General features: G+C 41.2%; 1 protein-coding gene across 2 annotated transcripts; it reads left to right on the forward strand.

Annotated features, from left to right (window-relative positions):
• Positions 1 to 17109: 17109 nt before the first annotated feature.
• Positions 17110 to 114877, forward strand: LOC133658771 (NT-3 growth factor receptor-like). Of its 2 annotated transcripts, XM_062061152.1 has the most exons (18): positions 17110 to 17172; positions 17272 to 17436; positions 25670 to 25744; positions 40158 to 40229; positions 43442 to 43513; positions 45470 to 45624; positions 50212 to 50354; positions 50958 to 51102; positions 57213 to 57325; positions 59305 to 59488; positions 69850 to 69896; positions 83147 to 83246; positions 86336 to 86509; positions 89322 to 89452; positions 92317 to 92489; positions 104267 to 104510; positions 106562 to 106720; positions 113999 to 114877. In XM_062061152.1, the coding sequence occupies exons 2-18, from the start codon at positions 17330 to 17332 to the stop codon at positions 114182 to 114184; spliced, it is 2280 nt and encodes a 759-aa protein (XP_061917136.1). In that variant the 5' UTR covers positions 17110 to 17172; positions 17272 to 17329; the 3' UTR covers positions 114185 to 114877. The 2 variants fall into 2 exon arrangements, with proteins under 2 accessions (XP_061917136.1, XP_061917134.1); XM_062061150.1 differs by having other exon boundaries at positions 17120 to 17436.
• The last annotated feature ends 3845 nt before the right edge of the window (positions 114878 to 118722 follow it).

Raw genomic sequence — 118722 nt, forward strand, 5'->3', positions numbered from 1 at the left:
TGACAGTTGACAGGTAGAAAACAAAAATGCTAAACTGACAGTTGACAGGTAGAAAACAAAGATGCTAAACCGACAGTTGACAGGTAGAAAACAAAGATGCTAAACCGACAGTTGACAGGTAGAAAACAAAGATGCTAAACCGACAGTTGACAGGTAGAAAACAAAAATGCTAAACCGACAGTTGACAGGTAGAAAACAAAAATGCTAAACCGACAGATGACAAGTAGAAAACAAAGATGCTAAACCGACAGTTGACAGGTAGAAAACAAAAATGCTAAACCGACAGATGACAAGTAGAAAACAAAGATGCTAAACCGACAGTTGACAGGTAGAACACAAAGATGCTAAACTGACAGTTGACAGGTAGAAAACAAAGATGCTAAACTGACAGTTGACAGGTAGAAAACAAAGATGCTAAACTGACAGTTGACAGGTAGAAAACAAAGATGCTAAACTGACAGTTGACAGGTAGAACACAAAGATGCTAAACTGACAGTTGACAGGTAGAACACAAAGATGCTAAACTGACAGTTGACAGGTAGAACACAAAAATGCTAAACTGACAGTTGACAGGTAGAACACAAAGATGCTAAACTGACAGTTGACAGGTAGAACACAAAGATGCTAAACTGACAGTTGACAGGTAGAAAACAAAGATGCTAAACTGACAGTTGCCAGGTAGAAAACAAAGATGCTAAACTGACAGTTGACAGGTAGAAAACAAAAATGCTAAACTGACAGTTGACAGGTAGAACACAAAGATGCTAAACTGACAGTTGACAGGTAGAAAACAAAAATGCTAAACTGACAGTTGACAAGTAGAAAACAAAGATGCTAAACCGACAGTTGACAAGTAGAACACAAAGATGCTAAACCGACAGTTGACAGGTAGAAAACAAAAATGCTAAACAGACAGTTGACAGGTAGAAAAAAAAAATGCTAAACTGACAGTTGACAGGTAGAACACAAAGATGCTAAACTGACAGTTGACAGGTAGAAAACAAAGATGCTAAACTGACAGTTGACAGGTAGAACACAAAGATGCTAAACTGACAGTTGACAGGTAGAAAACAAAGATGCTAAACTGACAGTTGACAGGTAGAAAACAAAAATGCTAAACTGACAGTTGACAAGTAGAAAACAAAGATGCTAAACCGACAGTTGACAGGTAGAAAACAAAAATGCTAAACCGACAGATGACAAGTAGAAAACAAAGATGCTAAACCGACAGTTGACAGGTAGAACACAAAGATGCTAAACTGACAGTTGACAGGTAGAAAACAAAGATGCTAAACTGACAGTTGACAGGTAGAAAACAAAGATGCTAAACTGACAGTTGACAGGTAGAAAACAAAGATGCTAAACTGACAGTTGACAGGTAGAACACAAAGATGCTAAACTGACAGTTGACAGGTAGAACACAAAGATGCTAAACTGACAGTTGACAGGTAGAACACAAAAATGCTAAACTGACAGTTGACAGGTAGAAAACAAAGATGCTAAACTGACAGTTGACAGGTAGAACACAAAGATGCTAAACTGACGATAGACAGGTAGAAAACAAAGATGCTAAACTGACAGTTGCCAGGTAGAAAACAAAGATGCTAAACTGACAGTTGACAGGTAGAAAACAAAAATGCTAAACTGACAGTTGACAGGTAGAACACAAAGATGCTAAACTGACAGTTGACAGGTAGAAAACAAAAATGCTAAACTGACAGTTGACAAGTAGAAAACAAAGATGCTAAACCGACAGTTGACAAGTAGAACACAAAGATGCTAAACCGACAGTTGACAGGTAGAAAACAAAAATGCTAAACCGACAGATGACAAGTAGAAAACAAAGATGCTAAACCGACAGTTGACAGGTAGAAAACAAAGATGCTAAACTGACAGTTGACAGGTAGAAAACAAAAATGCTAAACTGACAGTTGACAGGTAGAACACAAAGATGCTAAACTGACAGTTGACAGGTAGAAAACAAAGATGCTAAACTGACAGTTGACAGGTAGAAAACAAAAATGCTAAACTGACAGTTGACAGGTAGAAAACAAAGATGCTAAACTGACAGTTGACAGGTAGAAAACAAAAATGCTAAACTGACAGTTGACAGGTAGAACACAAAGATGCTAAACTGACAGTTGACAGGTAGAAAACAAAGATGCTAAACTGACAGTTGACAAGTAGAAAACAAAGATGCTAAACTGACAGTTGACAGGTAGAAAACAAAGATGCTAAACTGACAGTTGACAGGTGGAAAATAAAGATGCTTAACTGACAGTTGACAGGTAGAAAACAAAGATGCTAAACTGACAGTTGACAGGTAGAAAACAAAAATGCTAAACTGACAGTTGACAGGTAGAACACAAAGATGCTAAACTGACAGTTGACAGGTAGAACACAAAGATGCTAAACTGACAGTTGACAGGTAGAAAACAAAGATGCTAAACTGACAGTTGACAGGTAGAACACAAAGATGCTAAACTGACAGTTGACAGGTACAAAACAAAGATGCTAAACTGACAGTTGACAGGTAGAAAACAAAGATGCTAAACTGACAGTTGACAGGTAGAAAACAAAGATGCTAAACTGACAGTTGACAGGTAGAAAACAAAGATGCTAAACTAACAGTTGACAGGTAGAACACAAAGATGCTAAACTGACAGTTGACAGGTAGAAAACAAAGATGCTAAACTGACAGTTGACAGGTAGAAAACAAAGATGCTAAACTGACAGTTGACAGGTAGAAAACAAAGATGCTAAACTGACAGTTGACAGGTAGAACACAAAGATGCTAAACTGACAGTTGACAGGTAGAAAACAAAGATGGTGTTCAGCGTTTTCCTGCTCAAATGAGCGGACTGTTGAAAATAGGAATCAGGGGATTACTTTTCACAAGTAAGATTTAACATTAATGTACTATTGGTTGTATTTTGTGAAAAGAATATTAGCACAGAGTTGAGAAGGAGCAAAGATCTTCAATAGTTCTGAAATCGTAGCCGCTAGCAAACAAGAGTATGACCATAATAGAATTGCTTGTCAATGAAATGAATTACATTTAAAAATGTCATACTTGAATAACATAAAGTTGAAATAAATGATGAAGATAAAGATTGTAAAATCCAACAGGGATAAAAGTTAGGACCACAGTCCAGATTGTGTAGGGGGGGTAATATATAATAAGACAATACTTTCTTAACAGTCTAATTGTAACCAGGAATAAGTCTTCAAGTAACAATATTCAACATTGTTGGGTAAGACAGAATTTGGTTTTATTCTGAATCCAGTGAAACAGATTGGTGGTTTTAGCTGATATAAAGACTTTCAGGTGTTTATATTTGTTTATGTTGAAGTATTTGGCAGACGCTTTTATCCAAAGCGACATACATACAAAATACATATAAAACAATCACTGTAAAGGTTATCATTTAAGGGAAGAATGTAATACAAAATATCAATACAAAGTGTGAAGACAGAATAAACTGCTGCTGCAACAACAGAGATACAGTCTATAAGATATATAGATATCTAATGTATTCATACATAGTTTATGTAGCATGTAAATATAACCTAATCATATTGTTTCTTCAACTTAAAAAAAGATGACCGTTTTTTCCCCCTTCTCTGGTATTATATTCCCAGTTTTGATCTGGGACGTCTGGTCACTTATAGCATATAAGAATATTCTATTACTGTTATGCAAACTATGAATAATAAAACATGTGTCCTTTAACCTAGCTACACGTATGACAAAAAAAAGCGCGTGAAAATCGGTGGTATTCAGTGAGGTAAGATGAATTAAATGCACTGACAGCCAGATGAATTGCACTGAGTGGAGCGGATCACCACTCCAAGATGGCGGCCCCGCGTCTCGTCAGCGCCAGTAGGCAGTAGCGCTCCATGCTGCGTCTACTTATAAGATGTCTATGGTGCTGTGTGTGTGTGTGTGTGTGTGTGTGTGTGTGTGTGTGCGTTCGTGCGTGTGGGTGTGTGTGTGTGCGTGTGTGTGCGTGTGTGTGTGTGTGGGTGTGTGTCAAATAAAGTGGAGTCAAGCGTGTCCTGCCTTTGTGCTACTTTTGCAAGGAAGACAACAAAACTATCTTTGAAACAACTCACCTGTTTAAAGGCCTACTGAAATGATTTTTTAAAATTTAAACGGGGATAGCAGATCCATTCTATGTGTCATACTTGATCATTTCGCGATATTGCCATATTTTTGCTGAAAGGATTTAGTAGAGAACATCGACGATAGAGTTTTGGTCGCTGATAAAAAAAAGCCTTGCCTGTACCGGAAGTAGCGTGACGTCACAGGTTGAAGGGCTCCTCACATTTCCCCATTGTTTACACCAGCAGCGAGAGCGATTCGGACCGAGAAAGCGACGATTACCCCATTAATTTGAGCCAGGATGAAAGATTCGTGGATAAGGAACGTGAGAGTGAAGGACTAGAGTGCAGTGCAGGACGTATCTTTTTTCGCTCTGACCGTAACTTAGGTACAAGCTGGCTCATTGGATTCCACACTTTCTCCTTTTTCTATTGTGGATCACGGATTTGTATTTTAAACCACCTCGGATACTATATCCTCTTGAAAATGAGAGTCGAGAACGCGAAATGGACATTCACAGGGACTTTTATCTCCACGACAATACATCGGCGAAGCACTTTAGCTACGGAGCTAACGTGATAGCATCGGGCTTAGCTGCAGATAGAAACAAAAGAAATAAACCCCTGACTGGAAGGATAGACAGAAAATCAACAATACTATTAAACCATGGACATGTAACTACACGGTTAATGCTTTCCAGCCTGGCGAAGCCTAGCAATGCTGTTGCTAACGACGCCATTGAAGCAAACTTAGCAACGACCCCTCACAGAGCTATGCTAAAAACATTAGCTATCCACCTACGCCAGCCAGCCCTCATCTGCTCATCACCACCCGTGCTCACCTGCGTTCCAGCGATCGACGGAGCGACGAAGGACTTCACCCGATCATCGATGCGGTCGGCGGCTAGCGTCGGATAGCGCGTCTGCTATCCAAGTCAAAGTCCTCCTGGTTGTGTTGCTGCAGCCAGCCGCTAATACACCGATCCCACCTACAGCTTTCTTCTTTGCAGTCTTCATTGTTCATTAAACAAATTGCAAAAGATTCACCAACACAGATGTCCAGAATACTGTGGAATTTTGAGATGAAAACAGAGCTTTTTGTATTGGATCCAATGGGGTCCGAATACTTCCGTTTCAACCATTGACGTCACGCGCATACGTCATCATACATAGACGTTTTCAACCGGAAGTTTTGCGGGAAATTTAAAATTGCACTTTATAAGTTAACCCGGCCGTATTGGCATGTGTTGCAATGTTAAGATTTCATCATTGATATATAAACTATCAGACTGCGTGGTCGGTAGTAGTGGCTTTCAGTAGGCCTTTAATGCCAAAATTGTTCTTTCATTGCAATAAGAAACATATGTTTAATGTACCGTAAGATTTTTTATAAAAAATAAATCCATTATGCCATTTTTTTGTATCAAAGTATCAAAATACATTTTGGTACTGAAACCGGTACCAAAATGTTGGTATCGGGACAGCCCTAGTTCTCGGTACGGAAGTGCACCCCTAAAACTACAACATGACTGATGGGGCAGGGATGCGGTCGCAGAGGACGAGGCGTGGAGGAGGGATTTGGTACGTGAATTAGACCGCCCACAAAATGGCCATTTTTTAATAGACAGTGGCTTAAAGATGGTCCGCAGAACAAAAGGTATGCAACATTTGGACCAAAGCATCACCTTCACAGGTTATGTAGACCACAAGGAAGTGTTTTAAATGTAGATTAACATTCACAACATGACCCTTTTAATTCATCAACGCTTAATATTTCAGGTCACAGCAGACACTGGAGGCTACCCCAGATGACTCAGGCGACAGCAGACACTGGAGACTACCCCAGATGACTCAGGTCACAGCAGACACTGGAGGCTACCCCAGATGACTCAGGTCACAGCAGACACTGGAGACTACACCAGATGACTCAGGTCACAGCAGACACTGGAGGCTACCCCAGATGACTCAGGTGACAGCAGACACTGGAGGCTACCCCAGATGACTCAGATCACAGCAGACACTGGAGACTACCCCAGATGACAGCAGACACTGGAGACTACCCCAGATGACTCAGGTGACAGCAGACACTGGAGACTACCCCAGATGACAGCAGACACTGGAGACTACCCCAGATGACTCAGGTGACAGCAGACACTGGAGACTACCCCAGATGACAGCAGACACTGGAGACTACCCCAGATGACTCAGTTCACAGCAGACACTGGAGACTACCCCAGATGACTCAGGTCACAGTAGACACTGGAGACTACCCCAGATGACAGCAGACACTGGAGACTACTCCAGATGACTCAGGTCACAGCAGACACTGGAGACTACCCCAGATGACAGCAGACACTGGAGACTACCCCAGATGACTCAGTTCACAGCAGACACAGGAGACTACCCCAGATGACTCAGGTCACAGTAGACACTGGAGACTACCCCAGATGACAGCAGACACTGGAGACTACCCCAGATGACTCAGATGACAGCAGACACTGGAGGCTACCCCAGATGACTCAGGCGACAGCAGACACTGGAGACTACCCCAGATGACTCAGGTCACAGCAGACACTGGAGGCTACCCCAGATGACTCAGGTCACAGCAGACACTGGAGACTACCCCAGATGACTCAGGTGACAGCAGACACTGGAGACTACACCAGATGACTCAGGTCACAGCAGACACTGGAGGCTACCCCAGATGACTCAGGTGACAGCAGACACTGGAGGCTACCCCAGATGACTCAGATCACAGCAGACACTGGAGACTACCCCAGATGACAGCAGACACTGGAGACAACCCCAGATGACTCAGGTGACAGCAGACACTGGAGACTACCCCAGATGACAGCAGACACTGGAGACTACCCCAGATGACTCAGTTCACAGCAGACACTGGAGACTACCCCAGATGACTCAGGTCACAGTAGACACTGGAGACTACCCCAGATGACAGCAGACACTGGAGACTACCCCAGATGACTCAGGTCACAGCAGACACTGGAGACTACCCCAGATGACTCAGGTCACAGTAGACACTGGAGACTACCCCAGATGACAGCAGACACTGGAGACTACCCCAGATGACTCAGGTGACAGCAGACACTGGAGGCTACCCCAGATGACAGCAGACACTGGAGACTACCCCAGATGACTCAGGTGACAGCAGACACTGGAGACTACCCCAGATGACTCAGGTCACAGCAGACACTGGAGACTACCGCAGATGACAGCAGACACTGGAGACTACCCCAGATGACTCAGGTGACAGCAGACACTGGAGGCTACCCCAGATGACAGCAGACACTGGAGACTACCCCAGATGACTCAGGTGACCGCAGACACTGGAGACTACCCCAGATGACTCAGGTCACAGCAGACACTGGAGACTACCCCAGATGACTCAGGTCACAGCAGACACTGGAGACTACCCCATGACAGCAGACACTGGAGACTACCCCAGATGACTCAGGTCAAAGCAGACACTGGAGACTACCCCAGATGACTCAGGTGACAGCAGACACTGGAGACTACCCCAGATGACTCAGGTGACAGCAGACACTGGAGACTACCCCAGATGACTCAGGTGACAGCAGACACTGGAGACTACCCCAGATGACTCAGGTGACAGCAGACACTGGAGACTACCCCAGATGACAGCAGACACTGGAGACTACCCCAGATGACTCAGGTGACAGCAGACACTGGAGACTACCCCAGATGACAGCAGACACTGGAGACTACCCCAGATGACTCAGTTCACAGCAGACACTGGAGACTACCCCAGATGACTCAGGTCACAGTAGACACTGGAAACTACCCCAGATGACAGCAGACACTGGAGACTACCCCAGATGACTCAGGTCACAGCAGACACTGGAGACTACCCCAGATGACAGCAGACACTGGAGACTACCCCAGATGACTCAGTTCACAGCAGACACTGGAGACTACCCCAGATGACTCAGGTCACAGTAGACACTGGAGACTACCCCATCTGACAGCAGACACTGGAGACTACCCCAGATGACTCAGGTGACAGCAGACACTGGAGGCTACCCCAGATGACAGCAGACACTGGAGACTACCCCAGATGACTCAGGTGACAGCAGACACTGGATACTACCCCAGATGACTCAGGTCACAGCAGACACTGGAGACTACCCCAGATGACAGCAGACACTGGAGACTACCCCAGATGACTCAGGTGACAGCAGACACTGGAGACTACCCCAGATGACAGCAGACACTGGAGACTACCCCAGATGACTCAGGCAACAGCAGACACTGGAGACTACCCCAGATGACTCAGGTCACAGCAGACACTGGAGACTACCCCAGATGACTCAGGTGACAGCAGACACTGGAGACTACCCCAGATGACTCAGGTCACAGCAGACACTGGAGACTACCCCATGACAGCAGACACTGGAGACTACCCCAGATGGCTCAGGTCACAGCAGACACTGGAGACTACCCCAGATGACTCAGGTGACAGCAGACACTGGAGACTACCCCAGATGACTCAGGTGACAGCAGACACTGGAGACTACCCCAGATGACTCAGGTGACAGCAGACACTGGAGACTACCCCAGATGACTCAGGTGACAGCAGACACTGGAGACTACCCCAGATGACAGCAGACACTGGAGACTACCCCAGATGACTCAGGCAACAGCAGACACTGGAGACTACCCCAGATGACTCAGGTGACAGCAGACACTGGAGACTACCCCAGATGACTCAGGTGACAGCAGACACTGGAGACTACCCCAGATGACTCAGGTGACAGCAGACACCGGAGACTACCCCAGATGACTCAGGTGACAGCAGACACCGGAGACTACCCCAGATGACAACAACCTGATCTAGTCTGTATTTCAGCCTGCATACAAAAGATTTGAGTTGTCGTCTCATAAATTCTCTATTTAGTATAAAAGCATGAAGCTATTATTATTGTCTTTATATGCAATAATGTAACCACAACATTATGACTGCATCATAACACATTAGCTGTGGTCTGGGATTGAAAGGTGTGGTGCGACTTAGAGTCTTACATGGTGGCTGGGCAATGTTGTGGTGTGGAAAACCTGTCAAGAATTTGCTTTACAGCTTCTTGTTTGTGTGCGTGTGTGTGTGTGTGTGTGTGTGTGTGTGTGTGTGTGTGTGTGTGTGTGTGTGTGTGTGTGCGTGTGTGCGTGTGTGTGTGTGTGTGTGTGTGTGTGTGTGTGTGTGTGTGTGTGTGTGTGTGTGCGTGTGTGTGTGAGAGAGCAAGAGGAAGGGGTTGTTAAGGGTCGATGAGTAACTTAGGCTTTTGTGGCTAAGGGACATTAGTAAATTGGGGAAGCATTAGGGAAGAGCTACAATTGAAAGGGGGTTTAAAAGAATAATGGGTCTGTGGTGTGCTTCCATTAACATGCTTGAATGATGACAAATACATTATAATGATGCCTTGAAAATGTGTAAATGTCCGCCTGATGATATTTTCGTATCGGTGAACTTAGACGCAAATGCTGACATTCTAATGTTTTGAAGTGCCGATGTTACTAGTTTACTGTATTTTCCGGACCATAGGGCGCACAGGATTATAAGGCGCAGTGCCGATAAGCGAGTCTATTCAGGTTTATTTTCATACAAAAGGCGCACCAGATTGATATGATTTTTATTCTACATCTAAATCACTTCCTTGTGGTCTACATAACATGTAATGGTGGTTCTTTGCTGAAAATGTTGCACAGATGATGGTTTACACATCATCTTCAAGTCGCTTTCTGACAGTCGCTTCAGGATGCAGCGTTTTGTGGGCGTGTCTTATTCACGTGCCTCCACTTGGACAGCGTCTTCTCCCCGTCATCTTTGTTGTAGCGTAGGGATGATGTTTGATAAGAAATTATCGAGTTCGAGCCTATTATCGAATCCTCTTATCGAACCGATTCCTTATCGATTCTCTTATGGAGTCCAGATAGGTTGTTGTATATGGAAAAAAACACACAATATTCGGTTTAACAAATCACTTCACATTCTCTACTGCTCGCTACTATAGTATTACCATATCTGAGTTATTGTGCAGAAATGTAGGGCAATAACTACAAATGTGCGCTACATTCGTTAACTAGGCTGACCATACGTCCTCTTTTCCCCGGACATGTCCTCTTTTGCGGGGGTGTCCGGGGTGTCCGGGCGGGGTTTCTTAAATGCCTCAAATGTCCGGCTATTTGAATTAGGGTTGGGTGTATTTTCAATGTACGTCCAGGGTTAAGTTAAGAAGGGGTTAAAAAAAACAACTGAAGGTGCGCGCACGTAGCAACATTGGTGAGGGAGGGGCAGAAACACAGAGCGAGAGAGCTAGTGAGTGGAGAGAGACATGAGAACAAGAAATGCCGAAATGTTAATGCAACTTCACGGATGATTTGCGGGAAAAGTATTTGTGTTTTGGTCCTGGCCGTGACACATGGAAAGCAGAATGCACTGTGTGCAAAGCAGGAACATATGTATCTGTGGCAAATAAAGATGTACAAGCCCATATCCACACTACAAAGCACAAAACAGCTGTGCAGGGCGAGAGCTCGTCTGCTGTTTTTTGTTTAAATGTAATTAACTTGTTTTGAGGCATTATTTATGTTTACATTATATGCAAGAGGTTATTTTGAATATTTCTACCTCTGCACTTTTTTTTCCAAAACTGTGAATGTTACAGAATATAAGTGTGACTTATTTTGTTATACTGTCAAGCAGTGTTGGCGTTAACACACTTTTTGTGTCTTTTAAACACATTGAAATCAGAAAGGATGCAGATTATACATTTTTTTAAATTTTTTTTTACCATTTGCGGCCCACAGCTAATGTTTTAAAAGCCCACGGCACATTGTAAAAATACTATTAAAATAAACAAAAACATAACAAAAGTGAAATAAAAAAGCTTAAAGGTGAAATGTAATTTAGAAAAAGTTGCAATGTTGACTAATAAAACAAAGCTGTTTTTTTTTTTTCAAACTGTCATTGCTCAAAACATAATATTGAATCAAAATCAATATTATTATGAATTATTGACCTATCAAAGGTTCCGATTACTTCACATCAAATATTCCACTTTGAAAAATATTTTTGGTGGAAGATTTTGCATATTTTGTGTGTTTGCCATAAAAAACAAAGTTTTATTTGACAAAAAAGGGCAGAAAACAAAGAAACAAAAAAAAAACAACCTAAAAAAAACAAACATTTTGAAATGAGGAATAGATGTGAAGTTGATGTAGACTCCAGAGATTTAAGCGTTAAATATAAAATGTATGTATGCCCTGGCACACCATTATCATTATTTCATGACCCAAGCAAAACACTTTTTTTACACTTTTATACTGAAATAAATACACCTACAACTTATTCAATAAAAACATAGAAAAAACTACCAGCAGCGGTAAAGTTTAGATCCATGAAGGAAAGAAGAATGTGAATGAATGTTTATAACTGAATACATTTACATATGTATACACATTTGTTTTCTTTTGTATTATCTTTTTTAATGAATTAAGTAACATTTATGACAACCTTTTTCCAAAACACAATATAGAATGTGAGATATAACAGGATAATGCATACATTTATCATTTGTTTTCAAAACGCTTACAAAAAAGTGGGACCCCAAAAATTTACTGTGGGACCCCTTGATGGGGTCCCTGGGACCCCATTTTGAAAATTCCTAGCGCCAACACTGCTGTCAACAGAGGAGAAAAAATGCTTTATTTAAAAAAATATATTATTTATAAAGCAAGTTGGAGTATCATTGGCAAATTTTCCCCTAGTCCCGGCCTTGGCACGCATATATGTGTCCTCTTTTTGCCATTTCACAATATGCTCAGCCTACGTTAACCGTGTTACAAAAAAGATCAATTAGACTGATACATAATGTTGGATATAGAGAACATACAAACACTTTATTTATTGAGTCAAAAATATTAAAGTTCGATGATTTGGTAAAATTGCAAACAGCTAAAATGATGTTGAATTAAATGATGGAATGGATGAAGTAAAGAAGTTAAACATTGTACTGATATGATCCACTTTAAGAGGTTGTTCAAATGAATAGTGCTTACAAAGTACAAAGAAGGAGAATTATGAGAAATACTTTCAACCTTATTGAAAATAAGATATTCTTCATCTCAGTATATTAATAATGACTGAATTAATTAATTACATATTAAAAAACTGTTGTATATACTAATTCGCAGATATTTTATTATAAAAAGTTCAGTAAATGATGTATATATTTGTCGGATCACGTTTTGTTTAGTTATGTTCTGTTAGTTTTGGACTTCCTTCGTTGTTTTGTGCACTTCGGGGGTTTGTTTTAGTCACCATGGTTACTTATGATTTTCACCTGCCTTGCACGCGCACCTGTTGCTCATCAGAGACTCTATTTAAGCCTGCCTTTCTGATCACTCGTCGTGGCTTCTTTGTTTGCTCCACGCAACAAGTTACGTTGGCATTCTGGTTTTGGAGCTCACGATTCCTGTGCTAAAGTTACCTTAGCTTCTAGTATTCCCGTGCTAAGTAAGTTTTTGCTTTAGCTTCTCGTGCGAACGGCACGCTTTCCTTTTGTTTCGTTCCTGTCTGTTGTAATGAGTATGATTTATGAGAAATAAATCATCTCCTACCTGCACGCTTTGGTCCGGAGCCATCAGTTTTGTGTCCCGGGAGAAGGAACGCTGCACCCCACCGTGACAAATTTCTTGTGATGTCCTACAGGGCATTTCTTGTCGGGACGGGATTCGTTCCCAGGGATTTAAATAAAGAACCAACTCTTTTTCTTTACTATAGTGGTCTCGATAACGGGTACCGGTTCTCAAAAAGGGATTCGAGTCCAAGGACTCGGTTCTTTTCTTATCGAACAACCGGGAAAACCGGGTTCGAGCATCATCCCTAGTGGTGTAGCGTGCAAGGACGGGGAGTAGAAGAAGTGTCAAAAGATGGCGCTAACTGTTTTAATGACATTCACACTTTACTTCAATCAATAACGGAGCAGCATCTTTTCATCCGGAAACAACAACAAGCTCGGAAATGTGTCCCGTGAAAAATCGTCCTAATAACTAAAGTTCCTTGGGTGAATAATGTCAACTCACTACACCAGTAGTTTTTAGTGCTTTCATAACGAGTTGACTGACAGATATAGGTAAGAACTTTACACTACTTTATATTAGAAATGACAACAGTGGAGGATGAATGTCACACAACAAGAAGATAGAGAAAAAGAAGAAGCTTATCCACTAAGGTGTCTTCACAGACTACAATGGTGGACGCGCGCACATTTTCAGGACTTATGCAGATCCCAAATACACATCAGCAGGTACCAGAAGGTAAGAAAAGTTGGTTTTGCATAATATTGCGAAACAAAACGCCAGATAATATGTCTGCTAATAGGTGCCATTTTGCGGTCCTTATACACACACCATACTAATACTCGTATGTTGAAGAGTACGTCTGACTACTGTAGCCGTAACGCGCCGACAATCCATTAGCGCCGTGTGTAATGTTCTATATGCTCAATGGAACATTTCAAGTTTTGGTGTTTACTGCGTCATATTGCAGTCTACACCTATTTGTTATGTGTGACTGCCAACTACTGGCTACACTTATTATTGCACCATGTCCCAAATAAAACAGCTTCGAGGTTGGTAAGCACAACCAGAATTATGCCGTACTTTAGGCGCACCAGGTTATAAGGCACACTGTCGATTTTTGAGAAAATGAAAGGATTTTGTTTACACCAGCAGCGAGAGCGATTCGGACTGAGAAAGCGACGATTACCCCATTAATTTGAGCGAGGATGAAAGATTTGTGGATGAGGAACGTGAGAGTGAAGGACTAGAGTGCAGTGCAGGACGTATCTTTTTTTGCTCTGACCATAACTTAGGTACAAGGGCTCATTGGATTCCGCACTTTCTCCTTTTTCTATTGTGGATCACGGATTTGTATTTTAAACCACCTTGGATACTATATCCTCTTGAAAATGAGAGTCGAGGACGCGAAATGGACATTCACAGTGACTTTTATCTCCACGACAATACATCGGCGAAGCTCTTTAGCTACGGAGCTAACGTGATAGCATTGGGCTTGAATGCAGATAGAAACAAAAGAAATAAACCCCTGACTGGAAGGATAGACAGAAGATCAACAATACTATTAAACCATGGACCTGTAACTACACGGTTAATGCTTTCCAGCCTGGCGAAGCTTAACAATGCTGTTGCTAACGACGCCATCGAAGCTAACTTTGCAACAGGATTTCACAGAGCTATGCTAAAAACATTAGCTCTCCACCTACGCCAGCCCTCATCTGCTCATCAACACCCGTGCTCACCTGCGTTCCAGCGATCGACGGAGCGACGAAGGACTTCATCCAATCATAGATGCGGTCGGCGGCCCGGAGACGGAGGAAGTCAAGGTGAGGTCGGCGGCTAGCGTCGGATAGCACGTCTGCAATCCATCTCAAAGTCCTCCTGGTTGTGTTGCTGCAGCCAGCCGCTAATACACCGATCCCACCTACAGCTTTCTTCTTTGCAGTCTTCATTGTTCATTAAACAAATTGCAAAAGATTCACCAACACAGATGTCCAGAATACTGTGGAATTTTGCGATGAAAACCGAGCATCACAACAAAATTAGGCATAATAATGTGTTAATTCCACCACTGTATATATCGGTATCGCTTGATATCGGAATCGGTAATTAAGAGTTGGACAATATCGGAATATCGGATATCGGCAAAAAAGCCATTATCGGACATCTCTAGTATATTTTTTTATAACATGTTCTGGTTGATAGTACTCATGTAAATAATCAGCACCCATGGCAACCAAGAAAACACAACTACAGGAGTCTTTAACTAAACAAAACATGATCCGGGTGACGGATCATGACAACGCAATTACAAAATGTTTAGCAGGCTGAATGATATGCAGATATATGAATACCATCAACTTGTATATCAGAAGCATTTATACATGTAGAAATATCACAGATTACATAACCAAACATATTTGACAAACCACGATTGTAACAATCCACATGTTGTGTTATTAATGCGTGAAACTGGTATCTAAACACGGAAGTGCAGCTCCTCTCCTCTGAATGCAAGTGCTCCTACAGCAGAAATGTAAATTCTGTCGGGAATACTCCCAACACACGACAGGTCATTTTTATTGTCATTAAAAGCGTGTTTATGTTCATTTTGTGTTGTGCTGTTTAAAAAAAAAAGCATAATGTTTAATAAATATGTTAATTAAAGGCCTACTGAAAGCCACTACTACCGACCACGCAGTCTGATAGTTTATATATCAATGATGAAATATTAACATTGCAACACATGCCAATACGGCCGGGTTAACTTATAAAGTGCAATTTTAAATTTCCCGCTAAACTTCCGGTTGAAAACGTCTATGTATGATGACGTATGCGCGTGACGTCAATGATTGAAACGGAAGTATTCGGACACATTGAATCCAATACAAACAGCTCTGTTTTCATCTCAAAATTCCACAGTATTCTGGACATCTGTGTTGGTGAATCTTTTGCAATTTGTTTAATGAACAATGGAGACTGCAAAGAAGAAAGTTGCAGGTGGGATCGGTGTATTAGCGGCTGGCTGCAGCAACACAACCAGTAGGACTTTGACTTGGATAGCAGACGCGCTATCCGATGCTAGCCGCCGACCGCATCTATGATCGGGTGAAGTCCTTCGTTGCTCCGTCGATCGCTGGAACGCAGGTGAGCACGGGTGTTGATGAGCAGATGAGGGCTGGCTGGCGTAGGTGGATAGCTAAAGGTTTTAGCATAGCTCTGTGAGGTCCCGTTGCTAAGTTAGCTTCAATGGCGTCGTTAGCAACAGCATTGTTAAGCTTCGCCAGGCTGGAAAGCATTAACCGTGTAGTTACATGTCCATGGTTTAATAGTATTGTTGATTTTCTGTCTATCCTTCCAGTCAGGGGTTTATTTCTTTTGTTTCTATCTGCAGTTAAGCCCGATGCTATCACGTTAGCTCCGTAGCTAAAGTGCTTCGCCGATGTATTGTCGTGGAGATAAAAGTCACTGTGAATGTCCATTTCGCGTTCTCGACTCTCATTTTCAAGAGGATATAGTATCTGAGGTGGTTTAAAATACAAATTTGTGATCCACAATAGAAAAAGGAGAGTGTGGAATCCAATGAGACAGCTTGTACCTAAGTTACGGTCAGAGCGAAAAAAGATGCGTCCTGCACTGCACTCTAGTCCTTCACTATCACGTTGCTCATCCACAAATCTTTCATCCTGGCTCAAATTAATGGGGTAATCATTGCTTTCTCGGTCCGAATCGCTCTCGCTGCTGGTGTAAACAATGGGGAAATGTGAGGAGCCTTTCAACCTGTGACGTCACGCTACTTCCGGTACAGGCAAGGCTTTTTTTTATCAGCGACCAAAAGTTGCGAACTTTATCGTCGATGTTCTCTACTAAATCCTTTCAGCAAAAATATGGCAATATCGCGAAATGATCAAGTATGACACATAGAATGGATCTGCTATCCCCGTTTAAATAAAAAAATGTCATTTCAGTAGGCCTTTAAAGCCAACTAACTGTCCAGTCATAGTTTTAAAAACTTGAAAAAGATCTAACTTCCACTTATCACTGATTTTGAGTTAACTATGAACAAAATGATGTAATTCTTAGATCAGGCCTACATTGCATATATATATATAGTATGTGTTGTCTGTGATTCTGACTTACAATGTCATTTAGGAAATAGAGTGGGATGCATTTCAGCCCAGCAATTGTTAATAAATATTGATCAATAGTAAATTGTGATAAAGATCTGACTACATGCCCCTGATACAGCATTTTTTTAAATTGAGTTTTCATTTTCCTCTGAGAGAGAGAGGGAGAGAGGGAGAGAGAGAGAGAGGGAGGGAGAGGGAGAGAGAGAGAGAGCCTGATAAGTAAGGACACTGGTCAGACTCTTATTCAATCAAGCGGGCGTGGATGTACACTGACAAGTCACTGAAGTTTTGTTTTCATCAAAGAGGACGAATCTTTAAACATGTGTGGATTTGGAGATTTCTTATCATTCCATGTCTGTCTCTTACAAAACATTTGGAGGCTTTTCTTTGTGCTGAGCGTCTTATTTCCCCACAACCACAGCTCATTATTGGAATGTTCACCCACCTGCGTCTGCTCACCCAACGACATCTACTGCAATATGGCAGAAAACGCCGGCGTTTCCACCCTCTGGTCCTTCCGGGGCACTGAGAGCTTTGAGAACGACACTGAGAGCCTACAAAAGCTATTCCAGAACATCACTTCCATGTAAGTCACATGTGATTTTCATCCTATTTCTCACTAATTGTTCATTCCTTTGGGTGTGACATAAACAACATTTGGCCTTTGGTGTAAGTTATTTAAAGGGCTCATTTTTTATATTCAAAGGGGACTTATTGTGCAGGACAAACTTGTTGTACTTTTGTGTATTTGGGATCCGCATAAATCCCGAAAACTGTAAATCAAACCATGGCGAGATATTTATAAAACAATCTTATATGTAGACAAAAATCATAGTATGACCCATTTAAAAGACTTACGTGCGGTTTACATGTGTTTTTGGTCAAAATGTTGCATTAATGATGTTTTACAGACCATCTTCAAGCCACTTTCTGACGGTCTCTTCAGGGTGCGCCGTTTGGTGGGCAGTTAGTTTATGTGCCTCCACTACGACTGCGTCTTTTACCCATCATCCATGTTGTAGTTTTTAGCATTTCCATATGGTGTCTAATGACAGATATACTGTATTTTTCGGACTATTAGGCACACTTAAAATCCTTTCATTTTCTCAAAACTCGACAGTGGACCTTATAACCTAATGTACGGAATTACAAACCCCGTTTCCATATGAGTTGGGAAATTGTGTTAGATATAAACGGAATACAATGATTTGCAAATCATTTTCAACCCATATTCAGTTGAATGCACTACAAAGACAACATATTTGATGTTCAAACTCATAAACTTTATTTTTTTTTTTGCAAATAATAATTAACTTAGAATTTCATGGCTGAAACATGTGCCAAAGTAGTTGGGAAAGGGCATGTTCACCACTGTGTTACATGGCCTTTCCTTTTAACAACACTCAGTAAACATTTGGGAACTGAGGAGACACATTTTTGAAGCTTCTCAGGTGGAATTCTTTCCCATTCTTGCGTGATGTGCAGCTTAAGTTGTTCAACAGTCCGGGGGTCTCCCTTGTGCTATTTCAGGCTTCATAATGCGCCACACATTTTCAATGAGAGACAGGTCTGGACTACAGGCAGGCCAGTCTAGTACCCGCACTCTTTTACTATGAAGCCACGTTGATGTAACACGTGGCTTGGCATTGTCTTGCTGAAATAAGCAGGGGCGTCCATGATAACGTTGCTTGGATGGCAACATATCTTGCTCCAAAACCTGTATGTACCTTTCAGCATTAATGGCACCTTCACAGATGTGTAAGTTACCCATGTCTTGGGCACTAATACACCCCCATACCATCACACATGCTGGCTTTTACACTTTGCGCCTATAACAATCCGGATGGTTCTTTTCCTCTTTGGTCCGGAGGACATGACATCCACAGTTTCCAAAATCAATTTGAAATGTGGACTCATCAGACCACAGAACACTTTTCCACTTTGTATCAGTCCATCTTAGATGAGCTCAGGCCCAGTGAAGCGACGGCGTTTCTGGGTGTTGTTGATAAACGGTTTTCGCTTTGCATAGGAGAGTTTTAACTTGCACTTACAGATGTAGCGACCAACTGTAGTTACTGACAGTGGGTTTCTGAAGTGTTCCTGAGCCCATGTGGTGATATCCTTTACACACTGATGTTGCTTGTTGATGCAGTACAGCCTGAGGGATCGAAGGTCACGGGCTTAGCTGCTTACGTGCAGTGATTTCTCCAGATTCTCTGAACCTTTTGATGATATTACGGAGCGTAGATGGTGAAATCTCTAAATTCCTTGCAATAGCTGGTTGAGAAAGGTTTTTCTTAAACTGTTCAACAATTTGCTCATGCATTTGTTGACAAAGTGGTGACCCTCGCCCCATCCTTGTTTGTGAATGACTGAGCATTTCATGGAATCTACTTTTATACCCAATCATGGCACCCACCTGTTCCCAATTAGCCTGCACACCTGTGGGATGTTCCAAATAAGTGTTTGATGAGCATTCCTCAACTTTATCAGTATTTATTGCCACCTTTCCCAACTTCTTTGTCACGTGTTGCTGGCATCAAATTCTAAAGTTAATGATTTTTATTTGCTTTTTAGCCTTTATTTAACCAGGTAAAAATCCCATTGAGATCAAAGATCTCTTTTCCAAGGGAGACCTGGCCAAGAGGGCAGCAGCAAGGTTACATTAAAAACAGTAAACAACACATAAAACATCAAATGTACAACATTAAAACTTGCTGACATGACACATGTGCATACAGACAAGGTAGACTGCAGTCCTTTCACAGAAGCTTTAAACTCATTCAACGTAACAAGGGTTTGAAGTTGAATATTCCATTGCAGGTTATTCCAAGCCTTCGCTGCTGAAAACCTAAATGCTTTCTTGCCCAGTTCAGTTCTTACTTTGGGGACGACAAATTGCAGAACATTCATTGAACGAAGATTGTGACTCCCTTGTTTCTTTGTTAAAAGACAAGACAGATAGGATGGAGTGATACCCAGAATGGTTTTGTAGATGAAAACATACCAATGATTGAGGCCTCGAGCACATAAAGATAGACTTGATATTTGTCGGATATCTGCAATAAATACAAAAATAAGAATGTGCGCTAGCATATTAGCTAGTGTTATGGGTCCCAAGTGATATTTATATTGTGGACGCAGGCGGGCCGGATCCGGCTTGCGGGCCATAGTTTGGGAACCACTGCTTTAAACAATATGCTACTAAACTCAGGGCATTCAATTGATCTCAATTGGACTGTTTAGTTTGTCTTACCCAAGTAGGCCTCATCAGTTTGTGCTCATAGACTTAGATTGGTCAGTTTTAGTCTAACGGTTGGTGCCAAACCCCAAATATTTATACTGTAAAACCAGGAGGGTGTGCATGGGCAAGGATGGTTATTTCCTATCGAAGTGAGAAAAACAACTGTTTTGATGCAAATGAGCAATTTTAACTATCAAAGTCAACGACAGTCATCAAAGTGTAATATCCCCTGGTTAGCATTGAGGTATGGTGTGGCAGAACGATCATTGTGGATCGACTACTACCAGTCCAAAATAGTCGGAATCACCCATGTAAGCATTCCATTCAGTTGTGAATAAATGGCACAAATGGCATACTGGTCACCCTCTCTGACCAGAAACTTTCTAACTCCTGTGATTTGTTGGAGGCTAAATTGCAGAGTCTCTTAGGAAGGGTTGAAAGGACAGTGTTGTATGTGGGACACAGGAGGTGCCGCAGACAGGGTATGAGGGGTCGTTTGGGACATTAGTCAGAATTACCCCTTACATACACTACTGAAATGCTCTCACATAAAAAACTGAAAAAATATTCTCTCACACAAACTACTGAAATCCTCTCACACACACTACTGAAATGTTTTTCTCTCATACACACTACTGAAATCCTCTCACACACTACTCAGATGTTTTTCTCTCTCACAAACACTGCTGAAATCCTTTCATACACACAACTGAAAAATCAATCAATCAATGTTTATTTATATAGCCCTAAATCACAAGTGTCTCAAAGGGCTGTACAAGCCACAACGACATCCTCGGTACAGAGCCCACATACGGGCAAGGAAAAACTCACCCCAGTGGGACGTCGGTGAATGACTATGAGAAACCTTGGAGAGGACCGCATATGTGTGAAAAACATTCACACATACTCCTGAAATGTTTTTTTCTCTCATACACACATACTACTGAGTTTGTTTTCAGTAGTGTGTGTGAAAGGATGTCAATAGTGTGTGTAAAAAGATTTCAGTAGTGTGATGAGAGGAAAAAAATTAAATAGTGTGCATGAAAGGTTTTCAGTAGTGTGTATGAAAGAAAAAAAAATCAGTAGTGTATATGAAAGGTTTTCAGGAGTGTGTATGAAAGGATTTTAGTAGTGTGTGTGTGTGTGTCTGAAAGGTTTTCAGTAGTGTGAATGAAAGGGGTTCAGTAGTGTGTGTGAAGGAATTTCAGTAGTGTGACTGAGAGAATTTCAGTCATGTGAGAGAGGATTTCAGTTGTGTATGTAAGAGGTAATTCTGAATATCGTCCCTAACGGCCCCTCATAGTTTGCCGTGACATCTCAAACAAAGGACTTTTCACAAAAAGTTATCAAGTCGACATTTCACTCTGTCACAAAGCTCATCAAACTTGTTATAAAAATATTCTGTTTCATGACAGTAAACATTTTTGTGATTTTCACAGTTAACCAAACTGCAAAGGAGGAACATGTTAATACGGGAATGATGCACAAAAGCTGTCCTTTTCTTCTTCCGACATCCGTCTGGCGAGAAAACGGAAGTGCCCCTCAATCATAGTAGTCCGACACTATAGATTCGCCCTCCTGTTTCCCAGTATTATCATCTTGTCTCACAACAAAGTTTTGAATGTACCACACAAGCACATAATATCACATACAGTACTGTGTAGTAACGCTGAAATATGCAGCATCATTTCCTAATTGACTATTGTTAATGGCTCATTAACACTCACCTTTCTCACAAACGCAGACAGACTGTAAAGGACAATAAACCCCAATTGTTGCAAAACATTCAACAGGTGTGGATTGCTGCCAGGTTCTGCGGTGGTTGGGGCCATGACGAATAGCACGTTGTAGCTAGATATGCTAAAAGTATATAGCTGCTGCTAGCTGATTCGTTGAGAAGTGAGGGAAAGGTTGGCGTATGCAAACATCCATAAAGTAGCTAGCTAGCGAGCATCACCATTAAAGGCCTACTGAAATGAGATTTTCTCATTTAAACGGGGATAGCAGATCCATTCTATGTGTCATACTTGATCATTTCGCGATATTGCCATATTTTTGCTGAAAGGATTTAGTAGAGAACATCGACGATAAAGTTCTCAACTTTTGGTCGCTGATAAAAAAAAGCCTTGCCTGTACCGGAAGTAGCGTGACGTCACAGGTTGTGGAGCGCCTCACATCTGCACATTGTTTACAATCATTCCCACCAACAGCGAGAGCGATTCGGACCGAGAAAGCGACAATTACCCCATTAATTTGAGCGAGGATGAAAGATTTGTGGATGAGGAAAGTGAGCATGAAGGATTAGAGTGCAGTGCAGGACGCCAGGATGTATCTTTTTTTCGCTCTGACCGTAACTTAGGTACAAGCTGGCTCATTGGATTCCACACTTTCTCCTTTTTCTATTGTGGATCACGGATTTGTATTTTAAACCACCTCGGATACTACGGTATATCATACTTGCCAACCCTCCCGTTTTTAGCGGGTGAATCCCGATATTCAGCGCCTCTCCCGACAACCTCCCGGCAGAGATTTTCTCCCGACAAACTCCCGGTATTTAGCCGGAGCTGGAGGCCAGGTCCCCTCCAGCTCAATGCGGACCTGAGACTGAGTGGGGGACAGCCTGTTCTCACGTCCGCTTTCCACAAAATAAACAGCTTGCCTGCCCAAAGACGTCATAACATCTAGGGCTTTTATAGAGTGCACAACTGCGCACACAACAAGGAGACGAAGCAGAAGAACGAGGAAATTACAGACATGGCGGCCGAAATGATATACTCATCATGAACGGAGAAGTTAAACAGGACAATACTGCCATCTAATGGATAGCCACTGAATTTTTCTATGTAAATAAAATAAAAATAAAAATGTATATATATAGCTAGAATTCACTGAAAGTCGAGTATTTCATATATATATATATATATATATATATATATATATATATATATATATATATATATATACATATATATATATATATATATATATATATATATATATATATATATATATATATATATATATATATATATATATATATATATATATATATATATATATATATGAAATACTCGAGTTGGTGAATTCTAGCTGTAAATAACCACGCCCTCCGCCCCCCCACCTCCCGATATTGGAGGTCTCAAGGTTGGCAAGTATGCGGTATATCCTCTTGAAAATGAGAGTCGAGAACGCGAAATGGACATTCACAGTGACTTTTATCTCCACGACAATACATCGGCGAAACACTTTAGCTACGGAGCTAACGTGATAGCATTGTGCTTAACTGCGGATAGAAACAGAAGAAACATGCCCCTGACTGGAAGGATAGACAGAAGATTAACAATACTACTATTACTTCAACTATCAGGAGACACTGAACTAAACCCAGGACCTGTAACCACACGGTTAATGCTGTGCCGTCTGGCGAAGCCTAGCAATGCTGTTGCTAACGACGCCATTGAAGCTAACTTAGCTACGGGACCTCGACAGAGCTATGCTAAAAACATTAGCTCTCCACCTACGCCAGCTAGCCCTCATCTGCTCATCAACACCCGTGCTCACCTGCGTTCCAGCGATCGACGGCGCGACGAAGGACTTCACCCGAACATCAGTGCGGTCGGCGGCTAGCGTCGGATAGCGCGTCTGCTATCCAAGTCAAAGTCCTCCTGGTTGTGTTGCTGCAGCCAGCCGCTAATACACCGATCCCACCTACAGCTTTCTTCTTTGCAGTCTCCATTGTTCATTAAACAAATTGCAAAAGATTCACCAACACAGATGTACAGAATACTGTGGAATTTTGAGATGAAAACAGACGACTTAAGCTGGCCACCGTGCTATTCCAGAATGTCTGCTTCAACCCGTGACGTCACGCGCACGTCATCATACCGAGACGTTTTCAGCCGGATATTTCCCGGGAAATTTAAAATTGCACTTTATAAGTTAACCCGGCCGTATTGGCATGTGTTGCAATGTTAAGATTTCATCATTGATATATAAACTATCAGACTGCGTGGTCGGTAGTAGTGGCTTTCAGTAGGCCTTTAGTGGGTCATTAACACTCACCTTTCTCACAAACGCAGACAGTCTGTAAAGGACAATAAACCCCAATTGTTGCAAAACATTCAACAGGTGTGGATTGCTGCCAGGTTCTGCGGTGGTTGGGGCCATGACGAATAGCACGTTGTAGCTAGATATGCTAAAAGTATATAGCTGCTGCTAGCTGATTCACTGACAAGTGAGGGAAAGGTTGGCGTATGCAAACGTCCATATAGTAGCTAGCTAGCGAGCATCACCATTAAATGCTGTTTGGAGGGCACGGTCGTCAAAAACGCGTTGGTATTGAAAGTGGGGTGTGTCGGTAAAAAGAAAACAAACATTAAAATGAAAACACAAAACAATTCATATAGTGCAGGGGTGTCCAAAGTGCGGCCTGAGGGCCATTTGCGGCCCGCAGCTAATTGTTTAGCGGCCCGCCACACATTCTGGAAATGCTATTGCAAAAATTAAAAATAAACATTAAAAAAAAATGTAATGAGGTGAAATTTAAAGAGGAAAAGTTGCAATGTTGACACAAAGCTGCCACACAGGCTGTTTGTTTGTCTTTTGTCTTTCTTTATTTTGCTTTTTTTGCCATTGCTCAAAAAATATATATAAATTCAATGTTATAATCAATTATTGACCTATCCAAGGCTCCAATTACTTCAAATATTTCGCTTTAAAATGTTTTATGTGAAAAATATTGCATATATTGTGTGGTTGCCATATAAAACAACAGGACAGATATATCTGAAGTTGATCTCGTAATTTAAGTGTTGAAAGTAAAACAAATATATGATAAAAATGTATCACTACATGACTAGGGGACCTTTTGGATCCCAAATATATTTAACAACATTTTATTTATCTTTTCACTGTGATTGATCAAAAATAACAGTGAATTAAAATCAATGGTGTCCTGCATTATTGATCTTTTTAGAGTTTCAATTACTTCACATCAAACATTGCTTTCTCAATGTTTTGGACGGTGGGGAAAATACTGCATATTTCAGTTTTACTATAAAAAACAAAGTTGTCTTTGACAGAAAAGGCATAAAACCTTTTTTTTTAACGTTAAATCAACCTGAAGTTGATATAGAGATTTACTGTAAGCGTTTAAACAAAAAAAATAAAATAATAATTTGGCTTATTTTTAACATTTTAATGACTGAGACCCTTTATATTTATATATTTTGTATGATTATACGATATTTTGTATGATATATATGATTTGAAAATGAAAAATACCAAAATGGCCCCCGCATGCTTTAATTTTTTTCGTGTGCGGCCCTCAATGGAAAAAGTTTGGACACCCCTGATATAGAGCAAGTTTTGAAATTTGTGGTCGCTGCACAGAGTAAAAAAAAAGTAACATTTGGGGATGCAAAATCAGCGGCTGCTAGTGACAAACATAAAACATCCATTTGTGTGGCTGCTATCGGCAAGTGGCCGCCATAGAAAGGTGTACTCTGTGATGTTGTGAAGTAAATATACTCTCTGACAATGAATTCATGATGACGTTTTGTGTGCTTCTTTTCAGACATTTTGAGAACTGGACTGGTGCTCGGACATTAGAGGATGTTCACATGGAGCTGTTCACTGGCTTGCAGAGGCTGTATGTCTAAACCTTTCTTTGTCACCTGTTTCATGTTACCCTACACTTGCGTTACCCTCATGTATGTCTCTCCAATTAATACCCAAAATTTAGCTTCTCAGGCTATTGAATCGATCGCAACTGAACTGTTTAATCAGTTCATGCTCACAGAATAGCTACGTAAGGCAGGGATGTCAAGCGGGTTTTCATTGAGGGCCACATGGCAGTTATATAAGGCTGCCATCAGAGGGCCGCTTGTAACAGTGCATAATTAATGCATTTGCCTCTGGATTTCATTATTAATTATATAAATTGTTTTAAGTCAGGGGTGTCCAAAGTGCGGCCCGCAGCTAATTGTTTACCGGCCCGCCACACATTCTGCAAAAATTGCAAAATTGATAGTATTGAAAAAATTAAAAAAAACATTTAAAAAAGTGGAATGAGGTGAAATATAACGAGACAAAGTTGCAATGTTGACACAAAGCTGCCATGCAGGCTGTTTTTTTATTATTTTGTCTTTCTTTCTTTTTATTTTTTTTTGCCATTGCTCCAAAAAAAAAAAAAGACAAAAAAATCTATGTTATAATGCAGGGGTCACCAACGCAGTGCCCGCGGGCACCAGGTAGCCCGTAAGGACCAGATGAGTAGCCCGCTGGCCTGTTCTAAAAATAGCTCAAATAGCAGCACTTACCAGTGAGCAGCCTCTATTTTTTAAATTTTATTTAATTACTAGCAAGCTGGTCTCGCTTTGCTCGACATTTTTAATTCTAAGAGAGACAAAACTCAAATAGAATTTGAAAATCCAAGAAAATATTTTAAAGACTTGGTCTTCACTTGTTTAAATAAATTCATTATTTTTTTTACTTTGCTTCTTATAACTTTCAGAAAGACAATTTTAGAGAAAAAATACAACCTTAAAAATGATTTTAGGATTTTTAAACACATATACCTTTTTACCTTTTAAATTCCTTCCTCTTCTTTCCTGACAATTTAAATCAATGTTCAAGTAAAAAAACATTTTTTTATTGTAAAGAATAATAAATACATTTTAATTTAATTTTTCATTTTAGCTTCTGTTTTTTTGACGAATAATATTTGTGAAATATTTCTTCAAACTTATTATGATTAAAATTCAAAAAATGTATTGTGGCAAATCTAGAAAATCTGTAGAATCAAATTTAAATCTTATTTCAAAGTCTTTTGAATTTCTTTTAAAATTTTTGTTCTGGAAAATCTAGAAGAAATAATGATTTGTCTTTGTTAGAAATATAGCTTTGTCCAATTTGTTATATATTCTAACAAAGTGCAAATTGGATTTTAACCTATTTAAAACATGTCATCAAAATTCTAAAATTAATCTTAATCAGGAAAAATTACTAATGATGTTCCATAAATTATTTTTTTAATTTTTTCCAAAAAGATTCGAATTAGCTAATTTTTTTCTTCTTTTTTTCGGTTGAATTTTGAATTTTAAAGAGTCGAAATTGAAGATAAACTATGTTTCAAAATTTTATTGTCATTTTTTTCGTGTTTTCTCCTCTTTTAAACCGTTCAATTAAGTGTAAATATCATTAATTATTAATAATAACATAGAGTTAAAGGTAAATTGAGCAAATTGGCTATTTCTGGCAATTTATTTAAGTGTGTATCAAACTGGTAGCCCTTTGCATTAATCAGTACCCAAGAAGTAGCTCTTGGTTTCAAGAAGGTTGGTGACCCCTGTTATAATGAATTATTGACCTATTCATGGCTCCAATTACTTCAAAAATTTCACTTTAAAATGTTTTATGTGGAAAAAATATTGCATATATTGTGTGGTTGCCATATAAAAACATCAACGTTTTCTTGGACAAAAGAGCATAAAAACAAACAAAATAATAGTTCATAGGTAAAATCGACTGATATATCTGAAGTTGATCTCGTAACTTAAGTGTTGAAAGTAAAAAAAAAAACGAATACAAATTTATCACTTTATGAGTGGGGCACATTTTGGATCCCAAATATATTTAGTGAGATTTTATTAATATTTTCACTGATTTCTCAAAAATATTAAAGAATGAAAATCAATGGTGTCCTGCATTATTGATCTTTTAGAGCTCTAATGACTAATAATAAATACTGCATATTTCCACTTTTGCTATAAAAAACAAAGTTGTCTTTGACAGAAAAGGCATAAAACCTTTTTTCTTTTTTTACTTTTTATCAACCTGAAGTTGATATAGAGATTTACTGCAAGCGCTAAATAAATAAAAAAATAAAATAATTTGACTTATTTTTAACGTTTTAATGACTGAGACTCTTTATGGTACCCAGGAGCCCTAAAGGTTAAAAAAAAAAATCCATATATTTTGTTATGGTTTGAAAATGAAAAATATCAAAATGGCCCCCGCATGCTTAAATTTTTCCGTGTGCGGCCCTCAGTGGAAAAAGTTTGGACACCCCTGTTTTAAGTAGACTGTCGATTTTACAGTAAAAACTTTACATTTACAAAATTTTACTATAAAATATAGTATAGTATATATTTTTACAGTAAATGGAAAAACAGTACCACTATTTTTTTGGGGGGAGGGGCGTTACGAAAAAACCTGGCAGCTTCAGTGCCAGAATTTTGGTGTTAAATTGACATTGTTTTTTTACAACATTATATTGTTAATTGAAAAACAGTACAAGTTTTTTTTTATTCTGGCAACTTAGCTGCTAGTTTTTCTACCGTAAAAACAAATGTACCGTCTTTCCATTTACAGTAATACACAGTTAAAAACAGCAACCGTAGATTTTACAGTCAAAAACTGGCAGTTTAATCAACATAATTTTTACGCAAAAAAATTGTAGTTTTTTTTAATTTACAGTAATATGCTGTAAAGAACACCGTACGATGTATTGTAATTTTTATTCATTTCATGGGTAGTTTGCTGTAAAGTTAAGTATTTTAATTTATCGTTATTAAGACAGAAAGTATGATAATATACTGTAATATTTGTTGCAATATTGGAAACTATTGAAGTTTAACAATATCAAGAAGTTCATATATTTTTTTCTGTCAAAATAAAACAAATCTGTTACATTTAGTGAGAAAATATTAAGTATTTTATTAACACATATAATTCCCAGGTGTTTGCGGGCCAGAAGTGGCCCCCAGGCCTTGAGTTTGACACCTGTGACGTAGGGACAAGAAAGAGCAGAGCCCCCTCAAATAAATGTATTTCCCTCTCAAATCAAAATGTGTTAAGTCGAGAAAGTACATTTTAATATGCCCACAAAACGTATATATTACAAACCCCGTTTCAATATGAGTTGGGAAATTGTGTTAGATGTAAATATAAACGGAATACAATGATTTGCAAATCATTTTCAACCCATATTCAGTTGAATATGCTACAAAGACAACATATTTGATGTTCAAACTGATAAACTTTTTTTTTTTTTTTTTTGCAAATAATAATTAACTTTAGAATTTGATGCCAGCAACACATGATAAAGAAGTTGGGAAAGGTGGCAATAAATACTGATAAAGTTGAGGAATGCTCATCAAACACTTATTTGGAACATCCCAGAGGTGAACAGGCAAATTGGGAACAGGTGGGTGCCATGATTGGGTATAAAAGTAGATTCCATGAAATGCTCAGTCATTCACAAACAAGGATGGGGCGAGGGTCACCACTTTGTCAACAAATGCGTGAGCAAATTGTTGAACAGTTTAAGAAAAACCTTTCTCAACCAGCTATTGCAAGGAATTTAGGGATTTCACCATCTACGCTCCGTAATATCATCAAAGGGTTCAGAGAATCTGGAGAAATCACTGCACGTAAGCAGCTAAGCCCGTGACCTTCGATCCCTCAGGCTGTACTGCATCAACAAGCGACATCAGTGTGTAAAGGATATCACCACATGGCTCAGGAACACTTCAGAAACCCACTGTCAGTAACTACAGTTGGTCGCTACATCTGTAAGTGCAAGTTAAAACTCTCCTATGCAAAGCGAAAACCGTTTATCAACAACACCCAGAAACGCCGTCGGCTTTGCTGGGCCTGAGCTCTTCTAAGACGGACTGATACAAAGTGGAAAAGTGTTCTGTGGTCTGACGAGTCCACATTTCAAATTGTTTTTGGAAACTGTGGACGTCGTGTCCTCCGGACCAAAGAGGAAAAGAACCATCCGGATTGTTATAGGCGCAAAGTGTAAAAGCCAGCATGTGTGATGGTATGGGGGTGTATTAGTGCCCAAGACATGGGTAACTTACACATCTGTGAAGGCGCCATTAATGTTGAAAGGTACATACAGGTTTTGGAGCAACATATGTTGCCATCCAAGCAACGTTACCATGGACGCCCCTGCTTATTTCAGCAAGACAATGCCAAGCCACGTGTTACATCAACGTGGCTTCATAGTAAAAGAGTGCGGGTACTAGACTGGCCTGCCTGTAGTCCAGACCTGTCTCCCATTGAAAGTGTGTGGCGCATTATGAAGCCTAAAATAGCACAAGGGAGACCTCCGGACTGTTGAACAACTTAAGCTGTACATCAAGCAAGAATGGGAAAGAATTCCACCTGAGAAGCTTCAAAAATGTGTCTCCTCAGTTCCCAAACCTTTACTGAGTGTTGTTAAAAGGAAAGGCCATGTAACACAGTGGTGAACATGCCCTTTCCCAACTACTTTGGCACGTGTTGCAGCCATGAAATTCTAAGTTAATTATTATTTGCAACAAAAAAAAAAAGTTTATGAGTTTGAACATTAAATATGTTGTCTTTGTAGTGCATTCAATTGAATATGGGTTGAAAATGATTTGTAAATCATTGTATTCCGTTTATATTTACATCTAACACAATTTCCCAACTCATATGGAAACGGGGTTTGTACAAGCTGACAACATTATCTGATATAAGAGACTAAAAGTTGTCAGAAACAACATCCAATCATATTTATCATCGTCATTCAAATGGGTGGGACTTGTTCAGAATATATCCAATCACAATTCTCTATTATTTAAAGGGTGGGAGTTAGTGACGAAGGTGGGCCAATCAGATGCTTTTCTTTCTGGAAAGAGGAAGTTCAAGTTGAATGTCTCACTGGCAGCGCCAAAACTACAAGGTGTGGATTTAAGGTGTTTTATATGGCGTCACATTAGTACCAAAAATCCAAGCGCGTAAAAACTGTTATTGCGCGCTGATTCTCCACTTCGTGCGCGCGCGACACCCTTTTACGCGCGCGTGGTGCCTTTGTGCGCGCGCGCTGTCTCGGTCTGTGCGCTGTCATATTTCATTTTGGTACTTTGGGGGCGGGCATGCTTGGACCGCCCCTTCTTTCTGATTGGCTCTGAAAAAAAAAAAAGAAAAAAAAAAAATGAAAAAAAGAAAAGAAAAATACAACTTCAAGTAGGTTGTAAAAAAAGGCAGATGAAGTGAAACTATAGCAATGCTTTTCTTTACACTCTCTCATGCACACAGATACTCATGTTATGAGAAGTATATTGTTTCAAAAATATCAACATTAATTGTTGATATTTTAAACATCTTTCAGATTACATTGCTCGAATTCAAAAACCACTTTCTACACAAATATTAGGCCCAATGTGCAGGATTATTCTATTAGTATTAGTTATTTTTATGTTTTATCATATCTTAGCTTATTTTCATGTTTTATCATATCTTAGCCTATGTTTATATGGTCTTATTATATTTATATTTCAGTTTTTATTGTATTTTATAGTTTTTCATATTGTAGTTTATTTTTATGTTTGATTATATCTTATCTTATTTCATATTATTTTTGGACTTTTACCTGATGTGTATTTTAATTATTTTTAAACCATTTATTTGATCATCTAGTGTTTCCTCAAAGAGCCCTCTGGATCTCCACGTCCAGAGGGTTCCTGTGATTGGCTATTGTCATTGTGTTGTTATTATTATTGTTGTTGTTGTTTGTTTATTTTTATGTACATGTTTGACTGTCTTCATGGGGTGTGGGTGTTATTTCTCATTTTGTTTTTAACTATGTAAAGCACTTTGAGCTGCATTTTAAATGTATGAAAAGTGCTTTATAAATAAAAATGTATTATTATTATTTTTAGTAATAGTACCCTTACAATCACTCCAAACCAGTTCAATAACTTACCTCTTTTTCCCTCCGTAAATCTTGATACATATTGACGATGACCCGCCCTGCTATACTTCTGATTGCTCAGAGCCAATCAGAAAGAAGGGGCGGTCGAAGTGGAGAATCAGCGCGCCATAACAGTTTTTACGCGGTTGGATTTTTGGTACTAATGTGACGCCATAGTTTTACATCAGAAAATGTGAACACCTGGCATAATGTATCCTTTGACCTTTAGGTCAAAGGATACATTTTATTATATATTTTATGATGCTTTTATGATATTTTTATGATATTTTTATGATGCAAGCCATCGATGTTAACGTCTACAGACTGTAAGTTAAAGCTGTGTGTATTTGCTGCTTCAGATGTTCTGACTTCATGTTAGTCGCTACAGTAAAACACAACTTAGAAACAAACATTACTATGTCAAGAGTGTGAGCAGTCTTGTTAATTTTAATTTGAGAATACAGTAAAACACAACTTAGAAACAAACATTACTATGTCAAGAGTGTAAGCAGTCTTGTTAAAGGCCTACTGAAAGCCACTACTACCGACCACGCAGTCTGATAGTTTATATATCAATGATGAAATCTTAACATTGCAACACATGCCAATACGGCCTGGTTAACTTATAAAGTGCAATTTTAAAATTCCCGCCACACTTCCGGTTGAAAAACTCCTTTGGATATGATTTATGCGCGTGACGTCACAAAATCCACGGAAGTGGTTGGACCCCATCGACAAAATTCCACAGTATTCTGGACATCTGTGTTGGTGAATCTTTTGCAATTTGTTTAATGAACAATGGAGGCTGCAAAGAAGAACGTTGTAGGTGGGATCGATCGGTGTATTAGCGGCTAAGTACAATACTTACAGCAACACAACAAGGACTACTTACTTAGCAGACGCCTAGCCGATGCTTGCCGCCAAACCCACGGATGAAGTCCTTCGTCGCGCCGTCGATCGCTGGAATGCAGGTGAGCACGGCTGTTGATGGGAAGATGAGGGCTGGCTGGCGTAGGTGGAGCGCTAATGTTTTATCATAGTTCTGTGAGGTCCGGTTGCTAAGTTGCTAAATTAGCCTTAGCGTCGTTAGCAACAGCATTGTTAAGCCTTACCAGGCTGAGAATTTTTAACCGTGTAGTTACATGTACATGGTTTAATAGTATTGTTGATCTTCTGTCTATCCTTCCAGTCAGGGGTTTATTTCTTTTGTTTCTATCTTCATTTGAGAACGATGCTATCACGTTAGCTCAGTAGCTAAGTGTGTCACCGATGTATTGTCGTGGGGATAAAAGTCACTTTAAATGTCCATTTCGCGTGCTCGACTCTCATTTTCAAGAGGATATAGTATCCGAGGTGGTTTAAAATACAAATCCGTGATCCACAATAGAAAAAGGAGAGAGTGTGGAATCCAATGAGCCAGCTTGTACCTAAGTTACGGTCAGAGCGAAAAAAGATACGTCCATCACTGCCTCTCTAGTCCTTCACTGTAAGGTTCCTCATCTACGAATCTTTCATCCTCGCTCAAATTAATGGGGTAATCGTCGCTTTGTCGCTCCGAATCTCTCTCGCTCCATTGTAAACAACGGGGAATTGTGAGGTATACTAGCTCCTGTGACGTCACGCTACTTCCGGTACAGGCAAGGCTTTTTTTTTATCAGCGAGCAAAAGTTGCGAACTTTATCGTCGATTTTCTCTACTAAATCCTTTCAGCAAAAATATGGCAATATCGCGAAATGATCAAGTATGACACATAGAATGGATCTGCTATTCCCGTTTAAATAAAAAAAAATCATTTCAGTAGGCCTTTAAGTTTAAGTTGAGAATACAGTAAAACACAACTTAGAAACAAACATTACTATGTCAAGAGTGTGAGCAGTCTTGTTAACTTTAAGTTGAGAATGCAGAAACTTTATAAATGATAAATGGGTTGTACTTCTATAGCGCTTTTCTACCTTCAAGGTACTCAAAGCGCTTTGACAGTATTTCCACATTTACCCATTCACACACACATTCACACACTGATGGCGGGAGCTGCCATGCAAGGCGCTAACCAGCAGCCATCAGGAGCAAAGGGTGAAGTGTCTTGCCCAAGGACACAACGGACGTGACTAGGAAGGTATAAGGTGGGAACTTTTGAGGCATGATTCAGCTGATCTGATGATAAACTAGTTTGAGAAGAATGTTTTTGTATTATTCATAAGACTCCTGTAGTTTCCAGTTTTGTAAATATTGGCTATTGTGTGTGAAATCCTACTTTTTAAGGTTCATTTCAGTTTAAGAATCAGGCCATCAAGGTAAAAGTTGTGATGGCTGATATAATGTGGATGAAGTAGGGCTGGGCGATATGGCTAAAATCTGTATCACGATATAGTTTTTTTTTATATCGTTCGATATCGATAATCATTGATATGTTTTATGACCTGAGAAAAATATGATAAATGTTAACATTTTTTATTTAAAATGAAACCTTCCTCTGATTATAATGCCTTCAGCCATCGAGGCAGAAAGTTCAAGTTCAAGTTCAAGTTTAGTTTATTCACAATGCCATAGAACAATTACAATAGTAGTGAATATCATTTAAAGATATTGGTAAGTGAAAGGGTCCCCCAAATAACCTAGAAGAAGCTTTTTGACAGGGGGTCCAGAGGACAGTATATACATGGAATGATGAAACATGGTAGCAGGCACAAAAAACAAAACAAAAAAACAACGCTATATGATAAACACAAGATAATAGTACTAAAGCAAGCATACACATACATACATACATTCATTCAACCATGCAAAACCCAACAGTAGTCAACCCGACATGAGGCATTAGAGATAGGTGGTTAATAGGTAAGATTTCAGTTGTTTCTTTAAGTTGGAGAATGAATACAGCATCTTGAGGCTCTCATTAAAGGCCTACTGAAAGCCACTACTACCGACCACGCAGTCTGATAGTTTATATGTCAATTAAGAAATCTTAACATTGCAACACATGCCAATACGGCCGGGTTAACTTATAAAGTGCAATTTCCCGCTAAACTTCCGGTTGAAGACGTCTATGTATGATGACGTATGCGCCTGACGTCAATCGTTGAACCAGAAGTATTGGTACACCATTGAATCCAATACAAAAAGCTCTGTTTTCATCTCAAAATTCCACAGTATTCTGGACATCTGTGTTGGTGAATCTTTTGCAATTTGTTTAATGAACAATGAAGACTGCAAAGAAGAAAGCTGTAGGTGGGATCGGTGTATTAGCGGCTGGCTGCAGCAACACAACCAGGAGGACTTTGAGATGGATAGCAGACGCGCTAGCCGCCGACCTCACCTTGACTTCCTCTGTCTCCGGGCCGCCGACCGCATCTATGATCGTCGCTCCGTCGATCGCTGGAACGCAGGTGAGCACGGGTGTTGATGAGCAGATGAGGGCTGGCGTAGGTGGATAGCTAATGTTTTTAGCATAGCTCTGTAGAGGTCCCGTTGCTAAGTTAGCTTCAATGGCGTCATTAGCAACAGCATTGTTAAGCTTCGCCAGCCTGGAAAGCATTAACCGTGTATTTACATGTCCATGGTTTAATAGTATTGTTGATTTTCTGTCTATCCTTCCAGTCAGGGGTTTACTTCTTTTGTTTCTATCTGCATTTAAGCCCTATGTGCTATCACGTTAGCTCCGTAGCTAAAGAACTTCGCCGATGTATTGTCGTGGAGATAAAAGTCACTGTGAATGTCCATTTCACGTTCTCGACTCTCATTTTCAAGAGGATATAGTATCCGAGGTGGTTTAAAATACAAATCCGTGATCCACAATAGAAAAAGGAGAAAGTGTGGAATCCAATGAACCCTTGTACCTAAGTTACGGTCAGAGCGAAAAAAGATACGTCCTGCACTGCACTCTAGTCCTTCACTCTCACGTCCTCATCCACGAATCTTTCATCCTCGCTCAAATTAATGGGGTAATCGTCGCTTTCTCGGTCCGAATCGCTCTGGCTGCTGGTGTAAACAATGGGGAAATGTGAGGAGCCTTTCAACCTGTGACGTCACGCTACTTCCGGTACAGGCAAGGCTTTTTTTTTATCAGCGACCAAAAGTTGCGAACTTTATCGTCGATGTTCTCTACTAAATCCTTTCAGCAAAAATATGGCAATATCGCAAAATGATCAAGTATGACACATAAAATGGATCTGCTATCCCCGTTTAAATAAAAAAAAATTCATTTCAGTAGGCCTTTAAGCCGGTTCCAAATCTTTGGTCCCCTGCATACAACACTTCGAGCGGTACAAGCCAGTAGACGATGTTTACCTGATATCAGATCTAAGTTACGAGTGTTGTGGGCATGCTGGGGATGGTAGATAGGAACCAAGCTACAGAGCCTAAGATTCAGACTGTGGATGACTTGATAGGCTAAACAAGCATTGTGATAGAAATTGAACTCTGTCAGTCTTAATAGATGATAATTATGGAATAGATGTCGAGTGGGGGCATTAAACTTGGACCATGACAGGGCCCGTATGATTTTCTTTTGCATGGATTCTAATTTGTGAAGGTAGGTAGGGAAGGTGTTACACCAGATGACATTACAGTAGTTTAGATGTGGTTCAAAGAGAGTTTTATATCGGGTAAGTCGAGCATAAAGAGGAAGATAATGACGAAGGTGAAAGAACAGGCCAACATATTTGGATAATTTGTTTAACAGATGGCTAATGTGACATTTGAAATTGAGGTATTCGTCAATGATGACCCCCAGGAATTTTGTGGAGTTCACTCTCTGTATTTCCTGCCCATTGATGTTGATATGGCAGTGCTCAGTATTTGTCCGGTTTTTATTAGAACGAAATAAAATAAAATTTGTTTTATTAACATTAAGTGAGAGCTTATTGCATTTGAACCAGGAATCCACTTTCACAAGCTCTGAATTGACAGTTACTTGTGAAAGTGGATTCCTGGTTCAAATGCAATAAGCTCTCCACCCATCCATTTGCTACCGCTTGTCCCTAACGGGGTCGCGGGGGGTGCTGGAGCCTATCTCAGCTGCAAACGGGCGTAAGGCGGGGTACACCCTGGACAAGTGGCCACCTCATCGCAGGGCCAACACAGATAGACAGACAACATTCACACTCACATCCACACACTAGCAATGCAATTGTCAAAACAGGCATGGAAAACAATGAGTCAATGTAAACAAAACTCTAAAATCACAATAAACACTTAACTTGGCACTCAGCATCAAGGGTTGAAATTGGGGGTTAAATCACCAAAAATGATTCCCGGGCGCGGCACCGCTGCCGCCCACTGCTCCCCTCACCTCCCAGGGGGTGGTCAAGGGGATGGGTCAAATGCAGAGGACAAATTTCACCATACCTACTGTGTGTGTGTGACAATCATTGGTATTTTAACTTTAACTTTAACTTAACAATAACCTATTTTAAGCTAAAAAAAAAAAACCCTATAAAGAATATGTAATAAATGCATAACAAAGTGTAACAAAATAGTGCCAAGTGTGAAAATGTAAACTTAGGGAAACCTGAGAAGAACAAATATTTGCAGGTGTAATGCCACAAAGTAATGTTATGCAGTAATTAAAATCTTAATTTTATTGGACAAAAATTATTATTATAAAAATAGCACATTTGTTATATTTTGTTAATTATTTTAGTTATTCAGTCCCAAGAAGCTTCTGTTCCATTGGACTGTACAGCACAGGAAGCAAGCTACAGCTGCCAATAACATCAGTGGTGGAGGAGTACAAGGTGACAAAAACACGCCAGGCCATGATGCTACGAGACAGCAAAGACAAGCGAGTACGGCAGGCAGGCATTGTCGTCAGGTCAGGCAGAAAGTGGTTAGCCAGCAAAGCACTGAGGGAGGCGGAGGATCGACTGCATCACGCGGACATTGTGGGATCAGTAGCCCAGGGAAGACTTGGTCTGGGTTGCTCATCCAGAACAAGATGGAACAAAGCTGACCCAAAGGAGCGGCGAGGCTTGGTGCAGAGGGAGGTCCGAAAGGCTGAGGAGGAAAGCCGGTATGTCAAGGCAGTAGCCATGAAAAAACAGGGCAGCTGGACTAGATGGGAGAGTGTAAAAGACAGATCTCTAACCTGGCAGGACATCTGGAGCATGGAAGGCCACCGGATCAGGTTCCTGCTGTGTTCTACATATGATGTCCTGCCCACCCCATCAAACCTCCATACTTGGGGAATGGTAGAGAGCCCCAGCTGCACACTCTGCAGGAAGATAGCTAACCTGGAGCATGTCCTCTCCTCTTGTCACTCAAGCTTAGCAGATGGCAAGTTCCGGTGGCGTCATGACCAGATCCTTGCTCAGCTGGCAGAAGGTGTTGAGCAGGCCAGGAAGAGGACAAGGCAGCTCTCTAATGGGCCACGCTTCATCCACTTCGTAAGGGCAGGTGAAAGCGCAGCAGCAGGAGGGAGGAACAAAGGAGTTCTGGCCACAGCAAACGACTGGGAGGTGCGGGCCGACCTGAAGAAGCAGCTCAAATTCCCAGAGGAGATAGCCCACACTACCCTGAGACCTGATATTGTTCTGTGGTCTAGAGGAACCAAACAGGTGGTGCTTATCGAGCTGACAGTACCATGGGAAGAGAGGATGGAGGAGGCGTACGAACGCAAGCTCAAGAAGTACCAAACCCTCATCCTCGAGAGCCAGCACAATGGATGGAAGGCCTGGAACCTACCGGTGGAGGTGGGCTGTAGAGGCTTTGCGGGGCGGTCGCTCTGGAGAGCACTCGGACTGCTAGGGATCGAGGGGCTGGCTAGGAAGCGGCTGGTAGCCAACATCACTAAAAGGGCAGAGGAAGCATCGCGCTGGATTTGGTTACAAAGAAAGGTGCGATGGCAGAGCCGACCTACTGAAGGACTAGGGACATAGAGTTGGGTGGCATTCAGCGGGGGTAGATCCAGGACGCTGGATCTGCCGTCGAACCCCTCCGAAGCGTCATGGGCTTAATTCGACGAAACGTTGATGACGGGGGGGTGCCCATTTGAGAATCTGCTGATGCCAACCAACTCATGTCCAGTTGAGGTATGCGGTCAAGCTTAGTTTTGGCTCAGGGAGGAGGACGTCCCTGCCATGCAGAGTCCCGCCGGTGCCTTGATGGAAGGAGAGATGAAGAGAGCGAGGCCACAGGCTCACAGATGGTGCAGAGGCGAGTACCTGTAAAGGTGAGCCAGTTGCGATACCCTTATCGTATTTTGCATATATTCAGTCCCACACTTTGGTTCCTACCTGTTTTCGTACATCGGGATAGGGAACAGGACATGTGTCGATAGGAAAAGATGAGCGCAGCAAAGGACTATGGTCCGTTCGACAAAAAAAAGACTGTTGACGTGACTTCCTGGTTTATCCACTTTGTCAGACCACAGAACACTTTTGCTCTTTGCATCAGTCCATCTTACAGCCGGCGGCGTTTCTGGGTGTTGTTGGTAAATGGCTTTCGCTTTGCATAGTAGAGTTTTAACTTGCACTTACAGATGTAGCGACCAACCGTAGTTACTGACAGTGGGTTTCTGAAGTGTTCCTGAGCCCATGTGGTGATACCCTTTACACACTGATGTCGGTTTTTGATGCAGTACCGCCTGAGGTATCCAAGGTCACGGGCATTCAATGTTACGTGCAGTGATTTCTCCAGATTCTCTGAACCTTTTGATAATATTACGGACCGTAGATGGTGAAATCCCTAAATTCCTTGCAATAGCTTGTTGAGAAATGTTGTTCTTAAACAATTTGCTCAGGCATTTGTTGACAAAGTGGTGACCCTCGCCCCGTCCTTGTTAGTGAATGACTGAGCATTTCATGGAAGCTGCTTTTATACCCAATCATGGCACCCAACTGTTTCCAATTTGCCTGTTCACCTGTGGGATGTTCCAAATAAGTCTTTGATGAGCATTCCTCAACTTTCTCGGTCTTTTTTACCACTTGTGCCAGCTTTTTTGAAACATGTTGCAGGCATCAAATTCCACATGAGCTAATATTTGCAAAAAATAACGTTTTCCAGTTCGAACGTTAAATATCTTGTCTTTGCAGTCTATTCAATTGAGTCGATTAGGATTTGCAAATCATTGTATTCTCCTTTTATTTACCATTTACACAACTTGACAACTTCACTGCTTTTGGGTTTTGCACACACACACACACACACACACACACACACACACACACACACACACACACACACACACACACACACACACACACACACACACACACACACACACACACACACACACACACACACACACACACACACACACACACACACACACACACACACACACACACACAGAGCATGTCTCACTCTCTCTATTTTTCTACATTTGTCTATATTCTAGAACTGTGACCAGCAGCAGCCTGCAGACAGTCCAGCCAAGTGACTTCTTCAACAACCCACAACTGAGCTACATGTAAGTGTTCACACTTGTGTCACTTTAGAAAGAAACTTTACAATATGCGTGGGCATTCACACAATTTGAAGTCAAATTGTGCGTATATAACCCCACCTCTAGGGTTGTCACGGTACCTGAATATCAGTAGTCGATACCAATATCTATGAATTTCCATGAACCTATTTGATACCACGATAAAACTACGAACAACTAAACTCATGTACTTTTAAATTCACTACTTTATCGACAACTGTTTTAAAGTGTCAGTATTTAAGATCACTGTACTTCAACATCTTTTTGCACAGAATGTTAATATCAGTATCAGCTGCCAAGGTAATTATACATTCGAATGTTCTATCACCTCCCAGTATATCAAAACAAACAATACTGTAGTTATATATATTTATATATGTTCATGGATAATAAAAATGGTCAACTATTTTACATTAAAAAACAACAGTGGGGCCTTTAAGTATATAAAACACACAATATTGTTAATAACATTATTTCAAAATGGTGGTAGTGTGACGTCATGTCATTTGTAATGAAATAGGCCAGGGATGTCCAAAGTGTGGCCTGGCAGCAATTTACGGCTGGTAGCTAATTTCCTAATGGCCTGCGGTACTATTGTTAGCATTCTAATATTAGCATGATAGCTTTTAAAAAAAAATGTTGCAGGTATCAACCTCAGCGTCAAATATTCTGTTGCTTGACGAATGCCACATGTTAACATGCTAACATTTATAGGCCAGATGTTTTAGCAACTTTTATAGGCATACACCAGTCATATTTTGATAGTTGATGAATGGTTACGTTACCATGCTAGCATTTTTTTAACTCATTTTACAGGTATACATCGCAGAGTAATATATTTTAGTACTTGATGTTTACTACATTTTAGGGAGGTTGTCACATGAGTAAATGAGGTAGGCGTCAAAATGCAGTTAGTATTTCAGCACGCTAACATTAGCATGCCAGGTATTTTTAAGCTACATTAGCATGTATACACCTCAGTGTCATACATTTTGGTATTTCACTAAGGCTAACTGTATGCATACTATTGCATATTGTATGCATGCTAACTTATTTCGCTCATTTTGCTCATATTTTTGATGCTTTCTGGCCAGCGTGCTAACTTTTAGAATTTCAGTTTGGCTTTGGCTATTCAGAATTCACACTAAATTTATACCAAAATAAAATGTTCTAATTCTTGTATATATTGTACTTGGTTTGAAGGTGGAAACTACCAAAATTGGCTGTCCGTCTGTGGCCATTTGTGGAAAAAGTTTGAGCACACCTAAATTAGGCTATTAAAAAGGCTAAAACATATTTAAAGTCAATAGCATCCAGTTTCTTTCTTTATTCAATTTGTTATGCATTTTGCTCTATTTTCCAATTTTTGCAGTTTTTTTTCTTTCTTTTCTTTTCTGCAGCGTGCCATTAAAAAAGAGCTGCGTTTAGGAAATAGCCACCAGGGCACATGTTGCCTTCCTGATGAAATAAGTAAAGCAGAGGTGTTCAAAGCGTTGCCAGACAACGGAAGAGTGTCTCTAAGCTGTGTTTTCTTAGCACTTATGGACGTAATAAAGGTTGGCTTGCACACTTCTGGAGGTTTTTTTAATGCGGTGGTAATGCACACATTTTGCTTTACTGTAAAAGATCAATCTTGAGGAGGTGATCTGTGAAGTAAAAGAGGAACGACGTTAATACAAACCCCGTTTCCATATGAGTTGGGAAATTGTGTTAAATGTAAATATAAACGGAATACAATGATTTGCAAATCCTTTTCAACCCATATTCAGTTGAATGCACTACAAAGACAACATATTTGATGTTCAAACTCATAAACTTTATTTTTTTTTGCAAATAATAATTAACTTAGAATTTCATGGCTGCAACACATGCCAAAGTAGTTGGGAAAGGGCATGTTCACCACTGTGTTACATGGCCTTTCCTTTTAACAACACTTGGGAACTGAGGAGACACATTTTTGAAATTTCTCAGGTGGCTTCATAATGCGCCACACATTTTCAATGGGAGACAGGTCTGGACTACAGGCAGGCCAGTCTAGTACCCGCACTCTTTTACTATGAAGCCACGTTGATGTAACACGTGGCTTGGCATTGTCTTGCTGAAATAAGCAGGGGCGTCCATGGTAACGTTGCTTGGATGGCAACATATGTTGCTCCAAAACCTGTATGTACCTTTCAGCATTAATGGCGCCTTCACAGATGTGTAAGTTACCCATGTCTTGGGCACTAATACACTCCCATACCATCACACATGCTGGATTTTCAACTTTGCGCCTATAACAATCCGGATGGTTCTTTTCCTCTTTGGTCCGGAGGACACGGCGTCCACAGTTTCCAAAAACAATTTGAAATGTGCACTCGTCAGACCACAGAACACTTTTCCACTTTGTATCAGTCTATCTTAGATGAGCTCAGGCTCAGCGAAGCCGACGGCGTTTCTGGGTGTTGTTGATAAACGGTTTTCGCCTTGCATAGGAGAGTTTTAACTTGCACTTACAGATGTAGCGACCAACTGTAGTTACTGACAGTGGGTTTCTGAAGTGTTCCTGAGCCCATGTGGTGATATCCTTTGCACACTGATGTCGCTTGTTGATGCAGTACAGCCTGAGGGATCGAAGGTCACGGGCTTAGCTGCTTACGTGCAGTGATTTCTCCAGATTCTCTGAACCCTTTGATGATATTACGGAGCGTAGATGGTGAAATCCCTAAATTCCTTGCAATAGCTGGTTGAGAAAGGTTTTTCTTAAACTGTTCAACAATTTGCTCACGCATTTGTTGACAAAGTGGTGACCCTTGCCACATCCTTGTTTCTGAATAACTGAGCATTTCATGGAATCTACTTTTATACCCAATCATGGCACCCACCTGTTCCCAATTAGCCTGCACAGCTGTGGGATGTTCCAAATAAGTGTTTGATGAGCATTCCTCAACTTTATCAGTATTTATTGCCACCTTTCCCAACTTAATTGTCACGTGTTGCTGGCATCAAATTCTAAAGTTAATGATTATTTGCAAAAAAAAAAAGGTTATCAGTTTGAACATCAAATATGTTGTCTGAATATGGGTTGAAAATGATTTGCAAATCATTGTATTCCGTTTATATTTACATCTAACACAATTTCCCAACTCATATGGAAACGGGGTTTGTATTTTCCAATCCCTTCTACAAATGCTTTACTCTTATACTTTGTCCCCCAGAAACCTGTCCAAGAACCCCATGTTGACGACATTGTCCTGGAAGAGCTTTGAAAACGTGCAACTCATTGAACTGTAAGTTGTCATTTTCCACAGATTACAGTAAATACAACTCAAAACGGATACTGTATAGGCAATGGGTATGATAAGCAAGGTCAAAATGAGTAAGCCTATTGGATTGTGTGCACTGTGCTCTTATTCTATTACATAAAAAGGTCAATTTAATTAAAATATAAAATCCAATTTAAACGTAATGTGTTACATAAGCTAGCTCTTGGGACGTGGAACGTCACCTCGCTGGAGGGGGAGGAGCCTGAGCTAGTGCGCGAGGTGGAGAAGTTCCGGCTGGATATAGTCAGACTCACTTCGAAGCACAGTAAGGGCTCTGGAACCAGTTCTCTCGAGAGGGGATGGACTCTCTTCCACTCTGGCGTTGCCAGCAGTAAGAGGCGACAAGCTGGGGTAGCAATTCTTGTTGCCCCCCGGCTCAAAGTCTGCACGTTGGAGTTCAACCCAGTGGACGAGAGGGTAGCTTCCCTCCGGTTTCGGGTGGGGGGACGGGTCCTGACTGTTGTTTGTGCTTACGCACCAAACAGCAGTTCAGAGTTCCCACCCTTTTTGGATACACTCAAGGGAGTACTGGAAAGTGCTCCCCCGGGTGTTGCCCTTGCCCAAACGCATTGTGAGGGTCTGCTGGGAAAGTCTGGCAGAGTCTCCTGTCAGAGAGTTTCAATTCCCACCTCCGGAAGAACTTTGAACATGTCACGAGGGAGGTGCTGGACATTTAGTCCGAGTGGACCATGTTCCGCACCTATATTGTCGAGGCGGCTGATTGGAGCTGTGGCCGCAAGGTAGTTGGTGCCTGTTGTGGCGGTAATCCTAGAACCCGTTGGTGGACACAGTGAGGGATGCCGTCAAGCTGAAGAAGGAGTCCTATTGGGTTCTTTTGGCTCATAGGCGAAATTCACAACATCTTGTTTTGTTTAAAAAAAAATGTATATTATGTTTATAAACTCAGGAAATATGTCCCTGGACACATGAGAACTTTGAATATGACCAATGTATGATCCTGTAACGACTTGGTATCGGATTGATACCCAAATTTGTGGTATCTAATGTAAAGTGTCAAACAACAGAAGAATAAGTGATTATTACATTTTAACAGAAGTGTAGATAGAACATGGTAAAAGAGAAACTGATATGAACAGTAAATGAACAAGACAATTTTTACAGCTTGTCCTTTATAATTTTGACAAAATAATAGAATGGAAAATGACACAATATGTTACTGCATATGTCAGCAGCTAAATTAGGAGCCTTTGTTTGCTTACTTACTAATAAAAGACAAGTTGTCTAGTATGTTCACTATTTTATTTAAGGACACACTCGCAATAAGAAACATATGTTTGATGTACCATAAGATTTTTTGTTAAAATAAAGCCAATAATGCATTTTTTGTAGTCCCCTTTATTTAGAAAAGTGCCGAAAAGTATCGAAATAATTTTGGTACCAGTACCAAAATATTTGTATCGGGACAACACTAGTATGAATTTAACATAAACTTGTAAAAGCCTATCTGGATTTATTTATGTTCTTATTCTCCATATATTTGAGCAGTTTTCTTGAGGATACTTCCACATGGAATGGAAGAAAACATCACTAAATAGTATTAATACGCTAGATTATTTAATCTCTCGTAGGCGGCATATTCCATAGCGATGATATACTGTTTTAGCTCAGCATTAGTAGTCTGTGGACTGGAAGGAAATCATTGACCGCAGCGCCTGTGGAATGTTTTCACTGATAGTTGATAAAGTGATTAAATGTGCGTCAATGGCTGTGTCTCTCCTTGGATGAGGATCAGCCAATCCCAGCTGATTAACCAATGTCTTGTTCTTGAAGTGCTAGCAACAAAAATACCTTGCAAAAAAGAGCCAGAGACTCATGGCTGCCCTGCCATTTGCACATGATGTGACGTGATATCTGGTGTCGACGTTTCTCTTATTTTTCTTTCTTTGTTTTTCCTTCTAGACATTTAGAAGATATGACCTTTGATTGTGGCTGTGAGATCCGCTGGCTGCAGCTATGGCAGCAAAGAGATGCTATGGGGCTAAGTAGCCAACAGTTATATTGTTCCAACAGCTCCCAGAAGATACTTCTGCAAGAAATGAACATAAGCAATTGTGGTAAGTGTTAAGCTTAAAGCAAAAAAGGTATATTGTGTATGTGGGGTTTCTTAGTCACTTAGGGCATGGACATCTTGAAGGTTGAATCAGGGCAATTAGTGTTATTATGTGAATGCTAAGCAAGCATTCACATGTAGGTTTTTATTCATCATTTTTAAATCTTCCTCCACCCCCTTATTCTTATTCCGCTCCATGTTTTGATAGGCTTCTCTTCTCACATTTCTTAACCCATTCATATTGATGATTAAAATCATTTATGGGCGGGCTCCGTGGAGGAAGTACCGGCCACCAGGCGCTCACCGACGAGCCCCTCCAGAGTGGGGCCACGGGGTCACTCGCCCAGGCGAGGTGCGGTTCCTCGATTTTATTTTTTTCGTAAGAGTCTTTTGAACTGCTCTTAGTCTGACCCATCACCTCGGACCCGTTTGCCTTGGGAAACCCTACAACATAGCTCCTTGAATCATTTGGGTACTCAAACTCCTCCACCACGTTAAGGTGGCGATTCATGGACGACAATATTAATATTAATATATGTTTGATGAGTGTATGTATGCATATGTGCTTGTATGTGTATATGTATGTTTGTACCATGATTGTGTATGTACTGTATTTGTGTATGTATGTACAGTGAGTGTGTATGCTCTGTATTGGTGTATGTATGTACCGTGAGTGTGTATGCCACATGCAATGGCATATACGAAACCCCACTCAATAACCCATTACTGGAGCAACGTCATCATTGTAACCGATGGACAGCCAAAGAGAAAGAGAGATTTGTGTATGTATGTGGGAGTGTATGTATGAATGAATGAATGTACGTATATATGTAAGAATACTTGTGTGTATGTGAGTACAGCGTTTCCCACACATTCATTTATTTGTGGCGGCCCGCCACGAAAGAATTACGTCGGCCACAAATTAAAAAAAAAAAAAAAATATACACTACCGTTCAAAAGTTTGGGGTCACCCAAACAATTTTGTGGAATAGCCTTCATTTCTAAGAACAAGAATAGACTGTCGAGTTTCAGATGAAAGTTCTCTTTTTCTGGCCATTTTGAGCGTTTAATTGACCCCACAAATGTGATGCTCCAGAAACTCAATCTGCTAAAAGGAAGGTCAGTTTTGTAGCTTCTGTAACGAGATAAACTGTTTTCAGATGTGTGAACATGATTGCACAAGGGTTTTCTAATCATCAATTAGCCTTCTGAGCCAATGAGCAAACACATTGTACCATTAGAACACTGGAGTGATAGTTGCTGGAAATGGGCCTCTATACACCTATGTAGATATTGCACCAAAAACCAGACATTTACAGCTAGAATAGTCATTTACCACATTAGCAATGTATAGAGTGTATTTCTTTAAAGTTAAGACTAGTTTAAAGTTATCTTCATTGAAAAGTACAGTGCTTTTCCTTCAAAAATAAGGACATTTCAATGTGACCCCAAACTCTTGAACGGTAGTGTATATATATATATATATATATATATATATATATATATATATATATATATATATAATTTTTTTTTTTGTCCTGTCCAGCTTCTCAGGCAAATCATATAGTTGATGTAGATGCCCATATAGGCTGTTCAGATTTACTTTACAAAAGAGAAGTGTAGGATACTTCTCTTGTTGCCTTATTTGTATTTGACCACTACTGTTTTCTGTTTATTTGTTACTGACTGTGGCAGGACACATCTGCCTCTGTTTCACTTTATGTTGCTGGTAAATACTATGGTTGTAGTAGTAGGCTAAAGTTAAATTATTTAGTATGCACTAATTAAAGGGGCAGAGCTTTAAGAGACATTTTAGCTTTTATATTTTATAAGATATATTTTTTGTAAGAACCACAATTAATAAATAATAACTTATTGTTCAAATCTGTATATAAATATGTACATAAAGTGTTGTAATTATATTGTAAAATGGATGGATGGATGGATGGAAGTTTAAAACAAAACTGTTATTATTAATTAGTAAGTATACATTTTTTGAGCCTTTTTAGAGAAAATCATATTGTAGTAAATTATGCAAATTAATCGATGATGTCATTGTGACCACGCCCATAGCCACGCCCCCACCACCACAGGTATCTTGGCAGTTTATGGGAAACACTGGAGTATATACAGTATGTGTATTTGTATGTACAGTATAATTGTCTCCCGGTATTTGCGGGAGCCAAAGTACAGCCCCAGCCACCCAGAGAGCCCAACCCAAAACAGCAGGTGATGTGCCCAGGGAACAAGGGACCACCGGCCCCACGCAGTCAGGCCGGCCAGCGACAGGACCCCCGGCATGCCAGAGGCAGGCCATAGACAGACTCCCCCGCAGAGGACAAGGCACGGGAGAAGCAGGGGACAGCCAGCCCCTAAACCAGCCAAAGATCACACCCCACGCCGCCAGAAAGACGGTACGCCCTGCCCCGAGAGGCCCAGAGACTCCTCGCAGCTGGAAGGGAGGACCGCCCTGCCCCACTAGCAACCGGAATAGAGGGGCGGGCCCCTGTGGGGCAGCACAGTGTGTGACCTCGGGAAACATACTTTTTTTCCGTACCACAATATGACAGAGTATGTAGCACTTGGCACTATTCTTCTGTTGGTTTGACATTGTCATTACAGCCATAAGTGGTGGAAAAGTGTATTACAAGTGCGTAGCTGCGGTCCAAACGGACCGAGCTGAGCAACAGATATTTTTCCGCAGTCCTCAAGGAGGTCCCTCGGCCCTATGGCACTGGTACTGTATAAACAACATTTCTACATTTTCTTTTGGGGATTGGTTCTTTGAGTGGACTGGGGGTGTTGTCCTTACTGGGGGAACCGGCTGGACCCTCAACCCTAACCTTGGTTTGAAGTGCAAATGTTATGTTTGGAGGAAACACTTCAGAGTTTCTCTGGCAAACCCAATAATGTAAGGGAACACAACATTTCCCCTTATGTTTTTGTTCTCTCTGTCAGGTTTTTTCACCCTTTGTTTTTTGGTATATTTCACAGAAACAACACCTCTGATGTGTGTATGCTTTTTATGTCCTCTGTCTTTGGGGTAGGGATGGTCTCTGTTGTGTAAAAAGCTTGCGAGGGTTTATGCAAGTGTTGTCGTAAGTGATGGGAAGAGTAGGTGCTGGTCTGTGTGGTTAAGTTTTGTAGACCTCAAATGCTTGTATTCCAACACGTGACTTCTTCCCCTAAATTAATAATAGCGGTGGTCAACAAAGCCAAGATGGCTGTTGTGCAGCAAGCAGTGCACACACTATATGAGCACGCAAGGGGCCTAAATCTTCCTGCAAAAAGAAATAACAATCAAAATCGAACAAGAAAAAAAATGTAACTATGCAATGGAATAGATACCTAAACAATATCAAAAAAAGATTTGTCAAGTCGTATGTGGGCTCTGTACCGAGGATGTCGTTGTTGCTTGTACAGCCCTTGGAGACACTTGTGATTTAGGGCTATATAAATAAACATTGATTGATTGATTGAGTGATATCAAGGATATATATGTCAGTGGAGTTCCCAGACATATTGAACTATCTTGTTCTCTGACGTCCTTCTACACCACAAAACAGATCCAAGTTTGGAAAAGCATGGAGGCCTACAACTTCTTTGTGTGTGGCTGAGTCAAGAAACTTTTTTTCAAGACTCTTCCGGATAAATACACATTGTTTTTACTCGAGTAAGGTTGCATTTCATGATATAACTTTGTGTCTTGCGTCCATGTAAACAAATTACTACCTGACAGCTCGATTCCCGTGACTGCATATCCAATTAACAAAGTAACAATTACTGAATCCTCACCACATTTGATTTTTGTCATATGTAACTCTGACACATTTGTGTCAGAGTATCATTGACTCTGACTTTCTGGTTTCTTTTTGTTAAAATTAAAATACAAATAATTTCAAGATAATACTAAACGAGTAAAGTATATTAAAAGTGTATCAGACAAACTTTAACGAAGTGGTCACTGCAAACGTGTGCATTCTTAGACTCTTCTCCCTTGTACTGGGGTGTGTGCCACTTTTGTCGTAGTCTTTTGTAAAATCTTGCACTCTTCCGCCCTTCTTTATTACCTCTCGAGGAACTCTGAATAAATGTTCATCCTTTTTAGTGATTTGAACAGATCATACAGCCGAAAACAACGCAATCATAGGGCATTTTTCTTTTAGAAAGGCCAAATGCCACCTATTACCCATTGAGCAAAGATGCTGCTTGAATATGCGTGGTGACGCATATTCAATGAGCCGGACGTGACATAAAACCCAAGCAAAATGGAGGCCTTAATCTAACGCTGCATGTAGTTCACAGTCCAGAACGGCAGTGCATTTTCTTTGCTAGTTGTCGCGATTCAACCTTCGGCCTGAAGGCTTAATTTTTTTATGATCGTGGTCATATGTTTAACTTTACAAATGCCATGCTCCTCAGCCAATTTCATCAGTTTTTCCAGTGACTTTTCAATAACTGTATGTGCAAAAACTATGTTGTTTTTTTTTGATGGAGAGTTCATGAAAATATGTTTTTACTTATTTTTGCTATGTCTGCAAGTGTGAAAGTATTTGTTTTTGTTGTATATTGCCTTTTGTTTTGTTTACAGACCTTCCAGAAATGACCATGAGCGACAGCGTCCTTACAGTGAAAGAGGGCGAAAGTGTAGCAGCAACATGTAATGGCTCTGGATCCCCATTACCTGAGGTGGACTGGCCTATTAGCGGGTTACACACTTTAACATTACAAGAGGTAAAGGCCCCAATAATTACAGACTTTATGTCTTCTGTACTGTACTTTTAATACACAGGCTTTTTGTCATGTTAATGTGCCCAAAAATGCACATTTTACATGTAAGCATATATGTGTGAGAAAAAAATAATAATGAAAAGTCTATTTTAGAGAGTTTTAATTTTAAAGTGTGCTTGGTTTGAATTTTGATAAAGTGACCCGTTACTTATGACCATGTCACATTTGAGTGTTTCCAACTGTTGTTTTTTGTCTCATTTTTGCCCATTTTGTTTATTGCAAACAAGTCAGGGAGGTTAATAAAAAGCTGATAATGGAGCACGTAGACTCTTATAAATACATATTGACCAAAATATATTTTTTAAAGTTCATTTTTTTTAGTTCATATTTCAAATTGTAAATCCTAAATACTTCATTCTGGGTCCCGTATTTAGTAAACATCTGTTTTGAGAAGAAAATAGAACCCATGGTGGCCTGCAAATCAAACTTTTCCCTGTCCCTGTTCTCTAATAATGCATATGCAGTTATTATACATATTACTTGATGTATGGGTTTTTTTGTTGTTTAGTTTTTAATTATGATCTAATGCGCATGTATTCGCTGCAGGCCAGAATCTACGACAACAGCACCGTTCGTTCTATAAACATCACTTTGGTAAACGTAAGCAGAGATGACAACCTTTCCCTTCTGAACTGCACAGCCACCAACGTTGTAGGCACAACCAACGCTTCCATTCAGCTTATTGTCCACTGTAAGTACACACACACACACACACACACACACACACACACACACACACACACACACACACACACACACACACACACACACACACACACACACACACACACACACACACACACACACACACACACACACACACACACACACACACACACACACACACACACACACAATGTGATTGTATGAATTTAACAACCACATTAGCATTACTGGCAAGAAATTAGAAAAAGAAAACATTGAAAGTAATGTTTGTTGTTGCAATTTACAATTAACAGTTAAATTGAAGGATTGTTGTCTTTTCGATGATGTCATAGTGTTGGCGCAGCACTGATGTCATTAGAGGGCGACAATGTTGTGTGGAGGAGGAATAGAATAAAGGGAGTCACACGCACGCTCCAAAAGACTACAAGTTCCTGTGTTATTGTCTTCCAAGTGGGTGCTTTGGACGCCCTCCAGCACAGGTGTCAAACTCAAGGCCCGGGGGCCAGAACTGGCCCGCGACATCCTTTTATTTGGCCCGCAAACACCTGGAAATGATATGTGTCAATAAAGTACTTAATATTTTCTCACAAATGTAATTGATTTTTTTCAATCTAACAAAAAAAATATATGTACTGCTTGAAATTGCATACCTTTTGAACTTTAATAGTATCCAATATTGCAACAAATATTACAGTATATTATTATACTTTCCAAACATGTTTTTGTCTAAATAAATACAAATACTTAACTTTACAGCAAACTACCCATCAAATTAATGAAAAGTACAATACATTTTACATTGTTCTTTACAGCATAGTACTGTAAATTGAAAAAAACTACTACTGTTTTTGTGATAAAATTCTGTTGCCTGAGCTGCCAATATTTGACTGTAAAATCTATGGTTGTTGTTTTTAACGGTGTATTACTGTAAATTGAAAGATGGTACATTTGTTTTTACGTTAGAAGAACTGGCAGCTAAGTTGCCAGAATAAAAAAAGAATTTGCACTGTTTTTCCATTAACAATATAATAAACCAATGTAAATTTAATAGTCAAATTCTGGCATTTAAGCTGCCAGCTTTTTCCGTAAATAACCCTCCAAAAAACTGTGGCACTGTTTTTCCATTTACCCTAAAATGTTGTTAAAATAAACAACAATACTATTTTACAGTAACATTTTGTAAATGTAAAGTTTTGACTGTAAAATCTACAGTCTACTTAAAACAATGTATACAGTATAATTATTGAAATAAAATTCATACATTATTCGCTGTTACCAGCGGCCCTCTGGTGGCAGCCATAACTGCCATGTGGCCCTCAATGAAAACCACTTTGACATCCCCCTCGGACGCTACATTGATGGCAGCCATATTTGGAATGTGTCACTTGGCATTCGGAGTTTTTTTCTCTCTGGACAATTACTGAACTTTCTAGTCGGCTTTGCTAGCCGGCTAGCTGTGCTTGTGAGCAGCATCTAGTACCCAGAATGCGACAGCTTGTACTACAACATGGATGCTGATTATTTTGGAAGACTGCCGATGTAAGAGATGAACTCCCGGCACCATTTCGAGGAGACGGCGAGAAACTTTGTGCTACGTGGGTGAAGCAATTTGAAGCGGCCGTCCGCGCCGATGGTCAAACACCAAAGTTACCCTGCCGCATGGGCAAATCTCCTTCCATCCAGACTGAACGGAGCGGCTTTTTGTACACTGGAGCAGTATGTCGCCAGATTTTCAGTATGATTATCAGCATGTGAAAGTGACGTTAAAGTAGGCATTTTGACAAGAACCGTCCATTCTGTACTTCCGATCTCTGCGCAACAGCGCCAGCCGAATGAGAACTTGCTTGCTTGCAGCTGACGTTTCCAGACACGTGGCTGAGGCATTTCCCGGATATGACAAAGCTGCCAGGAATGATGAGACTTTTACACCTTTTCTTGCTGGCCCCGATCTTGCCCTTCAGGCCAAGTTCCACGAACTAGGGGCAAAAGATGTGGGGAGGCTCTAACCACCGCAGGGCAGTGTAAACGTACCAGACAGGTGTTAAAGACAAGCGCCCATGTACTCTGCTCCAGCCACCATCCCACATTGGGGGCACCACAAGACGTGCCATCACGTGCGGCTGTGGATCGTGATGCTGGAGCTATAAAGAAACTTTTCCACACAATGGAACAACTCACTTCGAGGATGGAAGACTTGCAGGTGAGGGATTTGAGGCAACGTACCCATGAGGCTGATTGTGGCGATCCTCACTCCCCTTCTCCTGGGGAGGATCAGCAGAACTTGAGAAAGCACAAGGAGCAGCAGCATGCCTGTCAATGTTTGTGGCGGCGTCATCTCCAGGCTAGTCTGGATGGACGACGGCGCAAGAAACCTGAACAAGCGCCGCGGGGGTCTGGTCATGAACAATAAAAGCAAATGTTCTTCACAGAACAAACCACTGCTGCAACCCCCACTCTTGTGCACACGGCTACCGAAACAGTGGTGGATGATATCCCTGTGACTGTGTGCGCCATGGAAGTTTCCGCAACGATCCTGGCAGCAAACCCCAGTTTCAGCTCAAGGCCCCTTTTGCCCCCTGACCCCCGAGCTTCTGTGGACCAGACCTTCATCTATACTCTGTCACACAATGAGTCAAATATCAACAAGCTTCAAAAGAGTGACGCTAACATCAATCAGGTTTTGGCCTGGCTTGAGAACGGCAGGAGACCACCTAGATGGAAGTTGAAGGAATCCAGCCAGAGTTTGAACAGGCTTTGGCATGAGTTTCCCCGGCTGCCTTTAATCCATGGACTGTTGTGGGACAGACGATGCAGGTAGTGGTACCGGCTGCTTTGGTACCCAAGGTTCTGGGACACCTCCATGGCACACATGTGCCAGTTCATCTTGCCTATGAGCGGGTCTTGGCTCGTTCTAGATGTGTTTGTTATTGGCCCACTATGTACAATCACACCGGAGCTTGGTGTGACCAGTGTGATGGCTGTCTGAGGAGGAAGTCCCCAGTTTTACAACACCATACCCCTGGGAGAACTTCACTGGTGCACAGGCCTGTCCGGCCTACATACTTTATCCCTTAAGAGGCGTCCACACGTCTTTCTCCAACAAGTTATGAGCATGGCGCCAACACGGATTGGCCCGGTTGTACCACTGATCTTACCGAAAGGCGGCGGAGTCCTCCACCCTCTACTCTGCTTCAACTGCAGTGCCTCCGAGCAGCTGCTTGATGAACTCCGCCACCTCCATGTAGTTACTTTGTTCACATCATGAAAGTCCGGGAGGAAAATGTAACTGGCTGATTATGGCGATATTAACACTATTATCACGGGTCTTGCCTTTTCATAGTCTATGAAGGCCATACCAAGTGGTTTGTTGTATTCTTGGCATTTGATTCGGTGGAGACACAGTCGGTTCTAAAAGCTCTGCAAGATCAAGGAATTCATCATAAGTACATTAACTTACTCAAGGACATCTACACAAACTGCACTACCACAGTTACGATGCACAAACCAAGCGAGAAAATCCACATAAAGAAGGGTGTCCGACAAGGCGATACAATTTCGCCTAAACTGTTTCCAGCTTGTTTGGAAGGCATATTTCGCTCTCTGGAGTGGGAGGATAAAGGAGTTGATATCAACGGAGACAAATTTAATCATCTGAGGTTTGCAGATGACATTGTTGTCTTGGGAGAGCAAATCAGTGAAGTGGAAGATATGCTTAAAGACCTTGCATATGCTGTGGATTGAAAATGAATATGAAGAAAACAAAAGTTATGGCAAATTCCATGGTACCTCATGGACCTGTGACTGTTAATGGAAATGAAATTGATGAAGTTCATGAATATATCTATCTGGGGCAGAGATTTAGCCGGAAAGAAAATAGTCAAGAACAGGAGATAGGGAGGAGAATCAGATTGGGCTGGTGCCAATATGGAAAACTGAGCAACATCATGAGAGGACAAATACCGTTAAGCCTAAAAAGAAAGGTCTTTAATCAATGCGTGTTACCAACCATGACATATGGAGCTGAAATCTGGGCATTGTCAAATAAAATGGAAAAGAAAATAGCAGCAGCACAACACAACGTGGAAAGAAATATGCTCGGAATCACATATAAAGACAGAAAAACAAATGAATGGGTGAGAAAACAAACGCAAGTCCAAGACATTATGGGAACTATCAAATGAAGTAAGTGGAAGCGGGCTGGACATATCAGTAGGAGAACAGATAATAGATGGACTTCCCTAATGACATCATGGAGACCCATGGATGGGAGCAGAAATAGAGGAAGACAAAGAGTGAGATGGCGAGATGAAATAGACAAATATTGGGGAACAGTGCAGTGGCAGGAGCAACTAGAGATCGTTCACTATGGCAGAAACATGCTGAGGCTTTCGTCCAGCAGTGGACTGACAATGGCTGATGATGATGATGATGATTAGGGTTGGGTATCGAGTATCGAGTATCGATTGGAACCGGGACTAACTTTCCGATTCTCCCGGAATCGTTCAAAAGTTTAAATTTCGATTCCTATTTTCGATGCTGTCCCGCCAATTTAGTCCGCCGACCGGAAACAAATATGTCCGCCGAACCGGAAGAAGAAGCCGCTGAACACCAACGAAGAAGCGCCCACCCCCGGAAGTGTTAGCATAGCCGAGCGAGTCAGTCAAGCTCAAGCATGGATAGCGGGCGTCGGCGGTCGAAAGTGTGGCTTCACTTTACAAAAAAAAATTGAAATAACCGTGAAATAACAGAGCTCCATGTCCATCAAGAAACGAGTGGAGAGAGAGCTGCAGATGTACCAGGACGTTCCACCGATACTTATGTCTGACGACCCTGCTGCATGGCGGTGGTCCGGTGGAACCAACAAAAGACTTATCCTTTGCTGTCAGATCTAGCTTTCTCCTATTTATGCGTTCAAGCTTCTTCCACACCCAGCGAACGTGTATTTTCCACAGCAGGAGACACTCTCTGTCCAGAACGCTCACGCATCCTGCCTGAGAAGGCGGATATGGTCATTTTCCTAAACAAGAACTGTCTCTGATTTTATACTGTACCTGCTGCTAATCTGGACTGGGTTTTGCAAGTTGTTTCTTATTGTTTATTTGCTTTTCTGCACCAGGTTAGCCCATCAGTGGGAGCACGGTAACATTTTTGAGTACCTGCAGCATCATACACTTGTGTGTGTAAATGTGTTTTCATGAGGTTTCCTGCAGCATCATACACTTATGTGTAAATGTGTTTTCATGAGGTTTCCTGCAGCATCATACACCTGTGTGTAAATGTGTTTTCATGAGGTTTTCAAAAATAAAGCTCTCTTGAGGAAAGTGTACCCCTGGGAAAATGTATTTATAATTTATAATATTTATATTCAAGTTAATAGATTTGATATTTATATTCTAGTTGAAAACAGCCCTGTGAGGAATTTATAGTAAAGTTCATAAAAAGTTAATAGAATTAAAATTGATGGAGAATGTCAGACTATTTCATTCAGAAAGACTGTAGGTTAGCTAGCTCATTTAAAATATCCTAAACTTTTTTTTGACCCTGCCTCTTAAAAGAATCGGAACAGAGAATGGTCAGGAATCGGAATTGAAAGAAAGAATCGGAATCGGAATCAGAATCGTTCGAATTCAAACGATACCCAACCCTAATGATGATGACACGGGTCTTGCTGCGCAAACACCGAGGATGCCAATCTTTACACAGGAAAAGGTGTTTTGAACACAGTCTGTTTCAAACGACCACTCAATTCTCAGGTTTCCTGGTGCATTAGTGAAGGATGACCATGGTTTATGTAGTGGAGCACGGCAAACTGCCGAGCCGTCATAAACAACCATCTAAATCTGCATTGATTTTGGCCGCTTGACTATGCGATCTTACCTTTTGGTTACTCACCAAAGCTCGTGACCGTAGTTGCACTGGTAAATTGACAGCTTTTACTTTTGCTTTTTTTCTCTCGCTTCCTGTTGACGGGAGCGGATGCTCACTGCTGAGCTCAGTAGTAGTGACTGTAGTTTGACTTTTGACTACAAATCTTAACCACAAAAACTGAATTGATTCTTGAGTAAGGTGCAGGTATTTTCTCTGAACAGTCAGGTATATTTGATACAATAATTATCTGTTGTCTTTTCTTTTTAGTTTGTCCTTCCATTATACATCTAAAGGAGCCAGAGATTCGCCATGATACATGCATAGAATTCACTGCAAGAGGTTCACCCGAGCCAACATTAAGATGGTTCTACAACAACAAGGTGCTCACTTTTATTTGTCACTGGCATAACTTATGTGTGAACAAATTGTGATTTTTTTTTAGGGACTTTACTTTTTTTTTTGAGGATTTTGATCTGTTCCTGTGTGTCTTTAGTAGTGTGTTGTCATCAGCTCCCTCCTTCCATCGGTGCCTTATCCAGCGAAGCCCTGCGGTCTCATTTGTCTCTGTACAGCGGCACCTCGGAATTCGAGTTTAATCGGTTCCGTGACGTCGCTCATACTGAAAAAAACTCATATTGCGAAACAGCGCATTGAAATCAATTGCAATTATTTATTCTGTGCTTCGCGCCCCCAAAAGAGCACAATTTCAACATTGAACATGCCTTTTAAAAAGAAAAATTTACTTTTAGATAAATAGTGTCGGAAAATCATACGATACACTGCAGTACAAACTACTACAATAGTTTTGTGAAGTAATGTATTAATAATATACAACATTTACCTTGGAGAGTGGACTTTTACGGAATCTTCTTTGAGCTGCTTCTTCGGCAAACACACAATCAGCAGCTTCTCCTTATTTTCATGCCTGCTTTTTAGATACTATTTTAACGTCCTTGGCTGATGTTATTGACACATTCTGCTTCAGTATGGTGCAGACTAGCAGAAGAATTTGCTGAGAGATACCTTGTATCCCAAAATACTCATAAGCTGGGGCATTCGCATCCCGTGGTACCGCTGTATTGAGTTGATTAGCTGGTTTGGATTAATCTGTTTTTGTCTACTCTGTATGTAATGGGTTTGCCCCTCATGATTTTAGTGTTTTCAGGCTTATTTTTGTATTTCTTGATTGTGAATGTTTTCGATCCTGGTCATGTTTTTTGTTTTTTTCCAGCGTTTTTTACAGCTCGACAAATACAAAGAAACTAATGAGATAGCAAGGCACGGGAATTCAGGAAGCAGAGAGTTGATGGGTGATGACACAAGGAGCAAGGCATATGCTTGGAACGACAACAAAACAGATATGACTAATAAAACAATGGGAGGACTCACAGGAGCACAAATCAAAATCCTGAAAGAAAAACAATCAATAGTCCAAATGGCATGAACGAGGCTTAGTATTAGGGGTGTCCCGATGCAACTTTTTCACTTCCGATGCAATACAGATAATGGAGCCTTAAGTATTGGCTGATACCGATATTTGTATTACTTTGTAATGTGAAATGTTCGAAAAGATTTGATCAATTGAAATTAGTCAGAGAACAATTGTAGGTATGAAAATCATTAACCCATTTAATATTAACTGTTTGGAATTGACTTATTCTGTCTAAACTGAAGTGGAGTGGTAATTGTACTTTTAAAGACACCTAGTGGTCACAATAATTCATTAAATTAAGCTCATGGCGCAGTAAGCTGAATGCAGACACATTTGTTATTGATTACTTTTTTTGGCTTCTTTCTGCCTTGGAGACTTTGTATCTAGTAGGTAAAATTCAAATGTAATTATTTGATACTTGTTTATATTGACAAATGTTGGGCTTTAGACTGCAATATTGTTCAATTACTTATTTTGTATGTCTAGCTTGTGTGCTGTTGTGTTGCTGTGAGCTCCTTGTAGCCTATAGCCCATGCTTAGCTTTTGTAAATTAATTTACTAAAACACTGTATAAGAAAAGACAGACCTTGTGTGCTTCTTGGAGGTCATTTAGATATTAACTGGTTGTCCAGTTTTGCTGCCGGACTGCTTGTATTGGAGCTTAGATCGGAGCTTATATCAGAGATTTTAGATGCAAGCCAATATCATCCGATACTTGTTTTTTCTGCCGATATCACAAAGATAGCCAATTTCAGTATTGAATCGGTACACTCCTACTTAGTACTATGCCACTAATGGGTAGAACAGTACTTTGACAACATTTAACAATATATTTGTTTGCTTTTTAATTCTATTCATCAATTGAGTTCCTGATATTTAATACATGATGTCCTGCCATTAATTATTTGCTGTCTTTATCAATTACAGGAAATATCCTATACAAATTATGTGTATCTAGATATAGAAAATCACAATGACTACATAGAGGGATGCCTTATTTTGAAAAACCCAACTCATCACAACAATGGCAACTATACACTGCAGGCTACAAACTACCTGGGTGTGGTCACCAGCACTGTTTATGGACACTTCCTTAAAAAGCCCTTTGAAGGTAAGGTGATGTGTGTTGTTGTCTCTAGTGTATGTGATGACTGTACATTTTTCGCAAAGGAAAAACTCTATTTACAGAACTAGAGAGAAGCAACACAGCACTCTCAATTCCACCAAATTCACCTTAAAGGAGCCTTATGTAAGAATTTCATGTCAAGTCATCATTAAATGGCCCTCATAGGTCAAAAGGCATTAATAAATCATGTTCTTTTCGAATACCTCTATAACTGATAACTGTAGTTCAGCCGGGATATGCTCATTTCAAAATTAGATTTACAGCCCTGAAATCTTGTAATTGTTTTCATTTCGATGTCCCGCCCTCCACCGTTTGACCAATTAGAAAGTCTGTGAGTGCGTCACATCCAGGTTGCCAGTTATGCACCACCATCTTCGTCTAGCTACTGCCACTGGTAAAGTTACCAAACATGTCAGGCCTTAGTAAATCTAAAAGGCGCCGTTACGATTCTCAACTTATTCATGACAAAGCCAGGAACAAAATGAGGATTTGTATCGGGGATGCCTTTGAAAAATGGAGACGATTGAAGGCGGAGAAGATTTTTTCATCTGACGCCAAACTTGCTAATTTCCTCCTTGATAGGTTAAGTAAGGCATTTACGTTTTCTTATTACTTGTTATATATGGAAATGGACATTTCGTATGTAAACTATATTGTCCAATACAGTCTATGATCTTTTCGAACAAAGCTAGTATGTTCGTGCAACGAATGCTTAGCATGCTTGCCTGGTCAATGGGAGCATACTTATAGCCCAGTTTGATGACATACAGGCTAACGGGGGAAATATATGCCCGTTAGCCTGTATGTCGATGTGTAATCGAACTGACAGGGCAAAATATATTTTCGACAAATAAAACCTATGTGGATGTGCCTATGTGTCAGTGCCTATTTCGTTCTCTTTATACTGATACGCTGAGGAAATGTGTTCCAACATTAACACGGCTGTCATGGCAATGTGAAACGTATGAAGACAGCCAAATCACATGATAAAATAATTCCTCATTCGTGTTTGCATATTGTAGACCACGTACCAACTTGTCTGGCAATCTGAAAAATTTGAAACAGTAGCCTATATGCATACCTTGGTAAAATGTCTCCTCTTTAGTTTTGGGTGTACATTACGCTGCTAAGCATGCTCTTCACCAGTATAACCATTGCTAGCGTTGGTTGTAGTTCGTTTTAGTCTTTGTTTTCTGATAATACTGACAATAACCATATGATTGCGATTTGTTGTGATATTGTACGCCATACTTGCCAACCTTGAGAACTCCGATACCGGGGGGTGGGGCAGGGGGCGTGGTAAATAGGGGAGTATTTTTACAGCTATAATTCACCAACTCATTTCATATATATATATATATATATATATATATATATATATATATATATATATATATATATATATATATATATATATATATATATATATATATATATATATATATATATATATATATGTGTGTATGAAATACTTGACTTTCAGTGAATTCTAGCTATATATATATATTTATTTTAATATACATATAAATAAAATAAATACTTGAATTTCAGTGTTCCGGAGGCTATCCAGTAGATGGCAGTATTGTCCTGTTTAACTTCTCCGTTCATGACTGAGTATATAATTTCGGCCACCGTGTTCAATGGAGAAGTCTGTTCTACAAAATGTACAGGCAACAAACCCCTTCCCCTTCAAACTGTCCTGGATGAACTGAAATTCTTGTTCCCATTCGTTTTGGAACTTGCAAGCATATTTCTTCATCTTGCTCGTCAACGGCGTCGCCATGTCTGTAACTTCCTCGTTCTTCTGCTTCAGCTCCTTGTTGTGTGCGCAGTTGTGCACTCTACTCTCTAAAAGCCGTAGATGTTATGACGTCATTGGGCAGGCAAGCTGTTTATATTGTGGGAAAGCGGACGTGAGAACAGGCTGTCCCCACTCAGGTCCGCATTGAGCTGGAGGGGGCGTGGCCTCCAGCTCCGGCTGAATACCGGGAGTTTGTCGGGAGAACATTTCTGCCGGGAGGTTATCGGGAGAGGCGCTGAATACCGGGAGTCTCCCGGTAAAACCGGGAGGGTTGGCAAGTATGCTGTACGCAGGCATGACGTACTTCTTCCTGAAAATAGCCTAATTTCTGTGTAAAATGTGTTGGTTAGAGATTTGGCTGCGTATCTGGCAACCTCGGTCAGGGAGAGGGGGAAGGGACTACAGAATTGTGACTGTGATTGCAATACCATTTCTGGCCAGATTCTTACATTTGGCTCCTTTAACAATAACACAATACCATGCACTGATCCTAATTCTGATACGAATAGAAACATATATCATAATTATGAATGTTGTTACCTCCGCAAGAAGGTATACTGTTTGTCATTTCCATGGTTTGTCAGTTAGTTAGTTAGCAATATAACTCAAAAAGTGATGGGAAGAATTTTGATGAACCTATCCGGAATGTCTGAAATGAGAGGAGCAAGTGATGACTTTTTGGGGAACATCCGGATCATTTCTACTACTTTACCGTATGTACGTTTACGCTATGAGCTCAACTTCTCTGGGTCTGTGCCTCCACCCACAGAGACAAAGTCAGTGGATGACTAACATGAATCTTCACTTTGTTGGTTTCATTCTGCTGGTAACTCAAAAACTTATGGTTGGATTTTAATGAAAATTTCAAGAAATGTCCGAAATGGGACAGGGAACATGTCATTACACTTTGGGGGCAATCCAGGTCACCAGCGGAATTCAGGATTTTTTACTATTGGGAGATAAGGCCTGGCAGAGTTCCGCGGTCTCTATGTGCTTTTTTGTGCTTTTTAAAAAATATATTAAGACAGAATAATCATTGTGTGCTATGACAGATGCATATGCAACATGTGACTAGAAATAGCCCAATACCAATACGGGTGTCTCTAGCAAGCCAGGTTACCAACCGCGAACTGCCCCGCGTCATTTGAGCCATACTCTGCGCTTTGAACCTCGGCAGACCAGCCCCTATTTGCTGAGTCCAAAGCCAGGCTCAGAACCTAAAGAGATCAATCAATCAAAATGTATTTATATAGTCCTTAATAAGTGCCTCAAAAGGCGTCACAAACAACAATGACATCCTCTGATCTGAACCCAACCCCATTTGGGGTCCATAGGGAGGCCAGCAGGGAGATCCTCTTGCGTGTAGCACAGAGACGTCACCAACTGATGCAGATCAAGTAGCAGGTCTTAGACTGTCTTATTAAGAAAAGCTCCAAAAGCCCAAGATGGGGAAAAAAAGGAAATCTTGGTAAGGGGCCGCAGATGTAGGTGACCCGCTGTAATGAGTACAGAGTGGGTACAGTTATTGAATTGTTACATTCGTGATAATGTTAGATTCCAGTCCATTGGGAAGCCAGCAAAGGGGTGCAGGGGGATCTTGTTCCTTTTAGACAAGACGTCACCGATGATGCATAGAGGAGTGGTCCACCCGTGGTCACGACTCGGGACAGCTAGTGCCTCTTCCAGACGGTACATCTCCAGAAATTATCCGTGGTCACCTGGTATCCTCTCCATACAGGAGAGGAAGGCAGAGCAGAAAAGAAAACTGGTTAAATAAGATGGTTCTAGACCGTTTAATATTTTGTACATAAGTAACAAAACCTTAAAATTGCCTCTGAAGTGTACTGGGAGCCAGTGCAGGTGAGCCAGTATAGATGTAATATGATCAAACTTTCTTGTCCTAGTCAAAAGTCTAGCAGCCACATTTTGTACCAACTGTAATCTTTTGATGCTGGACATTGGGAGACCCCAAAATAATACGTTACAGTAATCGAGACCAGACGTAACGAACGCATGAATAATAATTTCAGCATCGGTGGTGGACAAAATGGAACAGATTTAACGTTATTACGGAGATGAAATAAGGCTGTTATAGAAACACTCTTAATGTGCTGCTCAAACGAGAGAGTTGAGTGGAAAATAATGCCAAGATTTTTCACAGAGTCCCTTTGTACAATTGTTTTATTGTCGAATTTCAAAGTGGTATCTGTAAACAAGTGCCTCTATCGTGTAGGACCGATAATCAACATCTGTTTTCTTTGTGTTAAGATGCAGGATGTTGCCTGACATTCATTGTTTGATTTCACTTAGACACTCCTCCAAATGACTACAGTCTGGCGTGTTGGTCAGCTTTAGAAGCATAGAAAGTTGGGTATCACCGGCATAACAGTAAAAGTTAACACCATAAATGCGTATGATGTTGCCTTGCAGCAGCGTATAAAGAGTTAAAAGTGCAGGACCAAGAACCAAACCCTGTGGAACTCCACAAGAAACCTTAACATCCTTTGAGGCCACGTTGTTATGGGATACACAGTGCATCCTTTCAGTGAGTAGGGGTTAAGCCAAGAAAATGCTAAATCTGAGCCTGCGATGGGGTGGCAACTTGTCTAGGGTCTACCCCGCCTTCAGCCCGATTGCAGCTGGGATAGGCTCCAGCACCCCCGCGACCCTGAGAGGGGCGAGTGGTAGACAATTATTGGATGGATGGAGGAATGGAGGGATGGATGGATGGACAAACCAATATGTCATTTGATGCGTTCTAAAATATGTCTTTATTCTCCTTTCTAATGAGCTCAATTTTTATAGAAAATAATTGCATAAAGTGGACCTACTGGGAGAAGACCCTGTTGGGTTAGCGATGCTATTGCTTTAAACACATACTGTATTTAGGATCATTTTTTATTGGGGTGGGTGAGGTTAGAGTAATTTAGTTTCAGCTAAGGCAAAAGCGTGTTTGTAGATGATCAAAGTATCATTCCATGCTTGATGAAAAACCTCTAGTTTCGTCGCACGCCATTGCATTACAGCTTTCTACTTGATTGTTTTTAATAGCTCTGACATGGACATGGTCAGTTACGGACAGATGGATATATTTATACACACAGACAAAGCATAATACTGACAGACAATTTAAAACACACACACAAGGATCTGATTACACACACACATTAGTACACGCACACATGAATTGGTTACACACATACAGATTGAGATTCACGTTTGTAAATTATTTTTCTACAATAATACTTCCATGAAATTTAACGTTTATAACTTTGTGATTCCAGAATGTAATTTCTGTCTTTTCTCATTTTTGATTTTCTTTCTCAACTGCGGAAACAGATTATGATTATGGTAAGTTTCTCAGAAAAATCTATTGCTTTATTTTTCTCTTGTTTGTTTTCCCAGTGCTGATGTATCATGCAGTGGTCAGTGGGCAAATATTCAACATGTACAGGATCTCTGTAATAAAGTTATAAATCATATAAATATCTAATGTGACAATGCACAATGGCTAACTAATAACGCTTTAGATACATGTTTAGGGATGAGAATTGATAAGATTTTTTCACAATAGTTCCGATTCCACTTTCGTTTCTGGTTAACGATTCGGTTCCTTATCGGTTCTCCTATCGATTTTTATTTGGGGAAAAACAGAACAAAAAGGTCAATTATTATAAATGTTGTTTAGTTCACAGATAACATGACCCTACAAAGCCTACAGTATGTTCTTAAAGGCCTACTGAAATGAGATTTTCTTATTCAAACGGGGATAGCAGGTCCATTCTATGTGTCATACTTGATCATTTCGCGATATTGCCATATTTTTGCTGAAAGGATTTAGTAGAGAACATCGACGATAAAGTTCGCAACTTTTGGTCGCTGATAAAAAAGCCTTGCCTGTACCGGAAGTAGCGTGACGTCACAGGTTGTGGAGCTCCTCACATCTGCACATTGTTTACAATCATGGCCACAAGCAGCGAGAGCGATTTGGACCGAGAAAGCGACGATTACCCCATTAATTTGAGCGAGGATGAAAGATTCATGGATGAGGAAAGTGAGAGTGAAGGACTAGAGGGCAGTGGAAGCGATTCAGATAGGGAAGATGCTGTGAGAGGCGGGTGGGACCTGATATTCAGCTGGGAATGACTAAAACAGTAAATAAACACAAGACATATATATACTCTATTAGCCACAACACAACCAGGCTTATATTTAATATGCCACATAACAAACACATCCCCCCTACCGTCCATATAACCCGCCAATACAAATCAAACACCCGCACAACACACTCAATCCCACAGGCCAAAGTACCGTTCACTTCTGCAAAGTTCATACAGCACATATATTTCCCCAAAGTCACGTACGTGACATGCACATAGCGGCACGCACGTACTGGCAAGCGATCAAATGTTTGGAAGCTGCAGCTGTGTACTCATGGTAGCGCGTATCCAACTCAAAGTCCTCCTGGTAAGAGTCTCTGTTGTCCCAGTTCTCTACGTGTTTGTGTTGCTGCAGCCGTCCGCTAATACACCACTTCCCACCTGCAGCTTTCTTCTTTGCTGTCTTCATTATTCATTAAACAAATTGCAAAAGATTCACCAACACAGATGTCCAGAGCCACAGCTCCAATCAGCCGCCTCGACAAAAGAGGTGCAGAACATGGTCCACTCGGACTGAATGTCCAGCACCTCCCTCGTGACATGTACAAAGTTCTTCCGGAGGTGGGAATTGAAACTCTCTCTGACAGGAGACTCTGCTAGATGTTCCCAGCAGACCCCCACAATGCATTTGGGCCTGCCAGGTCTGTCCGGCATCCTCCCCCACCATCGCAGTCAACTTACCACCAGGTGGTGATCGGTAGAAAGCTCCGCCCCTCTCTTCACCCGAGTGTCCAAAACATGAGACCGCAAATCCGATGACACAACTACAAAGTCGATCATGGAACTGCGGCCTAGGGTGTCCTGGTGCCAAATGCACATATGGACACCTTTATGTTTGAACATGGTGTTTGTTATGGACAATCTGTGACGAGCACAAAAGTCCAATAACAAAACACCACTCGGGTTCAGATTCGGGTGGCCATTCTTCCCAATCACGCCTGTCCAGGTTTCACTGTCGTTGCCAACATGAGCGTTGAAGTCCCCTATTAGGACAGGGGAGCACATTCTAATACTCCCTCGAGTGTATCCAAAAAGGGTGGGTACTCGGAACCGTCCCCCCACCCGAAGGTGGAGAGAAGCTACCCTCTCGTCCACTGGGTTGAACTCCAACGTGCAGGCTTTGAGCCGGGGGGCAACAAGAATTGCTACCCCAGCCCGTTGCCTCTCACTGCGTGAAACGCCAGTGTGGAAGAGAGTCCAGCCCCTCTCGAGAGAACTGGTTCCAGAGCCCTTACTGTGCGTCGAAGTGAGTCCGACTATATCCAGCCGGAACTTCTCCACCTCGTGCACCAGCTCAGGCTCCTTCCCCCCCAACGAGGTGACATTCCACGTCCCAAGAGCTAGCTTATGTAGCCGAGGGTCAGACCGCCAAGTGCCCTGCCTTCGGCTGCCGCCCAGCTCACAATGCACCCGACCTCTATGGCCCCTCCCATGAGTGGTGAGCCGTACGTGAGCAACATAAATCAGAAAGTTATTTTGAAAAAAACAATTCCTCTTATTGACTACTAAGTGGAACGCACTTAACTTCCTGCTTCCTTTCTCTTGGCATTGCCGTCCTGCGCCGCAGAGAGGATTCTGAGATGTATAGTTTTATTTTCAGACCCGCCAAAGCAAAATTGCCAGATAAAACTACACTCACCAAGTTACTTTTAGTACCGTCACGGCATTATTGAGCAGATTTTGAAACCGTAATACCGCGGTATCTACAATACCATTATAAATTAACCATTACTATTATAAAAAAAAGTACTGTCTTTAGTAACGGCCGTATTCCTGTCTCTGGTCATGTTTAATGGGGTCCTATTATGCAAAACCAATGTATTTTTACTTGTTGGTACCTGTTTTGTGTATTTGGGATTCACCTAAATACGAAAATTTTAAATGAAACCATGGAGGCATGGCAGAGATATTTATAAAACAATCTTGCTTTCTTTCAAACTTGCTCCAAACGAACCCTTTGTAATTTGAGACTTTAGTGAAGAATTTTGTCTTGATTACGTCAGCAAATATCTCCATATATGGTAGAGCAGGGGTCACCAACACGGTGCCCGCGGGCACCAGGTAGCCCGTAAGGACCAGATGAGTAGCCCGCTGGCCTGTTCTAAAAATAGCTCAAATAGCAGCACTTACCAGTGAGCTGCCTCTATTTTTTAAATTGTATTTATTTACTAGCAAGCTGGTCTCGCTTTGCCCGACATTTTTAATTCTAAGAGAGACAAAACTGAAATAGAATTTGAAAATCCAATAAAATATTTTAAAGACTTGGTCTTCACTTGTTTAAATAAATTCATACATTTTTTTACTTTGCTTATTATAACTTTCAGAAAGACAATTTTAGAGAAAAAATACAACCTTAAAAATGATTTTAGGATTTTTAAACACATATACCTTTTTACCTTTTAAATTCCTTCCTCTTCTTTCCTGACAATTTAAATCGATGTTCAAGTAAATAAATTTTTTTAATTGTAAAGAATAATAAATGGATGTTAATTTAATTCTTCATTTTAGCTTCTGTTTTTTCGACGAAGAATATTTGTGAAATATTTCTTCAAACTTATTATGATTAAAATAAAAAAAAAATATTCTGGCAAATCTAGAAAATCTGTAGAATCAAATTTAAATATTATTTCAAAGTCTTTTGAATTATTTTAAAAAATTTTGTTCTGGAAAATCTAGAAGAAATAATGATTTGTGTTTGTTAGAAATATAGCTTGGTCCAATTTGTTATATATTCTAACAAAGTGCAGATTGGATTTTAACCTATTTAAAACATGTCATCAAAATTCTAAAATTAATCTTAATCAGGAAAAATTACTAATGATGTTCCATAAATTATTTTTTTAATTTTTTCAAAAAGATTCGAATTAGCTAGTTTTCCTCTTCTTTTTTTCGGTTGAATTTTGAATTTTAAAGAGTCGAAATTGAAGATAAACTATGTTTCAAAATTTAATTGTCATTTTTTCGTGTTTTCTCCTCTTTTAAACCGTTCAATTAAGTGTAAATATAATTAATTATTAATAATAACATAGAGTTAAAGGTAAATTGAGCAAATTGGCTATTTCTGGCAATTTATTTAAGTGTGTATCAAACTGGTAGCCCTTCGCATTAATCAGTACCCAAGAAGTAGCTCTTGGTTTCAAAAAGGTTGGTGACCCCTGTGGTAGAGGTTGCCCCAAAGAGATTTGCGCGAGTATGCCATGTTTATTCAGTTGTAGTCCAAAGTCGTAGTCAATAAGTTCCTTATTTTTCTCTACTCTCCTGTTGTGGCAAACTGGTTCATACATGCACATGCATGCAAAAATCCTCCGTTGTTGCCATTTTTAATAAAAAGTAGCCAATATTTCTAACTTACAATAAATCTGTCAGTAGAGTTGATATGGAAGCGCTTAAAATACAACATGGCTGACAGGGAGAAGACGCAGTCAAAAAGGGCGTGGCCTGGAGGGGGACTTTGGCATGTAAATAAAACCGCCCACAAAACAACGCATTCTAAAGAGACAGTCAGAAAGCAACAAGATGGTCTGCAAGACAAAATCATTGCAATTTTTGGACCAAAATACCACCATCACATGTTATATAATAATAATAATAATTCTAATAATAATAACAATGGATTAGATTTTATATCGCGCTTTTCTATTGTTAGATACTCAAAGCGCTCACAGAGAAGTTATATAGACCACTAGTGCCTGACCACTGGTGCCCGACCACCAGTGCGTTATGCATTTGTTACCGGTTGGCAGAGAAACATTAAATAAATTATAAACGACTGCATTGTCTCAGACATAACTTTCATTTGTCCTACGAGACCTAATCTTGTTCAAAGATGTGTAATTAAACTCTTGATAGGAAGTTACCATTTATTACATTAGTTATATCTTTGTTCCATGATACAATGCACATTAATGAACTTATAAAATGTAAATGTGCCAGATTGTTGCCAAACAATCATTTCCATCTGCATTCCACAGCAGGTTGATGGTTTATTATTAAAAAGTAGATAACATTTACCTGCAAAGAAACTATAGGGCTCCCACTAATTTAGCATTATGGTGGGTTGTATTTTACATGCTCTTATTTTTCTTGTATTTATCTGCCACACGTGGAAGGCCGGTGCGTGAAAATAATGCTTACATTGAACAGGTCACTGGTGCAAAAAAGGTTTTGGACCCCTGATTAGACCTCAACGAAATGTTTTAAATGCAGTTAAAACATCATTATTTGACCCCTTTAAGTCACCATAAAATAGTTTTCCATTTGAAAATCTACTCTGAGTATTCTTACTGATTTTTTTAGTCATGTATTTCTATTTTTCTCATTGAGTCAGCACACCAGAAACTATTTTAACATTCTGTCTTCATCTGCTTGCATTTTTCCTCAAGTAACCCCAACAACAGAGACTCCTGCCCAACATGACGATACCTTTTGGGTGAGTGTCAATGTTTTCTTAGTCTTTTTCTGTATTCTTCCTGTTCAAACACACTTTCAATATGGATCCCACACACACTTCTCACTCTTACCAATATGTTATTGTTGAGTCCTGGCCAATTGCCTCCTCCTGGGCTGGAGGATGTTTCTAGTGTGTAGATTGACAAATTTACCACTCCGGTGACGACCCAGCTTGTTGAACAGAGAGGAACTACAGTATATTAACCAGCTGGCATCACTACAGGTTCTGTAGTACCTGGATTGAGTCAAGACAGACAACGCTCCTTCGCGTGTGAGCCAGACACCCAATGGTCAAATATGATATCATTTTAGCTACTTCAATTGTTGACCACTCCCGGTGATTGTTAGCATTGGGATCCTAACAAGTTACACACGTGCAATAATCTGAGTGCCGTAAATAACGTTTGGTCCGCCTGATTCTGACATTGGTATCGCATTGAGCTATGGCCTAGACCGGGGGTCGGCAACCCGCGGCTCTAGAGCCGCATGCGGCTCTTTAGCGCCGCCCTAGCGGCTCTCTGGAGCTTTTTCAAAAATGTGTGAAAAATGGAAAAAGATGACGGGAAAAAAAATATTTTGGGTTTTAATATGGTTTCTGTAGGAGGACAAACATGACACAAACCTCCCTAATTGTTATAAAGCACACTGTTTATATTAAACATGCTTCACTGATTCCAGTATTTGGCGAGCGCCGTTTTGTCCTACTCATTTTGGCGGTCCTTGAACTCACCGTATTTTGTTTACATATATAACTGTCTCCGACTTCCTAGGACGTGTTTTATGCCACTTCTTTTTCTGTCTCATATTGTCCACCACACTTTTAATGTTGTGCGTGAATGCACAAAGGTGAGTTTTGTTGATGTTATTGACTTGTGTGGAGTGCTAATCAGGCATATTTGGTCACTGCATGACTGCAAGCTAATCGATGCTAACATGCTATTTAGGCTAGCTATATGTACATATTGCATCATTATGCCTCATTTGTACGTATATTTGAGCTCATTTAGTTTCCTTTAAGTCCTCTTAATTCAATTCATATCTCATGACACACTATCTGTATGTAATATGGCTTTTAATTTTTTGCGGCTCCAGACAGATTTGTTTTTTGTATTTTTGCTCCAATATGGCTCTTTCAACATTTTGGGTTGCCGACCCCTGGCCTAGACCAGGGGTGCCCACACTTTTTCAGCAAGCGAGCTACTTTTCAAATGACCAAGTCGAGGTGATCTACCTATACATACAGTACAGGCCAAAAGTTTGGACACACCTTCTCTTTCAATATGTTTTCTTTATTTTCATGACTATTTACATTGTACACCGTAAAAATGTGAAATAACTGAAAACATGTTTTATATTCTAGTTTCTTCAAAATAGCCACCCTTTGCGCTGATTACTGCTGTGCACACTCTTGGGATTCTCTCGATGAGCTTTAAGCGCACCTGTGAAGTGAAAACAATTTCAGGTGACTACCAAGAGTGTGCAAAGCAGTAATCAGAGCAAAGGGTGGCTATTTTGAAGAAACTACAATATAAATAAACATGTTTTCAGTTTTTTCACATTTTTTTGTTAAAGGCCTACTGAAAGCCACTACTACCGACCACGCAGTCTGATAGTTTATATATCAATGATGAAATCTTAACATTGCAACACATGCCAATACGGCCGGGTTAACTTATAAAGTGCAATTTTAAATTTCCTGCGACACTTCCGGTTGAAAACGTCTATGTATGATGACATATGCGCGTGACGTCATGGAGAGAACGCAAGTATTCGGACCCCATTGGATCCAATACAAAAAAGCTCTGTTTTCATCCTAAAATTCCACAGTATTCTGGACATCTGTGTTAGTGAATCTTTTGCAATTTGTTTAATGAACAATGGAGACTGCAAAGAAGAAAGCTGTAGGAGGGATCGGTGTATTAGCGGCGGACTACAGCAACACAACCAGAAGGACTTTGAAGGGATAACAGACGCGCTAGCCGGCGACCTCACCTTGACTTCCTCCGTCTCTGGGCCGCCGACCGCATTGGTCCATTCTCACTTTTCTGTCTACACACTGTGTCTGCTTCTAAGTACTCAGTAACCTTGCGCTGCCAAACATGCTCCTCTGCTCGTAAAACCAGCAATGTCATGACGTGATGACACGCTGTCATGCCTGTAAAAAATAAAATACGGCCAACCGGTACTTTTCATTCATTAGTACCACAATTCTATACTAGTAGCTGTATACCGTATAACCCTACTAAATACAAATATGCAGTGCGCTTTGTTGGCAAGCATGAGAAAGCCCTGAGAGCTGACTCTATGGCGTGAAAACTGCTTGACAGCAATGTCACAGGCTTCTAGAAGGAAGTTAAAAATATAAATAGGGTTAAAGCAGCATTGCCATGTAACATTGAGGGTGTATCTGGTGGAAGAAATATAACTGAACTATAGAGGCATCACTATGCTGCTTTATTCAACAGTGTCAGAAGTGAGCCATATTGTATAGGCAACATAGAGGAGGAAGTGGTACACATCAGCCCCATTTCCCAAGTCATCAGGCAACTAGCAGATAACAAAGCATGTGGCATGGATAATATTACTGCAGAGCACCTGTAGCTGTGTTGCTCTCAATCTGGTTTACAGGGTTGGTAACGCATGGCATCCTGCCAGATGCTATGCTGACAGTTATTTTAGTACCTGTACCTATTAAAGATAGGGTTGGTATTGATCCATCACCCTAGCCAATATGCTATATACCAGGGGTCACCAACGCGGTGCCCGCGGGCACCAGGTAGCCCGTAAGGACCAGATGAGTAGCCCGCCGGCCTGTTCTAAAAATAGCTCAAATAGCAGCACTTACCAGTGAGCTGCCTCTATTTTTTAAATTGTATTTATTTACTAGCAAGCTGGTCTCACTTTGCCCGACATTTTTAATTCTAAGAGAGACAAAACTCAAATAGAATTTGAAAATCCAAGAAAATATTTTAAAGACTTGGTCTTCACTTGTTTAAATAAATTCATTAATTGTTTTACTTTGCTTCTTATAACTTTCAGAAAGACAATTTTAGAGAAAAAAATACAACCTTAAAAATGATTTTAGGATTTTTAAACACATATACCTTTTTACATTTTGAATTCCTTCCTCTTCTTTCCTGACAATTTAAACCAATGTTCAAGTAAAAAAATATTTTTTATTGTAAAGAATAATAAATACATTTTAATTTAATTCTTCATTTTAGCTTCTGTTTTTTCGACGAAGAATATTTGTGAAATATTTCTTCAAACTTATTATGATTAAAATTCAAAAAAATTATTCTGGCAAATCTAGAAAATCTGTAGAATCAAATTTAAATCTTATTTCAAAGTCTTTTGATTTTCTTTTAAAATTTTTGTTCTGGAAAATCTAGAAGAAATAATGATTTGTCTTTGTTAGAAATATAGCTTTGTTTGTTATATATTCTAACAAAGTGTAGATTGGATTTTAACCTATTTAAAACATTTCATCAAAATTCTAAAATGAATCTTAATCAGGAAAAATTACTAATGATGTGCCATAAATTCATTTTTTAATTTTTTGTCTTCTTTTTTTCGGTTGAATTTTGAATTTTAAAGAGTCGAAATTGAAGATAAACTATGTTTCAAAATTTAATTGTCATTTTTTTCGTGTTTTCTCCTCTTTTAAACCGTTCAATTAAGTGTAAATATCATTAATTATTAATAATAACATAGAGTTAAAGGTAAATTGAGCAAATTGGCTATTTCTGGCAATTTATTGAAGTGTGTATCAAACTGGTAGCCATTCGCATTAATCAGTACCCAAGAAGTAGCTCTTGCTTTCAAAAAGTTTGGTGACCCCTGCTATATACTATCTAAAGTGCTGGAAAGTGTGATAATAGACAGAGTTGGGGATCTTATTTGCACCGCGGACAACCCATTTGGCTTTAAGAGCAAGCACAGCACTGACTTGTGTATTTATGCTTTTAAAGAAGCAGTAGAACAATACAGAGGGCAGGGCTCTACAATGTTGGTAGGTTTTATTGATGCATCTAAAGCAGGGGTCACCAACGCGGTGCCTGCGGGCACCAGGTAGCCCATAAGGACCGGATGAGTAGCCCGCTGGCTTGTTCTAAAAATAGCTCAAATAGCAGCACTTACCAGTGAGCTGCCTCTATTTTTTAAATTGTATTTATTTACTAGGAAGCTGGTCTCGCTTTGCCCGACATTTTTAATTCTAAGAGAGACAAAACTCAAATAGAAATTGAAAATCCAAAAAAATATTTTAAAGACTTGGTCTTCACTTGTTTAAATGAATTCATAATTTTTTTTACTTTGCTTCTTATAACTTTCAGAAAGACAATTTTAGAGAAAAAATACAACCTTAAAAATTATTTTAGGATTTTTAAACACATATACCTTTTTACCTTTTAAATTCCTTCCTTTTCTTTCCTGACAATTTAAATCGATGTTCAAGTAAATTTATTTTTTTTATTGTAAAGAATAATAAATACGTTTTAATTTAATTCTTCATTTTAGCTTCTGTTTGTGAAATATTTCTTCAAACTTATTATGATTAAAATTCAAAAAAATTATTCTGGCAAATGTAGAAAATCTGTAGAATCAAATTTAAATCTTATTTCAAAGTCTTTTGAATTTCTTTTAAAATTTTTGTTCTGGAAAATCTAGAAGAAATAATGATTTGTCTTTGTTAGAAATATAGCTTGGTCCAATTTGTTATATATTCTAACAAAGTGTAGATTGGATTTTAACCTATTTAAAACATGTCATCAAAATTCTAAAATTAATCTTAATCAGGAAAAATTACTAATGATGTTCCATAAATTATTTTTTTAATTTTTTCAAAAAGATTCGAATTAGCTCGTTTTTCTCTTCTTTTTTTTGGTTGAATTTTGAATTTTAAAGAGTCGAAATTGAAGATAAACTATGTTTCAAAATGTAATTGTCATTTTTTTCGTGTTTTCTCCTCTTTTAAACCGTTCAATTAAGTGTAAATATAATTCATTATTAATAATAACATAGAGTTAAAGGTAAATTGAGCAAATTGGCTATTTCTGGCAATTTATTTAAGTGTGTATCAAACTGGTAGCCCTTCGCATTAATCAGTACCCAAGAAGTAGCTCTTGCTTTCAAAAAGGTTGGTGACCCCCGATCTAAAGCATTTGACAGAGTCAACCATCACAAACTCTTCACCAAGCAAAAGCATAGGGGTCATCATACATATTCTGGCATGTTGGTACAACAGGCAGACTATGCAGGTAAAATGGGGGAGTAGTTTATCCTCTCCTTTTAGAGTTGGCAATGGGGTACAGCAGGGTGGGCTTCTATCACCAGGCCTTTATATGGATAACCTTGTCAAGGCAGTTGAGAGATTGTAGAACAGGGTGCATATTTGGGAACACCTTACTCAACCACTTTATGCACGCTGATGATTTGGCCATTATATCTTTCAGTAGTGCAGGGTTTCAACAGCTTCTAGACTATGGAGTCAAGTTTGACATCAAGTATAATGCCACAAATAGTATGGTAATATGTTGGACCAAGGAGGATCAACATCTTAATTTCCCAGTTTTCTACTTGTCTGGTCAAACCCTGTCTGTGTGCAACAATGTAAGATATTCAGGCCACATCATCAATGATGAGATGGAGGATGATGCTGACATGCTTAGACAGAGAATAATGCTGTATGTCCACAAAGTGTAGATCCTATTTGTTACCCTGATCTCCTCGTGCGGTTGTTCCTGGCCTGCTTGAACAGGCGTTCTCTTTAACCTGACACAACTACCTAAGTTAGCCCTAGTTAAAACCAGGGCTTCTTCTTGTTGTGTGTGCAGAAGGTCTTAGTCTGCACACACACAGAGAAGCTGACATATGATGTCACAGGTCAGTGAGTTTTTAAAGCAACTTCAAAGACACTCTAATCAGTACGATCAAAACAGGCCTGTAACTACTCTTTTGATTCCTTTGACCATCTCTTTACAGTCTACAAGCTTAGCAGTTTTTAACTTTTGCCTGTAGGTCGGGAATCGGGATGAGGGGAATTAGACAGTGATCAGAGATTTCGAAAGCTGCAATGTGAACAGAGCAATAAGAGTCCTTACTCTTTATTACTGTTACCCAAGGCTGAGGTCGGATGTAAACACCGACCATAACAAAGGAGGAGAACTCCCGTGGTTAATAAACTGGTTTACGGTTTCAGTAAAACCCAGGGCAGCAGATCTACAAAAATCTATATTTCTGGTGTTAAGGAGCAGCAGTTCGTCCAATTTATTAGCCAGGAAGTGGACATTCGCCAGGTGACTGGATGGAAGCACAGTGCGTAATCCCCTCTACCTCTGTTTAATGAGTGCACCTGCTTGTTTTCAATGTTCATAAAGAGTTGCTCCTCCTCCAGTAAGAATCTCTGCGTAACTTTCTGGTTCAATGAGAACAAGTAAAAAAAGTTTGGCAGAGGACTGTCCAATATTTTATAGTTCTTCTCTCGAGGAAGAGACCAAAAAAGGGGAATAAAAAATTGCAAAAATAAGGAAAAACGCAACAATTACAAGAGAGCGCAGTACCGTGGCAACCATCCGCGGCGCCATCCTGATAACACTTCCACACAACGACTTGCACAATCAAGAAAAAACAAATCATATAGTACTTAATTTTAAAAATTGCTCTGACTATTAATGACAGGGTCCCCTCGGGTCAATAAAGCCTTAAAAGAATGCATTCATAGTAAGTTAAACATATTACATTAAACAGTTTTAAGTTGTCATATTTGTCTTTTTTCCCCAAAATATAGTCTTCATTTTTCAATTTAGAGATCTTAGAAATGTCTTACAAGTCTTTGATATTGTAATTGAAAAATGAGCACATACCCTGGGATTAGGAAGGGGACCAATCTCAGTACTTTTTTTGGCTCCGACTGAATGCTGCTGGTCCTACCGGGCGCCGATTCACGTAAAATTGAATAGTGCAACGTTATGGTACCTGGGTTGCGAGTGACGTCATGTCCAGTTGCAGACTCAGCCTACTTTAACTAGGAATGTATTAATAATAACCACTAAACCCCTGACGGTTAGTGTTACCGTTTAAATGAACATGATTAATAATTGCACTTTGACTCACAGACTGACTGGTGCCCGCTCGCTATCTTAAATTAAGTTAAAGTACCAATGATTGTCACACACACACTGGGTGTGGCGAAATTATTCTCTGCATTTGACCCATCACCCTTGATCTCCTAACATGAAAACAAGAGACATTAACGCATTTAGCCATTAAGAAACAATATACCCCAATCTAAACTTGAATAAGCATATTTCTGTCTGAGCAACTGAACTATTCAATGTTGCACATTGAAGCTACAAGCTGTGCTGTCAAATCACAGAATGATCAATCGGAGAAATACGAGACAGGAGTGGTTTTGTAGTCCGTTAAGGAACGCTGAACGGAGTAGTACAACCAAAGAGTAAAACACTCGCCAGAAATACTAAATAATATATTTTATTTGGAACACACTTTTCATTTAAATAAATCCTAAAGTGCTACAGTACAAACCAATATTAAAACAATAAAAGCTAAGCCATCAAAACAGACAAAATACTATGATTAAAACACTACCAGTGAAGCGTTAAAAAAATAAAACATGCACAATAGTGGCTTTTATAACAATATGTCTATTTACTCTAGTTATTTAAAAATATATATAAAGTCAAGAGGGACAAACGGTAAAAAATGTGTGGACGTATGTTACATCCCTAAATCTAACACTTGACCATCACTCCGCAGTAGTGAGAGCGGACTCAGCCAAACTCCTTCTGGTGTGATGTTGCAGTTTTTAATACTGACAAAGCAATTGACTCAGAAATGTAATAATACAACAAGAGACAACAACTGGTCAGCAGTTACAAAAATCAGCTCTTTAAAAAAAAAAAATTATTATGTTAATTCTTATAAACATTAATTTTATCAACACACACAAAAGTACTGAAAATTGGCACCGTTGAGTACCGGTATTAATTCCCAGGTCCCGGGAATAGGTACCGTATTGGTTGAAATGTGAAAGGTGATGGATGCCCTAACTAACCATAGTGACACATTTCTTTTGTTGTGGATAATATTAAGGGAGTTTTCTCATAATTTAAAATGAAAATGTTGACAGATATTAAGTAAGATTAAAGGCCGACTGAAATGAATTGTTTTTATTTAAACGGGGATAGCAGATCCATTCTATGTGTCATACTTGATCATTTCACGATATTGCCATATTTTTGCTGAAAGGATTTAGTAGAGAACATCGACGATGAAGTTCGCAACTTTTGGTCGCTGATTAAAAAAAAGCCTTGCCTGTACCGGAAGTAGTGTGACGTTGCAGGCTGAAGGGCTCCTCACATCTGCACATTGTTTACACCAGCAGCGAGAGCGATTTGGACCGAGAAAGCGGCGATTACCCCATTCATTTGAGCGAGGATGAAAGATTTGTGGATGAGGAAAGTGAGAGTGAAGGACTACAGTGCAGTGCAGGGCGTATCTTTTTTCGCTCTGACCGTAACTTAGGTACAAGGGTTCATTGGATTCCACACTTTCTCCTTTTTCTATTGTGGATCACGGATTTGTATTTTAAACCACCTCGGATACTATATCCTCTTGAAAATGAGAGTCGAGGACGCGAAATGGACATTCACAGTGACTTTTATCTCCATGACAATACATCGGCGAAACACTTTAGCTACGGAGCTAACGTGATAGCAACGGGCTCAAATGCAGATAGAAACAAAATAAATAAACCCCTGACTGTGTCACGTTCTGGATTCATGGTGCGGCGGGATTTTTGTTCTCCCAAGATGCAAAGGACGAAAACCGGACAGGATTTGCAGGTAAAGACATGATTTAATTATCAAATAACACAAAACTGGTACAAAACAGAAAACAACCCGACAGGACGAGGTGCCGAGCGCACCGGAAGCTAAGGCTAACACTTAGCACAGATAGTATCTACTAGCAGGAGTTAGGAAACGAGAACAAACCTACGTGGCAGTCGCGGGATGCAAAACAAAGAAGCCAGGACGACTGACTGAGAAGGCAGGCTTTAAATAATAATGTCAATAATAACCAACAGGTGTGTGTCGGGAACCCCAGCGGCAGGTGAACGTAATTAGTTACTATGGTAACTAAACTCAGAGGTGCTAAATAGATACTAAGAAGGAGTCCAAGACTAGCAGAAAAACACAAATGACTATAAAACAAACAGAAATATGATCCGGGCAGCGGATCATAACAGACTGGAAGGATAGACAGAAAATCAACAATACTATTAAACCGTGGACATGTAAATACACGGTTAATGCTTTCCAGCTTGGCGAAGATTAACAATGCTGTTGCTAACGACGCCATTGAAGCTAACTTAGCAACCGGACCTCACAGAGCTATGATAAAAACATTAGCGCTCCACCTACGCCAGCCAGCCCTCATCTGCTCATCAACACCCGTGCTCATCTGCGTTCCAGCGATCGACGGAAAGACGAAGGACTTCACCCGATCATCCGTGCGGTCTGCGGCTAGCGTCGGCTAGCGCGTCTGCTATCCAAGTAAGTCCTCCTGGTTGTGTTGCTACAGCCAGCCGCTAATACACCGATCCCACCTACAACTTTCTTCTTTGCAGTCTTCATTGTTCATTAAACATATTGCAAAAGATTCACCAACACAGATGTCCAGAATACTGTGGAATTTTGAGATAACAACAGAGCATTTTTGTATTGGATTCAAAGGCGTACCAATACTTCCGTTTAACTAGTGACGTCACGCCCATACGTCATCATACAAAGACGTTTTCAACCGGAAGTTTAGCGGGAAATTTAAAATTGCTCTTTATAAGTTAACCCGGCCGTATTGGCATGTGTTGCAATGTTAAGATTTCATCATTGATATATAAACTATCAGACTGCGTGGTCGGTAGTAGTGGCTTTCAGTAGGCCTTTAAAGCTCATATGACTTTGTCAAGTGTATCTATGACTGCAAGGCTTCCCAAACTTGCAAAAGACTTGGACATGACTCAGAATTTAACTCTCCCTTTTTATTACATATTTTTACTCAGTGGAATTAAGTAAAAAAACCTTTGAACAAAATTGTATTTAGCAAATACAAAACAGTTTATAAACATACCCATTTTAAACATTTATTTTACAATTTCACTTTTTTATATACAGTTTCAGGATTTTACCAACTTATTATCATGCATTTCAGCATTAATGTCTTAATCTTTGCTAAAAAATAGTATCACCTATAAACTACAATTTACCGTCAGTCACAACTTTAAAACAGCTAATTGATAAATTATAATAATGCATTTTAAACTTCATTTCATCCACATCACAAGTATGCAACCAAATTTAAATGTACCTAATAACATTTTAACTTAAATATTATATTACATCTAAATCAATGAAATAAACTATACAAATACAAAGCAAATGTTTTATTCCTATTTATAAGACACCAGATAACCCCACTAATTATTAATATACTGAACTCTCTCTCCTTCTGTTCCTACCTCATTCTCCGTCACACCCGCCTCAAAAAAGCTGGAGTTGACACTAAAGCCATTAGCAACTTCTGGCCCATCTTCATCCATCCTATTTTGTCAAACGATATTGGAATGTGCAGGTGCGAGCCAAATAACAATTCAGCATAATGTCAATAATCTCTCCAATACATTTCAGTCTGGTTTCCGTTCCCTCAAAAGCACTAAAAGAGCATTCTACAAAGTCTTAATTCACCTCCTCCACACATCTGACCCAGGCCACCTCAATCTCTTCATTCTTCTGGATCTCCTTGCAGCTTTTGACGGCATAAATCACACCATTGCTCTCTTCTACCGGGAAACTTCCCTCAACATCACAGGCACTGCACTCTGGATTAAATCATATCTGACCAATAGACAGCAATTCTTATCCATCAATAACTGCCCCCTTGTACAAAGGTGTCCCCCAAGGTTCATTAAGATCTTCAACCTGTACATACTTCAATTTGGGCAATTAATAAGTCACAGGGCCTTAAAGGCCTACTGAAATGACATTTTTTTATTTAAACGGGGATAGCAGATCTATTCTATGTGTCATACTTGATCATTTCGCGATATTGCCATATTTTTGCTGAAAGGATTTAGTATAAAACAACGACGATAAAGATAGCAACTTTTGGTATCTGATAAAAAAAGGCTTGCCCCTACCGGAAGTAGCGTGACGTAGTCAATTGAACATACCCGCAAAGTTCCCTATTGTTTACGATGATGGCCGCCAAAAGTGAGAGAGATTCGGACCGAGAAAGCGACGATTTCCCCATTAATTTGAGCGAGGATGAAAGATTTGTGGATGAGGAAAATGCAAGTGAAGGATTAGTGGGGAGTGGAAGCGATTCAGATAGGGAAGATGCTGTGAGAGCCGGGGGTGACCTGATATTCAGCTGGGAATGACTACAACAGTAAATAAACACAAGACATATATATACTCTATTAGCCACAACACAACCAGGCTTATATTTAATATGCCACAAATTAATCCCGCATAAAAACACCTAGGTGTTTGTTATGCTAGCTCCTAGCTACTAGCTACTAGCTCGAGCTAGTTATAGCTCGAGCGGGTAATATGGACGGGATCCCGTATATATAACCCGCCAATACAATTCAAACACCTGCACAACACACACACTCACTCAGCCCAAAGGACCGTTCACCTAACCCAAGGTTCATAAAGCTTATATATTTAACCAAAGTTACGTACATGACACGCACGTACGGGCAAGCAATCAAATGTTTGGAAGCGCGCGGGTGGGACCTGATATTCAGCTGGGAATGACTACAACAGTAAACAAACACAAGACATATATATATACTCTATTAGCCACAACACAACCAGGCTTATATTTAATATGCCACAAATTAATCCCGCATAACAAACACTTAGGTGTTTGTTATGCTAGCTCCTAGCTTCTAGCTCCTAGCTACTAGCTCAAGCTAGTTATAGCAAGCGATCAAATGTTTGGAAGCGCAGGTACGTACTCACGGTATCGCGTCTGTGTATCCAAATCAAAGTCCTCCTGGTTAGAGTCTCTGTTGTTCGAGTTCTTCGATCTTGACCGCATCTTTCGGGAATGTAAACAAACACCGGCTGTGTTGTGTTGCTGACTTCCCTCGCAAAATATCCGCTTCGCACCGACAACTTTCTTCTTTGATTGCTCAGCTTCTTTCTCCATAATGCAATGAACAAATTGCAACAGATTCACCAACACAGATGTCCAGAATACTGTGGAATAATGAGATGAAAACAGAGCTATTTCGTATTGGCTTCTATGGGGAAGCCATACCTCTGTTAAACTGGCTACGTCACGCGCATACGTCATCATACCGAGACGTTTTCAAGCGGAAGTGTGGCGGAAAATTTAAAATTGCACTTTATAAGTTAACCCGGCCGTATTGGCATGTGTTGCAATGTTAAGATTTCATCATTGATATATAAACTATCAGACTGCGTGGTCGGTAGTAGTGGCTTTCAGTAGGCCTTTAATTATCACTGCTACACTGATAATATACACATCTACTGCTTCACTGATATAAACATCTACGAAAAAACTAATCTCATAATTATTGGTCCAAAATACCTCACTGATTCTGTTAAAGATTTCAACATATCAATAGCCAGCACTGCTTCTCTAAGCGTTTGCTCCTTCACTTGTCCCTGATTAGCAATCAAGGAACACCTGTCCCTGATTGACAATTAGGATGTTTTATGCCAATGTGCTTTGTACCTTAATGCTGCACAGCTTTCCCTGTGCCCATTTTGCATTATTTGCACTTCCATGCTGCACTATCTTGTTATTAAATACATTTTGCCTGCACTTATGCCTGCCGTCTCTGCATCCTGGAGTCCCGGCCAACAAGGCTGTAACAACCGCTTCATCTTCATCCGATGCCATGGCGGACACAAACACATCCCACAATCCTTTGTGAGCATGAGAACTAAATAATATGGTTTGTATAACTTGAGCACATCAAACGATGTGCAAGCATACAGCCCGGGTCCAAATTACGTTTTTAATAACCGGAAAAAATCAATCAATGTTTCAGAAGTTTTCATAATATCTATTATATTCTGGTTAATGCAGGAACATTATGAGCATGTAATTGTAGTGAATGGTACAGCATTTTTTTTTTTTAATAATAGCCTCTTGACCTCCTCCCATTTCCAGGTTTCTATAGCAGTCGGACTTTCAGGGTTTGCTTGCGTCATGCTGGTGGTTATCTTCCTCTTCAATAAGTATGGCCGAAATTCCAAGTTAGCCATCAAAGGTAGGTCTACACACACTGCAGTTTGAACTATGGCTGAACACATTTCTGACAGGGCTATAGCGCCACCCCTGGCTTTTTCTACATTTGTGTGATGTTTATTAAATTTTTTCCACATCAAAGGTGATTCCACCTTTGATGGAATCAGTAATTCTAATGTATAGCAGCCTCATTAGTTCATTACTAAATAGCACCTGACCGATAAATGGTGGCTCATTTGATATAATTGCTGGCTGTTGTGTGCATATACAGTACAGGCCAAAAGTTTGGACACACCTTCTCATTCAATGCTTTTTCTTTATGTTCATGACTATTTACATTGTAGATTGTCACATCAAAACTATGAATGAACACATGTGGAGTTATGTACTTAAAGGCCTACTGAAATGAAATGTTTTTATTCAAACGGGGATAGCAGATCCATTCTATGTGTCATACTTGATCATTTCGCGATATTGCCATATTTTTGCTGAAAGGATTTAGTAGAGAACATCGACGATAAAGTTCGCAACTTTTGGTCGCTGATAAAAAAAGCCTTGCCTGTACCGGAAGTAGCGTGACGTCACAGGTTGAAAGGCTCCTCACATTTCCCCATTGTTTACACCACCAGCGAGAGCGATTTGGACCGAGAAAGCGACGATTACCCCATTAATTTGAGCGAGGATGAAAGATTCGTGGATGAGGAACGTGAGAGTGAAGGACTAGAGTGCAGGATGTATCTTTTTTCGCTCTGACCTTAACTTAGGTACAAGGGTTCATTGGATTCCACACTTTCTCCTTTTTCTATTGTGGATCACGGATTTGTATTTTAAACCACCTCGGATACTATATCCTCTTGAAAATGAGAGTCGAGAACACAAAATGGACATTCACAGTGACTTTTATCTCCACGACAATACATTGGCGAAGCACTTCAACTACGGAGCTAACGTGATAGCATCGTGCTTAAATGCAGATAGAAACAAAAGAAATAAGCCCCTGACTGGAAGGATAGACAGAAGATCAACAATACTACTATCAGGAGACACCGAACCAAACACTGGACCTGTAACCACACGGTTAATGCTGTGCCGCCTGTCGAAGCCTAGCAATGCTGTTGCTAACGACGCCATTGAAGCTAACTTAGCTACAGGACCTCGTCGGAGCTACGATAAAAACATTAGCGCTCCACCTACGCCAGCCCTCATCTGCTCATCAACACCCGTGCTCACCTGCGTTCCAGCGATCGACGGCGCGACGAAGGACTTCACCCGATCATCGATGCGGTCGGCGGCTAGCGTCGGATAGCGCGTCTGCTATCCAACTCAAAGTCCTCCTGGTTGTGTTGCTGCTGCCGGCCGCTAATACACCGATCCCACCTACAGCTTTCTTCTTTGCAGTCTCCATTGTTCATTAAACAAATTGCAAAAGATTCACCAACACAGATGTCCAGAATACTGTGGAATTTTGCGATGAAAACAGAGCTGTTTGTATTGTGATACAATGTGTCCCAATACTTCTGCTTCAACCATTGACGTCACGCGCATACGTCATCATACATAGACGTTTTCAAGCGGAAGATTCCCGGGAAATTTAAAATGTCACTTTATAAGTTAACCCGGCCGTATTGGCATGTGTTGCAATGTTAAGATTTCATCATTGATATATAAACTATCAGACTGCGTGGTCGGTAGTAGTGGCTTTCAGTAGGCCTTTAACAAAAATGTGAAATAACATAAAACATGTTTTATATTCTAGTTTCTTCAAAATAGCCACCCTTTGCTCTGATTATTTTTTCGCACTCTCTTGGCGTTCTGTCGATGAGCTTCAAGAGGTAGTCACCTGAAATGGTTTTCACTTCACAGGTGTGCTTGAAGCTCATGGAGATCAGAGCAAAGGGTGGCTATTTTGAAGAAACAAGAATATAAAACATGTTTTCAGTTATTTCACCTTTTTTTGTTAAGTACATAACTCCACGTGTGTTCATTCATAGTTTTGATGTGACAATCTACAATGTAAATAGTCATGAAAATAAAGAAAACGCATTGAATGAGAAGGTGTGTCCAAACTTTTGGCCTGTACTGTATGTTAGCTGCCATTATCTGTGTTGATGTTCACTTTCTGTGCATATACAGTAGGACTTTGAGTTTGTTTCATTAGATGACAGAGTGAAGATAAGATATTGTGTTCGTAATACTAACCTAAATAAAGAAAAGGATTTAAACTCACCGTTTGTAAATGACGGGCACATGTAAAGTTGAGCAAACCTTCTGATGAAGATGTGTTGACGACAGGAACCTCAGATTGGTCAATACTTCCCCATACCATCTTAAAATGCTTGTTCATCTCCTTTCTGAAAAGTGTAGATCAATTAAAATACTACTTTGACTGGAATAAAGTATTCGGGATTGGAAGCACAACATATATTTTTTCAAGCTGATAGCGCTAACTTATTTATATGTACTGTTTTTTTAAATGTAAACTAAGTGTAGTTTGTGCACACCTTGAGGTAAGAAAGGTGGATTTGACAAACTGTACCTGTAGATTTATCCAGACAAAAGCCAACGATGGCCGGTCGTCCATCATTTCAATGATAACTTCCGATCTTTTTAGCCCCCTCTGGTGAATTATTTGCACCTTTAAAACCACGAGGCCACAGCAAATGGCTTTGGGGCGGCTTCTTTAGCAGCAGGCATATTTAAACAGTCGTAGCGATGCATTTCATGTGGTTGATGAGGTTGGATATGTTGAAGTGTAATGTTTTTCTCCTCCGAGCAGAATGTTTGCAGAAGATATCAAGGAAATAGCACACAGAATGTTTTCCTCTAAAACAGTGAAGAATCCCACACAATTAACATCACGTTTGTTTACAATTACAAAGTTTATGGCAAGTAAAAGGAGCCCTTGATTTGCTCTCCCCTGTAATGCACAGTATGGGTTATCTCATTGGACATTATTATTTCTATATTTTTATTGGTTATCAGAGCTATTTTTTATTGTTATGAATTTATCAATGTGATGTCATAATTTCTCATACCAACCGGGTAATTATTAATCTCATATTTGTCGTGCACTCCTATTAATTATGAATGCATGCCTCACACTTTGTCTAGGTCCTGGTGAGGAAGACTCTAACAGCCCACTTCACCATGTCAATCATGGGATTATGAGCCCGTGTACGCTGGATGGTGGACTTGACGCTTTGATGATTGGAATGAACAGGATTCCTATTATAGAGAATCCACAATACTTCAAACATGGATACAACTGCAATAAACCCACCGCATGTGAGTAGAAACTAAATAAAAGCCCCTTTCTCACAGAAATTACTCAAAAGTAGCCCGTAGAAGACAAATCGTTAAAGGCCTACTGAAAGCCACTACTACCGACCACACAGTCTGATAGTTTATATATCAATGATTAAATCTTAACATTGCAACACATGCCAATACGGCCGGGTTAACTTATAAAGTGCAATTTTAAATTTCCCGGGGAACTTCCGGTTGAAAACGTCTATGTATGATGACGTATGCGCGTGACGTCAATGGTTGAAACGGAAGTATTCGGACACATTGTATCACAATACAAACAGCTGTGTTTTCATCGCAAAATTCCACAGTATTCTGGACATCTGTGTTGGTGAATCTTTTGCAATTTGTTTAATGAACAATGGAGACTGCAAAGAAGAAAGCTGTAAGTGGGATCGGTGTATTAGCGGCTGGCTGCAGCAACACAACCAGGAGGACTTTGGTTTGGATAGCAGACGCGCTATCCGACGCTAGCCGCCGACCGCATTGATGATCGGGTGAAGTCCTTCGTCGCGCCGTCGATCGCTGGAACGCAGGTGAGCACGGGTGTTGATGAGCAGATGAGGGCTGGCGTAGGTGGAGCGCTAATGTTTTTATCATAGCTCTGACGAGGTCCCTTAGCTAAGTTAGCTTCAATGGCGTCGTTAGCAACAACATTGCTAGGCTTCGCCAGGTTGGGCAGCATTAACCGTGTGGTTACAGGTCCAGTGTTTGGTAGTATTGTTGATCTTCTGTCTATCCTTCCAGTCAGGGGCTTATTTCTTTTGTTTCTATCTGCATTTAAGCACGATGCTATCACGTTAGCTCCGTAGCTAAAGTGCTTCACCGATGTATTGTCGTGGAGATAAAAGTCACTGTGAATGTCCATTTCACGTTCTCGACTCTCATTTTCAAGAGGATATAGTATCCGAGGTGGTTTAAAATACAAATCCGTGATCCACAATGGAAAAAGGAGAATGTGTGGAATCCAATGAGCCAGCTTGTACCTAAGTTACGGTCAGAGCGAAAAAAGATACATCCTGCTCTGCACTTTAGTCCTTCACTCTCACGTTCCTCATCCACAAATCTTTCATCCTCGCTCAAATTAATGGGATAATCGTTGCTTTCTCGGTCCGAATCACTCTCGCTGCTGGTGTAAACAATGTGCAGATGTGAGGAGCCCTTCAACCTGCGATGCACGCTACTTCCGGTACAGGCAAGGCTTTTTTTATCAGCGACCAAAATATGCGAACTTTATCGTCGATGTTCTCTACGAAATCCTTTCAGCAAAAATACGGCAATATCGCGAAATGATCAAGTATGACACATAGAATTGATCTGCTATCCCCGTTTCAACAAAAACAAATAATTTCAGTAGGCCTTTAAGTCACCATTCATTTATTTGTCCTATCAGACAGTTAGCGAGCAGATGTCCTAAGAATAAACACACAGTGGAAAATAAAACACACACATGTCAGAGTCTCTCACTTCATAGCCATTGGAATTATCTTTAGTTTAGGACTTTTGGTCATTTGAAAATGTCATTGCAATTCTTATAGCAGTGATAAGCGCTTGTGCCTCACAGCGAGAAGGTTTGATTCCCAGGCTCTTAGTCTTTCTGTGTGGAGTTTGCATGTTCTCCCCTTGCTTTGCGTGGGTTCTCCCCGGGTACCCTAGATTCCTCCCACCTCCTAAGAAATGCATCTTTGGATAGGTTGATTGTCAACACTAAATGAGCCCCAGTGTGTGAATGTTGTCTGGGTGTGTTGGCCCTGCAATGAGGTGGCACAGTGTACATCGCCCTTCCGCCCAAGTGTAGCTGGGATAAGTTCCAGCCCCTCCGCTACCCAGACAAGGACACGAGGTAGAAAATGGATGGATGGATGCAAAAGGTTGGCGTACAGGATTAAAAAGTTGAAAGGGGTTCAGTTTTTGTCCATGTCTGCCTTATTAACCCCGGATTCTCACAGGACGCTTAACGGCGCAGGACGTCACCGCCATCCGGAAAAGCCCACCGCCGTTCTGATGCGCACTGTTGTGTAGCAAAGTGGCAAAAATTCTTAGGAGATCTCGCAAATCCAGTCATGTGATAGAAGAGTTTTAGTAAAACGAAAACCAAATGGTTTATTCAGTCCTTCCAGGAGTAACTCGGTCCTGCCATTCGAGATACGTATCGGCTGCTGAACAGCAACACCACAGAACATATCGAGCTTTGCCGTCCAACAATACGCACAGGCAGGCGTCTGTGACAGCACCGACTCGTGGAAAAGACAGTTTTACCTTGCAGAACGACAACTTTATTTTTCCATTTGTAGCAAGCAACGACAGACATCATCTCATCTCATTTAACTCCCGCTAACCACTCCCCTGCATCCCTGGCCTCCATACCAGCTGGTATTTGACATAGGTCCCCAAATAGCTGTCCAGGATATGCCTGTAATATGATTCTTTGATTTTGGGCCTCTAATATCAGCATGTCCTCATCCATTTGTGTTAACGAGGTGATGTTAGATCTGAAAACCTTTGACATGTTGACTTCAGGTCCGTCCTTGCCCATTGAAACATTTCAAAGTGTAAAATGCGATCCGTCTTGAACACAAAGTAAACCGAATGATTTATGTTGTGTTTGTGCATGACTTCTTGTCCCACACAAGCAGATTTGAGCTAAATTAATCTGTCGTGCCGAGCAACGGCATAAACTCTGTGTATATTTCTGTAGAGTTTAAGCATGCAGTGGAAATCCGGGGTTAAGCCCTTTACCCCATAACCTTAACCTTATCAGTAGTAGATATTTTCTCTCTCTCTCTTTCAGTTGTTCACCATATAAAACGGAGGGACATTATTTTACAGAGGGAGCTTGGAGAAGGAGCATTTGGCAAGGTCTTCCTCGCTGAATGTTACAATCTGAGTCCCACTAAGGACAAAATGCTTGTGGCTGTAAAGGTAAGAATGTGTGTGTGCTACAAAAATACGAATGGAAGGTCTCCCAAATTAATATTTTGTTTGTTTAGCTCAAGGGTCTGCAACCCGCTGCTCTGGAGCGTTGCAGACCCTTGATTAGATACATAGTTTCCTAACAATATGTTTAACAGGGTGTCCCTAAAGTAAAAAAAAAAAGTGCATATATTATGCAATTTTGAAAAAAGATGAACATTTAAAATGTTTAATAGAACATATAATACTGTACTCTGCGCTCATGTGACCTCATCACATTCTCCCAAACCTTGTATGGGTCATGATTGGCCAACTTCAGAGCATGTACATGTGTCTTCTTGAGCAGTTGGACCTTGCAGGCACTGCAGGATCTTAGTCCATGACAGCAAAGTGATGCTTTTCTTGCTGACTCTCTTCTATTTCTGGGCTAGTCCCTCACCTTTCTCAAAGACATCCTTACCCGAGCAGGTGAACTCTAGCATGGAACACCAGATGGATTGATACAGTACATAGTCTTCTGTATACATTTTTGTTATTCATGTTTCTCCTCCTGTAGTTATTGTTATAAATTGGTAGGTGATAGGAATCTGTACCAAATTCATCACTTTTATAGGAACCAACAACGCTAGCATGTCCGCTAGAACGACTTCACATGCACTTGCCCTTTGCTAATTTCCAATGGATATGCTATATACATGCTATTGATTAGCATTGGCGAGTTCAACTCATCCAAGTTTGGTAATGACAAACACTACTAAGATGCAGGTTACAGCTGGTGTGAAAGAGGCAGGCTTCCAAATAACAGCATTGTATGATAGCGGTGTTAACGCTGTTACTTTTACTAGTAATAAGTAATCTAACTACTTGTATGTGCATTACAAGCGATACGTTTAATATACGCCACTTTTGATGTTGATGTTGTATGTCAACAAGCGTCAAAAGTTCAATGCAGGAAATATATTTTTACTAATGAAAGTAACAACTAGCACCAAACTAAAATGAACTTGATGTCGAATGGAAAAAGGCAACATCACACAGCAAACAACAACACATACTACTTTGAGGGAATAATTAACAACAAATCAATGACTGAAGTGACAAACTTGCAATCCTACAATACCCCGTTTAATGACAAGGACACTACAGTCATCAAAGCACATTCAATCTCGTTATAACAGGGGTGTCCAAAGTGTGGCCCGGGGGCCATTTGCGGCCCGCAGCTAATTGTTTACCGGCCCGCCACACATTATGGAAATGCTATTGCAAAAATAAAAAAGAACATTACAACAAGTGGAATGAGATGAAATCTAACGAGAAAAAGTTGTAATGTTGACACAAAGCTGCCATGCAGGCTGTTTTTTTTCCTTTTGTCTTTCTTTATTTTATTTTTTTTGCCATTGCTCCAAAAAAAAAAATAATGACAAAAAATCCATGTTATAATGAATTATTTTCAAGGCTCCAATTACTTCAAATATTTCACTTTAAAATGTTTTATGTGGTAAATATTGCATATATTGTGTAGTTGCCATATAAAAACATCAACCTTTTCTTTGACAAAAGCGCACAATAGTTCAAACGTAAAATGGACAGATATATCTGAAGTTGATCTAGTAACTTAAGTGTTGAAAGTAAAAGAAAAACCTAATAAAATGTATCACTTTATGAGTGGGGCACATTTTGGATCCCAAATATATTTAGTGGTATTTTATTTATCTTTTCACTGTGATTACTCAAAAATATGAAATAATTAAAATCAATGGTGTCCTGCATTATTGATCTTTTAGGGCTCTAATGACTAAATACTGCTTATTTCAGTTTTACTATAAAAAAACAAAGTTGTTTTTGATAGAAAAGCCATAAAACCATTTTATTTTTTATTACTTTATATCAACTTGAAGTTGATATAGAGATTTACTGTAAGCGTTAAATAATAACAAAAAAATAAAATTTGACTTATTTTTAACATTTTAATGACTGAGACCCTTTATGGTCCCCGGGACCCCTAAAGGTAAAATATATTAAAAAATCCATATATTTTGTTATGGTTTGAAAATGAAAAATATCAAAATGGCCCCCACATGCTTTAATTTTTCCGTGTGCGGCCCTCAGTGGGAAAAGTTTGGACACCCCTGCTTTATAAACTAGCGCTAACAATCCAGTGAAAAAATTCAACCTGGCTGCCATCACTTCCGGCAAACTGCCGCTGCTAAGCTAAATTGCTGAAATTCAGCTTAGCTAAATTGTGCTCTCACTGATGTCACACGTGTATTGGCAACAGACACCGCCTTTTAAAGGCACACACACACACACACACAGACACACACTTTGCTCTCATGAAACAACATATTTGACTTTTTTTTTTTTTTAATTAACGCATTATTACTTTCCTGAGTAATTAATTACATTTATTCAATAATATTTCCGTTAGTAAATATTACTTTTTTGGTAAAGTAACGAGTAACTGTAATTAATTACACTGTAGATTAGACAGTTGTCATGCCCTTTTGAGCGCCACTGAGAAACAAATTCTGTTAATGAAAATGACGCTGATTGGTCAAAATATGAAGTTTTCTGGGTACGAAGTTGCAAGGCCATGCATGAGTTGCAGGGATTGGTTCAAAATTGTATGAAATGGCACAATTTTGACATTGCAAAATCCTGGCGGGACATTCTTCCACCCCAAGAATGTTTGAAATAAAGCATTTAAATGCTCCGTCGTTGATATTTGGTCAATATGTAATATTGGTTGGCCAACTTCAGCATATGCAAGTGGAATGAAGCGAACGCACACACACAATACGACTGTCGTGTCAATATCAGCCTTTTGTCATTTATTGTCTTACGATCAACTTTTGTTCTTTGTTCCTCTCCAGACTCTGAAAGATTCCATGCTATCAGCCAGGCAAGATTTCCAACGGGAAGCTGAACTGCTGACCAATCTCCAACATGAACATATCGTAAAGTTTTATGGCGTATGCGCTGAAGGAGATCCACTCATCATGGTCTTCGAGTATATGAAGCATGGGGATCTGAATAAATTTCTCAGGTGAGCTTAAAAACAAAAGTAGAGATACATTGGTAGATGTTGTACTGAAGCATCAGTGACTTCCAGACATAAATAATTTCAAGTGAAATATTGTATTCCTGAGAAATATACAGAAAAATCTGCTTCTTCCTTTAAAGCAGTCTGTTTCACGTAGACCAGGGGTCTCAAACTCAATTTGCCTGGGGGCCACTGGATGCAGGATCTGGGTAAATGTATTTAAAAAATTATGTTTAAATGTCTTTATTTTTATTTTCAACACAAAATAAAATCAAAATATAAATGAACAAAATGAGAATTAAGTAAATAAATCAGTCATAAGTAATAACAAGAGAGGAGAAGTCTAGCAAAACTTCTAGCCATTATGGACAACACCTCCCACCCACTACACTCGGACCTTGCGGGGAGAATGAGCAAGTTTGGTGGAAGGCTCAGACTCCCACAATGCAACACATAACGACACAGGAGGTCCTTCATACCGACAGCCATCAGACTGTATAATGCATCTGTTCCTTGACTGCACTTAAATGTAGAGTATATGTAGAATATATTTATATTATTTATGTATTATATTTTTTATATATTATATATATATATAATATATATTATATATATATATATATATATATATATATATATATATATATATATATATATATATATATATATATATATATATATATATATATATATATATATATATATATATATATATATATATATATATATATATATATATATATATATCTCTGAGCTGCCACCCTACCGTGGTAGAGGAGTTTGCATGTCCCAATGATCCTAGGAGCTATGTTGTCCGGGGGCTTTATGCCCCCTGGTAGGGTCTCCCAAGACAAACTGGTCCTAGGTGAGGGATCAGACAAAGAGCAGCTCGAAGACCTCAATGAAAAATAAAACCTATGGACCCAGATTTCCCTCGCCCGGACACGGGTCACCGGGGCCCCCCTCTGGAGCCAGGCCCGGAGGTGGGGCACGATGGCGAGCGCCTGGTGGCCGGGCCTGTCCCCATGGGGCCCGGCCGGGCACAGCCCGAAGAGGCAACGTGGGTTCCCCCTCCAATGGGCTCACCACCCATAGCAGGGGTCATAGAGGTCGGGTGCGATGTGAGCTGAGCGGCAGCCGAAGGCAGGGCACTTGGCGGCCCGATCCTCGGCTACAGAAGCTAGCTCTTGGGACGTGGAACGTCACCTCGCTGGGGGGGAAGGAGCCTGAGCTAGTGCGAGAGGTGGAGAAGTTCCGACTAGACATAGTCGGACTCACTTCGACGCACAGCAAGGGCTCTGGAACCAGTTCTCTCGAGAGGGGCTGGACTCTCTTCTACTCTGGCGTTGCCGGCAGTGAGAGGCGACGGGCTGGGGTGGCAATTCTTGTTGCCCCCCGGCTCAGAGCCTGCATGCTGGAGTTCAACCCGGTGGACGAGAGGGTAGCTTCCCTCCGCCTTCGGGTGGGGGAACGGGTCCTGACTGTGGTTTGCGCTTACGCGCCAAACCGCAGCTCAGAGTACCCACCCTTTTTGGATTCACTCGAGGGAGTACTTGAGAGTGCTCCCCGGGTGATTCCCTCGTTCTACTGGGGGACTTCAATGCTCATGTTGGCAGCGACAGTGAAACCTGGAGAGGCGTGATTGGGAAGAATGGCTGCCCGGATCTGAACCCGAGCGGTGTTTTGTTATTGGACTTTTGTGCCCGTCACAGATTGTCCATAACAAACACCATGTTCAAACATAAGGGTGTCCATATGTGCACTTGGCACCAGGACACCCTAGGCCGCAGTTCCATGATCGACTTTGTAGTTGTGTCGTCGGATTTGCGGCCTCATGTTTTGGACACTCGGGTGAAGAGAGGGGCGGAGCTTTCTACCGATCACCACCTGGTGGTGAGTTGGCTGCGATGGTGGGGGAGGATGCCGGACAGACCTGGCAGGCCCAAACGCATTGTGAGGGTTTGCTGGGAACGTCTGGCAGAGTCTCCTGTCAGAGAGAGTTTCAATTCCCACCTCCGGAAGAACTTTGAACATGTCACGAGGGAGGTGCTGGACATTGAGTCCGAATGGACCATGTTCCGCACCTCTATTGTCGAGGCGGCTGATTGGAACTGTGGCCGCAAGGTAGTTGGCGCCTGTCGTGGCGGTAATCCTAGAACCCGTTGGTGGACACCGGCGGTGAGGGATGCCGTCAAGCTGAAGAAGGAGTCCTATCAGGTTCTTTTGGCTCATAGGACTCCTGAGGCAGCGGACAGGTACCGACAGGCCAAGCGGTGTGCGGCTTCGGCGGTCGCGGAGGCAAAAACTCGGACATGGGAGGAGTTCGGGGAAGCCATGGAAAACGACTTCCGGACGGCTTCGAAGCGATTGTGGACCACCATCCGCCGCCTCAGGAAGGGGAAGCAGTGCACTATCAACACCGTGTATGGTGAGGATGGTGTTCTGCTGACCTCGACTGCGGATGTTGTGGATCGGTGGAGGGAATACTTCGAAGACCTCCTCAATCCCACCAACACGTCTTCCTATGAGGAAGCAGTGCCTGGGGAATCTGTGGTGGGCTCTCCTATTTCTGGGGCTAAGGTTGCTGAGGTAGTTAAAAAGCTCCTCGGTGGCAAGGCCCCGGGGGTGGATGAGATCCGCCCAGAGTTCCTTAAGGCTCTGGATGCTGTGGGGCTGTCTTGGTTGACAAGACTCTGCAGCATCGCATGGACATCGGGGGCGGTACCTCTGGATTGGCAGACCGGGGTGGTGGTTCCTCTCTTTAAGAAGGGGAACCGGAGGGTGTGTTCTAACTATCGTGGGATCACACTCCTCAGCCTTCCCGGTAAGGTCTATTCAGGTGTGCTGGAGAGGAGGCTACGCCGGATAGTCGAACCTCGGATTCAGGAGGAACAGTGTGGTTTTCGTCCTGGTCGTGGAACTGTGGACCAGCTCTATACTCTCGGCAGGGTCCTTGAGGGTGCATGGGAGTTTGCCCAACCAGTCTACATGTGTTTTGTGGACTTGGAGAAGGCATTCGACCGTGTCCCTCGGGAAGTCCTGTGGGGAGTGGTCAGAGAGTATGGGGTATCGGACTGTCTGATTGTGGCGGTCCGCTCCCTATATGATCAGTGCCAGAGTTTGGTCCACATTGCCGGCAGTAAGTCGGACACGTTTCCAGTGAGAGTTGGACTCCGCCAAGGCTGCCCTTTGTCACCGATTCTGTTCATAACTTTTATGGACAGAATTTCTAGGCGCAGTCAAGGCGTTGAGGGGATCTGGTTTGGTGGCTGCAGGATTAGGTCTCTGCTTTTTGCAGATGATGTGGTCCTGATGGCTTCATCTGGCCAGGATCTTCAGCTCTCGCTGGATCGGTTCGCAGCTGAGTGTGAAGCGACTGGGATGAGAATCAGCACCTCCAAGTCCGAGTCCATGGTTCTCGCCCGGAAAAGGGTGGAGTGCCATCTCCGGGTTGCGGAGGAGACCCTGCCCCAAGTGGAGGAGTTCAAGTACCTCGGAGTCTTGTTCACGAGTGAGGGAAGAGTGGATCGTGAGATCGACAGGCGGATCGGTGCGGCGTCTTCAGTAATGCGGACGCTGTATCGATCCGTTGTGGTGAAGAAGGAGCTGAGCCGGAAGGCAAAGCTCTCAATTTACCGGTCGATCTACGTTCCCATCCTCACCTATGGTCATGAGCTTTGGGTTATGACCGAAAGGACAAGATCACGGGTACAAGCGGCCGAAATGAGTTTCCTCCGCCGGGTGGCGGGGCTCTCCCTTAGAGATAGGGTGAGAAGCTCTGCCATCCGGGGGGAGCTCAAAGTAAAGCCGCTGCTTCTCCACATCGAGAGGAGCCAGATGAGGTGGTTCGGGCATCTGGTCAGGATGCCACCCGAACGCCTCCCTAGGGAGGTGTTTAGGGCACGTCCGACCGGTAGGAGACCACGGGGAAGACCCAGGACACGTTGGGAAGACTATGTCTCCCGGCTGGCCTGGGAACGCCTCGGGATCCCCCGGGAGGAGCTGGACGAAGTGGCTGGGGAGAGGGAAGTCTGGGCTTCCCTGCTTAAGCTGCTGCCCCCGCGACCCGACCTCGGATAAACGGAAGAAGATGGATGGATGGATGGATGGATATATTATATATATTATATTATTTATTATTATTATCGTCTATTGTGAGCGAACTGTGGTGCTGAATTTCCCCCAGGGATCAATAAAGTACTTTCTATTCTATTCTAACAATAATAATTCGATTTCTCCAGTCAGCAACAATGTATACACATACACATAATGTGCAACCCGATTCACTCTCTCATCTCCCTGGTATTTTGCATACTCCTCAGCATGTCTAGTTGTATAATGACGTTTTAAATTGTATTTCTTTATGCACAGCAACTTTCTCTGTGCAAATAAGACACGTCGGGGTGCCCCTGTGCTCAACAAAGAAATATTGCATCTCCCGCTTTTCCTGGAATTGTCTTTGCTCATCATTAACCTTTCTCTTCACTGCACGCTTTGAAAAAGACATGTTTGGGGTTGTGGAATATATTTGTATTTAGCCGACGCACGGAGAATAATGTTATTTCCGCAATGTGTGTCGTTCCGCTTTTCCTCCCGACAGCAACACGGCGGTCGGTGGAAAGTACCGGGAAAAAGTGACGGCTCCCGGAGTGTTTTATGGCGTCATATAAAAATATATGTAGTGTTCATCGTGTGAGGCAATGCAAATTAAACAATAAAAAAAACAAATAACGGTTTGAATTGGTCCAGGTTATCGGGGACTTTATTACTGATGGACAGGTGTCGCGGTGTGGCAACGTTTCTCTCGCTTTCACTCATTTGCCGCTTTTCCACTAACGCAGGGGTATTTTGGACCCAAATAACAAAAATCGTCTCTGTCTGGAGCCAACGGGAGGGGTTGGGGGGGGGGGGGGGGGGTTGGGGGGCTCGCTGTGGAGTTTACAGCGAGAGAGAGAGCGAGAGCGAGCGAGGGACGGAGAGAGAGAGCGAGAGCGCGTGCGGTCTCGTGGAAAAGCAGCAAAACGTCTCTCTGCTTGCGTCACGCAAGTGACGTCAATGTTCGGTCCTCGAGAGCCATATACCACACCATGATTGGTAGATTCCTTGTAGCCCGGAAGAGTTAGGGCTACAAGGGATTCTGGGTATTTGTTATGTTGTGTTTATGTTGTGTTACGTGTGGATTTTCTCCCAAAATGTGTTTGTCATTCTTGTTTGGTGTGGGTTCACATTGTGGTGCATATTTGTAACATTGATAAAGTTTTTTTTATACGGCCAACCTCAGTGTGACATGTGTGGCTGTTGACTAAGTATGCATTGCAGTCACTTACGTGTGTCTGTTGAAGCCGCATATAACATGTGACTGTGCTTGCACATTGTGAGTATGGAGAAAAAGTGGACGCAAAACCTCCTGCCCTCAATATATTTGCCTCTGGATTGTTGACTTAATATTGCTGTCCTCAGTAATGTTGACGGGTGAAAATCGGGGGATTGGCAAGAATACTTCAGCTCCGCACACAGAGCTGTCAAGCGCCATACATATAAAACTCGCGGGCCGCACTAACATTAAACGTTCATATTAAGGTGCGGGCCGCACAATGATGTCTCGCGGGCCGCAATTGTCCGCGGGCCGCATGTTTGAGACCCCTGGCGTAGACGCTAGTTTCAAGGTCAGTCTTCTCTCTTCAATGACGTTGTTTGCTCGTGATGAAAGATGCTAACAAGGTAAATATTTGTGGATATTTGCAGTAGCTCAATGAATAGTAGTCACATCATGCAGTCGACTAAGTTGTCCAAAGACTTTTTGTTTTGTGACCTGCTGGGGAAATGAAAAGACAAAAAAAGAGAACAAAAAAGGCATAATGTAAAAAGATAAAGCTCAATTGTTGACACTAATAATTAGGGATGGGTAAAATAATTGATTTAATCGATTATGAATCGATTTCTTTTCAATTTTGCAATATAATTTCACGAGGCATAATATTGCAATTTGTAATAATTGAATGACAATGAATGTTGTCATTCATCAGGTCATGACAATCATGGGTACTTTAACTTGAACTTTATTCTCAGGGCATTCAATCGATCGCAAATGAACTGTTCTGTTTGTCTTACAAGGCTATTATCCTCTCATCGAGTAGGCTTCGTCAGTTAATGCTCATAGACTTAGGTTGGTCAGGTCTGGTCTAGATGCTGGTGCTGGGTGTTGTTGATAAATGGCTTTGGCTTTGCATAGTAGAGTTTTAACTTTCACTTACAGATGTAGCGATGAACTGTAGTTACTGACAGTGGTTTTCTGAAGTGTTCCTGAGCCTATGTGGTGATATCCTTAACACACTGATGTCGCTTTTTGATGCAGTACCGCCTGAGGGATCAAAGGTCTCGGCATTCAATGTTGGTTTTGGGCCTTGATGCTTACGTACAGTGATTTCTCCAGATTCTCTGAAGCTTTTGATGATATTACGGACCATAGATGGTGAAATCCCTACATTTCTTGCAATAGCTGGTTGAGAAATGTTGTTCTTAAACTGTTGGACAATTTGCTCACGCATTTGTTCACAAAGTGGTGACCCTCGCCCCCGTCCTTGTTTGTGAATGACTGAGCATTCATGGAAGCTGCTTTTATACCCAATCATGGCACCCACCTGTTCCCAATTAGCCTGTTCACCTGTGGGATGTTCCAAATAAGTGTTTAATGAGCATTCCTCAACTTTCTCAGTCTTTTTTGCCACTTGTGCCAGCTTTTTTGAAACATGCTGCTGGCATCGAATTCCAAATGAGCTAATATTTATAAGAAATAACAAAGTTTACCAGTTTGAACGTTAAATATCTTGTCTTTGCAGTCTATTCAATTGATGTGTCCTGGGTATGACTATGTCCTGGGTATGACTCAAAACTGCATCCGGTGATGAGGCTTCATTTCGGGAGTTCTGGAGTTTTGGGGAAGGTGGAGTTACCCCTCAGTCATCATTGCTCCCAGGTCCACTCTGACCCAGGGTGGTAGTACCTGTCAGGGTCCCAGCTATGGGTTAAAGTAGCTTGCAGAGACCGCCTCAAAAGTCTCTGCCTCATGGACCAGTGCCTACTGGCTAACCACTTGGTTATAGGCTACGGGAAAAAACCCCTAACGAAAAATCTGTGGCGAGGACCCGCATTAGGCAGTCACCAACAGACCGGTGCTCTGGCAGTCCTCTGCAACCCCATGCGGCAGAAGGTCAACATGAGCTTTTCATGCCACTGGAGGACGCCACATGGGGCCAAGACAAAACAGTGCGGGTAGAGACTGCGCACTTCTACCACCACTTAAATCAATTCACTGCGCAGGTGTTTTGCTCCTCCTCAGCACTACCCCAACCCCCATTCAATTGAATATAGGTTGAAAAGGATTTGCAAATCACTGTATTCTGAGTTCAATCCCGGGCTCGGTGTTAGGATCCGCTGCTCGGATCACAGTTTGGTTACAGTTTAGTGTCACGTGTGTTTTGTTTCTGTTGCCATGACGGCAGATTTTGCTCACCTGCCTCTGGTTAGCGTTTCGGGACGCGCACCTGTTGCCCGAGCGCTAATCAGAGGGCTATTTAGTCTTCGCCCGGGCAGCACTCTGCCTGGCTTCCTAATTTGCTTTCATGCAACAAGTTACGACCACTTTGTTTCCTGCTAGCTCTCATGCTACATTATTTTGCTTGCTAGCTCCCACGCTAGTCGTTTTTGTTTTTTTCTGTCTGAGTATGTCTTAAATAAATCATTTTTCCTACCTGCAAGCTGTGTCCGAGCCCGTCTGCATCCTTGGGAGAACACCTCGCACCACGATGCGACCCGGTCGTCTCAGTAGGAAGCCAGCAAGAAGTTCTCCCGCAGCGAGCACGTCGGAGGAGCTGGACGAAGGTACGTGGGAGGTGTTGCGAGCGATGGAAGCCGAGACGCTTCGCTATTCGACGGAGGAGAGGTCGAATCTCATGTGGGGAGCTGGAGGCTCTCTTATCCCCATCGACTCCCTCTGGTCGGAAGACATCGCCGCTACACCGCAGTACCGGGCGCGCCGGCAAAGACGGAAGCCGGCCAGAAGGTCCTTCCCTCGCCGTCAAGACGCGCCGCTCCCGCAAGCTCCTCCCCCGGACCGAAGCAAGCTACAAGGTTCCCAAGCTTCCCCTCAGATGTTTGGCAACCCTATCGACCACTTTGCCAAACACTTCACCGATTGGGCTGTCAGTCAGCTGGAGACCCACACGGATGACGTCATCCCGCCCACTGTGGATGACGTCAGAGACGAAGATTTTTTTTTAAATTCTTCTGCTCCCTTTTGTCAGCCACCTCCTAAGGACTTTATTTCTAAGATTAAGCATTATCAGGACATTTTTTTAAGGACTAAATCTACTCAGTCCCAGTCTCAAGTGGGGGGTGACAAGAGACATTTTGGACAATTTAGAGGAGAGGATTCAGCCCTCCCCCGGACCTCCCTCCACCCACCCTTGAAGACGGTTCCAATCCGCAAGGAGCGCGTCTGGGATCCGCTTTTTGAGGGGGGGGCTAGTACTGGGAGCTGTGCGAGTGGGGTGGCACAACGGCGTGCTAAGCCGCAACCTCCTGCTCGGCCACCGCCACCTGTCCTTCGGCGGGCTAAGCCACAACCTCCTGCTCGGCCACCGCCACCTGTCCTTCGGCGGGCTAAGCCGCAACCTCCTGCTCGGCCACCGCCACCTGTCCTTCGGCGGGCTAAGCCACAACCTCCTGCCCGGCCGCCACCACCGGTTTTTCGGCCTGCTAAGCCGCAACCGCCGGCTAGGCCACCTGCACCTCGACTGGTTCTCACACCAGTACCTGCACCTCGGCTGGTTCCCACACCAGTACCTGCACCTCGGCTGGTTCCCACACCAGTACCTGCTCCTCGGCTGGTTCCCACACCAGTACCTGCTCCTCGGCTGGTTCCCGCACCAGTACCTGCACCACGACTGGTTCTCGCACCAGTACCTGCACCACGACTGGTTCTCGCACCAGTACCTGCACCACGACTGGTTCTCGCACCAGTACCTGCACCACAACTGGTTCTCGCACCAGTACCTGCACCACGACTGGTTCTCGCACCAGTACCTGCACCACGACTGGTTCTCGCACCAGTACCTGCACCACGGCTGGTTCTCGCACCAGCACCTGCACCACGACTGGTTCTCGCACCAGCACCGGCTGCCACGACAGCGACTCCGGCTGCCACGACAGCGACTCCGGCTGCCACGACAGCGACTCCGGCTGCCACGACAGCGACTCCTGCTGCCACGACAGCGACTCCTGCTGCCACGACAGCGACTCCTGCTGCCACGACAGCGACTCCTGCTGCCACGACAGCGACTCCTGCTGCCACGACAGCGACTCCTGCTGCCACGACAGCGACTCCGGCTGCCACGACAGCGACTCCGGCTGCCACGACAGCGACTCCGGCTGCCACGACAGCGACTCCTGCTGCCACGACAGCGACTCCTGCTGCCACGACAGCGACTCCTGCTGCCACGACAGCGACTCCGGCTGCCACGACAGCGACTCCGGCTGCCACGACAGCGGCGACTCCGGCTGCCACGACAGCGGCGACTCCGGCTGCCACGACAGCGGCGACTCCGGCTGCCACGACAGCGGCGACTCCGGCTGCCACGGCGACGTCGACACCTACCGCTTCCACGGCGACGTCTCAGCGACCTCGAGTGGTCCGGCGGCGCAAGCAGCTCTCTCAGAGGACTCAGAGGCTGCTGAAATTTTGGCGCCACTCACGCCCACCTTCTCGGCGGCCACGAATGTGGCCTTACCGTGGTCGCCCGCCTCGCCCTACTCGCCAGCGGCGGTGGCGTTCCATTCGCCGCCGCCACCTGACCCTTCCCCGGTGGATTCGGGGACACGTGGCCTGGCGACCCACCACCAAGTCACCCCCCCGCCCGCCCTTGACTCGTGAACTATTGCCTTTTTTTTTTTGGGTTCCAGTTGTTTTTTTTGTTTTCAAGGGACATCTGGAATCTGTCCTTTTAGGGGGGGGTACTGTTAGGATCCGCTGCTCGGATCACAGTTTGGTTACAGTTTAGTGTCACGTGTGTTTTGTTTCTGTTGCCATGACGGCAGATTTTGCTCACCTGCCTCTGGTTAGCGTTTCGGGACGCGCACCTGTTGCCCGAGCGCTAATCAGAGGGCTATTTAGTCTTCGCCCGGGCAGCACTCTGCCTGGCTTCCTAGTTTGTTCTCATGCAACAAGTTACGACCACTTTGTTTCCTGCTAGCTCTCATGCTACATTATTTTGCTTGCTAGCTCCCACGCTAGTCGTTTTTGTTTTTTTCTGTCTGAGTATGTCTTAAATAAATCATTTTTCCTACCTGCAAGCTGTGTCCGAGCCCGTCTGCATCCTTGGGAGAACACCTTGCACCACGATGCGACCCGGTCGTCTCACTCGGGATCTTTCTGTGTGGAGTTTGCATGTTCTCCCCGTGACTGCGTGGGTTCCCTCTGGGTACTCCGGCTTCCTCCCACTTCCAAAGACATGCATCTGGGGATAGGCCCCTCCCACCTCCAAAGACATGCACCTGGGGATAGGCCCCTCCCACCTCCAAAGACATGCACCTGGGGATAGGCCCCTCCCACCTCCAAAGACATGCACCTGGGGATAGGTTGATTGGCAACACTAAATGGTCCCTAGTGTGTGAATGTTGTCTGTCTATCTCTGTTGGCCCTGTGATGAGGTGGCCACTTGTCCAGGGTGTACCCCGCCTTCCGCCCGATTCTAGCTGAGATAGGCTCCAGCACACCCCGCGACCCCGAAGGGAATAAGCGGTAGAAAATGGATGGATGGATGGATGTATTCTGTTTTTATTTACAATTTACACAACATGCCAACTTCACTGGTTTGGGGTTTTGTAAAATTTTACTTTAACAGACTGAAGACACTTTCAATATTTACACGTACACTAGTGTAGTAGTTTCTCAAAGTGCTGTTATCAACCACAGTATTATGATCCTTTCAATTTGAAACGGTTATACTAACTGTCAGGAGTTCTACCGTGGTCTTTCATTTATACACTACCGTTCAAAAGTTTGGGGTCACCCAAACAATTTTGTGGAATAGCCTTCATTTCTAAGAACAAGAATAGACTTTTGAGTTTCAGATGAAAGTTCTCTTTTTCTGGCCATTTTGAGCGTTTAATTGACCCCACAAATGTGATGCTCCAGAAACCCAATCTGCTCAAAGGAAGGTCAGTTTTGTAGCTTCTGTAACGAGCTAAACTGTTTTCAGATGTGTGACCATGATTGCACAAGGGTTTTCTAATCATCAATTAGCCTTCTGAGCCAATGAGCAAACACATTGTACCATTAGAACACTGGAGTGATAGTTGCTGGAAATGGGCCTCTATACACCTATGTAGATATTGCACCAAAAACCAGACATTTGCAGCTAGAATAGTAATTTACTACATTAGCAATGTATAGAGTGTATTTCTTTAAAGTTAAGACTAGTTTAAAGTTATCTTCATTGAAAAGTACAGTGCTTTTCCTTCAAAAATAAGGACATTTCAATGTGACCCCAAACTTTTGAACGGTAGTGTAGGTGTAGATCGGATTGAATCAAATTGTGATTATCGAATTAGAAGCTTATGAATCAAAATTGAATTGATTTTGAAAAAATGGCTATAATGCCCAGCCCTTCTAATAACTATCCATCCATCCATTTTCTACCGCTTGTCCCTTTTGCGGTCGCGGGGTGGGGGGGTGCTGGAGCCTATCTAATCATTTCCAAATGAACTCCAATTTTCCTTAGAGCCCATGGGCCAGATGCCATGATCCTGGTGGAAGGACAGCCCCTGCAGACTAGTGGGGAGTTGGGTCTGTCCCAGAAGCTTCACATCGCCAGTCAAATCGCAGCAGGAATTATCTACCTTGCATCGCAACACTTTGTGCATCGAGATTTGGCTACAAGAAACTGTCTGGTGGGGAATGGCCTACAAGTGAAAATAGGAGACTTTGGCATGTCAAGAGACATTTACAGCACAGATTATTACAGGGTAAGTTCATACATTTATTGTTCATTGTGTAAAATGAATCCCATGTGAAATATGCGGTGTGTACATGAGATTGAATTCAAATCAGAGTGTAGTCTGCATTTTGCATGCTCGACTTTTTATCTCATGTTATTGTGAAATGGAATAAAGGAGAAGTAAGATGGGGATAAGTTTGCGGTAGAATTTCATATGAAGGTTCCTGATTTGACATTTATTGACATTGACATTTTACATGTTACGCCTCTTCTCCCATGGATGGCGGGGCCCTACGGACAGCGCGTGATCCTACTCAAGTTGAAAAGTCCTGCGTTAGAGGCTTGCTAGCAACCCACATACGTCCCTCGCTTATCACGCCGAATTGGGACTGGACATGACAGCAAAAAACACATTTCTACAAAGTAGGGACATTATTAATAAATACAATATTTCATAGTTGAAACATTAAAAAAACTGTTCCTCTAAATTAATTTTTTTTTACTTCATTAGAGCCCTCTAAATGTCCATATAGTCACCTTTATACTCATTTCACCCAGTATAGTAACCTTACATGTCTTTTACATCTCTGTTTGATTTAAAGGCCTACTGAAATGACATTTTTTTATTCAAACGGGGATAGCAGATCCATTCTATGTGTCATACTTGATCATTTCGCGATATTACCATATTTTTGCTAAAAGGATTTAGTAGAGAACATCGACGATAAAGTTCGCAACTTTTGCTCGCTGATAAAAAAAAGCCTTGCCTGTACCGGAAGTAGCGTGACGTCACAGGTTGAAAGGCTCCTCACATTTCCCCATTGTTTACACCAGCAGCGAGAGCGATTCAAACCGAGAAAGCGGCGATTACCCCATTAATTTGAGCGAGGATGAAAGATTTGTGGATGAGGAACGTGAGAGTGAAGGACTAGAGTGCAGTGCAGGACGTATCTTTTTTCGCTCTGACCGTAACTTAGGTACAAGGGCTCATTGGATTCCACACTTTCTCCTTTTTCTATTGTGGATCACAGATTTGTATTTTAAACCACCTCGGAGACTATATCCTCTTGAAAATGAGAGTCGAGAGCGAGAAATGGACATTCACAGTGACTTTTATCTCCACGACAATACATCGGCGAAACACTTTAGGTACTGAGCGAACGTGATAGCATCGGGCTTAAATGCAGATAGAAACAAAAGAAATAAGCCCCTGACTGGAAGGATAGACAGAAGATCAACAATACTACTATCAGGAGACACCGAACCAAACACTGGACCTGTAACTACACGGTTAATGCTGTGCCGCCTGTCGAAGCCTAGCAATGCTGTTGCTAACGACGCCATTGAAGCTAACTTAGCTACGGGACCTCGTCAGAGCTATGATAAAAACATTAGCGCTCCACCTACGCCAGCCCTCATCTGCTCATCAACACCCGTGCTCACCTGCGTTCCAGCGATCGGCGGCGCGACGAAGAACTTCACCCGATCATCGGTGAGGTCGGCGGCTAGCGTCGGATAGCGCGTCTGCTATCCAACTCAAAGTCCTCCTGGTTGTGTTGCTGCAGCCAGCCGCTAATACACCGATCCCACCTACCGCTTTCTTCTTTGCTGTCTCCATTGTTAATTGAACAAATTGCAAAAGATTCACCAACACAGATGTCCAGAATACTGTGGAATTATGTGGTGAAAACAGACGACTTAAGCTGGCCACCGTGCTATTCCAAAATGTCTGCTTCAAACTGTGACGTCACGCGCATACGTCATCATACCGAGAAGTTTTCAGCCAGATATTTCGCGGGAAATTTAAAATTGCACTTTATAAGTTAACCCGGCCGTATTGGCATGTGTTGCAATGTTAAGATTTCATCATTGATATATAAACTATCAGACTGCGAGGTCGGTAGTAGTGGCTTTCAGTAGGCCTTTAAAAAGGTTTAAAAAAATAATTTGAAATCATCTGTTAGGCCGAATTTATAGTTTGAGCCGCATACGGCCCATGGGCTGTATTTTGTCCAGGTCCTACTGTCAACGAGCAGCATCACACAATTTACAAAGCGCATGCATGTTGTGTGTGCACAGGTGGGAGGTCACACCATGCTGCCCATTCGATGGATGCCCCCAGAGAGTATCATGTACAGGAAGTTCACCACAGAGAGTGACGTGTGGAGCTTTGGAGTTATTCTGTGGGAAATATTCACTCATGGCAAACAACCGTGGTTCCAGCTGGCCAACAATGAGGTAAATTTGCACTTACATGAACATGTGTACGTATTTTAAATAGGGCTGTCACATAATTGCCTTTTTTCAGCAGATTATTCCCAGTTCCTCAACACTCGCCTGCTAGCTTGCTGCAAACGGTTTAATCAGTTTCTGAAAACGCAGACGCGTATTATTACACCACATCCAATGTGCCCCCTCATTTTTCATGTGTTATTACACCACGTCCAATGTGCCCCCTCATTTTTCATGTGTTATTACACCACGTCTAATGTGCCCCCTCATTTTTCATGTGTTATTACACCACGTCTAATGTGCCCTCTCATTTTTCATGTGTTATTACACCACGTCTAATGTGCCTCCTCATTTTTCATGTGTTATTACACCACGTCTAATGTGCCCCCTCATTTTTCATGTGTTATTACACCACGTCTAATGTGCCCTCTCATTTTTCATGTGTTATTACACCACGTCTAATGTGCCCTCTCATTTTTCATGTGTTATTACACCACGTCTAATGTGCCCTCTCATTTTTCATGTGTTATTACACCACGTCTAATGTGCCCTCTCATTTTTCATGTGTTATTACACCACGTCTAATGTGCCCTCTCATTTTTCATGTGTTATTACACCACGTCTAATGTGCCCTCTCATTTTTCATGTGTTATTACACCACGTCTAATGTGCCCTCTCATTTTTCATGTGTTATTACACCACGTCTAATGTGCCCTCTCATTTTTCATGTGTTATTACACCACGTCTAATGTGCCCTCTCATTTTTCATGTGTTATTACACCACGTCTAATGTGCCTCCTCATTTTTCATGTGCGTGAGAAAACGCACAAACTCCCTCAGCATTCCTTACAACATGTGAGCAAAGTCAGACATGCACAATATCCAGCTTCACATAATAATAATAACAAAAAATAAATGTTTTATCATTAATATTTCCAGAATAATGAAATCACAACAGTCATTTCAATTAGATTATTTTCAACTATAAATTATTTGGCCCACTTATATTGCAAATTATTTGTGACTTGCCCAAATATTTTATTTCTAGAAATTTCCATCGTTTTTAGCCAGGGGTCCCCAAACTACGGCCCGCGGGCCGGATACGGCCCCCCAGCGTCCAAAATCCGGTCCGCGGGAAGTCCCAAGTTAAAAAATAATAATAATAATAATAATTTTATTTTATTTATTTTTTTATTTTTTTAAATTATTATTATTTTTTAAAATTTGTCCTTACTATTCCATTTTCTACCGTCTCTTAGCCACTCAGGCAAATCATATTGTCTAAAAATGCATTTTACAATGGATAACGTGACATGCAGCAAGTGCGCTCTTTAAGTCAATTAGTGCGCGAGGAATATATATGTATGAATACATATATATATATATATATATATATATATATATATATATATATATATATATATATATATATATATATATATATATATATATATATATATATATACTGTATATATATATATATATATATATATATATATATATATATATATATATATATATATATATATATATATATATATATATATATATACATATATATATATTGTATATATATATATATACTGTGTGTGTATATATATATATATTGTATATATATATATATATATATATATATATATATATACATATGCATATATATATACATATACATATATACACATATACATATATATATATATATATATATATATATATATATATATATATATATATATATATATATATATATATATATATATATATATATACACACACATACATTTACATATAATATATATATATATATACTGTATATATATATATATATATATATATATATATATATATATATATATATATATATATATATATATATGTATATATATATATATATATATATACACATAGCACGGCCCCCAGCCAAATTGTTTTACCCCAATGCGGCCCCGGAGTCAAAAAGTTTGGGGACCCCTGTTTTAAGCTATTTACTTATTTTTAGTTATGAATAATTATATGTTGTCTATTCCAGTTTAAGAATGTTAAAATTGAGAAAATAACTATTCAAATAAAATATTTTGGTTTTACCCAAACATAAAATCTCATTTAAATAGTCTACAACATCCATAAAATGCTTAATTTAAGACTTGCAAGATGAATAATGCTGGTTTTCAGAATAAAATAATTGTTTCTACCTTTAAAGTCCTGCTAATTTGTGGATATACAAATCTTAATTCAGAATGTCTTATCAAGTCAAATTAACAAGAAACATGGACAGATAATTTTTACAAATTTTCTGTATTTTTTTTTCCTAAAATCTAATCTTTTTATCATATTTTGTCAGCTATTTTTTGCAGTGTACAAAACAAATAACAAATCTAATTTTTGTCGAGCTGCATGGTGTATGTCTGGGTTGGGGTTGAGACATGTACCTCTTCAGGGATCACATTTAGTTCACCTTCAAGGAGTCCTTTTAGCCAAAATTACATTTTTCTTACCTATTGGTACCTAATTTTGTGTGTTTAGGATCTCCATAAATCCCGAAAATGTGAAACCAAACCATGGAAGAAGTTTTCATAAACCAATCTTGCCTACTTCCAAACTTGGAAGACTTTAGTGATGTATTTTGCCTTCGCTACGTCTGCGGATATCTCCATATATAGTAGAGGTTGACCCAAAGAGCCAAGCGTGAGTCTGTCATTTTTATTCAGTTGTAGTCCAAAGTTGTAGTCAATATGTTCCTTATTTTTGTCTATCCTTTACCGAGTGGTAGTAGGAGCATTATTTAATGGCTAATTATGTCAGAATGCGCTACCTCTATATTATATACCGTATTTTCCGGACCATAGGGCGCACTGCTATGATCTATTTTCGATCTTTTTTCATATATAAGGCGCACCGGATTATAGGGCGCCATAAAGGAGTCATATTATTATTATTATTATTATTTTTCTAAATGTAAAAGACTTCCTTGTGGTTTACATAACATGTAATGGTGGTTCTTTGCTCAAAATGTTGCATAGATTATGTTTTACAGACCATCTTCAACTCACTTTTTGACAGTCTCTTCAGGATGCACCGTTTTGTGGGCGTTTCTTATTTATGTGCCTCCACTTGGACAGAGTCTTCTCCCCGTCATCTTTGTTGTAGCGGTGTAGCCTGCAAGGACGGGAGTGGAAGAAGTGTCAAAAGATGGCGCTAACTGTTTTAATGACATTCACACTTTACTTCAATCAATAACGGAGCAGCATCTCCTCATCCGTGGCTCACTAGGCAAGGCAAGGCAAGGCAACTTTATTTGTATAGCGCTTTTCATACACAAGGCAGACTCAAAGTGCTTCACAGACAACAAAGTGAAATGAAAGAAAATAAAAGCAAAATTAAAATGCAGACAATAAAAATAAAAATAAAAACAGTGCAGACGTTAAAAGTTAAAAGATTAAAAGATTTAGCTGAAAGCTAAGGTGAACATAAAAGTCTTCAGTCTAGTTTTAAAAGTAGTGAGAGTTGGGGAGAGTCTGACATCTTCAGGAAGTTTATTCCAGCTATGTGTTGCATAGTGACTGAATGATGATCTCCCTTGATTTGAGTTTACTCTTGGAACCGCTAACAGATTGGTCTCAGAAGATCTTAGTGATCTAGAGGGCGTATATAGTGGGAGCATATCAGTGATATACTTGGGCCCTAGACCATGTAGTGATTTATATGTGAGCAGGAGGATTTTGAAATCTATTCTCTGATGTACAGGGAGCCAATGTAAGGATTTAAGAATTGGTGTAATGTGCTCACATTTTTTGGTCTTTGTTAGAACTCTAGCAGCAGCGTTCTGAACAAGCTGTAGCTGCCTGACAGTTTTTTTGGGAAGACCTGCAAGGAGACCATTACAATAGTCTAGCCTACTGGTAATAAAGGCATGTACAAGTTTTTCTAAGTCTTGAGCTGACATGAGCCCTCTAAGTCTTTTTACATTTTTGAGGTGATAGTAGGCCGATTTTGTTACTGATTTGATGTGACTGTCGAAATGTAAATCAGAATCTAAAATAACCCCAAGATTTCTGGCTTTATTTGAGGTTTTCAGGGACAGTGATTGAAGGTGTTGGATGACTTTAAACCTTTCTTTTTTAGCACCAAAAACAATTATCTCAGTTTTATCTTCATTTAGTTGTAGGAAATTTTGGCACATCCAGTGTTTGACTTGCTCAATGCACTGGCACAGAAGATCTATGGGGCGATAGTCATTTGGTGATAGCGCTACATAGATTTGGGTGTCATCGGCATAGCAATGATGGTCAATGTTATTATTTTGCATGATTTGTCCTAGTGGGAGCATATAGATGTTAAATAAAGTCGGCCCCAAGATTGAACCTTGGGGGACTCCACACGTTACGTTGGTTGGTTCTGATACAAAGTCACCAATGGAAACAAAATAGTTCCTATCTTGTAGATATGACTTGAACCAGCTTAAAACTGTGCCTGAGATCCCCACCCAGTTTTCCAACCTGTCCAAAAGTATTGAGTGGTCGACAGTGTCAAATGCAGCACTGAGGTCCAAAAGCATTAATACTGAAGTTTTGCCAGAGTCTGTGTTTAGACGGATGTCATTTATAACTTTTATAACACTAGTGCAACAACAACACCCGAAATATGTCCCGTTTCCCGTGTGTCGGCACGGACTACAAAGGCGGACGCGCGCAATTCTTCGAGACTTATGCAGATCCCAAATACAGATCAGCAGGTACCAGAATGAAAGAAAAGTTGCTTTTGCATAATATGGCGAAACAAAACGCCAGATAATATATCTTACCTTATACACACACCATAATAATACTGGTATGTTGAAGCACAGTACAATCCATCAAGCGGTGTGGCTTCATAGCTTACCAAAGACCTACTAAAACATTTTGATAGATTTTTGAGCGCCATGTGTAATGTTCTATATTTTAAATGGAACATATACAAATTTGGTGTTGACTTGAGTCATATTGCAGTCTACACGTATCTCTTATGTGTGACTGCCATCTACTGGTCACACTTATCATTTCACCATGTACCAAATAAAATAGCTTCGAGGTCGGTAAGCAAAACCAGAATTATTCTGTACATTAGGCGCACTGTCGAGTTTTGAGGAAAAAGAAAAGTGCGCTGTGAGTGTCTCTGTGTGGGGGGGGTTCTCCTGGTGCCGACAGATCTCTCGGGAGCCCGGTAGACAGGGTTGAGCACGTCTTTTATTGTCACATACAGGTCAGAATTGCTTTCCAGCAGTCTCTGTCTCATCCGTGTGTGTGTCTCTCTCTCTCTGGCTCCAACTCCAACAGCGTGTCTCGTGCCGGCTGCTGCTAATAAGGGCGACAGGTGATTAGATAATCAGCCCCAGCTGGGCAATCTACTCACCTGCCGCTGGCAGTGGAGGCAGGTGAGGCGGGGCCTCACGTGCCATCATGGAAAGAAAAAAAATGTAAAAAGAAAAAAAAATTATTAAATTGTTATATGTATCCAGTGATTATACTATAAAGTTATTTTCCATTTAACTTCACCAGTTTTAGATTATTTTTATTCAAAATCGCTGAATTTTCACATTTGCCGTTCAAATACTGAGAAGAGACTTGCTGTGATCAGCAGCCAGTTGAGGCACGTCACTGCGTTGTGCCTCAACATGGATTGCGCAATGACTCGGCTAACTGCTGGCCTGCTGTGCAGTGAGACCGTATTGCTATATGAATTATATTATACATTTCCATAGTTTAGTTAGCTGAGGTGTATAATGTACAGTGTATTTTGTCAACAACTGTATGTGTGTAATGTATTTCTTGTGCTGAGCAATCATAAAACTGCTGTGAAGACGCACTGGCTGAGGCTCGCAGTAATCCCGCCTCCTGGTGGTAGAGAATGCACCCCCACCGTAGAATGCACCACCTGACGGGAGTGTTATATCAACTAAAGCCCACACTTAAACGTTCCACGTGCAAGATGGAATCTATTTAAAAAAGTTATTTAATAAGAAGCCAAAAAGTGCAAAAACAATAATGTTCGTGTTGGAGGAGTTGTGAATGACCACAGGGCCACAACATTAGGTACACCTGCAGACTGCAGCACGGATTTCATATTTCATTCATTCACAACTCCTCCAACACGAACATTATTGTTTTTGCACTTTTTGGCTTCTTATTAAATAACATTTTTTAAATAGATTCAATCTTGCACGTGGAAAGTTTAAGTGTGGGCTTTAGTTGATATAACACTCCCGTCAGGGGGTGCATTCTACGGCGGGGGTGCATTAATCCAGCACAACAGCAGCGCATGGACTTAATTTATAAGTAAAGGGAAGACCATAATAAGGTTTTTCTTTATTAAATGTGCTTTTTTGTGTGCTACAGTTTGTGTAAAGTTAAAGTTAAGTTAAAGTACCAATGATTGTCACACACACACTAGGTGTGGTGAAATTTGTCCTCTGCATTCGACCCATCCCTTGATTACCCCCTGGGAGGTGAGGGGAGCAGTGGGCAGCAGCGGCACCGCGCCCGGGAATCATTTTTGGTGATTTAACCCCCAATTCCAACCCTTGATGCTGAGTGCCAAGCAGGGAAGAATGCTGGTATGAGCTTTTAAACATAACCTGTTAACTGCTGCCAATCAAATGGTGAATAAGATACTCTTTAGGGTTCATATGTTTGTAAATCTGACTGTGATGAAGTCAGTGCCTCACCAGCCATGAACCTCACCGCACGTCACTGGCCGCTGGCTTCCAGGCCGGGCCATACGCACCCCATTCCTGCAGGAGGCGTGCCGACCACGCCCTCCTCCACATGCGCCTTATAGTCCGAAAAATACGGTAAATTCTTCAGTAGGAGTGTTATTTGTTATTTTGAAGGTATCATTTTTGGATGCAGTAGCATACATCGATAGATGCCACTATTGCATCATGCAACTGGTAGCTTTTTCTCGATAAGAAGCTGATTTCGACGGAAGACTGGCAGTAATCAGTTTTGCTCAATAGAAGGATTGTTGATGCAAACCTTTTTTCCACCTTAAAAGGTCTTGACAGACATTAGAGGGAGCTGTGTCCATGTCTAATTGAGGCACCTTCGTTTTGAAAAGCCATTCCACGGTTTGCAGCCAGCTCGCTTGTGAAATCATTTGAGCAAACATTATACCGCAGACATGTGCGGCAATCTCCGCAGGTTGGATTGGAACAGTTCCAATCTATGATTTACGCTTATATCGGAATGCGGATCAGCACCATCCCTACGTGTACATTTAATCTGAATATTGTGTCCTCTTTTTTTTTAGGTGATCGAATGTATAACTCAAGGCAAGGTTCTGGAGCATCCAAGGCTCTGTCCCAAAGAAGTCTATGACGTGATGCTTGGCTGCTGGCAGAGAGAACCACAACAGCGCCTTCACATGAAGGAAATTCAGAAGACTCTGTTATTGCTAATGAAGGCCACGCCCGTTTATCTGGACATACTTGGTTAGAAACAGAAGCACATGAAGAGGAATGAGAGTACAAGTGTACTGTGTGTATTGTGACAACACACAAAGAACTGCTTGTTTTTCATGATATCATAGTGGCACACATTGTGTACTAACACTTTTAATTGGAGTTGTGTTTGCTAGGAAATAATTTTTAGCTGCCACCTCATACTTAAACTTTTCTTTTGATAAGTTCTTAATAATAATGGATTGGACTTAGACTTTAACACTTTTGTTTTTACTCCCATCTTTCAGGAGTGAAACTGAGAGATCTTAACTTTGTGTGGCCACAAAGTGGAGCAGTACAGTCACATGAACAATGCGACTGTGAAGGGGCTCCAACTTACACAGGCTTTGTGGTTACCGGTTAAGACTGTGAAGGGGCTCCAACTTACACAGGCTTTGTGGTTACCGGTTAAGACTGTGAAGGGGCTCCAACTTACACAGGCTTTATGGTTACCGGTTAAGACTGTGAAGGGGCTCCAACTTACACAGGCTTTATGGTTACCGGTTAAGACTGTGAAGGGGTTCCAACTTCCACAAGCTTTATGGTTACCGGTTAAGACTGTGAAGGGGCTCCAACTTACACAGGCTTTATGGTTACCGGTTAAGACTGTGAAGAGGCTCCAACTTACACAGGCTTTATGGTTACCGGTTAAGACTGTGAAGGGGCTCCAACTTCCACAGGCTTTGTGGTTACCGGTTAAGACTGTGAAGGGGCTCCAACTTCCACAGGCTTTGTGGTTACCGGTTAAGACTGTGAAGGGGCTCCAACTTCCAGAGGCTTTGTGGTTACCGGTTAAGACTGTGAAGGGGCTCCAACTTACACAGGCTTTATGGTTACTGGTTAAGACTGTGAAGGGGCTCCAACTTCCACAGGCTTTATGGTTACTGGTTAAGACTGTGAAGGGGTTCCAACTTCCATAGGCTTTATGGTTACCGGTTAAGACTGTGAAGGGGCTCCAACTTACACAGGCTTTAAGGTTACCGGTTAAGACTGTGAAGGGGCTCCAACTTACACAGGCTTTCTGGTTACCGGTTAAGACTGTGAAGGGGCTCCAACTTACACAGGCTTTATGGTTACCGGTTAAGACTGTGAAGGGGCTCCAACTTACACAGGCTTTATGGTTACCGGTTAAGACTGTGAAGGGGCTCCAACTTACACAGGCTTTAAGGTTACCGGTTAAGACTGTGAAGGGGCTCCAACTTACACAGGCTTTATGGTTACCGGTTAAGACTGTGAAGGGGCTCCAACTTACACAGGCTTTCTGGTTACCGGTTAAGACTGTGAAGGGGCTCCAACTTACACAGGCTTTAAGGTTACCGGTTAAGACTGTGAAGGGGCTCCAACTTACACAGGCTTTCTGGTTACCGGTTAGGACTGTGAAGGGGCTCCAACTTACACAGGCTTTAAGGTTACCGGTTAAGACTGTGAAGGGGCTCCAACTTACACAGGCTTTCTGGTTACCGGTTAAGACTGTGAAGGGGCTCCAACTTACACAGGCTTTCTGGTTACCGGTTAGGACTGTGAAGGGGCTCCAACTTACACAGGCTTTAAGGTTACCGGTTAAGACTGTGAAGGGGCTCCAACTTTCACAGGCTTTAAGGTTACCGGTTAAGGCTGTGAAGGGGCTCCAACTTACACAGGCTTTCTGGTTACCGGTTAAGACTGTGAAGGGGCTCCAACTTCCACAGGCTTTATGGTTACCGGTTAAGACTGTGAAGGGGCTCCAACTTCCACAGGCTTTATGGTTACCGGTTAAGACTGTGAAGGGGCTCCAACTTCCACAGGCTTTGTGGTTACCGGTTAAGACTGTGAAGGGGCTCCAACTTACACAGGCTTTTTGATTGATTGATTGATTGAGGCTTTGTGGTTGCCGGTTAAGCCAATATTACAGGAGGAGAACAAGATGATTCAGTACATGACCAGCTTTCTGCAATCAAAGTGGGTGGGTGTCTAACAAGCTGCTTGGCTGAAACGACATCACACCGGTCAGATCATAAAGTTACATAAAACATGAAGGTGGTATTGCTGAGGCAGAAAAGCAAGCTGAAAGGAACAAACCTTTCACAAAAACACAATGCTGGCATTGCCAAGAAAGCAACGTAAAGAAGCAGGAAAGAAGAAACGATTATTAATTATTTAACCGTGGAAGCCAAAGTACTTGTTGTCAAAGATATCAATAAACTGAACAAATATTGAAGATGACGTCATCCCGACTACAAAGAACTAAAAGACGAAGACTTGATGCAGCTTGAAGTCCACTCCAGTCTGACTCATTCACAATGTTTACTTCAGTGTTTGTTTGTAATGTCTTTATTTTTCTTATCTTTATTCAGTTATTTGTTTTCAATCCACTGTACAATCTGTAAATGAGCCAGATTATAGCATAGTATCAGTATAGCATTTCCATCTTTAGTTCCTCCTGGGAGCAAGGTGGCTGACGTGTCTTGTCCAAGGGCATAACGGCAGTGACTAGGAGGGCCGAAACTGAATTCATACCAGGAACCCTCAAGTTTCTGGACGACCGTTGGAGCACACTGCCCCATTTTATTTTTCTTCTTCTATTTAATAACTTTCCTATTTTAATCAAACATACAGTGTACTGTATTTTTCATTAGGAGTGTCCCGATTTAACCTTTTTCACTGCCAGTTCAATAACAATATTGGAGCTTAGAGTATTTGCCCATACCGATATTAACCCGATTGGATATCAGCATGACTCACACACAATTGTATTATTTTGTAATGTGAAATGTTACTGTAGAAAAGATTTGATCAAGTCAAACAGAGAACAATGGTATGTACGCAAACTAGAACAATGGTATGTATGCAAACTAGCCTATTTATTATTAACTGTCTATCATGAACTTATCCTGTATCTCAGTTAGAATATAGAGGTAACACCTACAGGAGTTGTTTCAATAATCAATTGTTAAGTTTAGCTCATGGCACAATAAGTTGAATGATGCGGACACGTTTGTTACTAGATGCTTTCTACGACATTTCTGCCTTGGAAACTTTGTATGTATGCAACTATAACTATTGGATACTTGTTTATATTGACAAATGTGCTGTTTTAGCAATACTGTTCAATTAAGGACATTTATTACATATGTCTGGCTTGTGTGATATTGTGTGCTTAGCTGTTGTGTAGCTGCTGTTTCCTCGTAGCCTATTGCCTACCATATATACACAGTAAACACTAACTGCTGCACAGAATTTTAAGAATCTCACCTGTTGTCATTTGTTTTCTTCGATTACTCCGGCTTCCTCCCACCTCCAAAGACATGCACCTGGGGATAGGCTCCTCCCACCTCCAAAGACATGCACCTGGGGATAGGCTCTCCCACCTCCAAAGACATGCACCTGGGGATAGGTTGATTGGCAACACTAAATTGGCCCGACTGTATGAATGCGAGTGTGAATGTTGTCTGTCTATCTGTGTTGGCCCTGTGATGAGGTGGCGACTTGTCCAGGGTGTACCCCGCCTTCCACCCGAATGCAGCTGAGATAGGCTCCAACACTCAAAAACTAATAAGAGAAAATAAGTAAAGATGCGCACAAAAGGTGTGGAAAGTTAACAACACTACACGGGACAAAGCCACAGGAAAGGAGAAGTGTAAGTGGAGCCAAAGCAGAGGAGATGAACACGACTGAAGTGAAGTGAATTATATTTATATAGCGCTTTTTCTCTAGTGACTCAAAGCACTTTACATAGTGAAACCCAATATCTAAGTTACATTTAAGCCAGTGTGGGGTGGCACTGGGAGCAGGTGGGTAAACGGCAGTGACTAAGATGGCGGAAGTGGGGCTCGAACCTGCAACCCTCAAGTTGCTGGCACGGCCACTCTACCAACCGAGCTATACCGCCCCGACTTGAAGGTAGGGTTGACACCCGCCCCGTAAAATACGGAATCCACCCGTAATTGGGACTGAAATGTTGCATCTCGTATTGAACCAATACGGTTTCTTCCGTATTTTCCTATTTGTCCCATGTGTCTGTCACACACACACACAAACACACACACACACACACACACACACACACACACACACACACACACACACACACACACACACACACACACACACACACACACACACACACACACACACACACACACACACACACACACACACACACACACACACACACACACACGCGTGAACACTGAATTCAACAATAATGAACAAAATAAAAGCTACACGGACCCCCAAGTGTGGCTGTACATCAGACCTGGGCATTCTGCGGCCCCGCGGGCCACATCCAGCCCTTTGTGCGTCCCTGTCCGGCCCGCGTGGGGCCAAATCATAAATTACAAAATCAATTAAAAAAATTATCTATGTCGAGTGTGCAATACAGGCCTGGCCCTAACCAATCTGGCGCCCTAGGCAAGATTTTAGGTGGCGCCCCCCCCCACATCGGCAGTGAAGTGTATATACTCACAAGAACCGAATAGCTTTGTCTTTGACCTTTCTTTTTACTTAAAGAAAGCAAATTAACATATTATATGGGAATGTTATGTTATGATTATCT

This window comes from Entelurus aequoreus, linkage group LG10 (assembly GCF_033978785.1).
Source record: "Entelurus aequoreus isolate RoL-2023_Sb linkage group LG10, RoL_Eaeq_v1.1, whole genome shotgun sequence".
NCBI classification, from domain to species: domain Eukaryota; kingdom Metazoa; phylum Chordata; class Actinopteri; order Syngnathiformes; family Syngnathidae; genus Entelurus; species Entelurus aequoreus.

Excerpts from the sequence above, each read along its gene's own strand:
- LOC133658771 (XM_062061150.1), top strand. The coding sequence starts at position 17,171 with ATGTGTGGATTTGGAGATTTCTTATCATTCCATGTCTGTCTCTTACAA. Across the intron at positions 57,326-59,304 it reads GATGGTTCTACAACAACAAG|GAAATATCCTATACAAATTA; the intron begins GTGCTCACTTTT and ends TATCAATTACAG. Across the intron at positions 59,489-69,849 it reads CCTTAAAAAGCCCTTTGAAG|TAACCCCAACAACAGAGACT; the intron begins GTAAGGTGATGT and ends TTTTTCCTCAAG.